General features: G+C 36.9%; 1 protein-coding gene and 1 long non-coding RNA gene across 3 annotated transcripts; one reads left to right on the top strand and one right to left on the bottom strand.

The window, feature by feature from the left end:
* Positions 1 to 25,513: 25,513 nt before the first annotated feature.
* On the bottom strand, positions 25,514 to 28,002 carry LOC131921913 (uncharacterized). The gene is made up of 3 exons (XR_009382145.1): positions 27,808 to 28,002; positions 26,557 to 26,640; positions 25,514 to 26,485 (listed from the first exon to the last, which is right to left on the bottom strand). It is a non-coding gene; the product is annotated as an uncharacterized LOC131921913 (long non-coding RNA).
* A 6,554-nt stretch (positions 28,003 to 34,556) lies between these two features.
* Fgf10 (fibroblast growth factor 10) lies at positions 34,557 to 108,126 on the top strand. 2 transcript variants are annotated; one of them, XM_059276664.1, is made up of 4 exons: positions 34,557 to 34,903; positions 34,994 to 35,723; positions 101,247 to 101,350; positions 107,192 to 108,126. In XM_059276664.1, exons 2-4 carry the CDS (start codon positions 35,360 to 35,362, stop codon positions 107,387 to 107,389), a joined length of 666 nt encoding a protein of 221 aa, XP_059132647.1. In that variant the 5' UTR covers positions 34,557 to 34,903; positions 34,994 to 35,359; the 3' UTR covers positions 107,390 to 108,126. The 2 variants fall into 2 exon arrangements, with proteins under 2 accessions (XP_059132647.1, XP_059132646.1); XM_059276663.1 differs by having other exon boundaries at positions 34,557 to 35,723.
* Positions 108,127 to 144,179: the final 36,053 nt, after the last annotated feature.

Genomic DNA, 144,179 nt, shown 5'->3' with positions numbered 1-144,179 from the left:
ACTTGAGCAAAAATTGAAAGAGAAGAATTACAGATTTTTAGTTCTTGTTTTTCTTCCTAAAGAAGAAAAATAGTCTCTTGGATACCATAGAAAAGCAGCCTAGAAAATGTGGAACTGTGAAAGGTATTGAAACGGTATAGGGAAACTGAAGAATAGAAAGCATTCCATAAAGAAAAAGATGGGAAGGACAAAATCTGACCCTTTGATTTAAAAAATATATACTTTTTGGAAAGCATATTAGGTACTCTAGCCAGACCTGGAGATCTAGGTCTTTAATTCCAGTTAGCAGGAAGCTGATGTTGGAAGATCACAAGTTCAAGACTTGTAGAGGTTGTATAGCAAGTCCCAGGCCAGTTTGGACTAATGAGTGAAATGCTGTCTCAATTCTGTTTTAAAAATAGAATTAAAAAGGCCAGGGATGTAGCTTCATGATAGAGTGCCTACTTGGAAGGTACAAAACTTGAGTTTCTTTCCTAAGACACACTTCCAGAGTTGGGAAAAGTTAAACACTAGTTACTGTGCCTATAAAGAGGAAATACAGCTACGTATAGGACTTGACACTTGTTCTCTCTTCCCCAAATGGACACTTGATATTGACGGAAAATTAACTGGGACCTACCAAATCTTTGGCTTGGAACTCTATGTAGAACTAAGTAGCCAGGCAATAAAGCTGGTATGAGGAGGAAAAAAGTATCAATAATTCCTCTGGCTTATTATCACTTACCAGATGGAATGGACACAAGAAACTGGGTAAACAGCTCTAAAAAATTATAAGTCCTAAGCAAGAAATTAGTTTGTTATCATGTAGTATTATCCTTGTTCCTCTTTCAGAGTCGGAGATTTTGTAGATTGAGGGTTAGAAAAAGAATGGTTTGCTAAATAAATAGAAGTACAGGACAGTATCTGGTTGCTGCTCCAGGATCTTTCTACAAGAGTGATGAACACCTGGAGTATATAGCACAGAATGATCTGGAAGCCTGCCAGATTTATGCTATAAAGTCACAATCTTAGGGAGAGAAAGAACATTGTCAGATAAAACTATAAAACTGGATGTAATGAAAGACATCAACCATTACAATCGAACATGTTATGCAAGCCGTACAGGAAAAAGAGAATTTATAGTTAAAAAAGAGTAAAGGAGGACCCAGAATTGTGTAATCAGAGCCCAGATCATCAGCAACATTTGGAATATAATTCAAGATAGTAAAACACTAAGATTTGTTGCTTGAAACACATGATCATAACAATGAAAACTTGTACTTTGTTCAAGTAGGAACTTGAAAGAGTAAATAGATCCTACATGTCATGAAGATATAAGTTTATGTGGAACTCATCAATTCTGCTTTTGATAGCACGAAAGAAAATAGCCCAGTGGAGATAAAAGAAGAGCAAGAACAGAGTGAAACAGCAGAGAAAATGTTCTGTAGCTTGCTTACTGAGAGAAGGCCTTGTTCCTGCTCTTAGAACTAACATTAAGCTCGGATCCTGGAATTGTGGCTGGAGATGTCCCTAACATAGGCGGCCAGAACAAGGTCATATTGGGAACACTGTTTACCTAAGGAGTTAGAGGCCTTGTGGCTGGAGAAAGAACCTAGATATTAGTTGAAAGGAAAAGTGCTGAATGGTAGATTTAAAGATCAAGACAGGCAGGAAACAGAAGCAGTCAGAAACTGGAAGGATTAAGAGGGAGCTAGGCTGTTGTGGAAAAGTTGACTAGAAGCAATTCATGATTAAAGCAGTGGGCAGAGAGCAATGGAGTGTTTGGATTACCCTTGGAAGAGATGTTTAGTGCACAAGAGGTGGCCGTGGGTGGGAATATTGACAGGTGGCACTGTCAGCAGCTTAAAGGACACAGAGATCCCAAGCCTGCAAAGGAAAACAAATACAATGTGGTTGGGATTTTTTTTCCTTCCCTGTAGTCTATTAAAGGTTTCATCTGTTATAGGGCCAAACAGTTCAACAAAATCAGATAAAGCACAGATTTTAGAATCAGATAATTTAACACAAAGCCTGATTCTACAGGATTCTGCTATGTGGCCCTGAATAAGAGATTAAGCTCTCTCTATATTGCCTCAAACTTTTTGTCTGTGAAATGGAAATTGTAAGAGCGGTGCTGATATCACTGTGAGATGAATGAGATTAAATATGACAACATATTCACAGACTTGAGCCTTGTGCTTTTAGTTTTTATTTAAATATTCGTTTACTATTAGTCTGAACACATGGCCATAACTAATTGTAAGTTCCTGATCTAACAGTAAGTTATTGTTTACCATCAAAATGAGTGTGTGAGAATACTTTAATGGAGATCAAAATAATTTTTAAAGAATGTGATCATATTCTCCCACCTGAAAATGGGGGTTCTCTAACTCAAGATGCTTTTAATGTGCCTGATGGATCTAGCCTAAATACAATTTTATAATTGGAGCTCAGTAAGCAGAGGCTAAATAAATGAATAAATAGTGAATGAATTACCAAGTAGTAGAGATTGAACATGAAGGCTAACTCATGAAATCACTTCAAGTTTCCATAAAAAGAAAGATGCCTTTCTCCCTCCACATTTTGAGCTTCATACATGTGTATAACTCATCTAGATTTCAAATGTAGCTACCCATCTGGTATTTTATCTAATAACTCTAAAATACAGTAAAGAAAAAAAACTGGATTGAAAATTTAAGTGAAATTTATGAGTATTTATCACTAGTATTACTAATAAGGAAGAAATACATTTTCTTCCAAGTTTACATTTATAGGTATAGGGAAATCACATTGTGTATGTTTAAAAAGTGTAACTCAAAAATTATCTATCTGAAGGGATAAAGACAAAAGACAGTTGGCTTTTAAATATTATGCTAGACACAGAGGTGTTATAACCTCCCCCTGTATGTGTGTACGTGGGTGTATTTTGGGATAAATCTTCAAGCAGCTTTTAAGTGTTTTCTATAATTTGTCCTTCTCCCTTTGGAGGTCACAGGGTGTGTGTTTTTGTAACTGGTTGTAGGCATAGCCTTACACTTTGGATTTCACAGCAGAGTCTGACAAGAACTACTACATACAAAGTCAAATACTATCTATTCAGAACATCTAGCAGGATTTCACTCACTTTCACTGAAGACCAGCTAGCTGTAATTTCTCATACTAAGCAATCCTTTTAAGTAGATGTCACTCATATTCTGAGACTCAATTTAGCAATTTATAAGAAAAATGTTGATACAAAATTGCAAATATCTTTAATGAAATCATCAACTCTGAGGTTACTAACTAAATTGTTCATCTTACTATATAGTAATTTTTCAAGTATTTGTGGGATAACTAAATTTTATCCCAAATGAATCACAAATTAGAGTATCACTGTCTTTTCTATCTTCTGTATTCAACTTCTTATTTGGTAGTTTTCCAGTCTCTCCTACCTTCTCAGTAAGTATTAAACTAGTAGCTTAATGGAACCCTGGTGCCTGGACCAGGATTAAGTCCTTCTTAATCTGTGGAATGGGCGTAACAAGATCCCTAAGCTATGGTGCTCTCATGAAGACTGACTTTATGTAGAGAAGTTCCTTGAAGTCATCACCTTGGTCATCACCAGAAGTAGCATTCATCACGGTGGCATTTTCACAGTGAACGTTTCATGCTGCCATATTCTCGTTTTCCTAGCTATTACTTTCGTCAAAGGCCAAGGCTTGAGCTGGAAGAACTGTTTTTACTGTTCTAAAGAATCATCACCCTTTCTGGGCCCAGTCTAAAACACCCACTCAAAAAGGAAAACCTCCAGCTCCCATGCCCGTTTCTTTACTTTCCTCTCCCTCTGGCTTCCTTAGAAGCCAGACCTAAATTTGAGTAGTAATATCTGTTTAACTCTAAGATGGGTCCCCAGTTTCCCCCTCTCATTCTAAAAGTCCATTGTGACATTATTGACATAATTGCTTTTAATCAAATTCCATCAGTTAAAAATGGAGAATTGCTCTGCAACCTGCCTTGACAAACCAGGGCTAGCCAACACAGAATACCGTGCTTGGTAATAAATTCACCATTTAATGGTTATGTTAGGATTCCCTAACATTTGCTGTTTAAATAGATTTAACTGATAGACACATATTATATGTTTAGTAAATAGCTGTAGCTTTGAATACTCAGTGTAATAAGTTCTTTATACATTTATAATAGCTCTCAGTTGCCTTAGACCAGAATTGTGTTAATAATTTTAGTTGGCATAAAATGATGTGATATGATCTTGTTCCTAATATTTCCATAATTGCCATCCTGAATCATCTTCTATAATGGTTTTATTTTTGTTTTTATTTGTCATTGTGTGTGTGTGTGTGTGTGTGTGTGTGTGTGTGTTCTAGTCTAGAGTATGGGGTACATGAATGCAAAGGTCTGTATATGAAGCTCATAGGACAACCTCATCTTAGTCCTTGACATCCTTCTGCTGCTGCATGTGCCAGTCTAGCTGGCTGGGATACAGAGATTCTCCTGTATTCATCTTACCACAGGAGTGCTTGGGTTATGGACAAGTGCTACTTTGTGTGGCTTTTATGTGGTTCTGGGCTTTCAAATTTAGGTCTTTGAGTATGCATATCAAGCACTTTACCTACTGATCTACCCACTGCCTACTACCATCTCCCCAACCTTATCTTCCTCTTAAAGCCACTGTATTACTTCCACTGAACTTTCTCGATGTGGCAACATAAGTTTCTGATGAAATCATCTCCAATACCTTTCAGAAACCATAATCTCTTTGCTGCATCTTAGAATCCAAGGACGGTGAGCCATGCATAATTCACCAATTTTACTCAATTCATTTATCCTTCAGCTTGTTGCAATGCATATATAAATGCCTTTCACTAACGTTTTTAAAATTTTCATTTTTAATTTATTTTAATTAATTAATTATTTTTTCTAGCCTGATCACAGTTTCCTCTCCCTCCCTCCTCTACCCTCAGTTCCTCCCCACAACCTCCACTCTCCCTCGACCAATCCACTCCTTCTCCTCTCTCTTCAGAAAAGGGCAGGCCTCCCATGTACATCAGCCAACCATGATATACCAAGTTGCAGGGAGACTAGGCACCACCTCGCCTACTAAGGCTGGACAAGGCAACCCAGTAGCTAGAAAGGGTCCCAAAAGCAGGTAACAGAGTCAGAGCCAGCCCCTGTTCAGACCATTAGGAATCCCACAAGAAGACCAAGCTAGGCAAATGTAACACATATGCAGAGGATCTAGGTCAGTCCCACACCAACACTCTCCTTGGCAGTTCAGCCTCTGTGAGCTCCTATGGGGCCAGGTTAGCTGACTCTGTGGTTTTCTTGTGGTGTCCTTGGCCCCTCTGGCTCTCATAATTCTTCCTTCATCTCTTCTGTAGGATTCCCTGAGGTCCACAAAAGATTTGGCTGTGGGTCTCTGCATCTGTTTTGATCTGATGTTGGGTGAAACCTCTGTGATAGCAATTGGCTAGGCACCAAACTATTAATATAGCAGAATATCATTAGGAATCATTTCATTGACTTTTTTTTCTTTTTTGCCAGTCATGTTTGGTTCTATCTTAGGTCTCTGGGCTATCCAGCTTCTGGGTCCTGACCCTCCCTGGGTAGGCTCCCATTGATGGTGTGGGTTTCAAGCTGGAGTAATCATTGGTTGGCCATTCTTACAATTTCTGCACCATCTTTACTCCAGCATATGTTGTAGGCAGAATAAATTGTAGGTCAAAGGTTATGTGGGTGGTTTTCTATTCCAAGCCCTCCACTGGAAGTCTTGCCTAGTTATGGAAGATGTCCAGTTCAGGCTCCATACCCCCAATTGCTAGGAGTCTTAGCCAGGGGTCACCCTCATAGATTCTGGGAGTTTCCATTGCAGCAAGTTTCTGTCTTATCCCAGAGAAGCCCCTGTTTCTAGTTGTCTTTCCCAACACTCTTTCCCTCCATTCTCTCCCAACCTGATCCTTCCTCTTCCTACGCCCACTTCCCCCATCCGGAACCGCCCCCTTCCTCCTGTGATATCTATTTTATTTCCCCTTCACAATGATATTCACATGTCCCCCTCCTGCCTTGTTACTTAGTTTCTTTGAATCTGTGGATTGTATCATGGTTATCCTTTACTTATGGCTAATATCCACCTATAAGTGAGCACACATTCTGTGTTTGTCTTTCTGGGTCTGGGTTACCTCACTCAGGATGAACTTTTCTAGTTCCATCCATTAACTTTTTGTTAACTTTTAAAACATTTTACTTGTTCGTTAACTTTTAAAATATCTTTTTCCAATACTAAGAAAATAGTTTCTGCTCCGGGGCTGTAGTTCAGCAGTAGAGCACTAGTATAACATGAATTAAGCTCCAATTTTCTATCCTATCCCCCAGCATCACACACACACACACACACACACACACACACACACACACACACACACACACATTAAATCTAGGGACTAATATAGAGGCACACACTTCCTAGAATGTCAGCACTAGGGAGACTGAGGCAGAAGGAATCCAAGTTCCATGTGGTCCAGCCTGGACTACATAAGGAGATCTTGCCTATAAGAGAATTAAAGAAAAGAGGGTAGAGAATGAAAAATAAAGAAAAAAATAAAAAGGAAATATTCCCATCTCTCTCTCTCTCTCTCTCTCTCTATATATATATATATATATATATATATAGATATAGATATAGATATAGATATAGATAGATAGATAGATACAGTAGCATATATTAGCATATATATATATGTAACAGAATGCTACCTTTACCTCTTTTTTAGTTATCCATGCCCTATATAATTTGAACAGGAGCTCTCAACCTTGGCTCTGCAGCATTTAGAAACATAGTTATCCCATCTCACTCTCCAAAAAAAAAAAATAAAAGGAATAGAATATTTTACGATTGGAAACTTGAAACTATGTTTTAAATAAGCTTTGTAAGATAGTCTGATGGTCATGTGTGAGATTCTTCCTATTTCATTCTAATGAAAAACAGTTCACATGTCTATTAATATACTTTCACTTTATTACAGCTTCAAAATACTGAAATGAGTTTACAAACACAATAAAGATCATAGTCAGAAATGAACACGTAGCAGTCTTATTTCTTTATATTCTGGCACATCACTTTGTAACTGGAAATATGCCCGAGGAAAGCCTTGTTGTCTGCTGAAGAGCACTGTTGCCATGCTGAGAATCTGATACACTGTATCCTCTGAGTTAGAGTGCTTTACCCACCAGGTGTTTGGTTGCTTGTTTTTCTATGAATTCTGCTTGGTGAAAATGGACAGCCAATACAGGGACACATTATGTAAATGAGCTTAATTATTAGTAATAACTTGCAATGAGATGAAAAAGTGTATTCATTTAGATGAAAAGGTGTATTCATTTAGATTGTAATGGTCAGTGTTTATTCATATACTTTAAAAATAACTTCCAGTTTAAGGAAATTCAAATATATATAGCTGTACTTTAGAAATGTTTTTGTAATCCCAAACAGATTGAATACATTTTAAATAATGTGCTGGACAGAAGACACTCTACTATGAGCCTTCAATTATCCATTTTAACATTAATAAAACTCAAAAAATTGCTAATCAGTGTGCATCATGATTAAACAGATAAATCTGATGTAGTTTGGAGCCAAACATTCAGAAGAATATTAGTAGGGGAACATCCTTTCATATATAAGTTGTACCTCCAACTCTAATAACTGTGACTGAGTCATATCTTATACATTAATATATACAACATAATGATACCTTAAAATGGAATGTAGCCTACTTATTACTAATAATATATTCAAACGTAAGTAAATAACTAAATTTTGCATGGATCTATTTGCCAGTTAATGAATTATGTATTTTTGTTGTTGTTGTTTTGAAAGGGGTATAATAGCTGTGGAGGCCAAGAGAATGAAGAAGTTCCAGAACCTGATGATAGTGTTTAAGAGACTCTTAACCATGAAAGGAAGGCACTGGTTACAAAGCAAAACAGCATGCATTTAATGAAGAGACAAGCAACATGTCCTGGAATTGAAATGACTCCTTCTATATGGATTATCAAACAACAGCAGAAAATGAACCCTTGAGGAATTCCCTGCACTTTTGGTTTGGAATGAAACACCATCAATAGGAGTTTTGCCAACAATAGTTCTAGGAATGAACCAGATATTAAGAACTGCAGCCACAACACTCGGTTCCATTAGCAACACAAAGCAAAGTTCTGACTGCTCTCTATTGAGCTCAGATGCCCAGCTCACCAAATTCGGGAACAATTTAAATCTTTCCAAAGGAAGACTGGTCTGTTTGGCCCTTCTCCCTGCACTAAATGAGGTATATACCTCAGATGTAAAAGAATTTAACACAGTACAAGTATTGAAGTTACCATCAAATATGTTTTTAAAGTTGATAAACACTTCTAATACCATCACAAACAAGGATGAGCCTCTGCGAATAACCACGGCTATCATCAAAATAAACTGTTGCTATAACGATAGTTGGTAGTACCAAGTTATACAAACTTGTTTCAATATTACAAACATTGCAACAAACAAGTATCAGTCTATCTCAGGGCTAGTTGCGATACACAAATCCTCTGCAAACAATGCTTAGTTAAAAGGTATATTCTACAGGCTAGTGTAACGGCTCAGGGAGTAAGCTAGCATACTTCTCTAACATAAGACCCAAGTTCTGTTCACAGCACCCACGTCCGATGGCTCACAACTGCCTGTAGCTCCAGCTGCAGGGGATCCAGTCCTTTTTGAAGCTTGGAAGGTTTTGTTTTGTTTTGTTTTTTTGCAAATAGAATTTACTACTAAATGGCAGTAAATGCTCAAATGAAGAAACCACGAGCTTTTTAAATATCCAAGATTTTATATTTTTCGCATTAAGCCATTTTATCAGTGTTCCTCGGTCCCATTAAAGTTTAAGCAGAAAGACTTATAATCATATATGCCTAAAAAGTGTATTTTTGCTTAGACAATAGACGTAACAAAGGCAATTTTATTTAAACACAACTCAGTTAGACTTAATTTACATAATGGATTGGGAATAAACTAGTAACAGACACAGTCTTGTTTTGGAACACTCAATGTTCCCTCCTTCATCATAAAACCATGACCTTTCTTGTATTCATTTAAGCATTTATTTTGCTTGGGAAGTAGGGGGCATATATGATCAAAATACATTGTATACATGTATTAAATTCTCAAGGAATAATAAATGAAATAAAGTAGAACACCATGAAAATGTTTGCCCTGAATAAGATTAAATTGTATTTAATCTCTTACATTTTAACTAAATTCACTTGAAATACTTACTTGTAAGATAATGGTGTTTTAAATCATAGATTTCTCCTCCCCCTGCCCCAGGGAAATGATAGTTGGATGGAAATGGATGGCTCATGAGATAGAAGGATGAACTAATAAAATAGGTCATTAAGTAGCAATCCATAACAAACTTTATTGCTTGAATCAACTTAAGCCTAGAAAAGAAAATCTATGACAAGTGTTCAGTGCCGCAGAGATACCCACACAGCCCTTAATTTCTCAAATTCTTGATGTGGTAGTAATTCTTTTGAAGTTTGCAAACTGAAACTGGAGATGGGTTTTCCATCTTTTAAACTTCTATTATCTCAGCAAAATGTAAGACTCAAAGCTAAAAGTTATTTAAACAAAACCTTAGCAATAAAATGTAAATGACATCATTACTCAAATCAAATAATTGCCTAAGTTCTCTGGTCACTGTTACTAGAGAGCATTTAAAGAAGATATTAGGACTATAAAGTCAAAACTATTCTTTCTCATTAAATTTCAAAAACGGTGAACATAGATATATTTGAAGTGGGGACAGGGTTTCAGACCTTTATAATAACTTAGAAACATCAAACAAGAAGCTAAGATATTATAAACTAATACAGTACATACATATTGGCAGGAATATTCTTTCAGCATATACATTTGAACACAGTTAAACCATTACATTATTCTGTCTCCTCTTTTAACCCTTGAGGAGGGGAAGAAGGAGGAAGAGGAGAAGGAAAAACAATGAAATTGTTTCATAGTCTTCTGAAATTCTTAGAGTCATTGTTTTCCTAAACACTTGGCAGATTGGGATGTGCAATGCCTGAACTGCCAAGTGTATTCTCCAACATTCATGTCTTTACCCTTATCCTCTCCACCTGGAGTCGTAACACATGTTTGATGATAATATTTTACAGTCTAGAATTCAGAGATCATTATCTCAAGGACTGTCAGAGACAGATGGGAGAATGCTAATTTGTAAAAGGCAGCAGAGCAAGAACAGAAAGAAGCAAGTACTATGGTGAAATCACAAGTAGCTACCAACCCTAAATACTCCAAATTACTGAAAATGAAACTGTAGCACCAAACCCACATGATATGTTACCAGTCAAGCACCTTCATTTGGTTCAGTGGCTGCCGTGTTACAACTTTCAGTCTCCATCACTGCTTCTGACCACTAGTTACACCGTTGATTGACTATATAAATAAAAGCAAAATACAATTGTACAACTCAGAGTTCTCTCCCAGAAAGGTGTGTAAAAAGATCTGGGGTGGTTCTCGTGGAATGAATATTTTTTAAACTAGTTCTTTAGGTAATATTACTGTCAAAGTTGAAAAACCTCTGACATAAAGAAATAGATATGAGTATATCATATGCAAACCATTTGTTTCCCTATTAAAAGCTAATTGCTAATGGTCAGGAAGAGGCTACTAACTGGGAGACACGTTTTCAAGTGCTTGCACTACTTTGGATCACACATTTATTTGTGAGAAAAGGTTAGGGATACAAGTTCATTTTAGAGCATAACATGTATTAGTGATTTTAAAAAGTCAATAACAGAATCAGCAGTGTGTGTGTGTGTGTGTGTGTGTGTGTGTGTGTGTGTGTGTGATGTGCACATGTGTGTGTCTATTCAGAGAGGGAGATTTGTGACAGTGAGAGATGGCATATGCAGAGGCTTCAAGGTAGACCAGCATGCTGGAGACCTAAGAGTAACATTTTAGTTTGAGTCTAACATCTGTCTGGAGGCAGAATTTCCTCCTTCCCAAGAGACTTTCTTCTTTCTTCTCTTAAATTCTTCAGCTGATTGGATTATTGTCATTCATAATATTGAGAGTTTAATGAGTGTCTGTTGATTTAAATTTAAATCTGACCTTAAAAAAATACAGAAATACAGGGATAAATGCCTATTTATTTGTTCTTAGGGCAGTCCAAATGAGGAAAGGGTACCTGTTGCAGTGATGTTGATCATTTCCTAGGGTTCTCAGAGCTATTATTCATCCACTTCATGTTGGATGAAGTTCGTCCACTTCATGTCCATAGAAACTTAGATGAAGAATACAGCAGTCAGAAAGAAGAGGGAAGTCATCAAAAGATGATTTACTAGGTGAATCTCCTGATCCTCAACTATAGAATGGAGAAGTCCATTATAAAAGTGAAAATGTCCATACTTGTCACAGAAGACTATATGAAACAATGCCTCTTGATCTTTGGGGATGCCATTGATATAAAGGAAAATGATTCTGTAAGCAACTCTTACTGATTTATCAAACTCACTGCCCTCACCTATGATGGTGTGATGACTACTAACCAGAGAAGGCCTAGAAACAACTTCTTGATAGTTCTTCTAGGTATATTCATAGAGGGAAGCTGTATCACTGTGAAAAGCATGTGAAAATTTCTGAACATAGTGGAAATATATGATGGTAAGGAGCACTTTGTCTATAGGGAGCCCAGGAAATTCTTCACCAGAAATTTGGCATAGCAAAATTACTTGAAGTATCATCAGGCAATTCTTGTAGGGTCCAAGATCCTATTCTGAAATGCAAGTTCTTGGATTTTTGGCCAAGGTTACAAGGAAGGATCCAATTTATTTCTCACTTTTCTGTGGTGAGGCTCTCAGAAACAAGGAAGAGAGAGCCTGGGTCAGAAAGGTTAGTACGATGGGTACGTGAGTTAGTACCATGTTGACAGCAGATCATGGGGCAACAGCTTTTCCGACTCAGAAGACTCTGTTAGACTCCATCTACTTGTCTTAGGAGGGCAGTAAAATTCCAAGTACAGAAGGATCAAGGTTATCCTGATAGAACACAGTGTAGAGCAGCTAAGTGTTCTGGCTCTAGATGGTGCTAGCCTGTCCCATTTTTTTCCTTAGGGAAATTTCTCCAGTGCTGGTCTTTGGAATTGAAGGTGTATTACCTTCACAATGTAAGTTTATGATTATGCACATTTTTTTTTCTGTCTCACCAGGATTTGAGAAAATATAGGGAGAATATTCAGAAGTCAACTGTTTGGTCCCTTTAGTCTTATTAGTTAAATCTGTAATGCATTCCTAGATTGGTTGGTATCATTTAAGAAAATAGGAAATGGTAGTAAATCTTAATTATTTAAAAAAAAGCCGCGCAGTGGTGGCGCACGCCTTTAATCCCAGCACTTGGGAGGCAGAGCCAGGCGGATCTCTGTGAGTTCAAGGCCAGCCTGGGCTACCAAGTGAGTGCCAGGAGAGGCACAAAGCTACACAGAGAAACCCTGTCTCGAAAAAAAAAAATACTGCAATGTCAGCATGGTTATTCTAACTGTTTAGAAGTTCATTTATATGTGTAGACTTTGATTCTGACTAATCTTGCTGAGTAATGTTTTTTATATGCAAGTTCTTTATAATGAAAGTTATATTTAACAAAATACAGCAATGTTTAGGCTGTCATGTTAATTATTTAAGTATGATGATCTAGCAAAGATGATACATATAATTAACATTCACTGTATTAGCTACAACCCAAATGAAGGATGGATGAGCCATTTGCCATTTATAAAACAAAATTTTATTCTCCTATTTAACAATTAAAACTCCCATCTGCCTATACTTTATTATTCGTTAAACTAATGACTTTAAAACATTCTGTTGTATGAATGATCTACTCCATACCATGAAGAGAAGATTTTAGTTCAGCTTGAATTTCTCACCTACTGAACCTATGCAATATAGTAAAACTGTTATTATTTTAATATAGTCAGTTTGGAGACAGCTGATCCAACTAAAATTAGATCAAGTGTTAGTCAAGACAAATTTTTTTTTTTATCTTGAATTAAGTGTGTGAGCAAAAAAGAACAAAGCCAATGTATAATAGAGGCTACCATAGAATTAAATCTCTAAAAAGGCCTGCAGGTTGGTGATGATACTATCATCATGCTCTGATATCTATTTAATAGGTCTGTATAGACATTGTGTCCCCAGATCTTCACATGTTTCTAGAAAATATGTATTTGAACAAGTTTTGGGACTTGGCACTACACCATGCCCAGGATTCCCATTCCATCCCATCATCACTCACCATGCCTTGAATTCCCATTCTGCTCTATCATCAATCAGTGTTGCTGAATCTGCAAACTTGTGAACAAATTCTCCACTATCCTATTTGTGGCTCAATTAGAACATCTGTTGCATTTCAGCTGAGGAGTTGTCTTATATCACCATGGACACTCAACTAAAAAAAAAATCGCTGGGAGAAAATATACTTCCCAATAACAATGTTGTTCCTTAAATCACCTGTCAGTCACCCTGATGCTTAATCTCAAACCATTCTGGGATCCTTGTTAGGAATTAGAGATGAGCCAGGATATTATTTGTAATTTATGTTAGCTATACTGAAAAACAAAAAGAATTTCAGCAAGGTAAAATTGGAACAAAGACAATGTTGAGCTAATTCACTCATCATACACATGCACAAGTACACACACATATAAAACTTAGATTCTGCAAAAGAATATGACTTTCTGAGTTATGAACCAATTACAACATTCTTTATATCAATTAAATTATCTTATATTGTGTGCTGTTTGGTCTTTTAGTGATCTTGCTTAGAATGATTACAAATCTTAGCTAATTAAACTTTTTTTCTTTTCTTTTTTTTGGGGGGGGGCCTGAGGACCGAACCCAAGGCCTTGCACTTGCTAGGCAAACACTCAAGCACTCTGCCACTGAGCTAAATTCCCAACCAGTTAATTAAACTTTAACATATTTCTCAAGTTCAAAATTAATGCTTGGAGGCTTCATATACTGATTATATTAATGAAAATCTCTTAAAATAGGTCACAGGTTACATTAGAATGAGTGAAATAGATCATGAGCATTTTCTTTTTCTTTTTCTTTTGTTTTGTTTTGTTTTTCGAGACAGGATTTCTCTGTGTAGTTTTGGTACCTGCCCTGGATTTTGTTCTGTAGACCAGGCTGGCCTCAAACTCACAGAGATCAGCCTGCCTCTGCCTCCTGAGTGCTGGGATTAAAGGTGTGAGCTACCACTGCCCGGCGAGCATTTTCTTCTTTATAAATTATATTTTACTTTAGTCTCTGTCTCTATCTCTGTCTCTCTGTGTGTGTATGTGTGTGTGAGTGTGTATCATGGCTTGTGTGTGTGTGTGTGTGTGTGTATCATGGCTTGTGGGTGGAGGTCAGAGGCCAATCTGCAGGAGTCAGTTCTTTCCTTCCATGTCCTGGTTCCAGGGAATTAAACTCAGGTTGTCACACTTGGTGACAGGTACCTTCACCCACTGAGGCACCTTGCTGGCCCCCCATGGGTATTTTAAGATGTCAGGAAAGAAGCAACTAAAGTAAGGCTGAGAAGAAGAATATATTTAAGAACAGATACGAAAGAGCACGGAGACCTGCAACTGGTCAGTTCACAGAGAGTAAAAGATTTTAGGGATTCCTTTATCAACACCCTCTCCTCAAGGCTCAATAATCTAGGCAGAATAGGAAAGGGAAAGACTCTAAGAGCCAGAAGTTATGGATGACTCCAAAGAAACAGTGTCTTCCAGACACAACAGGATCAATGGATGTAAGAATTCACAGAGAGTGTGCAAAGGTGTGTAAGACCTGCATGGGTTCAAGCCAGACAGAATCCAGGCACTGAAAATGGAATGTGAAAACAAAGCCCCAGCCCTAGCCAAGAAGCGATTTGCAATTGATATCTCCCAGGAGACAGAAAAGTAGTTTTCTCTAGTGAAGGGTCACTGGGTGTATCAAACCACACTCAAGATCAGGTCCCTTCCCATGCCCAGAAATAGGTGCCAACACAAAATGAACTCTTGATTTTTTTTGGCGGGGGGATAGTTCTATTTTGGTGGGCTTCTTTTTTGTCTCGTTAATTTTTTTCTTGTTTTGGGGGTTTATTTGGGAGCAGAGAGAAAAGAGGGTAGGGAGAGAAAAGTGAGTTGGGTAGGGAGATGGAGAAGATCTGGGAGAAGGCGGGAGAGGGAGAAAAATGATCAAAATATATTGCATGGAAAAAAATAATAAAGGGCTTTTTACTGCTGGAAATAATCCAGTGTTCATAAAGCTTGTCTTCAAAATAGTAGGTAAGTAATGACATTTGAGAAAGCCAGGAAGCAGCTCTCCAATCCTCCGCTCTGAAGGAGAGCTGGAGTGTCTGGCCTCAATGGCTGGAGTTTGAAGGCAGTCTCACAAGGTAGAAGTACTTCTTGCTTGCATCTATAATTCACACTGTCAGAGTTTAAAGACCAAGCTGTGTTCCAAAGAGAGATGCCAAGGGTCAATTTGCAGAAATGTGTCCAAATGTGCTGTCAAATCAAAGAAGCCTGAGAACCAAACCCAAGACGGCCCTAATCCAGGAAAGCACACAGAGAAACAACAGGTCAGAATGTGGAACTGGGAGGTAGTAAGCAGGATGTCATTCATGCCTTAGGCTGTCATTGTTCTAGGTAAAGCAGAAGATAAACCAAGCCAGGATGTTTAAAGGACTGAGGACTGGTAGACAGCAAACAAATTGGCTTTTACAATTTAGCCTGGGTAGAAAGTAATCCTACTAGAGAAGATTTCTAGGAATGTAAAATCAGCAAAAGCAAATACAACTTGATTAGAAAAAGTTGACAGATCTTGGCTCCTCCTAACTGTAATCTTAATGATTCAAATAGAGTTGAATTTTAGCCAATAATATATTTCCTATAGATTAATAAATTATTGCCAAAATTGATATACAATGTTATGGTTTTAATAAGATACAAATTTCATAATTTCTTTTAAAATACCTTAGTTGTTGTTACTCAGAAACCTCAATCCAAAACAGAAACCTGAGTGAAGGTTTAGGAATAAAGTAAAAGTACATATTTCACACATATATATTATATGTTATGTCAAGTCAAAAAAGCCTGAGAACCAAAGCCAAGGCAGCCCTAATCCAGAAAAGCACACGAAGAAACAAAGGGTCAGAACTTGGAACTGGGAGGTAGTGAGCAGGATGTCATACCTTGGGCTGTCATTGTTCTAGGTGAAGCAGAAGATAAACCAAGCCAGGATGTTTAACATAGTATTCTTAGATTGAGTTTCCCTGAAACAGACACAAGAATCCCTGTGCACGTGATGTCCAAGGAAAATGCTCCCAGGGAAAAACAGGGATCCAGAAGCAAGAAGGGAGGGGAATAAACCAAATGAGATGCAATTTCAGGCAAAGCCCTTTGTTCTGAAAACTGGATGCAACATGACTTCTTTAGAGTTCTCTAGAGTACAGGTCCTGCCCTAGCATAGAAGAGATAGCTTTCCCATTATTGCATTCACATATTCACATCATGCTACCTATAGCAGACCTCTGTCTTTCTTCACAGGCAGATAAAAGTAGTCCTCTTCTGCATGGAGTCATACATACAGGTCGATAGAAGCAAAAATGCAACAAGTCTTGGCTGAGTTCTCTGTGAATCAGGAAAATGTATTGTTAGCTATCTGGGAAGAAGGCTAATAATTGTGGTGGTTCTGGGGATAATATTATTCATATATCAAAATCCATAGGACATTTATAACAAAATATTGTAGAGTGGGTAACTTTTAAACAGTGGGGATATTAAAAATGCTTTTAAAGAAAATCTATTATGAGAAAATACTAGTCAATCACAACAAAAATTAAAAATCAGAGATTTTGATTCTTAATTGTAATCAAAACTATCTTCCATCTGCAACTATAATGAAAGAAAAGTACAACAATAAAAACAGCAACAAAAAAGATCTGTAATGGTCACTGAGTGTCCTTACAGCAATAATAAATGAAAAGGATGCAAACTCACCGATCCCCATTGGGAAACAGTGACATGAAGTAGATTAAAATAACAATTAAAAGAAAAATTGACACGAAATATAGTGATAAAGTACAGTATTATAACATGGCACATTAGTGAAAAAATTCATAAAGACTTGATAATTTAAAACATTATGCAAAACTTGGGAGACTTTCAAGAGGTATTAAATAGACAAGACCTATAAAGAGCAATTACATTTACTGGCAACTATAACCAAATAGATACAATTGCTGCTAGAACTAAATAGAAATTAAGTAGAAATATAATGAGATCAAGTAATACTACTAAAGTATAATGGCAGATATATATGTAAGATCTAAACACAGAGACTATTCAGGCCAGGACTTTAAAAATCAGTTTTCTTTTCTTTTCTTTTTTTTTTTTTTTTTTTTGGTTTTTTGAGACAGGGTTTCTCTGTGTAGTTTTGGTGCCTGTCCTGGATCTCTCTCTGTAGACCAGGCTGGCCTCGAACTCACAGAGATCCTCCTGGCTCTGTCTCCCGAGTGCTGGGATTAAAGGCGTGCGCCACCACCGCCCAGCCTAAAAATCAGTTTTCTTTAGGTGAGTATTCAAAAGCAATATGTGTTTCTTTCCACAACTAAACAATATAATATGATAAAAGGGAAAAGAAAGAAAAGAAAATTATTCCTGCCGGAAAATAAATTTCTTTCTTGTCTATACTTTCAAATAAACAATTTAAAGTTGCTAGTTTTTATTTTTAATATCTCTATTCATATTTTATAAACATTTTACATAAATAATATACTAAAATATTTATATTTGATATTAAAATACATATTTATACCCTTATATTTCAGTGTTTTATTTCTTTCCTCCCTTAGTACATTTTTTTATTAACCAGGGAGAGAGTCTCAACACAAACTGTCCTGAAACTTATGACTATCTTCCTGCCTCAGTTTTATAAGTGCTGGGAAGGCAGGTATAAGCAACCACCCCTTAATGTCAATGCTTTGTTTATAAAGGATAGGTTCCTAGAAGTTGAGCTTCTGGGATAAATGTATACATTTTTAAATTTTAAGAAGGTAAAAAGAAATTCAGCCGATGGCCCGGTTTTCTATTTCATTGCATAAACAGGAGCAATAAGCATCAAGTTTTAAAAGCTTCCATAGACAAAATCACCATGCATTTTCCAGAATCTACACTCTATAATAGCCCCTTGCCCATTATAATTTTTCCTCGTGATCCACTATCTCTATCTCTCTAATATACCTCTATATCTAATATATTCAGGAACATTTCAACTTCAGCTTTTTCCTATTCTTTCTCAGTATCTTTTTGTTGTTGTTGTTTTTGGCTTTTTTTTTTTAATTTTTTTTGAGGGGGGGAGGAGTTCTGTTTTTTCTGGTTTCTCTGTGTAGCTTTGCACCTTTCCTGGAACTCACTCTGTAGCCCAGGCTGGCCTCGAACTCATGGAGATCTACCTGGCTCTGCCTCCCGAGTGCTGGGATTAAAGGCTTGCGCCACCACCGCCCGGCCTTTCTCAGTATCTTAAATTAATTCAGTTTTTACATTCCTCCAAGACAAAACCCAGTGTTCTAATTCTGGTACACACACAGCTCATCAGCACACCATGCTCTTGATACTTTTACATGTATCAAGGATACAACACCTTTAAGGCTGTCATTCCACCTTTTTTCTTGAATGTGGCTCAAGTCTTCAAAAATGATCTCTCTGAAAAGTCCAGCTTTCATACAATAACTACAATGATTCCATTTACCTTAAAATGGATGCAGTCACTCGTCTGCCCAAAAATCCCATTAGTTTTGCTGACAGGAGATACCAGGTGAAATTCACATTTCTCTGATGTCTGATAATGCTGAACACCTTTTCATGCATTTACTGCCCTTAAATACTTTTAATCTTTTTCACAACAATTTAATAATTTTGACCAGTTTGTCTTGTGCTTATTAAGACACAGGGCTCCTTCACATACCTAGGTAACAATTTTTTTCCAGATGCATAGCTTATGTATCTTTACTTCATCTCTGTGGCCAGCCTTTTCATTTTTTAAATTCGTGTTTTGATAAGCTTAAAGTTTTAGTTTAGAAAAAACTAGAAATGATCACTTTTATAGTTATTATTTATGAACCTAAGAAACAGGTTTTTTTTTTTTGAGCATCATGAGAAAGAAAAAACCCTTCCATGGTTTTTACAAAACATTTCATGATTTGAGCTTTTACATTTAAATCTATAATTCATCATGAGTTACTTAGTGTGCTTAGTGTGACCAGTGACAGGTAGATAGTCAGTTGAAATGTGGTTCTTTGTACACTACTTTCTGACAGAATTTGTAAAGGATTATCAGAATACCTTTGTCTGATAATGCTTGAAATACTTGAAACAACTCACCATTGAGGACATTGGGCTTACAGTCTTCTTTGAAGGTAAGGTTTATTAAGTAAAATACAATTTCTTTAATATAAGGACTTCCAAATTTTCTACTGGGGGGTAGCATTTTCTTTATAAATTCACTCATTTTGCCTCAGTTGTAAACCTTATTTTATGTGATTATACATATTATACTGTTACTAGTTTTTAATGTCCAAAATTCCCTTTGTTCATTCATAAGTTTCATTTTTAGAAAAATTTTTGATTCATAAATGAACTGAGGAGAAAGTTCAGAGTTCCCATACATCTCCCGTCTCCAACACATACACCTTTGCCCACTACCATATCCTGCACCAGATAACCACATCTGTAATCATCAGTCAACCTGTGTTAATGTTGTAATCATCAGGCAATCCCAGTATCTACATAATGGCTACTTTCAGTGTTTTCTCTTCTGTGAGTGGTTACAAATGAATAATGACATGTAATGACTGTTCTACTCTTATGTACACTAGCTCACTGCCCTAAAAATCTCCTGTGCTCTTCCTATTTAGCGCCTACATTTCTTCCTAAGCCCAGGCATCCACTGATTGTTAATGTCTCCATGGTTTTGCCTTTTCTTGAATGCCAAATACTTGGAATCATGCATGGCCTCCTCCTTTCAGGATGGTTTCATTCAATTACTCATATTCATTATGTCTTTCCCATGCTCACCACAGCTTACTAGCTCTCTTCGTTTCGGCACTGATTAGTATTCCAGTGTCTGAATGCAACAGTTTATTTATCCACTCACCTACTGAAGGGCATCTAAGTTCCTTCCAAGTTTGGGCAATTATGAATAAAGTTGCTGTAAACATTTATGTGGAACCTTTTGAGGGAGCATGGTTTTCCTGTTGATTTGGGAAACTTCCAAGGAGTGATTGCTGGATTATATGCTGGGAATAGTGTTTACTTTTGTAAGAAACTGCCAAACTCTTCCAAAGTGACTTATTTTCTGTTCCTACCAGTGAGCAAAAGACTCTCTTTTCTTGCCACAATGTGTTGTTCCTCATGAAAGTACAGTTGTAAAAAAGGGTGTGAGTCTATTTCTGGATTCTCTATTCTATTATATGGAGGCTTTTGTCAGCTCTTTTCCCAATACCATACTGTTTTAATTATCATAACATTATAGGAACTTTTGAGTTTTTCTTTGCATGTTTGTTTTGCTTCTCTATTAAAAAACCTAAAGATTCAAGTTGAAAATATTGAAGAAAGTATTTTGGAGGAAATTTTGATTAGATTGCTTTGAAAATATACATTAGGCTGACAAGAACTGTCACCTTGATAATTCAGAGTCTCCATGTCCTTGACTTTTGAATACCCTGCAAGTCAACTTCTTCTTTCTATTTTTCCTATATAGGGATCTGATTAATTCTGTAGGCTAACATTTGTTGCATTCACCTATTAGTGCATTTGTCAGTTTCTTAGTATCTACGTGGATGGTCATATCATCTGCAAAGACAGTTTATCTACTTCAGTGTGTGTGTGTGTGTGTGTGTGTGTGTGTGTGTGTGTGTTTGCAATTTTATTTTATTTTTGTCTGAGTTTGGACTTCCAGTACAGTATTTAAAAGCAGTGGTGAAAGAATACACACATATCTTGTTTCTAGTCCTACTTGGAAAACTTCAAATGTTTCCAGAGTGCGTTATGACATCTGTAGTTGTTTGATGTAAAACTGGTTTTGTCAAGGTCACAGTTCATCTCTATTCCTAGTTTCATTGAGTATTTATTTATTATGAATGTGTTTGGAACTCAAACCAGTTCTGTGTCAGTATCTACTGATTTAATCATGTGAATACTGACTAGCCTTGAAAGCCTGGGATAGTTCCCATTTGGTCATTTTGTATAAATTTACTTGCGCATTGTTAGGTTCAATTTGCAAAATTTATTGAGGATATTTATGTGCATGTTAATGAGTATACCAGTCTATAGTTTTCATTGCTTTTAATATCATTATCTGGTTTTGTTATGTGATTGGTGATGACATTGTAGAATGACTTATGGAGCATCCCTAATGTTTTTATCTTTTAAAGGAGAGCGTTTGGAATGTTATTAGTTATTTATAACTTTCTGTTATAGATGTAGGTCAATTCATATTGTTCTATTTGTTTTTGAATGAGTTTCAACAGGTAGTGTCACTCAAAAAATTGACATTTTATATAGGTTATCAAAGTTATGAGTGAAGAATTCTCTCAATGTTCCCTTGTTATCGCTGTGATAGTCATAGGATCTTTAATGATTCTTTTTTAAATTTCTGCTGTTAATAAAATAGCTTTTCTTTTTCCTTAACATTTAGATGTTTATCACTTTCATCAACTTTTCAAAGATCTCTAGATTTTCTTGTTTCTTTATTGATTTTCTGACTTTGATTTTATCAATTTTCTGCTGGCAATTCTTTCTCTGTGCTCACTCTAAATCCAACTTTCTTGAGATAGATGGTTCTAGGCCTTTTTTCTAATATGTGCACCTAATACTTACAAAAATTAATATGTTTTTATTTTTCATTATTCACAAGCTATAAAAATTTTATCTCTGTGTATTATCAGAATTAAAAATAGCATTGGCATGAGAATGAGAAGGACAGAGCTGAAGTCTCTTCCATACATACATGTTTCAGTGGTTAGCCACATAATGATCTAGAATTTACAAAGGGAAATAGGAACTCCTGTTCTCTAATTCTCTCTTTTCTAAGATGACCTTCCATTTCCCAGAAGTCACAGAAGTTGCTGGGTTGTTTTGTGCTTGAGGCCCAAAAGTTACGATTTTTGCGTTATCAGCATTATGTTGCCTGATCACCAACTGCACTCTTCCCTCAGCCAGTGGTAGAAGAAATGCTTCACCTACAGGAGATCCTGAGTTTTGATTCTCAGACAAAAAAAGGGGGGGAGGGAAAAAAGTGAGGGGGTGGGGAAGAGAAGAAAAGAGGAATGAAGGGGGAGGAAGAAAAATGCAAAGATATTTCTGGGATACAATATGCTTAGTCAGATTGAATAGATTTAATGTGATTTTTTAATATATTGTTTTGGCTTCATAAGACAATTCTTGAGCTATTTTGTTCTCAGAAAAGATATTGGTCTTTAATGCTTTAATATTATATTTAATATTTTTCAATGTCTTTTTCACATTTTCTCTTCGTTCCATAACATAAATTGGAAATCTTTAACCTCTTCCTATTGAAATACACAACACTGGGGTCTTTCTTCATCAACATTAGAATTCACCAGTGACACAAATGGGGACCACAGTTTTCTTCTGGTGAAATTTCCTACAGAAACTTGGATTTCTTTCAGAGATGTAGGACTGTTATTTACACAAGTTTAGAAGTCATTACACTTATACATGTCTACAAATTTTGTCTATCACCTTGTTGGGTAAATTTTGGCCAGTTCTTCTTGCTATTGCCACAGGTTGGCGTTTTTTCCTTTTGGACATTATGAGGTATACAACTATGCCACAGGTCTTTAAGTTTCTTTTTATTGTCAAAACCTTATTCTCTCTATTTTTAAGATGTATAATTACCATTGAGTTAAGTTCAGTTTATAGACTCTTTCCTTTGAGCTCTTCACTCTATTAAGTAAAAAATTTTAGAACACTGTATTTTTTTAGTGTTAGTTTGTCTTCCTTTTGATTAGTTCCGTCCCTGCTATGAAGACAGTATGAACACATTTTCCTTTACCCTAGTATATCTCAATGAGCCCAGCTTCTTTAAGTCTCCCGATGTTCACTATGATAATGGGGTCATGTTGATGCTGGTGTATGTTGACTGCTACCCTTTTCTTATTCTCTCTATGTTCGGAGAATTTCAACCACATTCTGGACCTTGTAAGTGGCACTTTGTATATTCTATTGTTGTCCTCTGTCTGGTTAATTTGACTGAAACCCCACCATCAGCTTTGCATTAGCTCGGATCTCATCTCTGTCCTTTTCTGCAGCTGAGGTCTTCTCCCCACATACATGTCTCAGTGCTCAGCCAGAAAACTGTCCAGAGTGCGTGGGGAGATACCGGAGAACTCATGCTCTGGCTGTCTTCTGGCTGGAGAGTCCCTGACTTTAAGTGTTCTGAGTTGTCATTCTGTCATTGTGTGTTGTAGACCAGAAAGCTGTGGTATTTCATCACAGATTTGCCATGCCACATGGCCACTAACTGTAGCCTGTCCTCAGGCTTCTCCATTTATAGGCACAAACTCTCCCCAGCTTCATGGATCACATCTCTGCACATGACAATGGCTGGCATAAGGAAGCAGACATGTCTTTTTATTTATCAGCGAGGTTGCCAGAGACCTTCCCTTATGCCAGACCTTTGTCATCTGTCCACCCTAAAACCAATCACCAGCAAAGACAAACAACTGTGTGTTATGTTTGGCTTAGTGAGTTCTATTCATGAGGAAGAGAGTGGGCTTTCCAAATAAGTCAGTGGCCCTACCACAAAGGAAAAAGCTAGTAATGGGTCTGAGATAGACAGCCAGTTGTTTCTGCTACAGAAATTTCTGCATTGCAAAATTCGAGGAGATGCTTTTCACGCAGACTAGCACAGGAATTGTGGGCCTGACAATTGTGAAACATGGTGCTGCTAAAATTAATTACTAGATAATTTTATGAAAGTGGAGAAATTTATGAAGTGATCAATCAGTTTTAATCCCATCTAGTGGTGGAACCACTTAAAGAGGGATAGGAACAGTGTTGCTGAAGAATTCAGAAAGTGTAAGGCTAAGGATATAGCTCAGTTGATAGAGAGCTTGCCAATACCACATTAACCAGGCCTGATGGCACAGGCCTGTAACCACAGCACTCTGAAGCTAAGTGGAGGGAGATAAGAAGTTCAAGGTCATTCTTCACTGTAGATTAGTTCAAGGGCAACCTGAAATACATGATACCCTGTCTCAAAAAAAAAAAAAAAAAAAAAAACCAAACCACAGGAGTTCACACTATAAATTCTCTAAGAATATGGATATATACATGCATATATATATCTGTGATGGTTTGAATGACAATGCCTCCCATAGGCTGATTATTTGAATATTTAGGCCCCAGTTGGTGGAAATGATTGGAAAGAATAGAGGGACAGAGCTTTGTCACTGGAAGTGTGTTTCTGGGTTTGGACTTTGAAGCATCAAAAGCCCATGTCATTCTCAGTTTGCTATATGTGACATATATTAATATTGGCTAGTACAAAAGTAAGTTGTCTAAGTCTTGAGTGTGTGTGTATGTGTGTGTGTGTGTGTGTGTGTGTGTGTGTGTGTGTGTGTGTGTGTTGCTGAAGGTTTGTGGCCATATATTGTGTACCCTAATAAAATTTGCCTGAAGACCCTAACAAAATAAGCCACAAGACTAAACATAGATGCCAGGAAGAGGTGGCACACACCTTTAATCCTAGCACTTGGGAGGCAGAGATCTGTCTGGATCTCTGTGAGTTCAAAGCTGCCCTGGACTACATGAGATTGATTCAGTCTAGGCAAGAAGCAGAGCCATGCAGTGGTGGCACACGCCTTGAATCCCAGTACTGGGAAGCACACATGCCTTTAATTCCAGCAAGTGATGGCTGGGCAGAGAAAGATATATAAGTCGTAAGGAGACAGGAACTAAAGGCTTTTCAGCAGAAACGTCCCTTTCAGCCAGAGGCTTTTCTGGCTGAAGCTTTTTCAGCTGAGGAAGCTCATTCAGCCGGAGGTCTTTTGGTTGAGGCTTTTCAGGCTAAGGGGTCCTAGAGGTGAGACGTGGCAGTGGCTTGTTCCTTTGTCTCTCTGATCTTTCAGCATTTATCCTAATATCTGGCTCTGGGTTTTTTTGGTTTTTTTTTTTTTGTTTTTTATTAAGATCACTTAGGAATTCGTGTTATAAAGGTTGAATCAGGGCCTTGCCCATGCTAGGTAAGTGTTCTATCCTTGACCTGTACCTTCATCTCTTATTATTTTTCTATCAATTCCTACTGATCTATAAGGCTGCTTTCTACTAGTGGGTTTGTTTGCTTTGTGCAATACCAGAGGTTGAACCTAGGGTCTTGTACATGCTAGGCATATACTCTGTCACTGGGTTTAATTTATCTGTTCATATATATATATATAATTGAGACAGGATCTTATTAACTTGCACAGGCTGACTTTAAACTTGTTATGAAGGCCACATACACCATAGTCTATTCCTATCAACTGGAATTACAGAGCAATGCTATCAGATCCAGATTTAAAAGCCCATATATTTACAGGATTCAGAGTAAGACTAGTTGTCTAACTAGATAGCATTAAAAGATTGTATGTGTGTATGGGTGTCTGTGTGTGCACATTAGTGTATTGATAACTGGAATAAGAGAAATTCCCACAATAACTTTTTAGTATGAAAAAATAGGAATAAAATAGTTCTCATGCATTTTTTAAAAACCCATAGCAAGTATAGTTGAAGTAGGAAGGGGAAAAAGCTAGGCAAATTCTGCACTAATCCATTTACAAATGGGCATGATTTCATTGGTTAAAGCCAAGAATGCTTCTTTGTCACAAATTAGCCAAAGGAACTAAGGTTACTTTCCCTCTACCAACAAAAATCTAGTATAGCATCCTAATCCTCACTAATTGCAATGGGAGCATACAAGCCAGGATTTATAAAAAATTTACTTTCGGGCTATCCAAGCCTCCGCTATCTCCAGCGGGAATGTAGAACAAGGATTTTGTTCCTAGTGGTGAGGGCAACAAGGAACCACTGTGAACATTCTTCAGCAGAAACAGTTTGTAAAATGCACAATTTTGAATTGCTGGACTTGGTTGGGATTCAAGGGACTCATCAAGATACTCTCTTATTTAGAGATGGTTTTCGCACATTCTCAGTCACAAAGCATGATCTTCTAAAGGCAGGATCTTCCAAACTGGTGGCAATAAACCCTGGGAAGTGTCCAATCCTCACATGCTCAAGACCCTGAATTCTGAAATATACCTTTCCTTCCTGACTGCTTCAGAGCCTGGAAAGACCTTCTGCTATCCCAGAAGTGGATTCTGTCCTTGGTTTTGTGGAAGCTGAAATCCTTTCTGTTTGCTTATCTGGAAGACACGAAGAAGATTGTCACCAACTTGACTGCCTAAGACAATGCCCGCACCTTTCCCAGACCCACCTTTGTTTAACCTGTAAAGTAGGGGCTGGAGGACAACAGGAAGTCCTGTCTTTTCAAGCCTACAGCTTGCAGTTGAATCTTGGCCTAGGACCATAAAGTGAAAGCTCAAATGAGAAGCATTGTCTGCTCTGAGTTGTAGCAATTTCTACAGAAGTCAATGGTTTGTGGAATTCCTAAAAGGACAATGACCAACAGCAATTATCTACACGTGTATTTCTTCTTGATATTTCTCCATGTGGAACAGCTTTACGTTTATCCTTGAAATTTAGATGTGACTATTTCTCCATCTTGAAATAGTTGTCTTTAGTTGAAAAGAAAATATTCAAACAATAACTCTAAGTATCCCAGAAAATGACGTAATTAATTCCAATCCTTGTTTTCTACAATAAACTATGACTATAGGCTAACAAAATACTTTTAATTGCAAAAATAATTATTTTAAAGACTTGTTAAATATTCACACTAGGAAATATTTAAAATTTCCATAGTTAACTGGAAAGGAAACTAATTTTTGAATATTTTTTATTCTTTGACAGTTTCATACTTGTATAGACTGAATTGTAATTCTTTTCACCCCCTATTACCATAGAAAAAGTAGTGTTAATGTGGAGCTTTTTTTTTTTTTTTTTTGGCTTTTCAAGACAGGGTTTCTCTGTGTAGCTTTGCGCCTTTCCTGGGACTCACTTGGTAGTCCAGGCTGGCCTCGAACTCACAGAGATCCGCCTGGCTCTGCCTCCCGAGTGCTGGGATTAAAGGCGTGCGCCACCACCGCCCGGCTAATGTGGAGCTTTAACCACAGCTTTCTAGAAATGCATTTTGTTTACAGTTGTAATTTCACCTTTACTAAGCTCCTTTCATTTATATGAAAGTATTTTATCAAACCTGTAACAATCAAATAATTGATTCTCTGAACCTCAAAATTCAATAGCTAAATAAAAAGGTTGGTAGTCCTCAATCTAAATGTAAGTCCATCCTTTATATTTCAGTAGAGCAAATGTCATGTATCATTATCTTTCTCTACAAAGAATTCAGTACATCCCCAAGCAAACAGTAGACGTTTTACAATGGGCTTTGTGTTAAATTGAGCTTCCTTATAATCTCGTATAAACACAAAAACACATTATCACGGACTGATTACTGTCTGTGGAAGATGTGTATTCCAGTCTACAGTCTGCTTTGTCCTAACAAAGACGAAAGTTATCTCAGACAACTCACAGGAAGAGACCTTTAAACCGAGTTTAGTTTACTCACAGAGATGTAGCACAATTGAAGGAACAACAAAGGATGATCCTGACAAGCCAGAAATGAAGGGTAACCATACAACTCCTTGAGCTTGAATAGCAAGAGGCGGAAATAGTATCCTAGGGACTCCAGGAATTGCTGGAGATCTTGAGGAAGAGTCCTTTGAAGAGAAGGTGTAAATCTGGAAGGATGCACCTCCTGTCGGAATCACAGCACTGAAACAAAACGAAACAAATATGGGAAGAAATACCGTGAGCTTTTCTGTGTGTGTGCTTGTCTACCTACTGACAAAACCAAATGCAAGTCACCTGTCCGAGGAACACTGGAGAGGTACAGATGTCAGCCCAGAGCTGGGCAGAGAAGGGAAGAGAATGGATTCCCAGGGATAATCCAAGAAAACTGAGCACAAGAGGATTGCATTTGCTACAACACAAGAACTGTTTGGTTATCACTAATTCACAGAGTGCACATTTTTCTGTTTCTGATTCTATTGAACAGGGGAAAAACTTGTCCAATTTGGAATGGGTACTAAGTCAAATTGAATTTGATAAGATGTATGTTTTAATAGTACGCACATGGGACTGGAGAGATGGCTCAGTGGTTCAGAACACCTGTTGCTCTTACAGAGGGTTCGGTTCAGTTTTCAGCCCTCTCACGGGCCACTCACAACTGCCTGTGACTCCATCTCCAGGGAATACTCTTCTGGCCTTCACTGGTTCCTGCACACATGTATATTCAAGGAAGATGCTTTCTCATGCAACACAAATAAATAAAGAATAATAAATAAATCTCACCAAAATTAGAAAGTACAGCAGATGGGCTAGGGAATTTTTTTTTAATCAGAAAATAGTTAACATAATCATTTACAACACATATACTATCCATCCACGATTCTGGAAAAAGAAACAGAAGAGAGAACATCAGGGTTAGCTGGCAGAGATTTTTTTTTCACATCCTAAGCCTGTAGGAGAAATCTAGAGCAAAGGGTTGTGCCATAACCACAGAGGAGATGACCAAACCAGTGAGCAGAAGCCACAGTTTCCCTTAGCTCTTTTGAAGAGAACGACAACATAAATGATTGTCAGGATCGAAATCTCTTCAAATGCTTTCTAGGTCTGAGACAACCCAAGCTTTCCTATCCCTAATGACAAAGACAGAAGTCATAGATAGGTTCGCTCCTGTATGCATGCATGCATACTCTTTAAGACTTAAACTGCCCTATCTTCATTAGACCCAAAATACTGACAATGGACTACTAGCACAGAGTAGATACTCAATAAACATCGCTTGAATTAATTGAAAAAAAATTAAAAAATGTATGAAAAAAAGACCACGTTGTAAATATTCCCATGCCAAAGAACCAAAATTATAAGGGAAATATTGTAATTTCCAAACAAAACATCGACAAATGTCACACAACTAAGAAACCAGAGGGCTTGACTTGGCAGGAGACACAGATCTGCACAGGGGCAGCTGGAAGCACCAAGCAGAGCTCTTCGGAGACTTCACAACTTTGTCAAGGAAAGGCTCTGTCTGCCAGAAGCAGGGAGGGGACGAACAGCAGCTTTGTGAAAATATGTTCCCTGTGTTTGGTTTCAAGATGCAGAGTTCAGCTTTCTGGAATTGCACTGATTTAGTGTGAGTACATTTCAAACATTTCAATATAGATATTTTTCTTACAAAAGATCCTTTATGTTTCTATCTTAGCCTTATTTCATTTTCAATAGGAGATTATTGGATCTTTGAAAATAAGAGAACAGAACATTCACCTTAGTTTCAAACTTTTAAAAAAAATGTTTATATAAATATCTATGCTTTAAAGTACCATATTGTTTCAGGAAAATTTAACATGATGGCATAGAGAATTGAATCAAATTAATAGATTACTTTTCTAAATGATATCAATTGCTTGGGGAAGCAACTTAAAAATGCTTCTTAAATTCCAAATAGTTCGTGAATATCCTGCAAATTTGTAGTATAAGTTACATTCAAATGTGTTCATTTCATTTAAGCGTCTGCTTTACCCAAACCACAAAAACACTTATTTTGTTTTGTCTAATCAACTGGTAGTTAATAATTCAACACTAAGCTATTTTACTGCTTTTCTCCGGCTAATCAATTGCAACAAAGATATGCTGGTTTTCCATAACTAAAGCCTCCTAAGCTTTCTTATCTCTTCCATTCTGGCAGCTCAGACATATTAGAGTGAGTAGAGGATGATAAGGAGAAAAACAGAGAGAGGAGGAAGAAAAAGAAAACAGGTAGCTGGGTGTGGCGAAACCGAGGGTCACATGGAAGGCCTGTTGCTGTCACTCCTAACTAATCTATCATGGAGTGATTTCAATCCGTCTGTAAAATGCAAGGGTCGTAATTCAGTTTCAGGCTGACCATCTTTGCTTCAGAAACCAAAAGTCCAAACAGATATTTCAATCATCCAAACTTTGTGAGAGTCACCATGACACCACCAAAGGAAAATTCCATGTCTGACCTCAAAATCTATGTTGCAATCGAAGCAGAAACACAACTAAACTAAATAAATAAATAAATCTGGTATGCGTGTGTTTGTGTCTGACTACGCGAGTGGGCTGTGTATATGTAGTGTAGAGCGAGCTGTATGTAGGCCGGGGAAGGACTTTGTGCTGTTGTCTCAAACTCTCTCTACCTGATTCCCTTGGCCAGCAAGCCTCAGTGATGTTCCTTTTACTACAGCCACAGCATGAGGATTACAGGTGTCCAGAGCAATGCTTGCCTTTTCCTGTGTGTGTTGGTGCCAGGGAGTCAAACTTGGGTCCTCGTGCTTATATGACAAGTGCTGTTAGACGCTGAGCCACTTCCCCAGATCCCTAAAATATCAAATGAGTGTACCTTTAGACTATATGTATGAAATATAATTGAAACGCGAATTTCACTCCTTGACTTACACTCAGCCTGGAAGCTACCTCTCAGTGTATATGCAAATGTTTAAAAACTTCAACAGATCTGAATTCTAAAGCCCTTCTGTCCTTGTTCATTTCAGTGAGGGGTGATCAACCCCTCAGACCATGCCTCCTACCAGCTTTCAAGTGCTGCACTCCTACTCTGTATAAGGTAAAAATGTTTTTCATTCCACCTGAAGCTCTTACTTTGAAATTATTAATTATAAACTATCAAGTCTGTACTTGCTCAAACATCATTGACTGTGGCCATCATTTCTAGCTGTAACTTTGGAAGGAAACAATCGGGGAGGTGGGGGGGGGGTTCCTACTAGCATTTCCTATATGCAAATAGGAAAACAGTCCCATGCTCCTAATGTCTGCATGACAGGCTTAAAAAAAAAAAAGTGAGGCCTGCAGATGTGGTGATTGTCCAACAGCCTGGCTGACTTTTGACCTGGTTTTAGCATTATTTGAAGCAGCTTCCTGACACTGCCAATAACATCTCACATTCAGAAGACACATCTTGTCACTGAACCACAGACAGCGCTGAGCAACACAAAAAAATCTCGGAAATACATGTTTCAGATGTAAACTGCTCAAAGAGAACAGCGACTGAAGGGTCTGGGAAAAGGCCCTCATGGTGCCTCCTTTACATGAAAGTGCCACAGTTTCCAAGTCTTTAACTTTCTTCTCACGATCTTGCTTTTAAAGGTCTGTAATTTTTCAAATCATCACATTTAACAAAAGTTTACCTCCCTTTTCTTTCAATAAAGATTGAGTCTACCATCACTGGATATGCTTAGGCCATAGAAACAGAGCATGCCTGCCAAAGATCGGATGAAAGAGACAGGCAGCCCTTTAGAAAAGCAGGTACCACTCTAATCTGAAGCTTGTACTGTCCTTTCAATCTGAGCAGAGAAACAATTAATAAAGGAACCCATTAAGACCTGATTATTGCAGCTAAAAAAAGGAAGGTAGAATTTCAGTCCTTTGAAGTAACTGAGAATGATTCAGGCCTCATTACAGAGATATAATCTACATTCATACATTTATGTTAGTGATTCAAATCTATTGGGAGAGATTGGATTCCGTTAAATAGTGCATCTCTCCTGTGGAACTTTTCTCAGGCTTTCTGGGGCTAAGTTGAGAGGTGACTTTACAATACAAAGTGGTGGGGGACTTAGGGGTTCTACTGTGCTGTAAAAGAAAGGCAGTACAGAGAAGAAAAAGAAGAATGAGATACAATCTAAAAAGCCATGTCAGCTTCTCCTTTGGGCAGTTTAGTAAATGCCCCCCCTGTCATCAGTGCTCTGCGGAGGAGAGGCAAAGGGACTCCCGAGTTCTCAATCACTACACCTTCTGCAGGCAAGTTTTCACAGGACAGTTTTGAGACTGACTTTCTCCTCATTTTAGATAGAATTCAAGTAAAACTTTTAGCTAGAAGATCTGAGTAGCTTCTACTGGAACAGAAAGGTGGGGTGTGTGTGTGTGTGTGTGTGTGTGTGTGTGTGTGTGTGTGTGTGTAGGAGAGAGAGAAAGAGAGGTATATTGGGTTGAATGAGTGTCTGGTGTGAATTAAAAAAAAAAAAAAAACCACTCAAGTTGGCATCAATAGTGTTGGTGCCCAGTGTAAAGAAACCCCAAACTAATTACTTCCTGTGTTTCATAATTTTTCACAAAAGAATCTTTATTGTATGGTTCCATCAAACATTTTTTAAATGTAGTTTCAATTAGTTGTCAATTCAAACATTTGAATTCTTCTTTCTATGAGGATGAAACTTAAATCCCTTAGAAATTATCTGCTCTTTCACACATTTGTCTGTTCAGGTATAAAACTGTGAAATCGGAAATTGAAATTAGCACTGTGGGCTCATTTTTCAATATCCATACTTTAATTAAAGAAGCAAGACTTCTTTGACGCATGCTCTTTATTTGCTTAACTTTTCAATTAATAGCTACAGAAATCAGTTAATTATATTAAAGTTAGAAATCTGCTGTGATGTTCGTCACATTGCTGAAATCGTTTGAATAAACATTGCAATGAGTTATAAATAATGCAATTAAAATCCCGATTCTGGTATTAAATAGTTCCATTTCAAAGGCACTAAACGCACAGGAAAATATAAGAGCATACATTCAAGCCACTCATCAAGTCCCTAAGATGTATTTGGCCAATCATTAGCAACGCTCATCTCTAGAACTTTTAAATTTTAATTTTTTCCCCCCCAGGTCCCAAACGAAGACTGAAGCCGAATGCTCACCGGACAGTGTTTCTGACTTGTGTGTGCAAGCTCCTTTTGTAAATTCTTTCTGAATCACTGTTGCAAGTTGTCTAACTCTCAGGTTCACCTTGAAATGTCTGCATCTCATGCAGCCTATTAGGTTGAACCATGTGATACTGCCACTTCCCTAAGTGGAAAGCTGTAAGGTATTGACAATTTGTTTTGCTTAGACAGAACACAGATGTCCAACTGCCTCATGGAACAGAGTAATATATGTTCATGCATTCCTTCCAGGCAGTCCTTCCCTAGTTTAGCTATTTTCTTAAAGAAGTGATCCTCTGGGACTCAGAACTCTATCACACTCAGGTAGGAATGGCTTATCACAGTGTTTCCTTCTGTGTGTGAACCTTCTGATTCTGGACAACAGTTTCCTGGTCTTGGACTGACTTATGTCTGCTTCTGGGTTGAGAGCTAGGTTGTGTGAGCCTTGGTAGAGTTGGGGGTTGGTGTGTACTAGAGTGTGAGTGGAAGATTTGTAGGTAGTGAAGCTGCATTGTAAAATAGAGCCCTTTAAACATTAAATGTGAAGTTGGGGGGAGGGACCCTCCTCTTTATGGTAAAATGCAAAGGAAATTGAGTAGAGAAGAAAACAGGCAGCAGGGGATTTGGTCAAACTTTGTGATAAAATCTGCGATCGCAGGAAAGTGCGTAGGCTTTGAAGTCCGTGCCTGATTCTGTAAAGGACTCGTGTTAGCAATTAGAAATCAGTAACTTGGGTCCCTGATTTCATTTACGCCAGGAGAGAGGCGATGTTTAAGGGTGACGATAAATCTCCCTGAGCTTAAAAAGACAGAGAGGGCCAAAGTGTGAACTTTTTACTTCAGCAACGGAAGCGAGAAATCAATGATTCATTAAAACCCGAGACCTCCTTGGAAGCTGGCAGGAGAGGAGGAAACGAAGCAGCTCGTTATGTCTCCCTTTTCTCTAGCTCCTATCAGTTTATAATCTACTGTTGGGGAGAGTTTGCCCTGAGCATCCTCTACTGCTCTTTCCCCAGCCCTCTTCCCTGCTTCTGGGACCTGGAGCGGAGAATCTCATACACACATACACACACACACACACACACACACACACACACACACACACACAAGCCAGGCTCCAAACTCTATTTTCACGGCCCGGGGTGGGGTGCGGGGGGTGGGGTGCCCGGGGGGGGGGGGAAAGAAAGAAAAAGAAAACTACACTGGAAAACAAATGAGCAAGGGGTTCCCGGGAGGGGAGTGGTTCCCGCCGGAGGGCAGCAAAATTCGGAACGCACGCGGACAGCTCGCGCTGGTGGTGGCTAGCGCTGCTAGCACAGGACTCCGGAGCAGCAATTAGCTGGAGCTGCAGGCTGCGGGGCGGCTGCGCCCACAGAGGCTGCGAGGAAGGGACCCGCAGCCCCCAGCTCAGAGCAAAGGCATCGCACACTCCTCCTCGCGCCCAGGCACCCCCCCCAACCCCCCACCCCCGCGCGCGCGCGCCTCCCTCGGCCCCTTCCCCCCCCCTCCCTTTTCCCTGGCGTTCCCAGCAGCTTAGGGTTTCAGATGTCCCACCGCCGTTTGACCCCCTCCCCCGCCTTCTCCACCCCTGCAAATGAGGTTTGACCAGCAGAGTTAGAGCCCACCTCTGGCTGAAAAGCACTGACATTTAGACTCCAGGCTTCAACCTGTTTACAAGCGGCTTTCCAAGGGACTTGGAGGTGGAGGGTTAGAGCCAAACAAAACACCAGCCGCCAGCCGCCAGCCGCCCCCCAAACAAGAAGTGGCTTTCGGGAGACTTCTCATCCACAGGCACCACCAAAAAGAGAAAGGAAGAAGGAGAAGAAAACAACAACGCCTGGGCAGCTGCCTCCAGTTCTGACAACTCCAAAGAGACACACTTTTTAAGTGGCCAGCAGGCTGGGACTCTGCAGAGAAGGACCAGAAGGTGCCAACCGCAGAGGGGCGCAGATGTCTTCCCGCACCCCCACCCCACCCACTTTGGGTTTTGTTCACCGGGCTGTCATCTGTTTTTCAGACCTCTTTTGCGTCTAACATGGTGAAGAAAGGAGTGAAGAAGAGAACAAAGTAACCCCCGGGGTGGGGAGCGGAGAGCGCTGGTGACCGACACCACCAGTTCCCACTGCTGCGGCCACCCACGTCCACTGTACACCCGCAGACTGGAGAGACACAGGCAGCGGATCTGAGAACGGAGCGAGGACAGGCAGCCGGCCCTTCCGAGGAGTTATGGATGTTGGTGTATTCGCTTCTGGCCAGATCCGTACCCGGAGGGAGCTAACCAGTAGCCACCACCTCCAGCTGTCTCTTTGCCTCGCACCAGGTCTTACCCTTCCAGTATGTTCCTTCTGATGAGACAATTTCCAGAGCCGAGAGTTTCAGTACAATGTGGAAATGGATACTGACACATTGTGCCTCAGCCTTTCCCCACCTGCCGAGCCGCTGTTGCTGCTTCTTGTTGCTCTTCTTGGTGTCTTCCGTCCCTGTCACCTGCCAAGCTCCTGGTCGGGACATGGTGTCACCGGAGGCCACCAACTCCTCTTCCTCCTCCTCTTCTTCCTCCTCCTCCTCCTCCTCCTCCTCCTCCTCCTCCTTGTCCTCTCCTTCCAGTGCGGGGAGGCATGTGCGGAGCTACAATCACCTCCAAGGAGATGTCCGCTGGAGAAAGCTGTTCTCCTTCACCAAGTACTTTCTCAAGATTGAGAAGAATGGAAAGGTCAGCGGTACCAAGAAGGAAAACTGTCCGTACAGTAAGTAACAAATGCGTGCTCCTCTCTTTCCAATTATCCACCCCCACCCCACGCGGGGACGTGGGGGGGGGGCAGAATCTGTTCCAGATGTGGCCAGCTAAATATTTATGTCCCCAACCCCTGTAAAATGATGAAGTGGAATACTTTCACACTAAATCAGCCCCCTCCCGAGCATACATTGTGCCGCACGGTTCCTTCCACCATACACATCCCTCGCCACCCTATTCTCCGTTTCTCGAATTTGTCACTCACAGGACCGACCACTCCTGATGCCCTAGAGTTGTTACTTCTAGGAGATGCTCCATTCTGTCTCCAATACCTCCCCCCCCCCCCCGCCCCCATCTCATCCAAAGGTCTCCTTTCCCTCCCTTCTGGAAATGACTCAAGTAAACACATTTTGTTTCTTTTCGCTGGCAATCTTACGAGTTTTGGGACCGGCTCCTAAAGCTGAAAATAATTATCCACTGTCAATTATAGGGGCTTTATGGGAAGTTTAAGGAAGAAGAGTCACTTCCACCGTCTTCCCGCCCCCATCTTTTGCCCCACCACTTCTAGATAGAAGCCGAAAGAGTTGTTTTTGTTTTTGTTTTTGTTTTTTTTCCCCAAGTTTTGAATTTTTTTTTCTCCTCTTGGGTCCCTCCGTTTGGTTTGAGTGATGGCAGTCCATGAAGTTAGCTGGTCGGGCAGCACCGCTGATGTTTGTCTCCTGCCTGCCTGCTCTCTTGGTAACATGACGCTCATGTCTGCATTGTCAATAGCATATGCGCTCTGCTTTGTGGTGTCTTGTTGGACTGTTTCTTCTGAAACCTCTCATATTGCAGAGGCATAGTACTACAGCATTGTAAACATCTGGGACTGGAGTCACACAGACCTCACACAAATTTCATTGTCATTCTTCTGTTTTTCAAAGTAAAAGCCTAAGTTCTGTTTCCAAGACTCCATCCCATAGGGCGCGGTTTGTCTCCCCAGCACATTCTGCAGGGGATCCTTGTATCTTTTTCTCTCCTTCTTCCTTTCTCTCTGGTCTTTCTTTCCATCGTCCTGTCTTTGTGTGTGTGTGTATGTGTGTGTGTGTTGTGTGTGTGTGTGTGTGTGTGTAGGGGTGTGGGGGGGCTGAATAAGGGGAGGAAGAATGAGGAGGGAAGAGGTGGATACCATGTCTCTTCAACCAACCCAGGCAAGCCAGATTATTCTGTTGGCTTTCTTTCCTGGTTAATTTCATGTGCTGAGACTTATTCATCCTCTATTGATTGTTATTTGAAGGGATTCCCAAGGCTCTGCAATGGCACACTGAAGACAGTAGACAATGATATTTAAACATCTTTAATGACTGCATGCTTGGCTTTATCTCTTTGGTAAATTCCAAGTCACCTTTCAAGGGGAACGTTTTGTGTTAGTTCTTTGGGAATTCCAAGCATACACTGGCCAGCACACTGAAAAGTGTGAGTCACACATTTCAGATTTTTTTTTTCTCAGAGTATATCAGGTACTGATGAAAATGGTAACTGACCGGAGTTCAGCATTTTATTTTTCAATAAAGATTACATGAAGAAAAACTTAGTTTTCTTTTTGGGGGATTCACAAACATCCAACATTAACTTTTGTGTGTCTTCAGCTGCCTTCATCTTAGTTGCTCATTAAAATTAGCAATATGTTTATAAGCAATACCTCTGCAGAAGCATGTGAAGTAATCTATGTTAGGTTTAGTGTTGGAAATATTAAATACCTTATTAGATATGTGAATATATTTCATTCTGGTGCTTAGAAAGTAGCTGAAACGGTGTCTTTAATGATGATTTCTTTCCCTTAAAAGTCTCTTGCCTCTTGAGTGCCATAGATACTGTCCTATAGAGAGCTGTTGTGGTTTGCTGATCCTCATTTAATATTTTTGCCTACCTCTAAAATAAAATCCAATAGTGGTGCCCAGTTAAAGGAAGAACCTACCTCCACACTGGGCTGCAGCGTTTTCTCTTTTTAAATTCCCGTGGGCTGAATTTCTTTAGTTCATATGGAAAACATGAAGAAATTGAACGAAATGTCTGAGTTTGAACCTTGGGCTTACTTTCTTCTTTTTAACATTTTGATGATAACTCGATCTTGCTGTTACTCCTTTTTAAGTGTCTTTTTTTTTTTAATGTGATGTAATGATCAACCTGCAGATATTTTAGTTTATGATACTCAGATGACTATTTTGTAAAATAATGATCCCTGTGCCATGAACTACTTAGTAAAATGACTCCCAGGGAACACATTGAGTTTTATTTTTACAATATGAACTATCCCAAATGAGAAAATTATGCAACTTTTATTGCATAAACAAGTACAGCAAATTTCCATCCTAACATTAAAAAATAGACATTATCTCTTTTGTGGGATAAAATATGGTAATTACTAATAGTCTCTTTTGAAATTAAAAGCTAAATATATAATATAAGAAGACTGTCTTAATTAATGGTTTAAAAGGGAAGGGGGTGGTTATATTGCTAAATATTGTCAAACCATAACTAATTTAAGCTTTCCAAGAATATGTATATCAAAACATAGCAAGTGAAAAGTACAGATTGAAAAGGCCTTAATTTCACATGTGGTCCAGTAATCAGAATGCAGCTATCATTTCCAGCTAGACTGATTCAGCTAAAATACATGGCATCATTTAGATACTGTTTAAATGTTGCCTAATGGCACATAAGAAACATTTGCCACACCCACAGGGTAACGATCCAGTCAGCCCACCAAATAGTAGCCTGTTAAATATTAGGATCTCTAGCCTCTGAAGAGTGCCAGTTCCTTATCCAAAAGCCACATTTGGGGACCATTTTCCTAAACAAGATATTAATTAGTCTCAATACACAAAGATGTTCTGTTGAGATTTGCTTATTTGAAGACTGATTTTCTTTGTTATGTTTGACCCTTGTATTATTGCTGCTGGAATATCATCACAGCTTACCTAAGGGGTTATATGTTTGTTATGCCTTGGGTAATTAAACAGCTGTTTCACTGGCTCATTCCCAGCCAAATGCCAACAAAAGGGAAGAAAGGAACTTACTCATAATTATTGCAAAATGATTTTTTTAACTTCATCCTGCAAAGCTAACACCCTGTTTTGAATAGATCTGAAAGTGCGACATGTGTTGAAGAAACTCTTCTCAACTTGAGTGATTACTAAAGCTTTTTTCTTTAGAAGGGGGGAGGGTGGCGTGGGGTGAGGCAGGGGTGTGTGTTTTCTTTGCTCTTTGCTATTATATGGGAGTAGAATCAAGAGAGTAGGGGTGAATTATGTTTCTTCTGCTAGAAGACTAAGGAAGCTTGAATAATTGAGACTAGTTATGGCGTATCTGTCACTAGATATGTGCAGGCTCATTTAGGTTTTGTTTTATCATTCCTTACATCTAGAGCTTTGCCCTTGAAACATTACCACTCAGCTCTGGTTCTGACCTCCTAGAAAGGCTGGATACAGCTGTTAGGTCCCCTTGCAAATGGGACTGGTTGACTTATTTCTGGACATGAGTAAAACAGCTGTGAGCTTCTCCCATGGCTGTCACTTGAAGAAAAGAAGAATCTAGTGAAAGGAAAATGTATACCCCAAACTAAAGACAGCTAAATGGATGTTCCCAATACAGGGTCCCAGAGCTTATGGGCCTTTCTGAGAAAAGAGTATGAGAGACAAGGAATATAGAGCATGCAATCTATCTCTTTAAATATGTATCCAACTTAGTACTCATAATAGTTGCATAGCTTTGATAAAACTATATACATTTTAAAATACAAAAATCAAGGTTGGAAGAAGTAAAGTTTCCAATCACTCAACTGGAAAGTGATAAAAGCATATTGCAAATCTGACCTTATCTGGTTATCTCTCCTTGTATGATGTAGCTCTCTGCTAATCTGAACATGAATACCAGTGTATTAGAGCAAGACACTCCTAACATCCCCAAAACGAGTCATTTAAAACTCATGTTGCCTTTTGCTGTGAACACTAAGAGATTTCAGTCTTAATTGGAAGAGAAGTAAAATGACCGTGGGAAGAAAAGAAAATATTAGAGATAATCGGTGCAGGTGGCCACATGGTATCAGACTATATCAGCATCTCATCCAGGTCAGGGCTCTCTCTTGATATTGTGTTTGGAAATATAATTGCTCATGGACACGCACAAGGTACACATACATCAATCTCACTTATGTTAACAGAGGTCATTAGGAATACATGACTATTTAAGAAAATCCATGAATGTCATTGTATATAGTAATGGTTTACAGCTGAGGGCCAAATGCTTAACTGTTCCCACGTGCAATAAAATAATTTGATTGTAAATACCTATGGGAGCTTAGGCTGTTGCAGGAACTTCTAACACATAACTCTAAAAAAAAATGTGACGTTATAGAGACCTAAAGCTAGAGGTAGTAAGGCTGTAAAATAAATTTGTAAATCAAAACAATACTTTGCCACATAAAAATCATAGATTGTAATGTTAAACATAACAATAATTAAACAGAACTAATAATTGCATTATTAGTTCTTAATCAGGAATTCAGTTTATTATTGAAGGAAGTTAAAAAAATAGTCTTTGGGGGAAGAAGAAACTACAGTATTGTCTCCTAATGAACACTCGAGAGTTTTCTAGTGTGTGGGGGGAATCCTATGGGCAATTTATGGCTTCCGCTGGTGTCTTATTTACAATTGTGGTTCTTTCTAGAATTTGCTTGAAAAATTTATAACCAGAAGCGTTGACTCATCAACAGAGAGGATTTATGAAGGTGGAAGGCACTGTATTTAGTTTACATGACACCGTTCTGTTACCTTCACCGCATTTACACCATGTGGACCCGCCGCTTTGATGGCTTTATCATAAATCCACTAAAATGCACAATTGGAGAGTTCCCTCTTCATAAACCTGATTTATAACCACCTCCTAGAAGAACTCAACAAACCGGTTGGCTGGAATAACATGCTGGTATTGGAGGAGGAGAATTTAGACACCAAACTCTAGGTCTTGGGAATGCCAGTAACCTGGTACCTGAAGGTACAGATCATTCTTTAAAAGCATGTGTCTCCAAAATGGTATTTAAACACATATTTTTTAAAAAAGAAGGGTCCTACTAAATCAAAGTCTATTGTCTGCACATTTTCTTCTACATTGTCACTAACAGCTTATAACATAAACTCTTATTCTATCTAGTATGTTTCCTTAGAAATTAAATAGCTCGCAAAGAACATGAATAGATTCTTTAAATTCCTATACAATTACTTTAATGTTCAGAGGGAAACCCCATTTATTATCCAAATGTCTACCTTTCCACAAACTAAAATGCTGGGAAAGGGTTGACAGCTCATTTAAAATGGAACTAGCGTTCCTCACATTTATGAGCTGCCTATGGATATCTATCCACATCTTTTCCAACCCTTAATGTCCATATGCTTATCAAAAATTATGGTGCAAATGATATTTATTATCCTTCCAAAGGAAGAGAATATATGTGTATTCAAAGTGATTTTAATCTATTTTAACATTAATTCTCTGAACTTTGTAACGAATAGTTATTCAGATGGCAGTTTTACTATGACTGTTCCAACATTTGTCAACATTAATAGTTGAGGTTTGCTTTATATAAGTAAGTAAAATATTAGCATTTCCTTGAAGAAGTTAAAAACCTCTTGTAGTTTTACAGTGGGATGTAATACAGATTCCTTTTCATGCATTTTCATACAGTTTTCTAACAGTTTAGAGTTATAACAATCTTCATTTTATTTCAAGTCCTTTATACAGATTTATCTTAACCTTACAAGGTATATCACAATTACTTAAGATCTTCTATATTTACCACTTGACAATTTTTTCAAACTTGCTTTTTTTCCAGATTTAAGATATTGACCTTCTAATATCAGTACATTTTCTCCCAAAGTGCCTTTTACCTCTAACAGACAATGGGTACAACAAAGAATAATATAAAGATGTGTCTTCAAAGTCAGAAGAAGGAAATATAGTTGAATCTTAGGATCCACCAGTTACATCTGATACTGAATTGATGAATTCAAAATTTTAATATTATATAGAATATTTTTAAAGTAAGACCTTAATTTTAACAGATTTTTTTTATTAATAGAAACAGTCACAGTATCTACCAGGTCACCCACAAAATAATGGCTGTCAAGGTTCTTTGCCTTTAAATCAGGCCACTAGTGTTCTTTCTTTGAACATTGTGTTCTAATTGGAACAATAAATCAAAGAAGACACTCAGAGTAGATTCCCATGTAAGGTGGATAACTGGACAGTGACTTTTTACTGCTGCTAACACGTGCATCCAATTACCATTTGATAGATTCATAGTGCTGGCAGTACAGCATTACCTCATTGTATAGTTCACCTAATAATTCTTCTGCCCAAATCTGTCTACCTTTACCTATACCTAACCTGTCAGTATGTGGATTACCAATAATGAAGAACTTTCAGACATTTGGCATGCTTCCTGCAATGCATGATGTGATGAATATGTTAATTTATTACCCAACTAAGCCTAATAGAAGGGAATGTCTTGATTAAACGGATGTAGCCTAAACTCTAAATAATTAAATTAACTAGGCAAAGCTAATAATTCCACAATAACTATAACCTAATTCTTCAGTTTGGGTTAACTGAAAGATAAAGGACTTGTTTAAAAGCCATCTTATACCTCAGATAAGTTATAACTCTCTTTCAGGTACCTTTTAGAATGCTCACTGTCTTGATAAGCATAATTGTTGTTTTAGTCTTAATTTTTCTTAAGGCCTCACTCTTATGTTGAGAATAACTTGCCATCTGAAGCATTACAACTCAACTGAAGGCTCAATTACGTTCTAGTAGTTCTGTTTTGAGGTGTGCTATGACAGCTCTATTTTTGAAACATCGTGAACCCTAATTGGTTTATCGCCTCTCCTATTATTTTCTCTTCCATTTTTGTTTGTTTGTTTTTAATTTATTTTTTCCAGATATTTAACCCAATGCATATCTCTGAAGCCAAATAAATCATCACTTAGCACCCCAGGTGATATTCAGGGCCAGAAGCACCAACAAGTAGTTTCGGGCATAGATAGTTTGTATTCAACACACAAGAACTTCATCAATTTAAATTGGACACACTGTACCAGGAGCCTCATTCTACTGAATCACCAGCTCCTCCTTCTGCCCCAGCCTCCAGGCCAAGTGTTTTAAGCTCTGCCTATGCTGAAGAGGGCAAAGTCCTAGAAGGATATCATTCTATATTTAATTTCCAGCTTACACTCTGTACCCATACCCATTTCTGTGGTTTTGTTTTATGTTTTTTTTTTTAACTTTATTTGAATTTGTAGTACTCCCTAGCTACTTTACTACCTTTCCTGCCTTCATTTCTTGTCCTAAACTTGTATAAGAGAAAGCAAAGATAATTTAGGAATAAATGGTCTTTTCCTATATTGTAGGTGAGGATCAATACTGGTTCAGAGCTATTTCATAATTTCAACTTTCAAAATGTCACAAAGATTATCACACTTTTTTGTATAGCTTTGGCAAATGTATATGCTTTTAAAAACAAAGTCCATGTCTCTGTTAATTCTGGTTATTGCGAAGGGGAACACACACACACACACATTTGTACTTCTGCTCAACCAAATACAGACATGTAGATCTCTATGAGCAATATTTTGAAATGCAGATAATGATTAGAATCTCCAACAATATGTAAGTCTATTTATATTCTTCTTCCAAGAGAGCACCTTTGGTGACTACCTGCTAAATTAGAATTATTTGTTGTATAAACAGAATCTGTCTATTTATTTGCATTAAATGTATCTGTTACTGTACTAATAACTAAAGGTTGATCTTCAAATTGTTTCCCAAATTTGAAGGTACCAATTTACCAGTAAAATTAAAGGAACTGTTAATAATCTATAGTAAGGCAAATGGGGCAATCCATGACCTATATACATCCAAAGGTAGAAATTTTTGTAACAATATTAGAAGCAATACTTATTAGATTTCCTGGGTATTTTTAGGCTCTGTCTCTAGAATTATATGATGGCATAGATGTGGAGGGTGTGATGAAAAGGACAATCAGATTACATTATAAAAACCTGATGAACAAAAATACAGGAGAGCTTTACATTTATAAAGCAGGCATCCAACCAGCCAGAAAGCCAATGCAAAATGTGTAATGAAAATTTTAGAAGCTGGAGGAAAAGGATAAGACGACCCAGAATACGTAGATATACACTCTGAGAAATGGGTAGGGGATTTCCTGGAGTGAAGAAGACAAGAGTTTTAACTTCCAGGATAGAGTTCAGGCCAATGAGTAGCACTGAACTGCAAAAGGGCTGTCCTGACAAGAAAGTATAACCCAACTCCTGGCATTCAAATGGATGTTAAATTAGCTGAAATGAGAACCTGTGACCTAAGAAGAATCCCACAGAGGTCATTAATAGTCTGTGTATCAGCAGAAAGAAAGCGTAGACCCAAGTCTTGCTAAAGAAACTAGACCTTAATGATGGAATGAGAAAAGCACAGCCTTTGACTCAAAGTAGTTAAATATGGGTCTAGAGTGAGAGCGGACTGAGGAGTCACAGGCGTGGGTGCATACTGCAAGACAAGAGTGTGTAGCTCTGAGCAAGGTGTCATCAGTAAAAACAAGGATATTAATTGACCTTTTTTTTCCTGCCTGATAAAGATGAGAACAGAGAATCCCCTCATTATTTAACTTGCTTAACAGAAATATGAACTCATTATTTTGTGTCAGGTATTGGGTCCAATACTGAGAAGATTCCATGTTTGAGAATGTCGAGAAATGATTCTGCTCTCATGGAGCTAACGCTGTACTGACAGTGTCAAGCGGACGACTAAATGAAGACATTGAGAATGCTAGAGTGAGAGCTAAGTGCGATGAGTAGGAACCTGAGTAGAAAACACAGGGACTCTTCTGATCCTCCTGGCTAGGGAAGGACCTGGAGAGGTGGGGGTAAGGGAAGTGCAGGAAGCTAGGTGAAGATACAGTGAGGCTGGGCTTGACCAAAAGTCATAGAAATGGGAGCTGATACAGGGACACAGCTTAATATTATGTGGTATATATTAAGTCTTCATCAAGTGGATATAATATTTTAAAAATGAATATGACACTTCCATCTTTTTCAAGAAAAAAACCTGATTATTATTTCTTAAAATGGAAATTAGCCACACTAACATTGAAAAAAGATGATTTGAGGCACCATGAGAATCATCTGAAATTTGATTTGAATTGTGATATTCATAGTATTCTTAAATTTGAGCGAAGAGTAGGGGCCTTTCAAGAGATTGTTAGCTGGTATTTGAACATAAAAAGATGGCTTGGGAGGAGAGCTAAGAAAAATGATTAAAGGATAATAAATGTCTTGAAAGACTCAAGCTACAGCAGATTTTACAAAAGGAGAAAAACCATTGGCCCAAAACAGGTCGCATGGAGAAATGAAGAAAGACTATGGGATGAAAGTCAGGAAGAGAAAAGTAACAATTTCTTCTGACATGCAATGTTTTAAGCCACATCATATGTCGTTAGGATCCGGTTTTGTATAGGATTATCACAGATATTGTGCTCTGGCTTTCATTTGTTGCCCCTTTCACTTCAACCTCTTGGGCTCCTTCCTTATGAGTTTTCATTCTGGAGACAAGAGCTCATCCCAGGGAGCTGAAAGACGATAGAACACAATTTAAACTCAGAGCCGAGAAGTGGTGCAGAATGGCGAGAGTAGCAAACACTACCTCAAAGAGAGAATGATGACATTAGATCACAGTTAAGAAGGGACTCCAGCAGGCATGACACAGAAGAACAGACAAGAGTAGAATCCCCTAAAAGATGACAGTGGAGCATGCGCATCCACATCCAAAAACAAGGTGTTCAGGAAACAGCATAGCAACAGAGTGGAATGGTGTACAGGCTAGTTGGTGCAGAAAACATTAGAACTTGTTGTCACAGAAGAAGCAAGTGTGAAATATCCCTACATTTTAGGGTCTCAGTTTTTCTATCAAAATATCACCTGAACATGCTTTTGGTTTAAAACTGACTTTCTTCACTTTTAACACCATCCCCAGTTAATTTTATTTTTTTAGGTTTATCTGATGTATGTGGATGTCTTGCTTGCATATAATATGTATGTGCACCATGTGCATGCCTGGTGCCCAAAGAGATCAGAAGAAGCTGTTGGATTTCTTAGAACTGGAGTTATGATGAGCCACCATGTGGGTGCTAGGAATTGAAGCCAGGTTCTCTGCAAGATCAACAAGTGCTGTTAACCACGAAGCCATCTCTCTAACCCCCTCATTTACTCTACAAAGTAAAGAAAAACACAGAAAGAAAACTGAAAAACATTTGAAAAAAATCATTATGCAAAATTATAATGAAAATACAGTTAATAGCAAAAAGTTCTAGCTGGATTTAAAAGGGAAAAAACTCAAAACAATTTCTTTTAACTGGGGACATGAAGTAGATCTTGATATGTCAGGTGGTCATTAGCTTAAAATTTAAAATATGAGCAACTTTAAAAGTTCTTAATCTGTGGAAAGCTGAGAAGGGGTTGTATCCTTAGCAGCAGATTCCACAGTAAAACTAATGGATGTCACTCTACATTGCCAGGTTGAGCATTTGTTATTCTCCCAAATTGTCTTAGACTTAATTGATATAGTTGATCAGAGAAACAAACAAATTAGCCTACAGTTTATTCTCCTGCAAATGAAATACTGCAGTATTTTTTAAACAAACAAGGAGATGGATCCTTATATTGAATGACATGCAGAAAAGAAACTGTGTGCTTTGGAGTCAGACTTTTGGGTAAATAATTTGAATTCTGAAATTTCATGGCAGTGTGATCTTGGCCAAGTTACTAGCCAAGGCTTCATTTATGCACCTATGCGAAATATGTTACTAATAATCAACCTCATTATTGATACAAAGGTCTGTTCATAGATTTATTGTTACTAATTATCCATTATCTAGGAAGATCCCTGAGTCAAGTAAGATTCGTAAATTAAGTATAACATTGATAGTACACTATCTAACTTCATTTTATATTTTACAAAACATTTTACTGTTTTCATCAGCTGATCCTCAAAACAGTAATAATCATATAAAAGTAAGATAGCCTTTGTTACCCAGCATTATTCCAGGATGAGAAAAATTAAACCTGAAAGTTGTGTCCAGCTTGAAGATACGTGAGTTAGCATGAGTCACTATCAAATTTCACCAGATAGGGTAGTCTACCTGAACAATATTGGTTTTCCTGAAGCAATCTCACTATTGACCTTTTCTTCTGGACTGCTTGTTAACAGTACCTTGTTCTATTTTATATTATTCTGTTACAGAGCACTTCCCATGTCTGTTAGTTTTGGGCTATGGAAGGTGCACATCCACAAAAGCCAGTTACCTAACTGATATTTTGATTGCTTTCCAGTGTCCTTGTCTCACCATTTCGTGTTCTTTTTCTCCCCATTCACCCCGGGCGTATTTATTTCTACGCCCCCATTACAGACATCTCAGGTTGATTTTGCTCCTGAAGTTCCTAATCTCTGTGTTCATACTTTAAGAAGGTATGAGATGTCCCTGGAATAGTGTCCCTTACCCTCATTACTAAGTCTCCTTCCTTCCAGATTTTAGTCAGGGTGCCGTCTCTAGATGCTTTTCTGACCACTCCGATGCCTACAGAATCCTATTCCATGTGTCATAATACAATTTTACACCTGATTATTCATTGTTTACTTCTGGTTTCATTCTGATTGAGAAAGTTGTTGTGGGTGCACACTGTCTCACTGACCTTTGATGTAAGCTCTTAATTCAGTACCTGGCATATATAATCAGTTTTCTCCACATTTGTTATTAAACAAATTAATCATTCTAACTTTATAACCTTAGTCAAGGCATTGAGACTTTTTGGGGGTAGGCCATATGTTGTGGAAAGCATGATTGATATTCTTTGCACTTTGTACTTTGCAAAGAAGGAATTGATGCAAAAGATCTCATACACTTCCATTCGGCTATTTTCCAATTCTGAGAAATAGGAAAATACATTAGAAGGGTCATTGTTAGTTATTTGACTTTGCAATACTTAATTTCATCCCAATCTCTGAATTAAAATTGTGTTAGTATGAAATTAATCATTTTTTCATAATTCCTCACTTTTACAAGATCTTCTTATTATATTCTATGGATATTAATAATGAATTTCCTCCCCTTCAAAATTCTTGCTGCTGATAAGAGTTGTTTTTGATTTCAAGCTATTTATTTTTATTTTTGGATAATATGGTGGATATTAAGAAATGAGAAATTTTTAGTAATTCCTTTGGAGGAAAAGAGTAATGTCCTAAAAACAGTGGAAGTAACAGGATGTGGCATGTAGTCTTGGCTGTGTCAAAACATTTACTGTGAGATCTTAAACAGGTCATTTACTTTATCTTGGCCTCAGAGACTTATCTATAAAACGAGTGCCACCGAATTGAGCTAAATCATCATTAAACTATTTTAGCTTGGTACACTTATCTTGTGGATTAAGGAACAGATTTTAGAAGCATACATGTACTGGAATATAGTAGAGAAACATGTTAAACAGTAGTCATTCATAGACATCAGGTCCTAATCCTTAAGTTCTGTGGATGCAACTTTTTATTGTAGAGTTTCAGTAAAATTTTTACAGAAGATGGGACATTACTTCTCTTTAGCCATATGGACCCTATATGCTGTCACCAATGTTCTAATGAGGAAATACAGAAGATCCTGTAGCTGGACTAGGGGAAGAGCAGATTTCCCTTCTGGAAGCCACAAAAGAACTTGATCCCTCTGATCCCATGTTGTAGATCCTCTGAAACTGATACTGATATCAGACATCTGCTCCCGAGGGCAGTGAAAGAGTACATTTACACTAAAAGAGCCATCACTGTAGTCTTTTGTTACAGAAACCGTAAGTTTTTGACATGCAAAATAGAAGGCTGCTACAAGAAATGGCTAGAAATGTAAAACTGACTTTGGAATTGGACACTGGGCATAAAATGGAAGAATTTTCAGACATGTATTTAAAAAAATGCCTAGATTGTTTTGAAACAGATGCCTGGTAGAAACATGAGCATTAGAGACATTCTGGTTCAAATGTGGAAGACAAGGACACAGTAAAGCCTAAATAACCTGGGAATGAATATCCATCCCTTAATAAACTCGTATAGATGAAAACAGGAGTGTTACCAGTGCTTCTTGTGAAAGCCTGGAAAAAAAAAAACAAAACAAAACAGTAAGGGGTGTATTTATTGGAAACCAGGGACAGATTATTGTTGAGTGGAGGTGGTTCAATTTGTAGGTGGTAAATTTGATTATTCAGGGGCATCCCAAAGTCTGATGTTGAAGGACAGCCTGTTTTCTTGCTGCTATGATAAAATTCAAGAGAAAGAGGATAAAGTGAAGAGAAAGCCTGGTCAGTAGAGAAAGTGTTTGATGACTTAGGAAAATCTCAATGTATTCAGTTGCAAAGTATCTTAAACTAGGAGACTCACTCTTAGAAAGAGCAGGCCCAAGGGGCTGCTGAACAACTTTAGGGTATTCTTAGAGGTGACATTTGTGCCATTCCAATAGTAGCTAGACTTAGTAATGAGACTGACCGAGGTATGTTAATGAGGATTCTCTATGATTCCTGTGAAAGGCCCACAAAGATTTTGAGAATGTTAAATCATCAGAAACTGCCACTTTGTATTAAGATAGGATAAAAATAGGCAAGATGAAGTAAGATTGTCAAGTGCCCCACAAATTCTGTGGACAGGAAGGGGTAATACACTGAATAAAAGTTTTTCACATACCATCTTAAAAATTTACAAGAAAGGTCACTGTGATCACAGAGTCTTGTGTACAAACTCAACTCTTTGAGTTCACAGGCAAGAATCCTCTAACTGTGGGGCTGGAATCTGGACCTGCAAACCAAAGAGAACTGTTTTCAAACTAAAAACATAAAATAAAAATAAAGCCCTGCTGGGCCTGAAATTGCTTGAGACTGTGGAGGACCCCTTTCCTCCTGAATTATCCTCTTTGGGGAATTGTCCTGTCTATAGCCACTGTCCTATGCCCTTTTTACCATTGCATTTGAGAATGAATTACTTACGCTCTGATTATATAGAAACATTGGTAGAGAATAATTTTGTCTTGGGATGAATCATGTTATTTAAAGTATGAAATTGGAGATATTTGAATGACTAGCATTTGAGTTTGAAGATATTATGCTATAATTGATGGAAACTTTGGAGAGATGATTATCTCTTATCTCTTGCAAGTATATGTATGGAATACATGTAATTGGTATTTTTTTTTGGAGGGGGGAGGGTGGGGACCAGAGTCTTTAAAAGGTTAGATAACGAGTTGTAGTCTCTGATAGGTGTGAAAGTTACCTTATATGATAAAGTTTTGTTCACACGATTAAAAATATTAAGATGACATTATTAAGGTTATTCAGGTAGACCCCAGGTGTCACCAGAAATAACCTGAGAAGAGAAGGCTGAAGGAGATTAGATTCATACATGCAAGGCAGAATGCGGAGATTTGAAGATTCCGGGCTGTTGCCTTGGAATACAGGAGATGGGCCAGGAGGGAAAAACAATGGTGGATCCAGAAGCTGCAGGAGGCATTGGATAGAAGCTCCTCTGGAGGGCTTTGAGCAGGAGTGTAGCTGCCAGCACCTTCATTTCAGCCCTGGGAAACTGATACTCTGATACTGGATTTACAGTCCCCCAAACTGTGAGATAACAAATTGCAGCTGTTTTAAGCTACCAAGTGTATGGCAATTTGTTACAGTCAACTATGGCAGCCTTATATGGACCAAATTAAGAACAAACAAACAAAGTTGTATCTTATGGCAGACAGCACTGAGCATGGAGTCAAATACATTATGTATTACAGTAGTTCATCTACTTCTTAACTGGATGAGTGAGATACCTGGATGTTTCTGCTTCCTCAGCCTTTCTGTAAAGATTCAGTTAGAATAATATATGTAAAAATACCGAGCAAACACAGGGCTCAGAATGGTATCTTAGATCTGCCAAATGGTTACATGTTTCTAAGACATTGTTTAAAATACTGTGAGTTTTTGTTGTTGTTTGTTTATGCTCTTGTAGTCTTTATGTTGCTACAATTTTAAAAAGCTTTGCTTGTTCAATGCAGAATTTGAATACCCAAGGTGGTCTGTTTTTGCAACACAGTAAACTCAGGTTGGCTGGGTTGAAGGGATTCTCTTGAATGATTCCAAGATCAGTTCTCTCAAGATGCTTGCTAACTCCATTGAAACCCTTCCTGTTGAAAAAGTCCTCTTTGTAACTGGAAGATGTAGGCTGAGTTTTCTGTCCCACCTGCCAGCCTGCCAGCTCCCAAATAACCACATGCACACTTCTTATTAATTATGAAAGCTTGGACAATAGCTTAGGCTTGTTTATAGCTAGCTCTTATAACTTCTATTAACCCATTTCTAATAATTTGCTTTCTGCCTTGTGGCTTTATTATCTTTACCCTGTACTGCCCATGCTGCTTTCCTGCTTCCTCTGTGCCTGGCTGGTGACTCTCCACATCTCTGACCTTCTTCTTCCCAGAGTCCTCTCTGCCCTGAAAATCCCAGCACTGACATGGTGGCATACAACCATCTATAACTCCAGAGGACTATATAATGTCTTATGGCCTCCTGTGTACCAGGTATTTACACAGGGAGTACCTGGTACACAGACATACAGGTAGGCAAAATACTCATTCACATAAAATAAAAGAAAAATGTTTTAAATTACACAATTAATGCAATTAAAATGCCAGTAAGTAGTACTTTTTAAAGAATGTCCTCAATGTTAAAAGGAGTTAGCTGAGTTACTATGCTTTTGTTCTTTTTAAAATTAACTATATCATTTCTTCTTCTCAATATGCCAAAATACATAAAACTACATTTAAACCTGCCCTATCTCAAGATGCTTTCATAATGCTACAGTTCTTCTGAAGCTTATCATACATGTTCATATTACTTGAACTTGTAGGGTCTAGAAAAGCAGTATGATTCTACAACATTTGCTCTTAAAGAAATTAGTTTCTCTCATTACAGTAGAAGCTATAGAATTCACAGACAGAAAACAATCATTTTATTATCCAGTCTTAAGACTGCAGAATCTTCCCCAAGCTGAGGCTGACTCCACGCTCCTACCTTTCCTCTTTACCACTCCTTATTAGGTAGGGTTTCTTATAGAAATTTGAGAAAAGAGATAATGGTAGAGAGAGTTGGAAGGGGTGAATACGTTTATGAATAACATTGTGGTACAAAAGAGCTAGGTAAGAGATACAACCCAGAATTACATTTAATGCAGCATTTCAGTTTTATGCTCTAAAAACAGTCATACAGGACATGGTAGTTCAAGTCTCTAGGGCAGTTTCTAGATTTTTCTCAGCAGTAAAATGGCTACAAAAGTCAGTTGGGTATTCTCATCTAGATCTTGTCCTTACTCATTACTCTTAATAATCTATAAGATTCCTTCTAATACACATTTAACAAAAGTGTTTTAAAGCAGGAAAGCCAAATTGGAACTATGTTATAGTAATAAAGGGTAATAATTGGCATTTCTCAAACTTATGTTCATAGAGTAGACCACATGACCAAAATGAATTAGTGGAAGTTTGCAAATGCAAATTATGAATCTTAATTCATGGGTGGAGTGGGGGACAAAACAGATTCACACACAGTAATCTGAACTTCAATAAACAGCCTCACCTGATTTCATTATGCCAACCAACCCATAAGACAGGTAATCCCGGAACTGGCTAAGTTGTTTGGAGTTTAGGATAACTTGAAAAATTGGCAGAAAAATCTTCATGCACACTTCCCATGTTGGCACACTTTCCATTTTTGCGTATATTCTGGAGAGAGAGGGAAAGTGCCAGTATGTTCTATAAAAGGGAAGTAATTCTTAACGTAAGTTAAAACAGATGCTGGCGTTCCGAGGCTCCTTGCTTACTGAAAGAGGTTTTCTGATAGAGCTGAGATTAGGTCAGTTTTCAGTGCACTCTAGTCTAAGTGTGTGTGTGCTAGAGCTGGGAGGAGGGAGAAGAAAACGTGACCCTCTTCTTGAACTGCCTGTATCCTCACCATGTCAGCGTGCTCTGCCACCGCTGTTTATGAGTAAGAACTGGAGACGCTGCCACAGATGACACTGTGTAAACAAACTTTAGAGGTTTGGGGATTTTCCCAACTTCGATTTTGAAGCCACAGGAATTTCTGCGCATGTTCCTCTGACCCTGAAACTTCTTCCAGCACCTTAGCTCTCCAAGTGACCATTTGAGATTGAAGGACAACTTCCAAAAGCTAGAAGTAGTCAGAAGGAATACCAGCCAGCGGCTGCAGCTTCTCTGTGTGCTGTCTTTGAAACTTAGTCATTCCTTAGTCTTGTGGACTATTTGGAGACCACCTCTGTGATGTGAGAAATCCTTTCTTTTCATTGCGAGAATGGAAGTTTATTTCCTGTATACAACTTTTTCCTCAAATAAACAGGATTGGCACCATGGTCAAAAAAACAAACAAACAAAAAAAGGTTACTCTGTTCATCTGTTCATCTGGGGTGTTTCGTGAGTATATAAATGATAGCTCCACTTCTAATATATATGACATTTCTTTATACTGACAAAGTTGACCTCATACAAGACTTAGAGCCTGTGTTCCTCCTGGGAATAACTTCTGTAAAGTCATAAAGAATATGAATCCAAGATTACTAATAAAGAATTAACAAAAGGTGACACACTTCAGATGCATCTCTTTATTTTCCTTTATGTATTTAAATTTTTTCTCTGTACTATAGGCAGTAAAGTTATTTAATAAGGATAATTATAATTCATTCAGCTGAGCACCATAGCTACTGACATTAACCATAATTCATTAGTCTCACAAACCTAAAGGAGAAGGCTTGGGTTTTTCACAGTCCTCACAGACTGCATGGAGGAGTCATTATTCGTTATAACTTGTTGTGTTGTCTTACAAGACACTTGGCCAAAAGTGATGAAATTACAAGCATCTATTACCAAGATGAACATACACAGTGTTAGGAATCAAAGCCAGAGCTTCCTGTATGTTAGACTAGTGCTCTACCAGTTGAATCCTTACCAGCAATGGTGATGCTTTGGCTGAAGAAATGGCACAACATACAAAAGCTAAAGGAGACAATCCACCTCTGAATGTTGTCTTCTGTCTTCTGACCTCCACGAGTGTACACACACAGCCACGCAAGCCTGCACAATAATAATAATACATTTAATTAAGTGACATTTTAAAAGGGGCAGCCAGTAAGATGGTCCATCAAGTGAAGGCAGAAGAGTACTATCTTGACAAAGTTGCCCTCTGACCTACACACATGTTCTGTGGCACACATGCCCCTCCCATCATTTGCACACTTACACACACACAATTATAATAACAATCTATAAAATCTTTTTTTTTCTTGAGACAGAGTTTCACTGTGTAGCCCTGGCTGTCCTAGAACTTGCTCTGTAGACCAGGCTGTCCTCCAACTCACAGAGATCTGCCTGCCTCTGCCTCCCAAGTGCTGGGAAAAATATTGACTTTTTAATGGAGTGGAATAAGAGATAAATAAAGACCTTGGAATAAATTACTAAACTCTTATTTTTGTAGTCAAAACAAAACAAATAATACACCTGTGTTCACTTAGATTTGACAGATAATTGTGGCTTCCCGAAGGATGTCATGGAACCATGTGCAGGCTCTATTACTTCAGTCTTAATCAGCACATGGATTCTTTATGTGTCATTATAACTTTTATCTCTGTGGATATTTGCAGTATCAATTTTTCAAGAAGGTCAGTTTTGAGAACTTATGAGTATATAATTTTTTTTTTTCGAGACAGGGTTTCTCTGTGTAGTTTTGGTGCCTGTCCTGGATCTCACTCTCTAGACCAGGCTGGCCTTGAACTCATAGAGATCCACCTGCCTCTGCCTCCCGAGTGCTGGGATTAAAGGCATGCGCCACCACCGCCCAGCAGTATATATGACTTTTATTAGGTAGCACTGAATGGATGCAAACTGGCTGAAGGATTTTGAGTATTGATATCTCTCTCCCAGTTTTAAATATTCCATCAGCTGTTTATAGACTTGGATAAAATAGTAATGATAGCCATCAATATTTGATACTCACTTCCACTTATTTCTCATTTGTACTCATTTCATTTTTTTTAAAAAAACAACTAAATGGTGTAGATGTCCAGAAATACCATTTTATAGATGGGAACATTCATGATCACTGATTAATGTCACTGAAGTTCTATAGTTAATCCTTGGAGTCCCTAGGATTTGAGCCCGGTTAGCATGGTTCTTATATACTTAATCACTCTGCCATCCACAATAAGATACAACTAGTGTGTTTTAAAACCCTTTATGCAAACACCAGCCAAATATTCTATGGTACATCCATAAATTAAATACTATAGCTAATGGCACATAGGCATACTAGATTTTCCTGATTAAATTTTTCCTACATAGAGACCCTAGAATATCTCCTCTCACTATGTAGATATTTTTACCTGTAGCTACAAAAATCTGGCTCCTGTTTTTATCTGTATATTCTCCAAAAAAAGAAACAGAATAGAAAAAAATCTATATATTTTTCACACAGTGTCTTTTTCAAAACATGATAAAGGTGGTATTTTAAAAGATACTTTTATAGTGTGAATTCTTTTTTCTATATCAGTCCTTTCAGCTTGAAATTTTTATGTCATTCCTCTAATATCAAAGTTTATTTCCCTTAGTCACAGATGAGGAAAATATTTATTTTGTCATTTTCAGTGAAGAAATTTTTGCCTTGATGACAGACTGCTGAGGACATATAATTTAAAGGGAAAATTTTATGACTAGCAGTAGTGGCACACACCTTTAATCTTAGCACTGAGAGACAGAGGCAGGCAGATCTCTGTGTGTCTGAGGCCAGCCTGGTCTACAGCGAGTTCCAGCAACAACCAGAGCTACATAGTAAGACCCAGTGTCAAAAAAAAAAAAATTGAAGCAATCCTTTAGGTATTGCTCATAGACTCCCTCTAATTTAACTCTTCCGTAGTTCTCCAGTTCAATACCCCAACCATTCTTTTTATAAAAAGAAAATTAATTCTTACTTAATCCACAAATCTACATGTAGTCATTCCTAAATCCCAAGGATAATTGAAAAATTATCAGAACACTGGATCAAATGAGAGATTTATTCCCCTATTTTAGGAAATGGATTTTCTAATGAATTTCAACCAAACTAACCCAAAATCAGCTTTTGGCATACTTCATGCTAATGATAGATTTGCTTTTTGCTTTTGAAGGAGAATTGATATTCACAAATCATATGTCACAAGCCACTAAAAGTGTCAGAATCCCACAGCGGGCCCTTGGTGGCTTGTTAATCTCCCCTGTTTAAAGGAAACAGACTAATTCACTTACATATAATGAAAGCCATGCCTGTTCAGCCCAGCCCCTCAGAAAGCATCAGCCTGTGGAAGTACTGCCTTCTCTCTTCACCTCCTCCTTCCTGGCTCTGACAATTAAACATGGAATTAAGACACAATGATCTCCTTAATGTTGTCATGCCTGAATCCTTTCAGATGTCACATATGTTAAAAGAAAAAAAAAAAAAAGAAGTTTTATGTTTTTCTAGCATCAGAAGTGAATAGAAGGGTCCTCCTGCCCACCTTTCACCATTGTTCTCCACAAAGCATAAAAGATAAACCAGGATGTTAAATGCTGGGCCAGATGTATATATAACCTTTGCCCTCATTATTCTAATTGGTTTCCATCAGAGAGAGGGCGGGAAAAATAAAATTTCACAAAGTGGGAATTAGTCAATGCAAAGTTGAGGTAGTAAACTTAGCTTAGCTTAGCCAAAATCCAGGACTTTAAAAAACCATAATGATAAGAAGTTACAAGAGATTAAATGATAATATGTGTAATCCTAAAAGGAGGAAGGGAAATAACTTATCTTTATTGTTGGAACTCAGATATTATCTAACTTTCACGTATTGTGCCCAGGCTATATTATTTTTAATGCTGCTCATATTTACAATTATTTTTTTGTACTTTGAAAGACATGCTAAGTGTTCTAACCCTTGTGGCTAACTATGTCTGTAGTTGGATCTCTACTTTCGGGCTTTGTGTGCTTTTTTTTCCTTTTTAGTAACATTAGCTATTTGTGGCTACTAAATATACTTGAGTTAGATCACATTCTTAACGACAAAAGGAGAAATGTGGGTCTGGGATGAGAACAGATTTGTGCTTTCAATGTATGTCTTAATCAAAGCTTAGAGTCATAAAAGTGAATATCTGGAGTTAGGACATTTAGGAGGGAAATTTTTTCATGGCACGCATACTGTACATGTTAGTCATGGCTCAGAGTGGAGTAGGAATTTTATGGAGTAAGAAGGGGGAGGTGCAAGAAGGTTTTAAATTTCCTTCCAAATGTATTTTTTAAATAACATTACAAAATCTATGAATGAGGGAACAGAAAAAGAGAAAGTTTTTTGTTGTTGTTGTCAAATGACTTGAGGATGAAGTTGACTATCGGGAATAGGGAATGATGAGAGCTGAAGAGACATTGATGAAAGAACTTTTGAATGTGGCAATGTCTGAAATCCTGCAAGATACCCCTAAAGTGGGTTGATAGCTAATTTTGGAGTATAAAGTCAGAATGTAGGTTTTGAGGTATGGAAGGATCATCCAGAGGTCATTTAGGTCACTCCAGTCATTCTGAAAACCATACCCATCATTCTAGACATCTCCTGTCCATTCTTAACAATAATAATCACAATTGGAGATTCTACTGTGTTCATTAATAGCTAGGTCTAGTATCTGGTTAAATATTTAGATATACATAAATACATATTAATGAATATATTCATTATCCATACATATTGCATTACCTATTTTCACTTTTCAGCACTCATGTCCATTTTGCCTTCTTGGGGTAAGTAAGGCAGTTCACGTCAAATCACACACCCATACACATACATATGCACATGATGAGTCTAGGTAGAAATTATGTTTACTTTTTAATGTAAATTGAGGAGGCTGGAATGACAGCTCAGTTTGTAAAGTGCATGTAGACTGGACCTGAGTTCAGATTTCCAGCACCCATATTAAAAAAGGGTAGGTGTGGAGTGGGCAAGGTGGAGGCAGACAGACCTTCTGAGCTCACTGGCCACCCATTCCAGCAGAATTTCTGAGCTCCAGGTTCAGTGACAGACATTATCTCAAAAACTAAAGTGGAGAGTAACCAATAAGGACAAACGATGTTGACCAGTGCTCTTTGCAGCACATACACACCTTTGCACAACCACAGACCCACACATACATGAACACATATACATGCATCACACATATGCACACAATTTAAATTGCAAAAGAAAATAAATAATTTAGATGGTTTTGAGAGTCCCTGAGCCACTAAGCCTTGGTCTGTAGCTAGGATCTGAATCCAGAAGTTTTAGTATATTTCCTCGAGTTAGAACCTTCTGAAATAAATTTTTAATTACATGGTATACATTAAATGTAAAACCTCATGTATACTGTAGTCATTAGTTTGCTGCCTTACTACATGGGTAATCTTATTTGTATAGTTGATGTTATATAAGAGACATAAAATCTAAAGAAAAATGTGTCTTGGGTAAATAATAGCTAGAGAAAAGAAATAATGAAGATTTCCATAGGCCAAAAGTATATATAAAACTATAAATGATTTCAAGTACAGGATAGGATCAGTGGCAGCCCACTAACTTAAACATAATTTTCCTAATGACACAATACAAATATAAGATTACTAAGAATGTTTTGTTCACATGGTAAGGAAAACCTTTCAATGGGAAAAGGTGCTGTCAAAGACCTAACTGAAAAGTCTAATTAATAGTGGTTGAATATTTCATTCTCGGATTCTACTTTTCAATACACATTTGACAACATTGAACATCTATTATATTTCCTTGGGGTTCATAAGGTATTCATATGAAATCACAAACTGTGACACTTGCTTGGTTCAAAGAACCCACAGAAATCTTAGAACAAACATCATGTTGAGATATATATATATATATATATATATATATATATATATATATATATATAATTTTTTTATTTATACACATTGCCTGCAAGTATGTCTGTATACGGGAATCAGATTCCCTGGGACTGGAGTTGCAGACCGATGTGAGGTACCATGTGGGTGCTGGAAATTGAACCCAGGTCCTCTGGGAGAGCAGCCAGTGCTCTTAACTGTGGAGCCATCTCTCCAAACCCCCACTCCCTCAATTCATATTTTTTAAATTGCTATTGCCTTCAAGAATATCAAATAGCTGAATCTTGCTGATTCCCTGCCAGTATTATCTTATTTTTATGAAGCTTTAAAATCTCCATTTCATTACTTCTGTTGATCAAAATGCCTAGGTGACATTCACAGATAGTCATTAAGAGAGCATCACTTGATATTTACCAATTCCTTAAATGTGAATTTTCTCCTAAAGAGCTTTTGTTTTAATTAGACTCTACTGTTTAGCCCAAATTAAACTACAAATGAAAATAATGTTATGGAATATTGGAAAAGTCACAGTGCCTCTCATTCAGAAGTGTGTTCATCATTCAGCAAATACACACTAAGTGCTTACCATACTCCATCCTTTGTGAAGTAGTTTAGGACAATAAGATGAGTAGTTGTTATCTCCTACATGCTGCTCACAATGTGGAAGCAGAGAAAAGTCACACAGGAGAGTAAATGTCTGAGTAATAGATAAGCCAAGAACAAAAAAGAGTAAAATGTAACCCTAACAAGGTCTAAATATTTGGGTTAAAAACCCTCTGAGATGAATGATACCAGCTCAAATTTCTCCAAGGAGGACTCCTCTTTATCAGGGAATAAAGGATATATATGCTATCTTCAAGACATTAGGGAAATTGTGAAGACAGTGTAGTGGCACATATTATAGCAGAAATAATTAAAACAATTGGTCATGGTGGGGCAACATAACAAATGTAAGTGTTTGTTATTTAACAGGTAATAGCTTATACTACATGAGATCTCTGTATATGGTAGACTGCCAAAGTACACCTATGACTCATAGCGTGATACACTCTGAAGAATATTAGTTCTGTCAATTGTGGGGAAATGTAAAGAAATACTGTGTGCTACATGCTAGATTATAGGAGCTGTCTATACACCCTAATCAATTCAATCAAAAATATTGTGCAGCAAGGAATAGTATTTCCAATTTTGAGGAAAACTAAAGGTAACTTAAACTAGTTGGCGAGTATAATGATTAGCAGAACAATGGTCCCAGGCTAGGTTTATTGAATCCAATCATTGCGGAATAGCATCTCATTTCTATGTGTTTATTGAATTTGGTGTGGCTTTTTAGAGTTCATGGTCTCTTCGAAAGACCTTCAGAGTTGAAGTAGAAAGAAATGTGGTGTATGTAGTTTGGCAAAATAATTAAGACTGCCTTTCCAAGAAAAGTGGCAATGGGGAAAGATATGAGAGAGTGGCATTATGTAGGTGTATGTTTAAGAGGCTTCACAAATGCAGACAAATGGAAAAAGTAATGGTATCTAGGTGCTATGAAAATTTTGACTACAAAAGTGCTGAGCAGACAAAATAAAGTTGGATAAAAAAATCTCAAGGCAACCTATATACAACATCAAATACAGATTTATTAAGTGCAATGTAATAATGAGTTTGTTAGGCACAAGGAGTCTGTGGAAGTCCAATGTGTCTAAGCCTTGCCAGACTATGCAAGGCAGATTTCTCTTGCCTTCCTGGCTCAGCTCCTAAACCTAGCTTTTATCTGTAGAGATAATTCCAGATGTTCTGACCCCTTCCAAATTCTTCTTTGATGATCAGTCATCTGGAGTGGGGCTCTTACTCCCCATTGAGTTTTCAGGGTGACACACCGAGGCTTGCTCTCCTCATTAACACAGTGGGTCATCCCATGTCCTAGTAGTTCTTACAGATTGAAATGTCATCTTCTCAAATCTGTGACATTGCTCCTTAGGAAAAAACAAGAGTACCCCTGAAGTGGCCTTCACGTGCCTCTGCAGAGAAGGCTCCCATGAGTGTCTGAAAAATCTCAGCTGTTATTTCTCCAGCTTAATATTTTTTAGAAAGTAATAAACTACCAGCTAAGAAGACCTAGGGAGCTTCCGTGGAGCAGCAGAAGCTGCTTTCAGTGGAACTAACAGCCCTTCAAATGTCACCATTCAGGTCCAGATCTCAATGCGGAAGAATGACCTTGACATAGACTTGCTGCTGCAAGCCACTCTTTTCATTTAAAATTGATTATTGCTTCTGAGGATCCAGAGTAGCTTTTAATGTAGATATTTCTGGGTACTTCTGTTTGTATTCTATATGGAATCAAAGAGATGATTAAAATAGCATTCATTCACAAATATTGAAAGTTTAAGTTAGGAAACATGAGGAAGTCACCCATGATTTTTGCCACCATAGGCCTTCTTAAAAGATTCAGGTCTTGAAATACCACTGAGACAGAATATACTATTGACAACATAATGACATTACTATTGTTGACAATAATTCAATTGATAATTGTATTGATAAAAAACATCTTGCTCCTTTTAATAGAGTAGTAATAATGGCTTTCATTATACTATAAAAATATCCATTGAGTACTTGTCATAAAATAAAGATACGGGTGCCTGTGTAGTAATTCCTATAATCCCAATATTTAACTAATAATGTTGAGGTAAGAGAATAATAAGTTTCAGACTAATTTAACCTACATAAAAAGACATTGTCTCAAAATAATAGTATTTATTATAACAAGGAAGCAGAAGACTTCAGTCCTATACTTTAAACTCCTACAATCATCTAATTAAAATCTAAGGAAGTTAATATAATGTGATCTATAAATACCTATAATTTTTGAGTGCAAATGGTTGTACAACCAATATAGTGGTTGGTATGATAAAGTCTTGGAGGTGGAAACATGAGAGATGCTCTTTGACAGAAGCACACATTCTAGAGAAGAGACAGAAGGAAATTTGAAGTAATAGCTTTGTCCTAATTGGAAATGTAGTTTGTACATGGATTAAGCACTCAAAGCATGTGACTGAAGGAATAATGGAACCAGGGAAGAAGTGTTTGCAGTCATTGTGAACTCATATTTTGATAGACCTATAGAAATCTATCATAAGATCTCAAACACAGGACAAATAGAGTTCAGTTGGCACATTGTCTTGCTCTTTAAAAATTACTTTTCTTGATGGAATCGATTTTAAACAATTAAATACTATCTGTTTTATTTAAAGATGGCTGCTATAGGACTGTATCTCATTTGGCTTTCAAAATTATCCAAATGAATAATTGGATAACTGTGGATGAGTGTCATCATTACCACTTTGCAAACAGAAAATCTATGGCTTTAAGTTTGCTGAAAGTCTCCAAACTAATCATTTTAAGCCATGAGCCCAGTCTCTTTGAGAAATCCAACACATACCGCTCTCTCTCTCTGATTCAATCTACAGGATTGACCTGAAAAGGATGTATGTATCCCAGGCATCTCCCAGGCAATATGGATGGTTTTATGATACACTAATTTCCCTTTAAAAACATCACAACAAATGGCTGGTAGAGAAATTAGCAACTGTGTTCTCTGTGAGAGATATATCATCTCATCATCTGCCTAATCACTAATTTTCACATGCTGTATCCAGTCAGTGTGTATCGACATTATTTTTTCTTACTAACTTCTGTATACAAAAAGGTGAGAGTTCAGAGCATAGCTAAGAGCAGGAAGAAAACTCTCAAACCTTCATTATCCCTTCAGTCCTCTACAAAGGTGCTATGAATGGTTCAAAAACAATTACCAAATGGTGCCCTGCCCTATGGGACTTGTAGTCTTGTTAGAAGACTCTCAGAGAGATATAAGACTGTACAGAATCTACTACTGGAAGACTTGAGTCTTTGTATTTATGAGGTTTTGAGCATATGTGTGTGTTCCATCATATAGGGAACAAACACAGCACAGAAACAGAACTGGTCTTAGAGACTGTTATCCTGTGATTTTTACTTTGGGAGGCTAATCCTATTAATTATGTAATTTCCATTTTTTTTCTTGGCTTTTAAAATAGATATCTCAATTTAAGATACAACATACTGACTTTTAGTGTTGTCATGGGTAGAGCATGTACCATTAAAACTGATGTGTGGAGATAATACACACCACATGGTTCCTTACTGTCTATATGTCTGGATTTAATCACTGATTCTTCATGAAATGTCGCAATCCTTGGGTGAGTTAGCTGTTAGATTCTTCTGGGTTTGAGCTGGGCTGTGTATTATAGGTGAAACTGCATTACAAGGCTACTGAGGTTAATTATGTCTGAAAGTTTCCAGTACAATCTACATCAGTTGACACTCTGTGCATACTACATAAACAGTCTGGAGCGAGACCTTTCTTAGCAGAGCAAGAAAGCAGCTAGCTGTCTGTGCTCTATAATGTCCTTTTGTTTTAGAACCTCTGACTCAAATAGTCATTCTGTTTTATTTAAGCATAGTTAATAAAATGTATGCTTGTAATACCAAATAATTCATTGCAAATAAGATCAAATCTTGAATTTAAACAAGATAAATGTAGGAAGAGTTCTTAGTTGGAGATGATATATGCCAGTATAGCCTCCCCCCATTGCACCTCGAGAAAAGCATGGAATTCTTCACTCCAAATTTCAAAGTATATGGTATATCTTTGGAAAACAGGCTAATCTGCAAAAAGTGCATAAAGAAATTACCCAATAAGCTTAAATTAAAGACTGAGTCTCTTGAATGTCTATTAGACTTTCCACCATGTAAAATCTTCCTTATTCTCCACAAGCCACAATCTCCACAATCTTCTTGTCTGTAGTGCTTTTTCTGTTCTTAAAAAATAAAAGACGAAGATGGAAGCTAGATAATCTAGGATGATCTAAGAAGACCTTTCCTTCCATGAAGCCTCCCTATCTGATGTCACTAATTCCAAGGTTATACAAGGTCTATCTTTCCTCAGGGAAGTTCTGTTTCTCTGTCTTCAGTATGATCCATGTTAGAGAGTTAGGAAGATATAATTAGTGCAGGTATCCTATGACTTCCAGGACAAAAATACTCAGGAAGATTTGTGGGGTCCTAATAAACATGCAATAAGGTACTTACTAACTATACAGGAAAATCTATATTCGCTGAAATGTTGAAGAAAAAGCGAACAAAACACAGGAGAATTTAGGCATACATTGGCATATTGGTTAGAACACAAAGACTCTAGAGCTGATGATTAATCACCCCAGCTGTACCACTTATGAAGTAAGTTACTGAATATCACATGTCTGCCTTCTTGTAATAAAATGGAAATGCCTGTAGAATCCTGCTCAGGGTTACTACAGTGACTGGATAAGTGGCACCTGGCAAGTTTTAAACAGCATCCCACCTGAGAATTCTCAGTTGCACTCAGTTCTCTAATAACAACTTCACTGGTAGTATGTGTATGTAAAACAGATTTTGAAGCTGCAAAGTCATAAGAAAATAAAAATGCAAACTGACAAGAGATAATTTGCCATGATCCCAGAACTAGCAAGGTGTGGCTTTGCACAATTCCCTGAACTTTTGGGGTTCCAGTCTCCTCAGCTGTAAAGTGAGATTGGAGATTACTTGTATGGCGCCTTTTGGGTATAGCATCCAATTTCTTCAGCTTTAGAGCTTTGTTGTAGCTGTGCCAAAATAAGTTGTCATGATTCCAGATTGTTTTTTTCAATCCTTGGAAACTTCAGGTAGTGTCAGTGACCTAAGCAGCATCTGCTACCTGCACAGATACATTTTTTTTTTGTCTAACTATCTTTTTTTACTAACAGTTTTTGGCAGTCAAAACAGGAAGAAGTGAAACATTAGAATTTTTTTTAGAGCAAAATATATTGGGATACAAGGTCACTCGGTTAGACTAAAGTGTATAATTCTTTTCTCTCTCACCTCATTCCTGCTCCTCCAGAATGGCAGTTGGGTAATACTGCATCAGTTTGATAAGGCTGCCTTGCCCCTCCCAACAACTAAAACCATCTGAGACACCTTTTCATGGACACTCCCTCCATTAAAGTTCAGAGAACTTTAGAATTGCTTTTAAAAATAGCAGATAAATTGATGACTTTCTTGGGTAACACTCTTCATAGAAAATGTCTCACTGTGGAAAACAGTTGATAGTGCTGTAAAAGATCCTTGCCTTGACTATAGACACAGAGTCTTTCCTACCTCCAGAAATATACTCATGAAAGAGCCTGGGACGTAGATATTAGAAAGAACAGACACAAAGTCCATTGCATTTGGCTGCCAGTACAGATTTCATTTTGTTTACATTATTACTCTCCAAAGCAGACAAGATGAGATTGTCATTATCCAAATGTTGTCTAGGGTTTTCCAAGTCAGTTCGTGAGCTAAAGTAACAGATTGCCAAAAAGCATGTTTACGACATCGAATTCATTGTGTAATAAAGTGTTAGGTAGATCAGCTAATAAAATTACTTATTTTGGACTTCAATCTAAGTTGAATTTAGGTTTAATTCACCATCAGGGACAAAGAGAGTTGATTTTGTGATAAACTGAAACATACCCAACATTTTGTTGTAAATAGAGAGTGTGCTCTTTTATCTAGACTTCGCCCATGGGAAACCACTCCCTTTCAGTTAAGAAGTTGGCCCTTATTAATTGTATTGCTAATGGTCATCTAATTGATCTTGATTCCCAAATTTGTTAAAGCATAGTTGGCAAAGAATACCTTGTACTGTCTTTTTGGCTGACTATGGACTTATAAGCTGGGATGGAGTTGGTTAAAATTTAGGAATGGAACTGATATTAAATCTTTCTATTCCCATCATTGATTTCCTAGGGGAAATTTTAGCAATCTCACCTCTCTCCCTTTCCTGCCATGTGGAGTTTTATGATCAGCATTCTATTGTTTAAGCATTAATGAGTCAAGTCTCATGGGAAAGGCAATGCTGTGCTTCAAATGTTTGGCCCATAGTACTACTTAAGATAATTTATCTCACTTTATGCTACTTATCAAATACAGAATAGGAAAAGCGAATCATGATGCTTCAAGTATAAATAATGCATCTTATCCTCAAAATAGCCAGCAGTCAGATAGCTGAACTTTCTATTCTGTGGTGTGCTTTCATTGTTATGATTTATTTTTGCAAAAGTATTGTGAAAAATATGGACATTCATTCTATTCTCCTAGTTTCTATATCTCATGTTCACTAACACCTGATCAGTCTGCCTTTGCCTTACATTAAGAAATATGAAGTGATTGATTTTTTATTCTCTGTCTTCTTAGTTAACACTATCACACTAAAAATAAATTGCATAGTCATATATCTAATGAATATGTGCATTTATATTTTTATTTCCTGTCTTTTAGTCTTTTCATATCAGAACTTCATAAGTAATTTTCCTTTTTGGTTCTAGCTATCATTCATCACGTCTACAAAAAGCACATTATGTCATAAAAGAAAGATAGTGTGCTTGGATTTCACCCAGCCTCTGTAAATGTTAGATGGGGCCACTTTTCTCAGAGGGCTTTGGTAAGATGAAGCTTTTACACATACTGTGTAGGCCAGGAGATAATGGCCTTGCTTGGTGAATTGTTTGTTTGTTTTTCTACGCAGTTTTCCTAACTGTAGATGTAAGTAAAATAAATATTCTTTTATGTTCTCTTCCTCATTGATGCCATTTAGATCACAGTTCTAATTGTATGGACACATCATTTAGAGACTGGTTTTATGCAACGAGAATGAAAATGACTGATTTGCAAAGGCCTGAACTTACATCAACACCGCTCTGTTGGGTAGAAATTCTAATGAGTTGAGAAGAAATGGTGTTAGAGCGGTAGTGAATCATGCAAGCTAATAAAACCAAGATCTCACCAAAGCAGCATCTGGGAGTGAGGTTTTAAGGAGCAGGCAGGAATGTGCACTAATTATCGGATTGTTAATATGTTACATATGTTTTGGAGAGGAGATAGAGTGACTCAGGGCAGGCAGTAGCTGAACTGGTAGCTCTGGGTTTTATCCATCACAGATTTAGTATTAAAACTCCAGCTGCATTACAGCTTTCTAATGGACCAAATTCCCACATGTGACCTGCCACTACAGCCTGACATTACACCACATTCAGACATTTGTAACATATATGTGAGGACTGATGTCTAGGTTCTCTAAAAGAATGGAAATTTGAACATATCTGTAAGGATACTTTGTAACTATGCTGTAGCAATAAACAAAATTTGAGAGTCCCAAGGTCTTCATATGCAACTAATTTATTATTAGTTTTCTATTTCTTGAAGTTATAACACCATCTCCCCTTCCCTTTCCACCTAATAACCCTTCCTATGTATACCCCTTCCTTGCTTTCTTTCAAATCCATGTCCTCTGTTTTATTAAATTGTTGTTACATGCATAGATGGATATGCATATATATTTGTAAATATAATCTGTTCAGTCAGTATGATATTACTTGTATGTGCTTTTTCAGGGCTGACCATTTGGTATTGGATAATCAATTGTTGTGCTCTTTCTTGAGGAAGTCTGTTTCTCCAACTCTCAACATTCTTTAGTTGCCTGTAGTTTTTTGTGTAGGGTTGAGGCCTCATGAGCCCCTTTTCACATTAGTGTCCTTGTTCGGGCCTTGTTTAGACAGCCATGTGACTTCGTGGGTGTACCTTCTCTGACATTTCGAGAAGACATAGCAAACTCCCTTTTCCTTTGCCTTTTACAGTCTTTGAATCTCCTGTTCCCAAATGATGCCTAAGCCTTAGGTGGAGGGATTGTGTCGTTCATGTTTCAGTTGGGATTGGGTTCTACATCAACTTTGCATGTATTTAAATTTAAGAGCTAATTATTTGTCTTAAAAATACATCATAATTTTCCTTTGTTACATAGTAGCTGGAGTCAGGAAAGATGCAAGGTAATGTAAAATATAATTCTGCCGGGCGGTGGTGGCACACGACTTTAATCCCAGCACTCGGGAGGCAGAGGCAGGCTGATCTCTGTGAGTTCGAGGCCAGCCTGGGCTACAAAGCTAGTTCCAGGAAAGGCGCAAAACTACACAGAGAAACCCTGACTTGAAAAACCATTATATAAATATTTCTATGTGGATTATTTCATATTTTATGATTTTAAAAAGCACTTATAGATATAAATATACTTTCTTATACCTTGTGTGAGAGACAGTATTATTTATAATGCCCAAAATGTCCCTGTTTTATGAGCTACATTCCTAATTAAACATTGGCTCACTTTTGTCTGAGATGGAATCATCAGTAGTAAAATAACTGATTTACTCTATGATTCTACTACTTAGAAACTTTTAGTAATATATTCAACTTAAACATTTCCCAGTTGGTAATAAAATGTAGACTTTAAAGTAGAAATTCCAACTATAAATGTAAATATTTAATTCTAATTTTGAATGTATATATGTTTGTATGTGCATGTATATTTAACTCAAAGAAAGGAACATCTATGATGCACATCTTTTAATCCAAATTGTTACCTTAACTCATATGATTGACTTTATTTCTCCAACTTCATTGTGCAAAAATGGAAATTTCTATGACTTGCTATAGTGCTTCCAAATGTCAAACTAGTAACAATAGTAAACAGAAAAAGAAACTAGTGATAGGTAGTTTCAGAAATTAGTGATAGGTAACCTGGAAGTCTTCCTCCTTGGCAGTTTAAATCCTAATGTTGAAGCTGTCTTAGGAAACCTGCTCCTCTTGGCTATAGAGGGAAAGTTTCTACTGTAGATGCTTCTTTATTTTAATTAAACAAATGGTGTCTGTGAGCAGTCATTTATTTAATGTTTTAATTTATTTTTATTTTATGTTCACTGATGTTTTACCTGCATGTATGAATGTGTATGGGTGTCAGAAGCCCTGGAACTGGAGTTACAGATAGGTGTGAGTTGCCATGTGGGTACTGAGAATTGAACCCAGGTCCTCAGGAAGAGCATCCAGTGTACTTAACCATTGAGCCACCTCTCTAGCCCCAGTGAACAGTCATTTGAATGAAGCTTCGTGTATAGTTCTGATCTCCTCAGGATTTTTTTTTTTTTTGGATAAAAATGAAGTTAGATCCTTTCCAAAAGAACATATTAGAAAACGTAGTCTAGCCTATATCAACAACAGAGCATCTTAGGACAACCTTTAGGAAGACTCTAAGAATGACTCCCTTACACATTTTAAAATTATTGTTTATCATGGGATGATAAAGCCCCTCCTTTCTGTGAGGAAATGTGCAGGCCTCTCATAACTGTGTTTAATATAGTAAATTATGCATCACTTTGAATGTGGGTAATAGAAATTTTTACATTGTGTTATCATCTTCTCCCTTGAGAAGTAGAAAAGAAGAAACTTAGAGTCATGAAGACCTAAGTTTCAGAGTGTGCTGAACAGAGTAAGCTAATTTTATTTACTTAACACTTACAGAAAAAGCAAACTGACTTAAGAGGATTAATTTTAGGTACTCTTTAAACTTCTTAGACATGATTATAATAACAGTAAAATGGTTTTGGTTGGGACATATTTACTAAGATAGCAAATAAAAATGTGAGTTTTTTCCAACTTTAAAACTCAACCAAAAGTTATTAAAAATCATATTCTAAAGCATAAAATAAATCCAAACTATGGTGCCATGAAATACATGAGACAGAAACCAATAATGAACCACAGTAATTTGATGAGGTTATTGCTAACATCAAATAATGATTTTTTTCATGAATTAAATTGCAGATAAAGTAAAAATATCATTTCTAAAAGTTCCTATGGAACTTTAAAACTGTATACATTTCTTAAGTTTTACACATAAACTATATATTCTATATAACTGAAGAGCATATATTGTAAATTTATCCATAGGTGATATGTATGCTATTTGTATGCTTATGTATATACATATAAGCATTATCTTCTTATTAATAATTCCAATTCATGTTCATTATGACAAATGTTCAAGATAAAAGTGGTGCTACAATAATAATTACTCATAATTCTACTACACAGAGATCTCCTTTTGTATTTTGCTGAAAATATCTTTGTTTTTTTCTTGGTATCTATGATTATGTAATTAATAGTTTTTATTCTCATATATTCATTGCACAAAATGAAGAGCTTCGTAGTGATATTTTATTCAAATATACAATGTACTTTGACCATATTAAACTCTTACACCCAGTCTAGCCCCACATTCCCTGCACCTCCTCATCTCCTTGCTCTCTCCAAATAGTCACTTACTTGACTTCATGCCATATGTACAAGTATATGTATGTTAAAAATATGATGTGTGTGTGTGTGTGTGTGTGTGTGTGTGTGTGTGTGTGTGTGGAGAGAGAGAGAGAGAAAATATGCAATATTTGTCTATTTGTATTTCTGAGTTTGACTTATTTTACTCAGTACAATAATCTTCTATTTCATCTATTTTTCTACAAGTGACATAATTTTGTCCTTTTATGGCTCAATAAACCCTCCTTGTATGTATTTATCACCCATTCATCTGTTGACAGACACCTAAGCTGATTATGTAACTTAGCTATCATTACAGCTACAGTAAACATGGATGAGCCCTGATATATGTAGCCTGTTGACTTTGATTTCTTTGGGCACATTTTCAGGAAGAGTTTACCTTGACTACATAGTAGTTTCATTCTTAGTTTGTGAGTGATTTTCTTACTGATTTCCACAGTGGCCAAACTAATTTATATTACTACCACCAGTGATATGTAAGTATTCTCTTTTCCATGCGTCCTCAACAGCATTTGCTGTTGTTTGTTTTCTTCATGGTAGCCTTTCTTATTAGAGATGGAATCTCAATGTAGCTTTCACTTACATGTGATCATGTAGCTGCACAATAAATGGATACTCTGAGTAATATTATACTGTACATTGTATATTCTATATAGTTATAATTGTGTTTACTCATGGCTACTTTTCCTTATCATTAAAATGTCCATCTATTAGTTTGACACTTAAAAATTCTGACCAGTATGTAGCTTACCTAGCCATTAATGTATACCATACATTTATACATAAGGGATAAATTTATCAGTGGTTTAAATATTCACAGTAAAAGACTATAGAGGCAAGTAAACAATAAAAATTTTACTGATTATAGGAAAAAGAGGAGCAATGAGTAAGACCCATGTACTGTGGGAAAAAAAGCACACCATTGATTAATTAATTAATTACTTTTGTTTACATTGGCATAATGTATGTGCCCATCCCTATTCACAGATGTTTGTCTAAGTCAGCTTCATATACAACTATTGAATGCGTTTGTGGGAAACTCTACAGAAAACAAGCACTGCTTCTCAAAGCAACTGATACATTGCCTAAGGAATGAAAACTGGGAGTGAGATTTTACGGGAAAGGATAAGATGATGAACGGCCTGCCAGTACCTTCCCCACACAAAATTACCAGATTTTCATCCGTTAACACCTTTCCTTTAAGACATGCTCTATTCCAAGATTTCAGTTAAACCACAAGTGACTTTCGCTGTAAACAGACATGTGCGAAACATCGTGTGGAATACCCATACAGTGAGTAAAGACTCCTATGATGTTTACGTAAAGTTCAGCTTTAACTGGGTCGTCCACATTGTGTTCACTAAGCCCAGCAACTTGCTCCAGTGAAGAGATAATGAGAAGGGTCACAGGTTTCATCTTATCTGGAGTGGGAGTGGAGGAAAATTGCACTGAACTTCTGCTGCAGCTCCAAGGGTTGAGTGAGCACAAATATGCACAATTAGTGTCAGAATGATTATGAAATCCAGATCCCAAGTCAAGTGCCCTTTCTTCTGTCTCTGGATCTGCTTCCATTTATGGCAAGACGATTCCATTAGTAAGTTTTATTAGCGTTAACTTTGTTTAATACTTATAGATTATTTTATTCTATTATTGTCAGTGGTTTCAAAAATGCATTTTTAATAATTCACTGCTGGCCCTCCATGAAATGTGTAACTCTTTTTTAAAGAAATGTTGCACTATCATCCACTTCATCTATAGTATAGCTAGAAGGCAGACAGAGTCTTTGTGGGGCTTCTTTGGACCAGTATCGTATTTGTCAAAATTTTTCATTCAAACATTTTCTATTTATATGTATGCCAAACTATGAGATCCTTAAGAAAAATATTACACTGCAGAATGATTTTCTGGAATGATCCTATATTTGCCTTCTAAATTAAATAAAAACACATCATTATCCAAACACAAAATTATATTACCAAAACAAAAATATTTTCCTTTATTACATAAATGAGGGAACTACCCACATTGGTTCAAGCCTGAAATCATAGCTCTTGAAAGGCTGAGGCAAGAGGATTTTTAAGAATTCAAGGCCAGTCAAGACTAAGGAATGAAATGGGTAGTAGGTAAGCCTGTGCTACAATGTGAGATTCTATCCCAAAAAAATAAATAAAAAATTTTTCTATAGTAGTAATATAAACTTTAATACAAAGTTACTAGGTGACAACCACTAGTGCAGTGGACTCCTGCTATGTGAATGTGAGCTGTATTGAATGAGCAACTACTCTTTCAGCATCTACCATGTGCTATATCCAGATCCTTTGCTCTGTGCTAAGGTCCTGAAAGAAGCTACTATCTCTGTATTAGATGTAATTTATTCACAGAACAATCAGTGCATGGCCAAAGTATGACAAGTCTCTACACAGAGACACACCAAATGATTCTTTGTAAAGTACTGAAGGCTAGGCAGGAAAGAATACCACATAAAGGAGACCTCTAGGTTTCTTTAGGAAGGATGAATATAACTCAGCCAAACATAAAAACAAATATTGCTGGTACTAGCCTAAGCAAGAGTTGAGACTTGATCCAACAAAACCACCCAACACACTGAGCTTTTTAGTTTTCAATATTTTATTTATTTATTTTATGTGCATGTGATCACCGAGATGGAACTCAGGCCATCAGGATTGATGGCTGGAGTCTTTACATACTAAGCCTTCTCATGTATACCATATAGAAGTAAAAGAATTCTTTCAAAAGTAGGTAAATAAATGTAAAATGAAAATGAATGATTTTCAATTTATTAAAAAAAATGGAAGACACTAAAGAACTAGAACTATCCTGTTCAAAAATGAAAGCCACTAGTCATATGTAGTTATTTAAAATTTAAATTAATTAACTTAATGAAGAAGTTTAATAAAACTATTCAATTCTCCCAATGTAACTAGATACAATTTAAATGTTTAAAAGTCACTTATGAGATAGCATAGGTCATCAAAAATTAGTATTATTGTAAAAAGTTCTAGATAGAGCTACTGGAAGGTATTATTGATACCAGTTTCCATATATGAGGGACTAGTGTTTTCATTGAGATATGGATGATGGGAGAAAGCAAGCCTGTGCTGGTTCCTTTTGTCAACTTGACACAAACTAGAGTCACCTGGGAAAAAGAGCTTCAGTTAAGTACTGCCTTTGGTCTTTGAGATATTTTTTGGATTAATACTGATGTGTCGGGTAACCCTGGGTCGTACAAGAAAGCAGGCTGAGCAAGCTATAAGGAGCAAGCCAGTCAGCAGTATTCCTCCATGATTTTGGCTTCAGTTCTTGCCTCCAGGTTCCTGCTTCAGTTCCTGCCTTGGCTCCCATAAGTGTTGGACTATTAGGGTATGAAAGTGTAAAATGAAACAAACCCTTTCCTCTCCCAGTTGTTTTTGGTCAGGGTCTTTATCACAGCAACAGAGAAGCAAATACGGTACCATATCAATATCAGGGAAATGATTCTCAGAAGCCTTGATAAAAATCATTGAGCTTAAGAAAATCAAGAATAAAAATTAAGAATGATAACTTGTGAAAGCAAAAACAAAGAAGTTAAGGAGTAGATTGTGATTCCATAGTCAGTTAAAGTGTTTAACATCTATCCTAATAGGAGGAAGCTAGTGAAGGAATTAATGGAGGTGAACGATGCTCCTTTGGAAATGAGAAACTGGGAAAGAAAAATGAAAGTCTGAAGTAAATGAAAAAATGGCTTTAGATAATAACAAGTTTTAAGAAAGTGATGACATCTAGAAACACATTGGAGGTAGAACACATCAGTCTTTGATTTTACTGCAAATGGGAGTGGAGGTACAGGCACATGAAGATTGACTTTGTGTTGCTTTGTACCGAGAAGGACCGTGGGTCAAGGAACAACTTCGGGAGGACAACTCAGTTAATTTCAGAGATATTAAGATCACCATTAAAATTTCAAGGGCTGTTAAGTAGAGGTTTATGAACTTACAAAAGATGTCACAGTTAAAGATGTCTGTTTGGGCATCATTGACATGTGTTTGGGATTTAAACTCATGAAATAGATCCCTGTGGAAACAACATAGAGCATCTGGGCCTGAGTCCAAAGTCAACATAGCATTTCCATGATGAGTAGGGAATTGGAAAAGATAGAGAAAGAAAGAAGTGGTGTCAAAGAATACTTCAACAGTCAAGAGTGTTATCACAGAGGACAGGTTAGAAAACTGTTTCCATGGAAGGCTTGAGATAAGACCTCTGGAATGATGTGGGTACCACAGATGGTGAAGAGAGCAAGTAGAGACCCAACTGAGCTGATGAGGAGAGGGGGAGGGTAAAACAATGAAGTGTGAACCTACAGAAAACCCCATGTTGTCCTGAGAAAGGGGACAGAAAACAAAAATGGAGAGAAATGCAGAAAACCCTTGGTCAGTCAAAGAACGGATGTTTTTAACATGATAGAGATTCAGACATGTTGCTGCCACAGCCCCACGTACAGACACATATTAATGATGGAAATAATTATTTTCTCAGGAAAAATGGTTAGAAGTTGGGTAACAAAGGAAACTTTTATTGCATTAATATTCTTGTGAACAGACTAATACAAATTTGATGGACTCTGATACACTTTAGAAATAGCATTTTAGTTTTTTAAGCTTATATTTCTCTTCAGTGTTTGCTCAAATCAGATCATCCTACTTTTTCATTCTACCATGAATTATTTTACAATACAAAAATTTATCATTAATCCTCAGCTTTTAGCATTTGAAGACTTTTTTTGAGATAGAGTCAGGCCTGGAAATCACTATGAAGTGAAGCACAACCTAGAACTACCGATTTCCATGTCTCTGCCTCCCAAGTACCAAGATTAAAGTCATGCACCACCATGCTTAGCAAAGGTATCATTTAACATAGAGGTAGTTTTGAGCCCCTTCTTAGAATTATTAAACTTGTATCATGATGAAAAGTTAGTTTCTGTACTTTAAAATAAATTTATTATTTCATGGCTAGGAACAACAAATTGGATGAAAAATGGTGCATACACATACAACATGCTTGTTTTGAAGCTAGACAATGTATAGTCTAACTATGAATTAAATTAGCTGAAACTTTTGGCACTCAAAGCCAAAGATCAATGGTCCACACACAATAAAAAGAAAACAAAACCCAAAGAAATGCCTATCATATGTAGTCTAAATTGGAGATGTTACTAGGAATAGACAAATGAGTTTTATCCAAATTCAGAGTTATTTTTTTTCAAGTGAAATCCTTTGAAAGTCCAAAAACTTCCTTTCCTTTACTGACCCATAGAAATCACTGACCCAGTGCATACCATAAAATCAGAACAATGTTCAAACACTGTTATTATTAGCATTAGGCCACAGAAAATCCTCTTGAAGGGAAGAGCACTCTCTCCATCTCGAGTACTGGAAACACAAAGTATTTGTCCCTCAAAACAGACATAGGCCAGGCAGCTGCAGGGGGGGAAAGCCACAAAAACCCAATTTAAAACTTTTCCAATACTAAACTCAGCTTCAAGCTGACAATTTTACTGATTGAAATTTAGGGGAAAAATTCAAGCATTCATGTGATATTTAAAACACTTAAAAATTATATTTTGTACGGGTTTACAGAAATCTACCGACAAGTACAAGAACTCCAGTGCTGCTGTCGACCTATTTGCTTGTCTCTAAGGAAACTTGGTTCCACCATATGCCTGAATTTACCCCTATGGTACGATGGGTTTCAGTATTCTCTAAAACTGAATGATGGCAATGGGATTCCTTCAACTTTGGGTAAGGAATGCAGTGAGCCTCAGTCTTGAAGCTGATGTCTGTCCTTTCAGGCAGTCTCAAGACTGGCTCATTGTCACTGTGGACACATTTTGTTTACCCTTCTAAGCAGACTTCTGGTCATTCGGCATGGCTTGTCATCTCCATCTCTGTGTGTGGCGTCATCTCCACTGTCTGGTTTGTTAGTGGGTGTCAGTATATAGCAGTCAGTTTAGTCCATTGCTGGGTTGTTATGCCATTATTAGTATTGCTTCTTCAACAGCTATTTCAAATAGTACTGCTAGAAACTTGGTTATGTCGGTTAGACCTCTATCTTATTACTTGCTAAATATTTCCTTTGAATTGATTTGTTGTGTGTACTAACATAATGTGTCTTTAAAAAGAAATTATCTCTCATATTACTCTCATAAAGGAAAGCTAATATCTATTGCCATAAACAAAAAACAATAAATAATATGAAGAAAATTAAATATTAAGTCATCCTTACATGATGTGTTTTGCAGAATAATCTAAGTTTGGAAGTAAAGATTTCTTCTGTTAAAATGAGAGATATTAATAAGCATTCCAGAGATACTAAAGACATTGTTTCTAAACTGAGATTCTGCTTGACATATCTCAAGGAGTAGAAAGCTGTGTGTCATTTTATGATTCTGTACTATTTCATATCATGTCTATGTCACTTCAAAAATATCTCATGTTTCCTTGACGTTATTTGACAACTAGAAAGTTATGCATGTCACACCTTAGTAGATTGTGACTAAGTATGAAACTACCAGATAACTTGTTCTAAACAATAATATAACTGGCTACACCTTTGACTAATTCATGATCTTTAACCGCATTTTCTACTTTTGAGCTATAACATTAGTACAAGGCTTGAAAGACATTTAGACTTTGAGAATCCAGTGTAAGTTATGAATGTAATGATTCCTCCTGCCCTTGTCAATTGACAAAACTGTTTCCATATAGAATAATATTTACACTGAATTTGGCTATCAAGGGAAGCTTTAAATGGAGAAGTCCATTGCAAATAAAGCCATTAAATGAAAAACAAAATCTTCTAGTAGTGAATAATTATATGATTACATATAATGATCAGATTAGTTGTATTTGCTTGTGTAAGTGCACACCTCACCATTTACACACATGCAGGTGAGAGCACAAGTGCACATGTGCACACACACACACACACACACACACACACACACACACACACCTGCACCAATCTTATAGTTATTTCTTCCCTGCAGTTTGGAAACTGATAGAATGATGAGTAGACTGTCATAATGATGCTGATAAATAGAGAATCGGTCTTCTCCAGGGATATGTCCCCTAGTAAGTTTTCCTGTCCCAAATGGTCAGCCCTAAACACATGTACGTAAGAGCAACATTAAATGGGGTCAGTGTTTATGTCTGTCTGTGTTTGTGGGGGAGGCGCATATGAATAATAATTATAGAGGAAGAGGTCGTGAACTTGAAAGGAGGTGGAGGCACATGGGAGGAGGAGTTAGAGGTGGTAGAAAGAGGTGTTGAAATGATTTAAATATAATACTCTTGTATGAAATTCTTCAAAAAAATAGATAATAAAACCTGATGAGATCTTTCCAAATGTTGTGATGGAATTTGAAAAGAAGAATCATTCTGTGGGGCTAATAATGCTGTAAAGTCTTTCAATATCACTGTTTGAATGTTATAGATTCCATCTAGTAATTTAAAAGATAAATTGAAATTCTCAAATTTGGAGGTGTTATCGTCCAATCCCTTTGCTCAAGTTACCGAAAAACTCCAAAGCATAACATTGACGAACTGTTTTTTTTTTAATTTTTAAAATTTCACAATTTCATACATGTATGCAATGTATTCTAGTTACTCCCCTCACCACATTTTTTTTGTCTCCCAACTTACCAAACTTCTCTCTTCTCCTACCAGTCCCTGTTAGATTCGTGACTCTTTGTTTTAGTAGTAGGCTTTAATGTTGTAAATAACCTGAAGCCACATGTGATGGTGCACTTCTATGAGACAATCACTTGAGAAACAGAAGCAAGAGGGAAGATCAAGAGTTCATGGGTCATCATCAGATACATAGGGAGTTCTAGTCCAGCATGGGCTATGTGAGACCTGGTGTCAGCCCCTCACTTCCCTACAAGAGTCTCCTGTATGTTTTCATCTGACTATGGTAAGGATTTCTGCTTGGGATTTATTGTAGGGCTCGATCTATGACTGACAGTCAGTATATATTTTGAATAATGGATTTTGTTTTTTCTATCAAGCCTTCCATAAACTTCATTACCTAAAATTCCTTTGAATTACTATTCAAGTTGCTATTTATACAAGCTGTTTGGCAATTCATATTTACATATCTGTGACATCGAAACTAGCATTTATTTGTGTTCAAATGTATGATATCTATATTGATGTTTGGATATCTATGTGTGTCTAGCATTTGTATTCAGTAAATCAAACCCGATGTCCCAACAAAGTAGAACTGGATGGTGTTGTTTTTAAATTTGTATTTTTAATTCTTGTTTTTTGCTAAGTCTTTAAATGTTCAGTCTAACCATTTTGATTAAACTGAATATGTATTTCTATATTAAATGTCCAGGAAGACATAGTCACTAAATCTGTAAAACGTAAGTGGGAAAGAAACCAAACCCATGACAGACTGGCATGGTAGGACAGTTACCTGATGAACACACTTTTCTTCCTGTTTATTTTTCTTCGACCTCCCATGCAAACTTTTGTTTTAGAGCCCAAGATTAGATACACCCAAAGACTTAGAAAAATAGTAACAAATGAAGACCTGATTAGAATTTTTTTCTGATTAGTTAGAAAACGTATTTCAAAGCAAAGTATAAACCAAATTCTTAGAGGATTTGTTTGTTTTTTTGTTTTTGCTTTTTTGGATTTTCAAGAAGGGTTTCTCTGTGTAACAACTCTAACTGTCCTGGAACTTGCTCTGTAAGGCTGGCCTTGAACTCACAGAGATCCACCTGCCTCTGCCTCTTGAGTGCTGAGACTAAAGATTTGCATCACCACCGCTTGGCTCTTAGAGTACTTTTAACATTAATTTCTCAGATATATATTTACTTTCTTCTTTGCCTGACATTATTTTCCTCTTAGGCAAAGTAGAATAAATCATTTTTCATTTCTTCTCTATATTTATGACTTAATCCAAGAACACACTCTAAATCCTAAAAAAGAATCTGTGACAGAAAAATAAAACAAAATCAAATAAACCTACTCCAATGTAACATAAGCTTTCATTCTTTTTATTGAAAAGATTTTTATACAACATATTCTGATCATGGTTTCCCCTTCCCGTCTTCTTACAGATCCCACCCATCTCCCCACCCTTCCAATTTGAAGGCTCCCTTCTCTCTCTCTTTAGAAACAAATAGGCAAATAAAAAGACAAAAACACCAGAACGAAACAAAATAAACAAACAAAAACAAAGAAGCAAAAAAACACATACATGCACACAACACCTATAAAACACAAAATCAGAAACCATAATATAAACAAAAGACCAAAGGTAATAAATACCCAAGCAAAGCAGTATGAGAAAAAAAAAATCTCCAAAAATACCATTGAGTTTGTTTTGTGTTGTAGTCTAAATTCTTTTTTTGCCTCTTTTTTCTTTTTTTTGTTATCATTCTTTTCATTTTAAATTTTTTTCATTTTACATACCAACCACAGTTTCCCCTCCTCTCCTCCTCCTGCTCTCTCCAGCCCACCCCCCATTCACTCCTCAGGGAGGGTAAGACCTCCTATGGGGAGTCAGCTAAAGCTGGCACACCAAACTGAGGCTGGACCAAAGCCCCTCCCCCCTGTATCAATTCTTAAGAGGCATTTTCTTTTAGAAGTTCATGCCTAGTGTGTGCTGTATAGTTCAAAGTGACAGATATGAACTGTAAATTAATTATGTCAATACTAACAAAATAATGAAAAGTAATATTTCACATTATGACAAGAAAGCCTGGAACTATGCTTTAATCTTGATGAACCCTTTTTCAGTGTTGAAATACATATGCTTATATTCTATTCTTAAACTTCCATACTTTATTATACTGCATATGATTTTCTCTTGTCAATGTTGAGTGTTTTAATAAGTCTAAGGACAGCATCAAATACCCAGAACTTGTCACCTTAGGGATACAGGGAAGAGACAAAGGTTTTTGATTCTCACTTGAGTTTACAACTCTCCCATTCTTTGACTTGTTTTGTTTTTCCTGGGGACAGAGTCTTACTTTGTAGTCCAGATCAGCTTCTTAATAACTAGTTAACCCAGATTGACTTCTAAGTGACTATATAGCCCAGACTGTCCTTGAATTCATGGCTACTCTCCTGCCTCATACTGAGGGGTACTGTGATTACAGCCATGTGTCACCACACCTGGGTAACTCTTGTATTCTTGGAGACTGAGAAAGAAGCAAGCCCAAAAGACATTATTACTCTTGTTCATTTCACCTTCCAAATTCTGATAATTCAAATATTTGCATTTCTGTCTGCACTCACTACTTTTTTCTTACCCATTCGTGCCCTTTTAACACACTCCTCTCTTCTTCAAAACCACCCTTCAACTAACTGTCCACAGTTGTAGATACACAGATATATAAAACACAATAGTAGTGATAGTGAGAGCAAAAGACACAGCTGCACCCCCAAACTCCTCCTTCTTCGTTTCCTGTAAATACTAATGTCTTACCATTTTCCCTACCACTAACCAAATAGTAGAGAAAGTAATCAGAAGGCAAGAGAAATGTGCAAGACAGTACTTTATTTGAGAGTGGTGTGTAAGACTAGAGACCTAAGCCTCTATTCGGATGTGAGAGACTGGTGTTGATAGGACATAAAAGAATGAAGGCAGATGGCCTAAAGTGATGACCCTTTGTTTGAGATAACAAGGAGCCTGAAAGAGAGGGAGAATATAACCCGAAGTGGCAAGGTGAGGAGCTGAAGAGCAAAGAGCAGGAAGCCTGACATTACAGATAGGGGTCAAATGTCCAGAGGAAACCTGTGAGATAAGGAGACACCATTCAAAGACTCTCCAAGTGGAGAAAGAAGTAAGTGGACAGTTCTCAGCATGGGCCTAATAGGTTACTGTTCTCACATACAGAGTGCTGGTGGGAGGTTGTCATTGTGGGTCAGATAATTTGCAAACACACAGCAAAATTGTCTTGGCAGAACAGAACGAAGCTGACTCACACAAACAAAGAAAATATCCCTGATAGACTGACTGCCTTACTATCAAGATTTTAAATTTTGTGTGTGTGTGTGTGTGTGTGTGTGTGTGTGTGTTTTAAATCTTCTTAGTCCTGAACACTATTTAATGTAGTATTTAAAAAAAAGCCCACCAGTGCCCACTTAATAGTTAAAATAAATTAAATTATAATATGAGTAATATCTTTGGGTGACAGATTAATCTTGTGTTGATAGATTAAACAATAGTATTACTTAAAAGTAATGTTACACATTCTAAAATAATTCATTCTGGTCATTTTATAACACCGGGAAGCTAAGATATACAAATAAAAATCATTAAACTCATTTAAAAATGTTCTTTGGAAAGATTAGATGCTTTGAATATTTTCGTAGCTTACTTTCTTTAAATCGTATTCATTATGTGCTTAGATCATTTTTAGTAAGAAAAATAATAAGAAGAAAGGGTTTTTTTTTTTTTTAAATTAAACAGAGTTCATTCTAAATAAACAGGAAATTAGATTCATTGTTTTGGCTTTGAAGGAACATCTATCCACATTCTGACTGACATTTTTAACATGCTTCAAATTCATTAGTAAGTACCTGGTTGAATAATCTTCATGTAGATATTACTTGATTTCCTACACTAATCCTTTCACCAAATAATGATGTCTCTGTTCTCCTGTCTCTGATACTAGAAGCAGAAGCCATTAATCACAACAGCCAATGAAAACTGACAGAGTACATCAATAATTGGTGAATTTCCAATAGAGTTATGGAGAAACTTTACATTGTAAAATAAAAGCAAGGAAGAGGCTTTTGTTACAGTTGTACCCCTTCATAATAAAAGTCTCTTTGAATTTGTGTGCAGAGAGGAAAGGGCAAGGGAAAGCTCTGATGATCTTTAAAACACATCAAAACCCAAGCTGGGAGGCATCTTTCAGTGTAGAAAACCATTTGTCTCTTATGAATAGTAGAAAGGAGCTTTGCTCACTACAGGGACTCTCTGGACTTCAGGTTAGATGGAACATAACTCAAATGAAAACTTTGTCTCCTGAGATAAGTAAAATAGATTAATTAACAACATTTTTGCCACATGAGTATTATGGTCGTTCCAAATGCTTTGAAAGTATCATGGCATTTAATTCCCGGCAGAGTTCTAAATCCTATTATTATCTCAGATAACAGTGGAATGACCCAGGTTTATCAAGATTACACAATCCACACAAAGTCACAGGGACAGTCCATGGGAAAAGCAGGATTTAATCCAACTAATTAGAAACTTTCAAAGCCAAGACTCATAAGCATTGCTCCATAGAGTCTTCCTCAATTCCGTAACTCAGGAGGAAGTCCTCTGCCACCTTTCTTTAGAGGAAGATAACCTCAGGAGGTGAAGTGATATGGTTCACAACAAATGAAAGAATCTAGTACTCTGTGTTATTTTTATCTTGTTAAGTATTTTATACTAATTGATTTTCAATATTATTGAATCAAAGTAAATAAAAGACATATAAGTTGATTATGCCTAATGTGAAGACCAGAAATATAAAGTGCTGTAAAATATGTACTCTCAGATACTAACATAATACTAGAAGTAGAAAATTTCATACTTGTGTAACACAAATTGCTAAACAGTCTTATTATTAAAAAAAACAAAAAAAACAAAAAACAAAAAAACCTGGAGCCAGATATTGGAGTAAAAACTGAGAGATCAGAAAAGCAGAAAGAAGCCAGCCACATTCTTATCACTTGGAAATCCTCAGCCAAAGAGACCTACTTCCTGTATACCCATGCCTATATGCCTTTCTGTTCTGCATCTCACTTCCTCTTTCCGCCCACCTACATCACTTCCTGTTTGTCTGTACAGACCTCCAGACCTTTGTGGTTAGTTCTGGGATTAAAGGTGTGTGTCACCATGCCTAGCTCTGTTCCCCAGTGTGGCCTTGAACTCACAGTGATCCAGATGGATCTTTTACTCCCAAATGCTAGGATTAAAGGCATGTGCTACCATTGCCTGACTTCTATGCTTAATATAGTGGCTGGCTTTTTCCTCTGATCCTCAGATAAGCTTTATTAGGGGGCACAATATATTGGGGGACACAATATATCACCACATACCTGATTTCAAGTGACAGGATTCTGTCAAAGCATAGGCATACTAAGAACAGTATATAAGATAATCTTCGAAAAATGTATATGAGGAATACTAAAATACTAGGTATGAGTATGGGTTAATATACCTATACATGTACACATACATATGTATATACACACATATTATATATGTATATGTGCACATATATTATAAATGTATACATATATAAAGAGAGGGTTAAATTGTTAATTGAACTACAAATAATAAATGAAAGGTATAAGGAACTCAATTCATAATCACAAGACAATAATCAGGAGCAATGAGATCACAGCTTTGCAAAAACATTAATGAAATAAATACTGAAGAAAATTGCTTTTAAAAATGTTGGAAAGCATATGGGAACAGTAAGATGAAAAGATAAGTCTTCTACAATTTTATCGAATATCCAGAGAAATGATGCATATTTTACCATCTTGTTTGCATTTTCTAGTCTGTAGGATATGAAGTCATAGAAAAGTTCTTGTTTTTCCAGTCTCTGATAAAGTCATTTTCATAATTAGCAGTCACAATTACATTCTGATTTTCCCATATTCAAGAGTTTGAATAATTATAAGGTTAATAAGATGACTGTACTTATATTAAATACCATAGTCTACCAAGTTAGTTACAGAATAGTTTCTTTCACAAATATATAATATACTGTTGATGGGGAAAACCCAGTAAATTAAATCCAGACCAGAAAACATATATACTATAAATTACATTGGTGTGGGATGACTAGCTTTCCATGATCAGCTTATTGCAGTAAATAATAATAATAATAATAATAACAACAAAATAATAACCTAAATAGATGGAAATTTTCATCTTCATGAACAATGTTCCAGTCATAAATCAATGACTATTTTAAGATGACATAATTATAATTATATTTGACATGGAGTTTGGTGATCATACAATTCCCAGGAAGACTTAAAGTTGAATTTTCTTTTCTCTTTATAAACTATCCTTATTAAAATGAGGGGTTTTTTTTTAGAATGTAATTCTTAGATTAGTGCTAAATAGGACACTGGCTATGAACAGGACTGGAAACACAATTAAAATTGTATCTTAACCTGACAGAAAAATCTAAAGGGCTTTTCTAGTCTATGTGGACTTTTAGGGAAATGGGAGTAGCTCTTATTTTGTATCATTAAGATAAGATGTCTGAACACCTGAATTACTCATGGAGAACGATTTTTAAAACATCTGGGACTGTGAATTGCAGAAATTGAGGCTTTATTTCAGATAATCTGAAAAAATTTGAGAGGAACTACCCAATCAAGCTCATGTATAATCTAAGCAATACATGGTTTCACCCACTAGAGGGCCATAGGACACAGGTACCACCCAGTACTGCCTTTATTTCCAAAGTAGGGTTAAAAGTTCTTGTAAAAATCGGCCGGGCGGTAGTGGCGCACGCCTTTAATCCCAGCACTTGGGAGGCAGAGCCAGGTGGATCTCTGTGAGTTCGAGGCCAGCCTGGGCTACCAAGTGAGTTCCAGGAAAGGCGCAAAGCTACATAGAGAAACCCTGTCTCGAAAAAAAAAAAAAAAAAAAAAAAAAAAAAAAAAAGTTCTTGTAAAAATCACCTATTGTTGCCAATGGGGTTTAAACATAATTCCTTGAAAATAAAAACAATGAAGTCAAACTAGGCTGACATGGGGAAAACACAACATGTGAGGTTAATGAGATAAGCAATACCATGGCACTAGCAGTATAAAATCAGATGTTAAATCCTAAATTGTAACTTTGGCACATGTCCATAGATCACAGAACTGTAAAGATGGGAAAAGTTTTGATACTCATCTCTGGAGCAACCTCCTTCTTTTACAGATGAGAAGGAGGATCATGAGAAGTTAACTGGCTTTTCCAAAACTAAAGTTTACAGTTTGCTAAGACAAAGCTGAAACTATTGTCAATTGAGTTCCAATTAAAAGAAAAAGAAGGACTAAAATATGTTAAACTGCTCTTTGTTTTATTCCATTGGTAAAATGTGGTTCACACCTAGGATGGACATCTGTCATGGGCATAATTCCAGTAGCTGTTCTTGAGGAGTGTGAAGCTGCAGAGGAATTTGTAATTTTTTCTTTCTTTCTTTTTTTCTTTCTTGAGTTTTATTTTCATCTGCACTACATTCAGAACACAGCTTGGATGTCTCCAGATCAAGCCCAAAAGTGTCTACATGTAAATATCAACCAATCACTAAGTATTGGGTAACCATAATATGGCACTCTTTTACATTCCTTTCAACTTGATACATCCGAGACTGTGGTTATTGGTGGTCCTTGGTTCTGTGTATCTTGGCTAGTAACCACCTCTCATCCTGCATTCCACATGGTTTTTGCAAGCAAGATGGGATCAATAACACTGTGTCAGACCCACAGATACAAAAGGTGTTGAAAACTGGGCTAGTAGATGTTCATTCATCTGAGAAATTGGCAAGGCTTCACAAAGAAAAGAGCCCTAATTGCACATATAACACTCCCAGTACAACGTATGTGTCTTCAAAGTGACCTTTTAAAAGAATGTTTTTTAAATGTCAGTGCTTTTTAGAAAAAATAAATAAATGAAGCAAAAATGGAAATTGCTTGAGAAAAAAAAAACAGTAACTCTGGATTAAAAGCACATAGAATCACATTTTAATGCCCTTTTCCTCTTGTTTTTTTTTTCAAAAGATGTTTAAATTGTGTAATATGTTTGAGCATAGTCACTTGGATGTTAGTAGGAATTTTACAAACAGTTTTTGAATATCTATATTTTTGAGTAAGGATCCAACATGAAAACTACAGTAGAGAAAAGTGCAGAGTGATCCCAGCAACAAATAAACTCTTCAATGAAGTGCCTGAAAATCTGAAGGGCTATCTGGTCTACCCGAGTTTCTATCCTTATGAAGGGAAGAGGTCTGTCCAAAGATACAAATTCAGCTCCCAGATAAATCTTTAAGTTTTTTCTTCAAATTAAACAAAGAGACATTACAAACACCATTTGTCCGTTTCTCCTTCTACCATTGATTCTAGTGTATGAATGAAGTTACAACTCTCATAATTTGACCAAGAAGCAATTATACAATGTGTTTTTCCTCAAGTTCACTTTTATTTTATTTTTTTTAAATTAATTTATTTATTATGTATACAGTGTTCTGCTTGCATATATCCCTTCAGGCCAGAAGAGGGAGCCAGATCTCATTACAGATGGTTGTGAGCCACCATGTGGTTGCTGGGAATTGAACTCAGGACCTCTGGAAGAACAGCCAGTGCTCTTAACCGCTGAGCCATCTCTCCAGGCCCCTCAAGTTCACTTTTAATTGTCAACAACAAGAATGTAAAATCTAATTACTATGGTTGATTGGATACTGAAGAAAACACCCAAATAAGGATTTTAAAAATTTAAAGAAAAAAAAACTCACAAAGAATTAAAACTGATCAAGTTAATAATTCCTATTTTTAATTTTAACAGATAATAAAATTTTAGCGGTTTAAATTATAACTTAGGTATTTCTCAAGAGTTAGATGGGATTTTTATACCATTACAGAAGGCATGTATTATTCTCTTAATAAAAGTACAAAAACCTTGAAGTAAAATAGTAGCATTGACAGTGTGTTGCTTGCAGAATTCACAGACATACCAAGATATTTTAAAAGAACAAACAATTAAGGCTGATTCTACAAGTTTCATCTAATTGTTTCTTTACTCTGACCCTCTTATAATAAAGGAATGTGTCTTACAATCACTACCAGTAATGTTAGTGGCACACTAGTGTTTATACTTCAAATATGCTTTTCATTTTCTGAAACAGAGGCAAATTCCTGGTGATATCTTAATGTTTTAAGGTAGTTAATGCCAAAAGGCTTGGACCTGTTCTAAAACTGAATATTTCCCAGATGTGCAGTAGGGTTAAAGGTGGAACAGCTAACAGAAACCAACTTCCTACCCATGCTAAACTTACTTAGATGAATTTTAAGTAAGGATTAATTAGACAGTAGGACCTATGAGCAGCTGAAGCCACAGAGACAAAAGAAGGAGGCTTTCTTAACTGTAACATAAGCCTGCCGCTGAGAAAGGAGAGCGTGGCCTGCCAGTGTCTCCTAATAACCTTGTTTATATTACTCCCCTAACTAACCTGCTTTTGAGAATACAACACCGTTGGAAATTGTGAATGGTTATTTGCTGACATATTAAACAATGAGTAGTTCTGAAACAACTACCAGACAAAGCGTGAAGTAGCGAAATTACGTTTAGACTGTTTAACTCATGGGTAAGTTCATACATAGAAAAGACAAGTTTAGGAGTCACAAGAGGAAACTACTACCAATAAGGCTTATCCTAGACAAGCTTTGCAGTGCGGCATACTCTGGGCAGGGGATGGTTCTGAAAACTCTACGTCTCAAGGGGAGACGGGGAAGCAAGCTGTCTATTGTAGGAAGAGAGACTGTGCAAACTCCTAGGTTCAGTAGAGCTAAAGAGGAACTGGAACAAGGATCTTCTGTCTAGCAGTTCTTTAGACTTGGGCACTTTTACCTGTTGTGCCACTGAAAACAGCTGTTTTATATTGAAGACTGGTAAATTTTACTGAAGCACTTAAGTCTAGTCCATACATTTTAAACCAAATGTTTTTGGTACTGGAAGCGTATTCATTTGGTGATATTTTCATTCAGATTATCATGTAAATATGGGTTCTGGTTGAGGTATAAAACAATGGTGTAAACTTTAAAGGCTAGCATCAAACATGTCAACCAAATTAGAGATAAATCTACTTTGACAGATATAATAAAAACTAGAGTGGAAAAAAGCCAAAAGGAATCAATGACTTGCATCTTTTTGCTAATAGACCAGAGTCTGCATCCATAAATCTTCAAATATGTCAACCAGTTATTTTACAGAAGAATCTACTTGAATAATTCTCTTTTTTGGCATCCTCTTCTTCAATTTGTAAGTATTTTATGTACATAGATGAGGTTGTCAGTAAGGGTTCGTTTCTCACAGATGGGAGTATGGTAAGTGCTAAGGGAAATACATAAAATTTGTCTGAGAAAATTATGTTATTAGAAAATAACTGATTATATTTTTTACTCCTATAAATTTGCTAGCAGAATTTGCTAGCATGAGTTTTGGTGTCAGTATATATCTGACTTTCCAGTGCGATTGTCTTATGTAGTAGTCAGCTAGCAAAGACAAACGAAAAGGAAAAACTAACAGATTCCACAAGCAGGACCCTCCTCATTCCGTGTGTAGGCCAGGATTCTTGGAGGAGGTTAGCTGAAGGTGAGAACAAATCTAACAGTATAGCATACCCAACCCTCAAAGACTGAGTAGGAAGACTCTAAGGAAAATGTCTCTCAAACCCTCTTTCTGCAAATCAAGTTTGTGTAATTGGCCAAGACATGTGGCTTCAGAAGCCCGCACAATTAGATCACAGAGCCCAGGACCACAAATGTAACCATTAGCGGCTGTCTTTGTGGACTGGCAAGTTGAAGAAACAATAAAAAAGAGGAGATAGTGATAATGAAAGAAGTGGGGGTCTTAAATGGCTCTATTTTTTCCTCGTGTCTTTTAAGTCTATCTAAAGGAAAGACTTTGTCATCCTCTTCAGAGTTAAAGTGTTGAATGACTGTGAAGGCAGAGAGGGATGGGGAGGCTGTTTGTTCACTAGAGGAAGAAAGATAGGATCTGCCACCATGTCAGAAAGCTGTTAAGCACTCTAGATGAAAACACTCATCAGGGTTGTAGAGTCAACAAACAATTGTTTATATTTGGATATTTGCACCAGACCTCCTTACCTTCACATCCTTGGCTGCTTAGACAAAGAACAGCCAGGGCGAGGGCTGGGATACTGACCTTTTGTGCTTAGGCGACTTCTTTAAGAATTCCTTTTTATAAAGGTTCCCATGACGACACACTACGCCACAAAAAAGAGCGAAGTGGTCCTTGGCTCCTGTGAGGGAAACAAGTGGATTAAGTAAGAGAAACCTAAGTACAATACCTCTCATTTAGGTTTGGAGTTCTTTTTTATCTTTTGTTTTCCTAGAGCATGAAGTCCACAGTAACTCTTTTGTTTCCTACAAGGGTCTTAAGCACTAACCATCAAAGATCGTCAACATGGTTTTCTTAAAGTTGCACTGGGCCATCAGTTCTTCAGGGTAGCAGCTTGCTGCTTTTGAGTAAAATACACATACGTAAAGGCATGTGAGGATTTGATCCATAGGCCAGAGACTGTGGTGAGTGTAGAAACCAGACACGGGTCTTCTGATTTCAGCCTCCTTGAGCACCAAGCTTAGATAGAGTAGCAGAAATTTAATGAAGGAAAATCTAGCTTCCCTTTTGACATAGTGTCACTGTGGAACTTCAGGGCTGAAAAATGGAGGGCAGACACCAAGAGCTCCTACTTCTCTCCTTTCTTCTTTCTAAAGGAAAAATGAGTTTCACAAACAGATACATTTCCCATGAGCATTTTTCATATAATGAATTTCTACCATGGCTATATCTGAGCATCCACCGTGAGCCTGCCCTGCTATTCCAGCATAAAGTAAGGGTGACAGATGAGGCCCAGAGGGAGACATACAGTGCTGTTCTTTCAAAAGCAAGGTAGATCTCATTCTACCCCTTAGTCTAACTCTATTTTCTTTCTGTATTAGCTCTTGCCTCTGCTCTGTGGTCAAAGATCCGAGAATTGAAAATAGTTTGAAACTTACGTGCTAAACATTTCTCCATGATAGTATAATCCTAAAAGAAAGACGTTTAGTTACAAAATAGCTGTAATCTACCCAGGGTAAAAATTCCTTAATTGATTGTTCTTTCTATATTTATTATCAGCCATGCTTTAAATTTTTAACTTTTTAGAGGGCAGCTCTATTTTTAACTAATTCTGTTTTGGTTAGGTCATTTTTAATTTTAATTTGAAGTTGTTTTCTAGTTGTTCTTTTGTGTAAGACAGATGTGCGTGTATCTATTCATCAACCTAACTATCCATCCATTGAATAATCACAGCAACTTTGCAAATAATCCGTGCTGCTGGTCTTAATTTTTAGCCTATTTTAATAAAATATGAAAACTGCAGATGTATCTCCTTCTAAAATGCAGATTAGGACCCTCACTTCTCATCCATGTAAATATCATTTGTTAGCTACTTGTGTGAAAACATAATTACTTTCACTCTTATCCAAGAACAATCCTTACTGAGATACCTCAGTATTTGTACTAGATTGAGTGCTGCTCACCAGTGTTTAAACTGATCTGGAATTAACAAAAGAAGTGGAAACAATTGAAACAGAAATCAAGCATTATGGGACTGTTGGTACCTGCTAATTCTTTCTCTCTTTTTTGTACTTTCAAGATTATAATATAATTATAATATTTCTTCCTTCCCTTTTCTTCCTCTAACTCATTCCATGTATCCCTCCTCATTTTCCTTCTAATTCATGACCTCTTAAAAATATTGTTATTGCATGCATATGTAAATACACATAAGTTCCTAAATCTAACCTGTTCAGTCTATATAATGTTACTTGTATATATGTTTCCAGTGTGGTTGTTTGGCACTCTGAACAACCCATTCTTCTTTACAGATATTTTCAATAATTTGTAACCTAGCCTAAAATGGCAGGCATTTTACCCAGAAATGTGTGTTGGCGTTTTATTAAAATTTGGTGAGACTTTTCAAACATTTTTGGTCTTCCCAGCTAGTGATGGAACTGTTGTTAATCACACATATCACAATAGACTGATGCTATTGTTGAATTTGTAACTGCCTGGCAATACTTCAGCCAGTCAAGACTGAGTAAATCAACCCAAATTCCTCATTGCAGTGTACTATGAACAGTATGTAATATTAACAAGTCTTCTCAGATAAAGGCATTAGGAACTGTACAGCTAAATGTAAACTGAAGCAGTTTTTCATGATCTAGTATTGTGGTTCTTTACATGTATGACCTTTGAGCACATATATACTAATAATTGAACCCAGAACCTTGCACATGCTAGACGGGTGCTCAAGCATGGAGCTGCAGCTCAGGCCAGTGCTGTAGGTTATTAAACACATAGCTGAGAATTGGTTTTAAGTTTTAACATTCTTGAATAAAATACAAATTGAGTAAAGTCAAGTGCTTAAATTTAGCACACACACACACACACACACACACACACACACACACACATATATATATAATGTTTCTTTTGTTGTGCTAACTTTTAGGATTTGACTTCCTGTTAATCTCTTTTGCCCTCTGATTCTTCACCATACTGATACTCATGTGTGTGAGAACTGAAATAGACTATAATTCCAAGTTAAATGTTCTAAACACTATTAAATGTTGCTTTCAACTCATTTCATTCCTAAAATTGCTCAAACTTCCTCCAAGATGAATCTCAATCTCCCCCTCCCTCTCTCCCTCTGCTTCTGTATCTCTGTCTGTCTGTCTGTGTGTATGTATACAACATTTCTTTAAGCTACAGTATTGTGGATCTTAGTGTGTGTAAGCACAGCCAATGTACAGATATGATTTACCTCTTTGCATTTTGAAATCCTTCCTAAGCACTCCTACTGATCATTTGTAACCAACATGTCATAAACCCTTCCTCTTATCCATTCATTAGTTTTTATTTGAAATCTTGGATTTTTCTGAAAAGGCAACTCTATTTACTGAGAACATAAAGTTTTCAATCAATGTCAGCATTGGTTTTCTGATAAATCGTGATACTGACATACTTTATTTTCTTTGTCCACATGAGGAGCTCATAGTGTGTCATGTAGGATTCATTCTTTCCAGGAATTCCTTTACAGACTGTTAACCCAAGATTTAATGACACAAAAGTATGTTCAATTAGAAATTTAACACTGTTACTGAACACTCTGTATCCCATATATAATTACAGGACTGAATCGTAAGTTTGCATTCTGTTACCCAGTCTTCTAGTTGAAGGAGCAGTCCTCCCTCCCTCCTCCTGTGTGGTTAAGGGAAGAGTGTTTATTCCTCGAACTTTTCCCAGATCAGTGCTACTCTCCTGCTCTGTCTAGACTAGAACATCTGATTTACAGTGCTTTAACTTTTGTCTTTATACAGTTTCAAACTATTGCACCAAGCAAGCACTTTACATTAATTTATTTGAAAGTACCCATGGCTCTAGCCAAATTTACTGGCCACACTTTGGTAGTGATCAGAAATGAATCCTTGGTTCGGTCCAGAAAGCCCTGTTTTCTTAGATGTGCCAGTTGTGCTAATACAGAGCATTTTCGTGGACTTTGGGAACATCACTTCTACCCTCGATCTGACCCACTCCTGGCAGTCTCTACTAGAGAGACATGAACTTCCTAAGTATTAGGAATATGATTTCTCATGGCCAGTTGCCATGAATTACCAAAATATAGTATTTAATTATAAAGACAATTAAATATAGTTTGTCAAATTCTAGCTATAATTTGAAATTTTTATGTTAGTAAATTTCACAGTCAAGTCAAAATTCAGATTTCTAAGTAGGTAAGGGGAAAATTTGAACGCTAATTTCTATCATTGTGAGAATATGTGTTTGAGCCATGCGCTTGAACCCTTAAAATTTGTTCCATGTTAAATATTTTACTACTTAGAGCCATCCATGCTTCACCTGGCTTATGAACTCTTTGACAAATCAAGTAAGACTTTCTTGTGGAAAACAATAACATCAACATGTGCTCCAGTGACTCATTTGTCTTTTAAGTCAAGAAGAAGAAAAATATTACATTGTGTTTAGGTACATAGGAAAAATTTACTTTAAAAATTAATAAATATGGTAGATATTTTATTGGACTATCTTTAAGACAAAGTATCTATAACAACATAACGATAATTTATTGGAATAGTCCATGTAGTAATTCACCTAACCCTTTGTGTTAACTTTAATTTTTTTCTCTATTTATAAATAAAAAGCAATGGTCTGAGTCAAATAGACTGAATTCTTTCTGTGTAATGCACAAGATGAATTAGTCTATAAAACATAAAGTCGATATAAAGTCTTTGCCTGGCTGCAAACTGTTTCTAAATGTTTACAGGAGCTCAGGAAGGATATAGACTCAGGATTTACTTCTTGTCCTCAGTGACCTTTCTACAGGTGCTTGGCTAAGCTCTCCAATCTCTCTGGATCCCCTGGTGTCATCTCTTGTGGAAGAGAAGAGATATGAAGCAGACATTCTCTACATTTCTTCAAGCTCTTCTCTGAATTTACAATGTGTTAAACCAGAGCCTTCCTTAAGGTTTAAATACTCTCAGTTTTTCTCACTTTAAAAAAGAAAAATATAGTCTTTTTTTAAATTTAGTGGTGTTTTACTCATTTTGGCACTGTGAAGTTCATGCCTTAAATTAGACTGATCACAGGCTTTGATTGCATACAGACTTCTGAAATAATTTATAACTTAATTTTAGGACATTAAAAAATACATGAACATTAATGTTTGCCAACACCTCCTTACTGCAGTAGATCTAACTTAAGGAGTCCTTTGGCTTCTACTAATGCATAACACGGCTATAAGATCATAAATCACTTATTGATTTCTCTGGAAGCAATAATGTTATGGTGATTGCTGGTGGGGAAGCACTTCCTCCCCGGAAGAGCAGACTTTTTCTTCCTTCAGTGTTCAGTACAGACCTGCAGTACATATGAATTCACTCGGGCTTTTTTCCCACAATGTGAAATACAATAATAGGAGGTATAGTCACTTGTGAGATGTGTCTAGGATACTCTGGTTTGAAAAAAAAAAAGAATCAAGATTTCTGACTTTGTAGAATTATTTGTCTAATACAATGAGAGGATTAATAGATTTATTTGACTTTATACAAATACGTCTTCTGGTAAAACTTATCCAGGAAAAATATTACTCACTTCCTTGTTCATAGCTTTGACTGACACCGTTTGAATGGGCCCCTCTGGAAGTACCTGCAGCTCTAAACACCTGTGTTTTGAGTACCATCCCAACCCCACCACACCCCATGTGATCCCATTTCAAACTGGGACCAGCTGTCAATCATACACAAGCACATCTAAGTATGTACTTTACTCTAGCTAGCCATCAAATCGTCTTCTAGTTTGTGAGGCAAATTGGTATCAGAACTTACTTGGATGATTATGAAGAGCCCTCAGAAAATCTTTGGTCCTGAAACATACCATTTATGTCTTTCTGGGAATATATGCTAACAGAAGGTAATGTTTAAAAACGTAACACTTGCAAAGTTGATAAACTGTGTTTCCTAGCATATTCAGATAAAGTTAGTTTTTGTTTTGTTTTTATCTTTACTAGGGAGAGAGACTTAATTAATGATTACCTAGATCATACTGTCTTATGGACAAGTATATGGGAGATAGTTTGAATGGATAATTGATGTAGGAAGACTCAGTCTATTATGCTCTTGTGAACGTTATCATTCCCTAGACGAAGCATCCTGAACTGTAAAAGAGAAGAAAGGGTGAGATGAGAGAAGGCAAGCAAGGATGCATTTATTTACTTCCTTTGCTCTTGACTGTGGGTGTGTGTGATATGACTATCTGCTTGAGTTCCTGCCTTGACTTCCCTGAAACCATAGCCTATGACTCGGAATCACAAGTCAATAAAACCTTTTCCCCAAAGTTGCTTTATATCAGTGTATTTATCACAGCTGCACAAAGGAAATTAGAACAACTAGTGAGAGAAAACAGCTAAAAAGTATCAAGCTGATAGTGAAAAGACACATTAGACCACTAACTGCAAGTATTTGTTGACTACTGATAGGTGTCAAAGACCTGGAGTCACATTTGGTTTGTAATAAAATGCAGTAAGAAATGTCTTAAACAGTATTCAAGAGCTCAGTAAAATTTTTAAAAATTGTGCTTGGATTCCACTGTAATTTTCTGATATTTGAAAATATTGGGTTGGTACCAATGGGTTAACTATTTAAAGTTATGTATGTGTATTTGATGCTGGGTATGGAACGAACCAGGTCTTGTGCATACTAGGTTAAGCTGTCTACCACTGAACTATATCCCCAGACCAAATACTTCACTTTTTCTTTAAATTACCAGTTACTAAATGCAGTCTTAAGCTAATAATTGTTCTAAGATTGGTCTTCATTCTCACCAGTAAGACCAAGCTGATTGCTGAGTTTATCCTATGTCTTGAATTACTAAGTGAGAATGTGAAAGGTCATTTGGTCTTTACCAAATTAAGAAATATATGTCTCCTCATGGAACACTGGTAATGATTTTCTCATTTGAGATTAATTTCTATCTGTAATTCTAAGTGCATTTCAAGGATCTCTGAAGGGACTGTAGCCAATAAACAAAATAGCTGTCCTGCATTTGCTGAACAGGAGGCCCGTCTATAACTGTGCCAGATAGCCTTGAATTAGACTAATCATTAGGCCTATTCTGTCCTTCTTTGAAAGACAAGATCATTCTAGGAAAAGCATAGTCCTTCAACCCTAGGTTGAAAGGCTGGTGATAAAATGAATCCCCACTGCAATGAGTCAGCTTCATAGCCATGAGCAAAGCTTTAAGGGAGACCAGGCCTTTCATCCTTAGACTGTCGATATAAATAATCACTTCAGAATGTTATAAAAGATGTTAAAGTCTCCTAAATTCCCTTTTTACATTTCTACAGTCATAGTTAGAAGTAAAAAAAAAAATCTAGCAATAATATCTTTAATAAAATATTTATTTTTATTTTATGTGTATGTATGTTTCTCAAGCATGTATATAGGCACACTATGCATGTGTGTGGTGCCCATGGAGGCTAGAAGGAATTTGGACCCTCTGGCCCTCTGCAAGAGCAGTCCATGCTTTTAACTACTGAACTGTTCTCAACCCCCTCCGATAATAATACTATTTCAAATCTTTAAAAAGCTGAGAAAGGAAATAATACATATGTAGCACATCCATCCCCAATTCATGTTTTGACAGTTATGTGGATGTCAAGAATCCCACACCTGTTATGCAGAAGAAAATCCTCTTCTATCCACATCTATCAAAAGCTTTTGCGGGGGATGTTAACTGCTGCTCTTATTTGCATCTCTTCCTGTTGTGGTTCAGCTTCCCTACACATGTTTCTGCCACGGCTTTCCTGCATCAAAGCTGCTCCCCGCCTCCAATTGTAATGTATAGAGCAGTGGGTGGTCCTTGAGCGAGCAGAGCCAACACCGACTGAAAATCAACATGCTGGAAAATCTAATTCCAGGGTCCCAGCCTAGACCTACAGAGTAAAAAAATCTAACCAACCTGTGTTTCAACACATCTTCCAGATGGTTGCTAGGTAGGTTTGGGTTTGGGAACCACTAGGGTAGGTTAGTTAGCATGGTGCCACTACAACTGAGCTGACAGGACACAGATTTAATGCCCTCCTCTCCCTAAAACACCACAGAACCTCATGAACTATGAGCAGTTTGTCTCAAGTTAAAAAAAAAAAACAAAAAAACCCAAAAAACCCAAGACTTACCTGAATCACTTAGCTATCCAGTATCCGAGATGGAAAGCCGAGCTCTTTTGCGCTTTCACAGCTACTGCTAATTCACTCCTTTACCCTAAGCATTCTTCCAAACTACATGACCGAAAATGGTGACCTATAACACCCGTGTTTTGGGTAACGGTTTTTTTAACTCTATAGTCTCTGATCTTTTAGTATCATGTGATTATCAAAGAGAAAATAAACACAGCAGGTAGAAAGAAAACAACCCTAGATCCTGACTTCAGATGTTCTGTTAGCACCCTAAGGAGAGAAGCATGATGGAAACTGAGCTCAGCTCTAAGACAAATGCAACTGCATACCATGTAAGGAGTACAGGTTTATCTGATTCACTGTTCCAGAAGAGAGAACGCTCATGATCAAGATGTGGACATCGGGTAAAGCCTCCTTGTGGCATCAACACTACAGACAGTTTTACATGACTAAGAAGAACAAGTTAGCTCAGGCCTCTTTGCTTATTTAGCCATGAATATCTCAGCCTCATGACTCTATCTAAGGCTTTGGTGTATTACCAATAGAAGTTCTATTCAGTAAAGCCAAACAGTGTAAAAAAGAAGAGGCTTTGGGTCCAAACATCAAATCAACCATATTCAAAACAATATATGTTCGCTAATTTATGATTAGTAATTTCTCCAAAGCTATTTTTGTATGTAAAAGGCATAATGTTTAACTCTGATATATTTTGTTAAATTAATTGGGAATTTTAGTCATATATAAAAGTATATGACATAAGAGGGTCCTTTATAACAGTCTTATCTGTGCTACACTGTTTTTTAATGAATTTAAGGGAGCTGGAGAGATGGTTCAATGATTGAATACAAATATATTATTTTGTTGTCTTCTGTTGACCAAAAATCAATATTGCTTAAATCAAGGAATCTACACCAAAAATAACTTTCAATATCATTTCAAAATTCTTCTACTTATATTAACCAATAGTTGAAGATTATTTAAAAGCTTTAAAATTTTTCACATTTACAATAATTTATCTATACCTGATATCAAACACATCTTATAATTCACTAAGATTTCCTTTGAATTCATTTTGATGTTTTCTTTTAATTTTATTTTCATTGTATTTAGATATGAATTTACTAATTTATTATTTCACAAGTATAACTACTGTCAAAACCAAACAAAATTTTCTTTCAGAAATGTCCCATTTTGCCTTGCACAGTCATTGATTCTTTTGTGTCATTTAAAGACTATGTATCAAGTATACAGAATGAGCATCACTGTGGTTATTATGATTCTTTAATGAAGATGAATTATGAAAGAGATGAGACCCAAAGTGGGAATTCTTAGGAGATGAAATGCATAGCCATGCTGAGTGTCTCACACTACTGAGTGAGTCTACCTAAGCCCTGATGTAGATAGTTTAAAAGTGATGGCTACCCAAGTTGTCTTTCCATGTTAGCATACAATAGATCAGATTGGGACTCTACAACTCATGAGAAAGAGGGAGAGATTTAACTTTAAAAGGGTAAAATTTTAATACCATTATGCTACACACGATATATTCCAATATATTTATTAAGACCATCAAAGCACCTTGTATTATAATTGCCCTCAGATTTGGCAGTAGATGTCTTTTTGAGCCATGCTTTTGGCTCTCAAAAGATTTTAGCAGCTTTTAATTTTTGAGTTAATTGTAGCATCATATAAGTTGCAAGAAACGCAGAGAGGTCCCATATGCCCTTTACTCACTCTTTGTCAGGAGGTCTTTCAACTGGCATTGCATTTTATGTCAAAGTGGACACATACAAATTTAATAGCTGTTGATCTAATGAATCTCAAAAAATTCTGGAGTTTCTTTCCAAAAATAATTGAAATAAGGCAAACTTGATAATAATAATTTTAACCAAAACAGGAAACTATAGAAATTACATATGAAAAAGCAGAGATGCCCTACAGGCTTGGTTCTTCGCAAAGAAGCATCCATAATCACAGATGCTTGCAATAAATGCAGTCATTACTGTGACCTAAGGCTTTCCTTTTTCTATTTTGAAAATATAGTAAACCTCTTTTAAAGAGATAGGCAAACTTATTCTGATACGAACATAAAACAGGTACGGTAGAGCATCATGTGATGACCTTTAGATATATACATTTTAATATCTCAACTTAAAAATGATTAAAAGTAAATATTTTACATGCTTATCCAAGCCAGATGTAAAGTAAAAAGGATGTTTGATTGGCCGTTTACATACTGAGTTCCCATTTGAGGTAAAGCACAAAGAATTTAAGTGTATTTTAGTGAACCTGTTGTGTACCATAAAGTCTCCAAAACAACCAGTAAAGGATTTGGTGATGTAAATATCATGTTGTTTACTTTGTTCAGTGTAGTCTTATTACTATAGCTCTCCCCAATCGCTTCTCCATCAGAACCTCTGTTTTACTATTTGTGAATAATAATAACAGTAATAATAAAATCATTCTTCCTGCCTCTCTTTTCTATCAGTTTCCTGTCTCAGTAGAATGCATGTGGACTATCTCATAGTTTACTAAAACTGTGCACCCCCTCTTCTGCAGGCAAAGCAGCTTCAACATTTTTACATTACATAGGAATACTACTTCCTGTCTAGTTGGTATTTTCTCCTTGTCACAAAGGTTATTAGATTTGCTTTTTCACCCTCTGAAACTCAGATGTCTTCCCATGTGGCACACCAACATCCTTGGGAGAATAGCATGTTTTCATTTAATAAGAGCTTTAGTGAATCATATTGCTAAATGGTTCCTACAGAATCCCCCTGTAGGAAAAAGAAAGAGGGAAAAATGAAAATATTCAGAGAGGGGGAAAGGAAGTGTGAAAGCCCCAGGACTGGGTGTATACAGCCATGATTGACCTAACAATCACCTTTTATGCGACCTATATAACTTTATCTTCCATTTTTTAATCTATAACTGACAATGAGAATAATAATAATGCCTCCTTAAGGAACAGCTATGGAAATTAAAGTAATGAACTGCAAGAGAGTACTTTTTTAAATATGCAAATTACTTTGTGTGTGTGTGTGTGTGTGTGTGTGTGTGTGTGTGTGTGTGTGTTGTATCCCAAGGACAACAGCCATCATAGAGTGAGAGATACTGATGACCTAAACATTGTCCCAAATACACCCCCCAATCTGTCCTTAGTTTGGGTTTGCAAACACTATGAAATGCTGTGTTAATGAGGATTGTGCTGTGTGAAGTCAAACACTTCCTTGACACATGGATAGAGGTTTTGTTTCATGTTATCTAGCACAAGTCTCTCTTTATGTCAACTTCTCTGTCAGAAAAGTCTAGCATTTCTACCAACTTTTAGTAAACTAACCTGGGAAAGAAAAGGAGAAAAACGATTTATATCCTGAATATAAGCCACTTTTCCCTTAGAGAATGAAAAAAAATCTGAGAACGCACCTTATATACCACATTGAAGATGGTGCTTGTCATCTTAGGTGACACACAATATGTGGTCACTTAGGATTTCCTTCCAAATCAGCTGGCTAAGGCAATGGAGGTTGGTCTGATCTACGGAAAACTTCCACAGCCTCTTGAAGAAGTTTCAAAATTCAGAGGAAAAAAAAATTGCCTCTAATCATAACTGAAGTCTTGACCTCTAGGCAAATTCTAATCATTTTGTGTCTATAGTCTTGCTTGTCTTCACAGCAAGATACTGAGAGAAATATTGTTATGTTGCCCACTTTTCAAACGGCACTGGGACATGGAGCAGCTTGGCAGCTTCTGTGGTCATTTCCCAATAGATGCAGAGCCGGGAGTCAAAGACATATACCCCAGCTCCCAATGCCACGTTCTCCTCACCATGCTGTTCATCCAGCCCAAGAAAGCTCTATTAAAAATAGTGAAATAAGTTTAGTTTGTGGTAGTCTTTGGTGGAAATGGGTGGGCTTTTTGCATTCTATACCAGATGCCTTTCCCATAGCTGCTTACGAACTTTTCTGAAAATATCTTTATATATGCCAAACTAAACACCCTTTACTGGAGAAAATAGTCTTGTTTAACAGTCACTACTCCCCTCCACGTCCCTTTCTTTCGAGAAAAAGAAAATCCCTTAATGTGGAGTATTGTATCTGCTGTTGTAAGGTAGTGTGGATGCTAGACAAGTCTCTCTATGCCTCAGCATGTCAACACATTGGTCAATTTATCAGTTAAATGCAGCCGAAGGATTTAGTTTATCTAAATGTGCTACAAAGAAAAAATAGTTTACCATTGTTTTTACAGATTGAGGTAAATCTGACATATCGTTGACATATGCTGTGGATTTAATTTAATACCACAGTACAGATGTGCGCTCTGATAAGTTTTTGTGAAATCTAGGCTAAGATGAGTAGAGTAGTTTCAATATTTCTGGGGTTGAAAATGCAGAGGTTGCAAAGGAAGCATTTTAATTAAAACAACATTTGCCTGGATATGAGCAGAGTAAAAATGGAGGGAAACCTCCTAAAGCCTTACTACTGGTTTGCTATACTCACTGGGGTTTTCAACATACACAATTTTGACTTAGTTTGGCTACCCCATTATTTGCTTTTTTGCTTTAAGGATAATACAAAATGTACTTTATCATTTCTTTTGATTTTTACCTTCTCCCAGCTAAGCACAGATGACTATTTACAACTGTCTTTGTAATTTTGTGTTTTAGGTATCCTAGAGATAACATCAGTGGAAATCGGAGTTGTTGCCGTCAAAGCCATTAACAGCAACTATTACTTAGCCATGAACAAGAAGGGGAAACTCTATGGCTCAGTAAGTAGCCAGCTTTTGTTTTCAAAACACTTTGCACTAAGATAGTCCCAGAGACTTCGATGGTTTCTTAGAGCAGACACTGAATGGCTTTGTTGTCATTTGGTCACTACTAAGAGGATTCACAAGGGGGAGGGGGGCTGGTCACCAGCATCTCCAGGGCCAGCAAAGCAGCTTGATCAACTCTATAATCTACTGAGCTATTTGACCATGAGTCTACTACACAGCCAATCAGACTTTCATCAAAGCATCTAGATGAAGTAGCTTGGGAACTGGTGACAACCTGGAGAATTACTTAAAAAAAAAACTTGGATAGAATGGAATCTCATATATTATGGGTATCTTTCATAGGTAAAGAGAAAACTAAGGCTCAGATATTACATGTTTTTGTGAAAATCATAAACAGAGAAACATCAAGAGATTGATGTTTTTCCAGGTTATTCAATGAACCCTAGAATTGTACTTACGTAGGTAATAGTCATTAATTATAATTATGCATGAACATTATAGACATTATGTAAAGACAAAGGAGTATCTTCACAGTAGGGTATACTATCTACAATAGTATAGGTAACAATATAGGACACTCTTTCAGTATGGTCCTCATGAGACCTTGGATAGATCAATACCTACAAATGTTAAGTACTTTAACTATCACCTATTCAAACTCAAGTTGAATTCATTTAGACCATCTCTTAGACTAAAGTCTCACATAAAATAATAGTTATTTATAATTAAAATCACAATCATAACTGAAACAGAATTATATGCAGTATATCAATTATGTTATTTAGATTTTTAGAAGACATGTTAGTTAAACATATGGTTGTCTGCTACGTGCCAGATACTGTTTGTCCTACCTCACAAAGATACGCAAGGAAGAAGGATAGAGTCACACATGGTGCTGCACAATTATGATCACAGCACTTGGAAAGCTGAGGTAGAAGGATCACAAGGTCCATACTAGCCTAAAATGTGTAGGAGAACCTGTCCCCAAACAAAGCAAACCAACTTCTAAATACACAAGCATGTAGATAGATAGATAGATAGATAGATAGATAGATAGATAGATAGATAGATAGATAGATAGACAGAGCTTTGACTTCAAGCATTTTATAATATATAAGAAAAATGTCAACAAATATGAAATAGCTATCGAACAGTTAATTACTATAAAAGAAGATTATTAATAGTATAGTAGCCTTGTGATGACATTAGCAGTCTACTTCAATCACTTAGTTGCCATTTGAAGGCTAATACAAGCTGGTCAATTGTTTCATAGTTTTAATCCAAAAACTGTACCAAAGGAATACTACAAATTTAAATTTTTCTGAATTCCAATCTAGAAGAGAACATGGAGTATAGCTATATAAAATTTTAATTGTATTTTTGGAGGATATATAGTAATATCAATGGGCAGAGATAAAACATCTGACACAATTACTTTAAATGATTTCATTTTTCTCTACCAGATATGGTGCACTTTTTCATTTTTCATAGCATCAAAAATAATTTGACTTTAAACATGCAAATAAATTTACTTTCTTGGTTAGCGTATGGGTGATCGGTAGTTCTTAAAGCTGAGTTAAGCCGCAACATCAATGAGAGGCATTGTTCAAAGACATAATGATGGGACCCAGGTAGGCTCAACTTGTCTGATTCAGAGTCTAAGTTAGGGTACAAGAATTTATACATTTAGCATGGTGTCAAGTGCTGTCCGTGCTGCTGGTTCAGCTGCTGAGAACTGGGAACCGGCAGTCTGGAAATGGCCTCCCTTTGTCTTTTATTCATATCAGGTCTGTTGTTAAGTGACAAGCTAGTCAGACCAGGATAAATACTTGAAATATGACGTCCACAGGAATCTTAACTCAGTTTCTTCATTGCATAGTATTCCACCAAGGAGCCTAAAAAAGCAATAGAACATTTTTAAAAATAGCTCCACTTAGGGCTTTAAATTCTTACCACTTTTTTGAAAATACTGTTTTTTCTTTTGTTCTCATTGAACATGTTTGAGGGCCTGCTGGACAGCTCAGCAAGTTAACGTTCATGCCCCTCTGTGTTCACTGCCAGCCCGTGTTCACTCTCTGGAACTCAAATGGTAGGAGAGAAAGGCGACTCCCACAAGTTATCCTCTGGTTTCCACATGCATGCCCCAGTACACACACACACACAGACACAGACACACACACACACACACACACACACACACACACACACACACACATTTAAAAGAGAGAGAGAGAGAGAGAGAGAGAGAGAGAGAGAGAGAGAGAGAGAGAAAGGAAAAAGAAAAAAATCCCCAGAGAAACAAAAAACAAACAAACAAAACAAAATCCATCACCACCAACAACAACAAACAAAAAAATCTGCTTATAATTTTTCTTTTAAAAATGTCATACGCATAGAGAGGTGGGGGCTCAGTGGTTAAGAGAACTTGCTGCTCTTTCAGAGGACCCAAGTTCAGTTCCCAGCACCCACATGATGGCTCACAACTGTTCCAGGGGATATAATACTCTGCTAGACATGCAGGAACTATACAGAAAAACACACAGACAAAACATCCATATGCATAAGATAAATCTTGTTTTAAAGTTAAAAAAATCAAAAATATGTCTGAATCCAGGCAGTGGCCTGAATATTCATTCCCAGCTACTGAAGGCTGAGAGAGGAGAAAAACTTGAGCCCACACCCCACGAGCTCAAAGCTATTTTGACCAACAAAGCAAAATATCTTGGTCTTTTAAAAATATCAACTAAACTTGTCCAGGTTCCTTTTTGATCCACTGTTTCAGAGTCAGTACATAAGAGAATCGTGTGTATTTACATATTCTTTGAAGAGGTACTTGAATATACACATAGCCAAAGTCAATATAATTCAGAGGTAGAGCCAGCTAATGTAATTTAGCTTAAGAAACTAAATGCATGCAATTCAAGTTGTGAGGGAAGATTAAACCAATTTTATTGATAAAACGTGCTCATTTTAAAATGGGGTATCAAGAGAGTAACAGCCCACTCCCAAATGAACTGTGACATTAAAATGTGTGATATTGTCTTATCATCTCCCCCATTCCCTTCTGTGCTGACACACCTCATGTGCTGTGCAGATGCCTCCTCTCGAGTATCTCCTCTGTGAGTCTCCTTCATTCACTCAGTCTGGACTCACTGCCGGTGTACCTCTGCCATATTACCTTAAGCTCACTCTCTGAAATGACCTTCATCTGATATTTTTATCATCGAAGTGTTGGTTGCCAGCAAGCCTTCTACGAACAGGTTGTGACCTTCAGGAAGGTGATGTGAGCCATCTCTTCCACTCTACACATAGCATCTAGATCTGCTCAGTTTCCACAGCTCCCCATTAGAAAACATGCTCCTTGCTTCTTGCCCATTCAGCAGCAGCTAAGTATCTAAAAAGTATGCTGTTAGAAATCCTGATTATATACCTAGTATAAGCTCAATTTAAATAGCCATTCTTCGAGCATCCTATATTCCAAGTTCCCTCTCAAATGATAGAACTGAGCTGTAGCTAGAGTTTTCCTGCCTGGCCCACGGTCAGGGCAAATCTCTGTCACCCGCCAGTCCCACAGCCGCTGAGACCCAACCAACACAGAGACTTATATTGCTTACAAACTGTATGGCCGTACCAGGCTTCTTGCTAACTGTTCTTACAGCTTAAATTAATCCATTTCTATAAATCTATACCTTGCCACGTGGCTCGTGGCTTACCGGCATCTTCACATGCTGTTTGTCATCGTGGAGGCTGGCAGTGTCTCTGACTCAGCCTTCCACTTCCCAGCTTTATTCTCCTCCTTGTCCTGCCTATACTTCCTCCTGCCTGACTACTGGCCAATCAGTGTTTTATTTACTAACCAATCAGAGCAACACATTTGCCATACAGAACATCCCACAGCACTTGAGCAAGTCTTGAAGATCAATTAGTATGGTCCTCAAGCACCACAATTTAAAAAACAAATGTCCCAGATAAGCATGGAAAACTTAAAACTTTCTTTAATCCCCCTAGTTCACTTTGGAATCTTGTTTAGATATTTGTTTTTAAGATATTTTTATTAACTCTTCAAGAATTTCATACAATGGATTTTTATCATATTCAAGACCAGATTCTTACCCTGTCTCCTTCAAGACACACCTCCACCTCCTTACCTTCTCCCTCCAATTTGCTGCCATCTGTTTGAAATCCATATAGTTTTAGACAGACAGATGAATAAGAATAAAAATTAAGTAAGTTCATGAAAGATTTTTTCCAATGCAGAATCTTTCATTTTATTATAAGAATTATCTTAGATAATTTATCTTTTCTTCTTAATTTCAGTCATATCACCCTGCAAATTTTGCATTTAATAGATAGTACTTTACAGATGAGAAACACACAGTACTACTCAATTCCAGGCTGGAAAATAAACTGATAATGTCACTGTAAATATGTAATGATTCATTATTATGCTCTGAATTATTATCTATACCATGGAAACCTGAAAATTTATAATCCAGAATTTAACTTTGGGCCCTGGATCAATGGCTCAATGATTAAGAGTACTTCCTGCTTTTTTAGAGAATGCAGATTCAGTTATGAGCAGCCACATGGTGGTTCTCAACAGCCTGTAACTCAAGTTTTAGAGGAGCAGATGCCCTCTTCTGACCTTAGTGTGTTCCTGATGGAATGCAGTACACTCAAAATCATGCACATTCACATATCTATACATAGATTTCAAAAGAAAATAAAACCTTTGAAAATTGAAAGTAAAAAATACAAGGACTCCTGAGGTGAAAGAAATTGCCCCATTGAAGCCTTCATCAAAATATTCCCACGGTGCCTTTCTGGTAGATGGAGAGAGTAGAACCCCAGAAGCTTTGGGTCCCTAGTTCCTGGGCTACTCTAGTTTGCATCAAAAGCTGAGGGACATTTCTTTAGTTTTTTTTGTGTATGTTATTAACTTCAGAATAAGATACTAAATTTGGGAAGCAGATGAGAGAAAATTCTTGACTCATCAAAACTACTTAAAACCACTTGGCCACTCGGGACAATATCAAAATGTTGTAAGGTATAGATGGCTATCCCTGTGAGAGAATCTGAATGAATTTTCAATTACTATGTTCATAATTACTTTGACATGATGATAGACAAAATATTTTTTTTCTTGAAAGTCTCACATAGCAAAGTCTGGCTTGGAACTCACCATGTAGCTTTACTTCTGATCCTATTGCCTCTACAAGATTATACGTATAGCCACCATGCCTAGTATATGGAGTACTAGCCATAGAACCCATGGCCTCATACATTATATGTAAGAACTTTACCAAGTGAACCACATTCCCAATCCCCAAGCAAGGCGTTTTCTTTACCTTAGCTTTAAAACATTCCTTGAGTTGATCTTTAGGTAGATAATGTTTATAAATGTGATGAGCCCACACTTCTGGTGATTCTATCTTTCCTATAGAATCTATATTGCACACTATGAAGGACAAGATTACAACCCTGTCCCCTATAGCTAGTCCATTGTAAATATTGTTATTATGATATCTACTTCCTGACAATCATTCTAGGTACTTAAACCAGGTTATATTCAAAGCCTGTCAACTTTTGAAAGGGCCAGAAAAATGATGCTGTGGTGATTAATCAAAGATGAGTCATGTGTTTTCAAACACAGAATCTGTTTTGTGGTTAGGAATTTCGACTCTTCTGTTGTTGACATCGCATATGAAGTGAGCAATTTATGTAAAAATGGCAGCTATAAACAAGACAATGGACTGTAGCTCATTAGATGGTTTATATCATATGGAATCCAGTATCATCACCATACAAATAAATAACTATGTTTTTCCTTTGCAGAAAGAATTTAACAATGACTGTAAGCTGAAAGAGAGGATAGAGGAAAATGGATACAACACCTATGCATCCTTTAACTGGCAACACAATGGCAGGCAAATGTATGTGGCATTGAATGGAAAAGGAGCTCCCCGGAGAGGACAAAAAACACGGAGGAAAAACACCTCTGCTCACTTCCTCCCGATGGTGGTCCACTCATAGAAGAAGGCACTGTTGGTGAACACAGTACAACCAAAGACTCTTTGGCCAGGAAGAGTTGGAGTTGGTATCCTCACAGAAGACTGTAGTGTGGAAGGCAAAGACCTATCACAGAGCTCAGCTTGCTTAAAGGAAGGAAGGCTTTGGAGGCTTTTGTACTCACTCCTGACATACGAAGTTCTTTTCATTAGCTCTGTGTCATGCCTTATACCCAAGACAGAGGCAAATCAAGTGGGATGGAAGTTATCCCCAAGTGAACAATGTTGTGGCTGGGTTTTTTTGTGTGTGTGTGTTTGTTTGTTTGTTTGTTTAAGTTTTTGTTTTTGAACTTCTGAGATAGAACTTAAAGGACATGGAACAATCTGTTGAATGATCTTTGGGAAAGTTATTTATGGAATATGAACACATATCAAAGACTTTCATTGCTCATTCAAGCCTGATGATTCAATGAGCAGTAAGACACGCAAGCATTTACTGGAAAGCACTTGGGTCATATCATATGCACAACCAAAGAGATTTGGGTGTGGCACCATGGAAGAATTGGATCAGATTTACAAATATAAACATATTAGTGTGAAACTGTTCTAACAATACAAATAGTATGGTATGCTTGTGCATTCTGCCTTCATCCTTTACTATTTCTTTCTAAGTTATTTATTTAATAGGATGTTAAATATCTTTTGGGGTTTTAAAGAGTATCCTCAGCGCTGCCCTCTGATTTGCCTTCTCATTTTTTTTTTTTTTTTGGCACCCTATGCATGTTCATGACAAAGTGTTTTAAAAACTTGGCGAACACTTCAGAAATAAGAGATGAGATCCAGGGAGCAGTACAAGTGCCCCATGTGCTATCAGTTGACTCAATGTGCACTTCTGCAAGAAGGACTGTCAGTGACGTCTATGGCGGGGTTCTGCTATAGCTTAAGGAACAGATATCTGTCATCATTTGCCAACACACACACATCAGTCCTGAGGCTTCCTTACCTAAAAACATATAAGGCCAAAGTCTCTTCCATTGCCTTATTTCATCTCCATGAATATACAAAAAGAAGGAAAATGAATTGTTAGATTTTAGCCTAACCTTGTTGTTTTTTGTTTTTGTTTTTGTTTTGTTTATTTTTTGTTTGTTTGTTTGATTTTGTTTGTGACTGATGATGGCTCTCTATAGCTCACAGTGGCAAATGATGGAAAGGTTATCTGCATATACAATGTCCCTTTGTAAGTCCCACAGAATGCTCTCCCCCCCCCAAAGGAACCAAAATAGGAATTTCATATGAAGTGCAACTCTCCCAGGGGCTAAAACTGAGTAAATATATCCTGGTATATGTGTAACCACATACTGAAATCCATTCAAGCTGTATGATCTAGTCTTTACAAAACCAAATAAAGCTTGTTTTCTGTACATTTAAAGTCTTCTAGAAGGATCCATAATATAAGCACATCAAAATTCATTTTCTTAGAGCAGGTATAGAAAGCAGAACATAAGTGTACCACTCACTGTCACGTGTATTTCACTAAATAAACACATAAGCCTTATTTGCAGTGTCTGTAGTGATTTAAAAATGTAAAAAAAAATATTATTTGTTCTAAATATTTTAAGGGATAAATTCTAAGACTATATTGATGCTGCAGTTTATCTTCTTATTTCTTGTTTGGAAAAGTCTTTTTATTTTTATTGTTTGGATACAGTATTTTGGTACAAACAAAAGACTCACCAAACGTTCTTTTTACTAAAAATTTAACCTCTACAAAGACTGGTGATTTGTGGACCTCTTCTCACTTATTTGTGCTGATGCTTAGCCAGTGCAAATCAATTATTTAAAATATTAAGTTAAAGGTTAATCAGTTGTTTAAAAATCAGCTTTTTGAGAATGTCCCCACAGGGTAATCCAACAAAGACCATATTTTATGATTCTTTGAAAACCTGTTATTTCAAGAGAAATGCACAGAGGCACAGTGCTTTGGTTTATGGGTATAGTTGCATTTCATGGTATTTTTATTTCAACTTGTTTTGTGACAAATGGGATTTTAAACATGTATACTTTTGTGGTTGGATTCTGTACGTTAAAATTGAATTGGTAACTGAGTCTAAGACCTCTAATATGATGCATCTCTAGGGAAACTAGGTATCTCTTTTTTTCTTTTATTTTAAAATAATAATTATACCTGACACATGAACACAGACCACCCACAACCAAAATTAAATGTTTGGGGAGACAAACTATGGTATTCAATGACCAGAGTAACAGCAAATAGGGCAGACGCTGGATTCTTATTTCACATTGCCATTTAGATTACTAAAGAGACTACGTGTAAACAGTCATCATTATAGTACTCAAGACATTAAACAGCTTCTAGCAAAATATATCAAAGCTTGCAGAGTCCAAAAATAGAAAACATCTTTCCCCCTCCCCCACTCTACATCTTTCCCTGTATACATCCTAACAGAGATAAATACAGAAACTATTTGATAGAGTGAGGATTTTACTGCATTAAAAAATTGCATCTTTGTTTGATATTGATAGCCCCTTTTACTACTGCTGAAAGAAAAGGAGTCCAGTCCTAAATGTTGTGTGTTTAAAAAAATGGGGAGCTCTGCCTCTGGGAAGTGTGGGCGCTGGCCCCACCACGCTAAAGTGTGCCAGCCACAGATACCAGGCCATGTGAGCGCTGGCTGGTACTGAGACTCCTGAAAGATATAGAATCACTCCCTCCTCCTACCCCCTAAGAGGCTGAACAGTGTATATTATGTTACATTTAAATAAAGGCAATAAAATGCTGGGGAAAGAAAATAAAAATATTGTCTTTGTTTTCTCTCTCTCTCTCTCTCTCTCTCTCTCTCTCTCTCTCTCTCTCTCTCTTATTTTATTAGCCTAAAACTCTACCTGGTAATGAGAGAATCTCTGGGGTTGTGTGTGCATGGCAGGATGTGGTTAAATGCCCCACAGCCCCAAACAACAACAACAGAAAAAAAATTACTCAAACATTTGTAAGGTTTCTTTAATGTTTTACATGTGTGAGTCGGCTATCCTTACCCTAATAACAACCAAATGCTTTCAGTTTTCCTAACTATTCAGGTCCACCTAGTTTACACAGTGGATAAAGAAGAATGAATTGGAAACAAGGACGGCTTGTGCAACAATGAAAGGCTTTTGGAGGCAAGCCAGGAGCTGCAAAATCAGACTTCCAGGGGATGGAACAGACCAATGAATTTGATTTGAAAAGTAGGCAGAAAAAAAAAAATAATGATGCAAGTTGATTCCAGGGCCCAAGCAAGTTTGTGGACATATTTCCAGTAGATCAGTTTTGTGTAACACAGTTCTAATAATTAGAATGCTGTTAATTATTTGTTTGAGTATTCAATAACGTAAACAACATTTTTCACATCAGGAAAGTTGCTAGCCCTTTGTTTGTTTAAATAAAGACATATATAGGAAGTTAGAAATATTTAAGAGATAATGACCTGCACTTCAGAACAGCACGTATGGATGCAAACAAATCCTGTGATAAGAGGTCTGTCTACTTGACAGATGAGACCTTTGCAATTTAAACTAAGGTATAAAAATGATTTATCTTGGAAGGGTGCTGAGGGAAAAACTTCAGAACTCTTCCAGAATTGGAAAATAAAGCTCTAAGCACTTATTCTTCTCCTTCATTTCCTCTCAGCTGATTGACTGTAGATAGTCGAGGACTGCTTGCTTCCAAGTTGTTTCTTTCCAATTCCAAAACCTCAAATTTTCTCTTCTCAAGATGAAAAACTGAAGCATCATATGTATGACTCTTACTACTCTATTTTGAATAAGTTATCAATTAACTTTAGGAGCACTCTACTAGCATGTCAAGGGATTTAGGCATTGTGAAGTGCCAGTCTTTATTCATGTGACCACAAAGAGACAGGGTACAGTTTTTAGATGTTCACACACAGGAATGAAGAACTAGCCGCTAAACTGAGGAGAAAGAGAGGAAGGAGAATAATAAAAAAGGAAAATAAAATTCAGAGGTAGATAGGTACAGAAACTGGATAATTTCTAGTTACATGTGCTTAAAATAAACTATATCTTGTTCCCATATATTTTTAATCAATTCCAATTATCTGCCATTTATTTTTCCAAATGAGAAAGATGTAAAGATCTTTCTCTTTTGTGCAGTTTTTAAATGAAAGTAATATGTTGTTCTGTTTTAAGCCAAGAATAGGGTCCTGAATATAGCCAGGCGCTCCGTCATTTTACACACCTTAGAGAAGGATCAGTGGAATGGATTATAAATTTGCAATGAAAAGAAGCCGGTCCTTATAATAAATATCAAATTGTATCATATTGATGGTGTAAATACTACTTTAAACTTCTCCCATGAAGATGTGCTAGTGTTTTTGAGAAGTCAGCGTACAAAAAAAGTTGAATACACAATATCATTTATTGTTTTAATTGTAGAATAAAATGGAAAAAAACTTATGTTACATCTTTTAGTGTACCATGTATACATTCAACAAGAGACAAAAGAAAACTTTACAACCTGCATTCCTCTTCCCTTTTGTGGATTAGGGGAAAACATCAGAAATTTCCCTTGTAAGTAAACAATCTACTGAAACACATTTATAAACACCATGCATTAGTTAAAATGGAATAATCATGATCAAACTAGCAGGATCAAAGGAGCTGGTCTTATTTCTAAGTGGATAATAACGAACATTTCCATGAGTCTCCATCATGATAGCAGCTAAAGGCAACAATTCCAAACTCTGAAAAAAGCCATATGCCAACTGTACATGCATGTGACATGTATTATTTGACTCAATTTATTACCCTCCACAAAAAAGCCTCTATGCATTTTTTTAACACAGGCAATTGCATCCTCTAGAGATGAGCATGGCAAATGAAGAATCAAAACACCCCATGTTCCTCATTACATCTGTAAATTGAACATATGCCTTTGTACAACGTAGGCAGTGACCCCAGCTGCAGAATAACCAACTGCAGTGTGGCCTTAACCCGCCTAAGGTTTGGTTTTAATTACCTTATACACATCTTAAATGCCTAAATCATCTTACAATTTTCTAAATTATTTAGTTATCATTTCTGTGGTCAATTTAAGCTGCTGACAATGCAAATACCCTCAAAGAGGTCTTTCAAGGAGAAGTAAATTAAAACCAGTTTTCTGTGAGGTATTATACATTTTGAAAGGACTGTGTTTTATGGTTATGGGAAGCTTTAGGGTTAGGGGTCAATTATTAATTCAATTCAACATTAAAATATTTTAATATATGGTATTTAAACCAGAATCCTTAACAGACCTGTTTTTCTTTGACACAATCAATATGTTCAGACATCAATGGTATTTAAGCCAACATCTATACAAGTTGTACGAGAACTGGATGTGTTACTATGGAGTTCTCCAAATGAGAAACACTGAAGGATGATGGCCCTGGTTGTGAGTAATGCTGCTACCTTATGGACTTTTCCAGATAATTTGAGTTCTGGATGCAAAATGCATTTTATATTTCAAGCTGATGCTCATGTAGAAATCAAATTAAACTAATCTATAGTTTCAAATTGATGTCTGCAGCCGTTCCTCCTTATCTCATCCAGAAATGTTGTATATTCCACCTCCTACTTCCCCTAGGAGATAGTCAAGCCATCCCCTTTCCACAGGAACGCTGCATTTATCCTTCTACTTCTCCTCTGTTTTAAAGCAACATGATATTAAATAGCTTTCCACCATGTGTTTCCTTATTAGACTCACAAGAAAATGATGGTTTTTATTGGAGCCAATAATCTACTCCACTTCCTTCCAATGAATAGTAACTCTACACTGTTGCTAGTAGAGATTGTTAAGGGCAATTAGCACAAGGAACCTGAATTATTCTTCTTCTATTTTTCCTTATTTTTGGATTATTTACCTTATTAAAGTAATGGTTTTTCAGTCATTTACATAATTCAGTTCTAATTCAGTACTAATGGGAAAACAAAACCATTTTGTTTTTTGAGACAGGGTTTCTCTGTGTAGATTCTGAGCCTGTCCTGGATCTCGCTCTATAGACCACATTGGCCTTGAACTCACAGAGATCCGCCTGGCTCTGCCTCCCAAGTGCTGGGACTAAAGGCATGCGCCACCACTGCCCAGCAACAAAACAGATTTTAAACACAAGGACTACACTATTGGTTAAATTCTTAACCCACAGTTCCTAGAATGTGTTCATATTTAGAAACAAGGTCATTTCATGGGTATGAATAGGAGAAATTTAGACCCAGACATACACACCCCAAAACCACCTTAGTATCTTCAGGCTGCTGTAACAAAACATCACAACCTGTGTAGATTCTATAGACAAATGAACAGAATACATCTTTTAATAATCATATTTTAAAGTACATATTCAAAAGGACATGGCTATAAAATAGAGTTGCCTAATACAATTTATATATTCTAGTGAATATTGCCCATTTTAAATACAACATCAGAAAATTGTACTTATATTAATAGACTTCATCACAGGAATTAGATGCTGTTGGGTGACTGCTTGGGGAGATGTGAAGAAACATCTATTCACCCCAGATAGGAAACCAATGACAAACCAAAAAAAGCCATTCAACTCAAGTCTATTTTGATGAACCACTGAGTTTTTTTTTAGAGTTGTCTATAAACGATCTAATGTCTCAGAGGCTGCAGTGTTGCTGAAAAGCCTACCTCAGCATGAAAGCTGAACCCCAGAGCACCTATCTAACCTGTGAGCAGTTCCACCAGAGAGTTTCCTGTCTCTCAGCAACCGCTCATTACTTATGTAACCTTAGGGGCTGGCCTTTTAAAACCTGTAAATTTCAGGTGCTTCCTGAGCCTTGTACACATCACTTCCCTGAGTCCCATGAACTCCACTACTTCCTTAGAGAGGGAATGAATGTTTCTGTTTGAAGGAAGCAATTATATAACACATGCTATCAAATTTTCCCTCCTCAAAGGAGACTTCACATCCTATGCACAGCTATTTGAACTAGGGATAAGCACCTTGGTTTTAGATAATTTATCATCTTCTAATTAATTTCTTCCTCTTTTAGACTTATGAATTAATAATAATGCTTCATTTTCTAAAGTTTTGTGAATCTGTCTTGAGACAACACTGTATAAAAAAAATACTTGTAGTAGTGTCCTCCAAACAAGGGGATCTTTTCTTAAAAAAAAAAAAAATCTACCTAGCATCTTTCCCAATTTATTCATCAATATTTTTACTAATTCTTTGAGAATTACATATAATTATAAACTTTTATATAATGAACATATTCACACCCTCCCCAAACTCCTCCTATAATATCCCTCTACACTCTCTCATCCCTTTCCATCAAACTTTAAGATTTATCCCCCCCCTTTTTTTTTGCCTTTTCCCCATTGTGTCCATTTTGAGTTTCCCAACTTATCTTGGGAGTGGGGCCCACCATTGTATGCAGTTAGCCTAACAGGGATCACTCATTAAATAAAACTAACTCTCCTCCCCTTAGCAGACATCAAATGATATCCGCTCCTCAGCTAGGGGTAGAACTTTGGACCCACCATACTCCCCCTACGTTGGGTATTTTTTGACTGGATCATGCGCAGGTCATTTGCATGTTATCACAATTGATATGAGTTCATACGTACAAATGTCCTATTGCGTCTGGAAAATATTGTGTCCTTGATGTTATCAACCAACCTTTAGCTCTTACAATTTTTTTCTCTTTCTTGAAGATTCCTTAGCCCTGTACAAAGGAGTATGATATGTATGTCCCATTTAGGACTCAGAACTCCAACATCTTTTATTCTATACACACTACCCAGTTGGAAGTCTTTGTGTTAGTTGCCATCTACTGCAAGAAAAAGCTTCTCTCATGACAGCTAAGAGATGTTCTGATCTATAGATATAGCAATAAGCCATTAGGTATCCTTTTAATGTTAGGTTCATTTAGCAGAACAATAGTATTGGGCTATCCCTTAGGGCCCACGACCTAGCCAGCCACAGGTTCTCAGCCTCTTTAACAGTGTCATATATGGAGTCCATATCACAAAGTGGGCCTAAGATACACTTGTAGAGTGGTTGTTTACTTCCATATTATTTTGCCACAATTGCATCATATCTTTTAAGGCCAGTTGTTGCAGGGTTCACAACCAAGTGAGCTTGAGAATTACCTTTCTCCCCTACAGTGTACATAGCATCTTCCACCACCATGAAAGCTAGGTGGTAGGGATAAAGCTTCCAGGTAACACCAGTTTAATTTCTCCACGTTTTACGACTCAAGTATACAATATATTCAGCAAATGGTTTTGCCATCTACTTCTTAAGGATAGACATGAATGTTGGTAATAGCCTGTAATTCCTCGGCTCTGTGTGACCTCATTGGCCAACATGCCAATAAAATATTCTATAGAGGATGAGGTAGGAGAATTATAAGTTCAGAGACCATCTTGAAATTTTTCTTCTATGTTCCTGAAAATTTAGCAGAAACTTAAGTATAAAGGCCACACCGCAGTTTTAAAATTATAACTCGGTATTTCACAGATGTTTTTTAGTTCACCATTTTCTTTGATGAACACTAAATTCTGAAACCCTGTTTAGGGTCATTGGGCATAACCAATAAATGTAATTTATTAACTAAAAATCTGAATAGCCACACTAAGTATTATTTTTTTCAAACTATAATTTTTTCCAAAGATTATATTTTATTAGTGGCTTTTCTCTGTTGATTATATTGTTCAGGAAATGAGTTTTTAGCCTTGACATTTTCAAAATGTTATGTTGGATTGCTTTGTGCATTATAGTGTTTGAATGATAGTAATGTCCCACTAACTGTGACAGCCAAAAATGCCTGTAATAAAAGATTGAATGAATGATAGTAATGTCCCACAAATTGTGATAACCAAAAATGCTTAAAATAAAAGGTTGAAGTTTATTTTCTATCTCTTAATTCACTGTTATATAGTGAGGAAGATCTCCTTACTCCAAAACCTCTCTCTGACCCTTATATATGTATTCTCTAATAGAAAAAGTTACCACTATGTCCTGCTTTCCAAGTTTCAGAAACACAATTTTAAAGACAATCAAGCTATTCCATTTTAATAACATACCTCTTCGTTGACACTGTTTTGCTGGGAATGCCATGTGCTGTGGGATGGTCTGTATGTCAAGTGTGTTGCTGATTGGTCAGTAAATAAATCACTGATTGGCCATTGGCTAGGCAGGAAGTATAGGCGGGACAAGGAAAAGAATTCTGGGAAGTGGAAGGCTGAGAGGGAGACACTGCGAGCCGCCATCAGGACAAGGAAGATGTAAAGTACCGGTAAGCCACAAGCCATGTGGCAAAGTAAAGATTAATAGAAATGGGCTAAATATAAGAGTAAGAGCTAGACAGTGACAGGCCTGAGCTAATGGCCAAGCAGTTTAAATAATATAAGAGTTCATGTGTTTATTTTATAAGTGGGCTCTGGGACTGGCGGGACTTGGTGGCGGGAGCTGGAGAGAAATTCTCCAGCAACAAATGGCGTCCAACGTGGTGGCAAGAGTTTCCACCTAAAAACTTAGAAAAAAGATTCTAAAACGGAACTAAAAACAGCTTCCTAATTGTCTCTCTCAAATGAGCGGCAGCTGCCGGTTTGAGCTACTGGCGGGTTCCTAGCGTGCGCTCTCGACCTGCAGTATGGTGGGAATGAGGCCTCTGCAAGTAGCACATTAAACTGTGTGGTGAATTTAGCCTTTGCTAGTACAAAACAAAAAAAGAGGTTTCTGGGCTACACGCTACTTTGGTAAAAGTGTAGACCCACTATTTCTGAGAGTTACGGCTCCCAGAGCTGGCGGAAAGCGGACCACCGCCATGTTGGGAAGCTGAAGTGGGCGGAGCCAGCAGCCACTGCCCCATTTCAGGCTTAGAAGGCTGCAGTTTAAAGCAATAGGCTCACGCTAATATAAAAAAATAAGCCACGTAAAGATGGCTACCACACAAAGAATCTGGATTATGTTCTCTTTGATATTCGTAACTGCAAAAAAACATTTGATTGTAAAAGCTGTTGAGTTATGCCAAAATGTATATTTTAAAGGTACCTTGACTTCAAAATTTGGATATAAGGATATGTTGCTTTGGAAAAGAGTCTCTGCTTTTGTTTCCACAGAAAGCCAGAGACTATGGATTTGTTCCAGATTAAGATACATCAGGTTTGACCAGCCAAGACCCCCTGAAAGGTCTCCAATGACACCATGGCCCAGATGACTCAACATCCAGAATGGTTCCAAGGCAACTGGCTCAGACGATACAGCCTCATGGACTACTCCATGATCCTAAAATTTTCTTCGTGTCCCCATAAGATACAGCGCCCCCCTCCAGCAGGAAGTAGTAAGAGAAGCTACGCCCAAATTCCCAAATATACCAAGCTGGCTTTAGAGATGGAATTGGCTCACTCCCCCTCTAAACCCAGACATATTGCTCAAAAAAAAAAAAAAATGGTTAAGAGATTCTTGTGTCCCAAATCAGAAGAGCCCTCTGGTGTGGGACAGAGAAAAAACAATATTTTTATTTAAATCAGGTTGATTATAAATACAATCTCTTTCTAAAACAAAAAGGGGGATAGTTTAGATATGATAGGATGAAAGGGTAGATTAATGAACCTACTTTTAAAGAGTAACAACTTGTTTAAAATGTTTTACATTGCTATAGATTTTAGTTTATTGATACAAATTTAAACTTAATTTTGTTATACTGTATATATCTATTCTTGTTTGAGGTATTATGTTTATGTAACTCATTTAAAATTGTAATGGATAATTAAAAAATAGATTAATAGTTAGTCATCTATGATAATATTTGTAGCCATGTTAGTTAAGTCTTCTAGGTATACATAGATATATTTCAGATAGATAGGTAGTCTTCAAACACTTCAAAGACCTACAGAATATGGCATTTAAAATGTTTTAAAAATTTAGACTTTTTGGACAGTGAGACATGTCTGCTCCTGACAGCACCGATTTACTTCAGAGAGGAGGATGGGCATCGAAGACACTCCTTGTGGAGTTTATCTTCACCTTGACAAAAATAGCCATTTGGGCAAGAAACTGTTCTTGCCTGGACTGTCTGATCAACTGGACATGCAGGACCCATACAAAGGTGACCACTGAACTTTGCTTGACAAAATGGTCCTTCAGGTTCCTGCTTTGCAGAGAAAACTGCCAGACATTCTACAGGACACAGAGAAAAGTGAATAAGAGACTCTAGGCCTGTGGGCTGAAGACAGATGCCCCAACTTTACAAGAAAACTTTGAATGACTGTCCAGGCTGCCAGCTGTCTCTGTCTACCCTACAAGACTCCTAAAAGTTGCTTATATCCTTCTCCATTTCTCAGGTAGTAGTATATCCTTCTGAGGTCTTTGATGTGGTTAAAGACTAGATACTTACAATTTTCCTTAGTTATAATAAAAGATAAGTTAGATATAAAACCTTAAACTTACAAATATAAGATAGATAGGATCTCTTCTTTAATATTGTAACTGTAATTCTTGCTTGATAATTGTTTTGTTATATGTAATTTTACTATGTTAAAGTTAAAACCTTCCTTTTTAAGAAAAGAAAAGGGGAAGTGCTGTGGGATGGTCTGTATGTCAAGTGTGTTGCTGATTGGTCAGTAAATAAATCACTGATTGGCCATTGGCTAGGCAGGAAGTATAGGCGGGACAAGGAAAAGAATTCTGGGAAGTGGAAGGCTGAGAGAGGGACACTGCCAGCCGCCATCAGGACAAGGAAGATGTAAGGTACCAGTAAGCCATGAGCCATGTGGCAAAGTAAAGATTAATAGAAATGGGCTAAATATAAGAGTAAGAGCTAGACAATAACAGGTCTGAACTAATGGCCAAGCAGTTTAAATAATGTAAGAGTCTGTGTGTTTATTTTATAAGTGGGCTCTGGGACTGGCGGGACTTGGTGGCGGGAGCTGGAGAGAAATTCTCCAGCAACATTTTTGAATTAGAGAAACAAATATTTTTATTCTGACTGTTTCTAGTAGTACATTGAGAAAGGCACATCACACAAGGTAAACGTGAATAACTATAAATGTTGTAATAATTACTAAGACTTGGATCAGTAATAGGATTAAATAATACATTTGTTAAGAGTTTTGTATAAAGCTGCATGGCAGTGAATGGCCAATACATGCCACAGTTCCCCATATTCTAGGTTCCTTTAAGCCAAGGTTCCTGATGATTGTGATATCATCTTATCCGAAATAAGAACATTTATGGAAATTGTCCTGATGTGGTAAAATAATGAGCAATCCTCCCTCAAAATTTTCCTTAAGAGAAGGTTATACAGGGCAAGTGCAAAGGGTTCTAGAAAAGACACATGTATTCTCTTGCCAGAATTGCTGACCATTGATCCAAATCTGCCAACACCTTGCAAAATCCCTTTGGCAGTCAAATCCAATGAAGGCTCCATGTGAAGTGTGCAAAACTGAGAACACCTCAACAGGGTTATCACCTTTGGGATCAGCTGAGACAGTTACTGACACTTGGTATCAGATCAACTTTTCCTGCTTGTCAACACTGCTTCCTTTACTGAGTCACACATGTTCTTCAGGGCACTTCCCACAAAGCTCCTACATGTGCCTCTTCATCACAGTTGGTTTCCTGTGGAAACAGCCCTAAGACATCCTGTAAGAAAAGTTTGTTTTTAAGGTGGAGAGCGAGCCTGTTTCATGCAGTTACAAGAACATACATAAAGCTAGGTAGTTTATAAAGAAAAGGAAATAATTTGTGTTGTTCAGGAAAGTAGAAGAGTCAAGGTCAAGGGCATGTACCAGACGAGAGCCTTCTTATTCTGTCATTCTGTGATGGAAGGCAGAAGGGAGACTATCAGATAGCAAGAGTTTTAACTCACAACCTCAAGACTGATTATAATATGAATTGTTTTTCATGAAAGCAGACCCTTCAAGGCACAAATGGCTTCTGTTCAGCCTGACCTCACAATTCCTGTTGCAATGGGGATTAAGTTTCTGACACATGAATTTTAGATGGACAGTTTCAAACTACACCAGAGACTATTAGAGAAAACTGTAGCAAAGAACTAGTTACCTTCTCATCTGAATCATAGTCTCCATTATCACTTACGTAGCCTGTGAGTTTAATAAGTCTACTGGGGATATTCAACACTTTCTTGGAGCCAAATGATAAGGAGTATAGCTTTTAGGATTAACTTGGAAATAAATAGGAACATAAGAATAAAGATTAAAAGGATTTGCCAGCCTAGCTTCAGGAATGAACTGGAGACATATGGGTGTTTTTTGTTTGTTTGTTTGTTTGTTTTTATTTTTATTTTTTTTTGGTTTTTCGAGACAGGGTTTCTCTGTGTAGCTTTGCGCCTTTCCTGGAACTCACTTGGTAGCCCAGGCTGGCCTCGAACTCACAGAGATCCGCCTGGCTCTGCCTCCCGAGTGCTGGGATTAAAGGCGTGTGCCACCACCGCCGGGCGACATATGGGTGTTTTAAGCACATGGGCTGACATTAGAAAAAGGAAAAATAAGGGCCCTCCAAGTTCCTTTCTTCTTTATTTTATTGAGGAACTGTCAGAGAGGATCTGTCAGAAGCACAGTTGAGTTGCAGAAACCTCAAGTTTCCAAATGTATGTTTGGACGTTCTTGAAAACCACATTCTCCAGCATAGCCTTACAAAACATTTATGTCCTATAAAAGGAAAATGAGAGGTGTGGAGGAGGTACATGAACCTCAATATGAGAGAAACAAAACACAAAGAGTAGCATTACCCAAACTGACAAGTCTCCTTCTATCCCCCAACATAGTTGCCGAGACTTGTCCATGTACCCACATTTTTGTAAAGAAAGTCACTGATAACAATTTCCTACTATTGTTTTCCAATGTGCTATGTTGAAATTTCTTACCAAGAACCCCAAGCATCATTATTGAAGACAATCCTCTATTATTAAGCTGGGAATGGAACTTAGTTTTAGGTTTCCAACTCCAAGTCCCAAGTGGGAACTAAATGTCACAGAACAAAATGTCATGCAATGAGATCGGATACTAAAGCATGTGACATTAACCAGATGCCTCCCTAACAATCACCACACAGCAAAACCCAGTCAAACAAACGAAGTGCCACACATCTCACAACTCAAGTGACACTTCATGTTTTATTTTGTGTGTTAATGTTTGCCAGTTTTTGTTCTAACGAACACAGCCTGGATGCCTCTGGAGAAACCAAGAATAAATTGTTAAATACCATTGCTTCTTTGAAAGATAATAGTTTCTACAGTCTGGAGGTTGAACCCAAAACCTTGGACAAGCTAAGAGAATATTCTGTCACTAAAATATAGCAAGATACCCCAAAATGTATAATAAGTAAATTCTAAGAAGATCTCACTAAGGCAATTTACATTAACAGTGAAATTCAGCTCCTCATTAAAACATGAACTAGAAAGAATGAGAATGGCTTAGTCAACTTGCATCACAGCTCTATCTTCCTTCCTTTTATATTGACCACTTTTCCAACTGTTGAATAAATACAAATGGACACCAAAGAGGAGAACTCAGAAATATGAGCTAGGTTCAACTCAAAGGCTAAGAACCAAAGTTAAACAGAGTACAGACCTAGAGTGCCAACTGTTCTTGAACTATGGTTACTATGCTTTGTTTTATTTTTGTGGGTTTTTAAATTTAATTTTAGTTTGAGAACTTCATACATGAACACTGCATCTATATCTTTCCCAGTGGTTTCTCCCCACTTGAACTCTTTTGTCTCCCCTCCTAAATCTATGGTCTCTTTTAAAATTATTATAACATGTATATACATGTGACAGTACATACATACATGAATATACAACCTACTGAGTCTATTTATGACATAGATCTAAGTCTTAGTTCATGAATGGATTCCTCAGCATAAAAAAATCACATGGTCAATTGGAGAGAGTCAATAATGAATTAGAGGATAGGCATCCATCTTTCATTTTTAATATCCACTTTAACACTATGGGAAAGTCATGGTCCAGAATGAAACAAAAGTTGAAAGCAGAAATGTTTATTAAGCTCAATGGAGATGCCTTAGTTTCATTGAAACAAAGATAGTTGAGTGAGTGAGTGAGTTAAAGAAGACATTTCAGCAACCAAAATCTATAAATAGAAGCAAGGATGCAAAGATGCATTGGAAATAAAAGAAAATTTAGATTAAAACAAGTGTTAGAGATAGTTGGCTGTGGACTGTAAATAATAGTTTGACCCAAACAAACTAAAAATAATGTATTTAATTCCCCTTACAGGTGTAATCTCTCTTTTCTGGGAGTTTTAAAGCTCCTGGGAACGTGTAAATTTTTGAAGTAGCATGTACAGGTTTAATATAGAACAAGATGACAACTTTAAGTGTTTTAAGTTCTCAAATGTGTCTGAGTTTTTCTTCTCTGACCACACTCAGTGCTCAAGACATGACAATATATAACCTCTTGGAGGAATGGATTAGATACTTTTCTTACTGTTATAAAATAACCGATAGAAGCAACTTATGTTAAAGTGCATATTTTGGGTGACAGTTTTAGGGGATTTCCATCAAGAAAGACATAGAGGGAGAGCATGAAGCAGCTGCCACATCATGACAGCCACTGGGAGACTAAGAACAGAAACAGAGAGGAGGCTGGGTTCAAGCCGTCAAAGCCAGCCTCCATCCGAGCCTTCCTCGACCCATAAAGCTGCATCTCTTAAAGATTATACAATATTCCCAAACACTTCAGCCAGCTGTGGACCAGGTGTTTAAACACCTGAGCCTACATGGGGCATTTCAGATTTGAGCCATAGCACAGAATATATTTTTAATTCTGAATTTGGTGAGACATCTTAAAATATAAAAATATCTATGCTTCTCTCTTCACTTTCCAGCTTTTTTTTTTTTTTATTAAACGTGAATACGCCTTCAGCACCCTTGGCATACAAAACATAGGAAATAGACCACCCAGTCACACTGGAGAGAAAACAGCAAAGATCTGCCTTCCTACGATTTATGTAAACTTTATTTAAGGTCCATTTAATTAATTATTAAATTACATTACACTTTATGTAAATGTTACAGAGATTTACTTCTTCTCCCTCAAACTGATATGTAGAAAGGCCTTTTCTAAGTTTTTATGAATGCTAAGGTAGGTAATAGCTTATATAAGCACCAGGTTGAGCAAAATCAAAAGCTCTATTAAGTGTTCAGCTAAAGAGAAATTTTAGAATTTTAACTTTTTAAAATATCTTCTATATACCCCTAAACTTATTTTCAAAGCATGTCCAGAATAGAAATGTTAATTTTTAATATGCTTTCTTTTTTCATGTCATTATAACAATTTCACATTGTAAGTGGGATCAGGATGCATGATGTGAAATCCTCAAAGAACCAATACAAGTTTTAAAAATTGCATCTTATTATTGTAAGATTTTTCTTTTATAATTACTCCTGAAAGATTTAAAAAATAATTTTCATATTTAGAGTTTTGTGGAGGGGCTACACACCACCCCCACATTTCCCCAAGAGTGCTCTTGAGTAGGAGCAGCAGGAAATGTTAGTTAGAAGGATAGAGGGGAGAGAAACAGATAGAAAATACAGGGTAGCTTTGAGAGGGTCTGGATCCTAATCCATTGGGCCTGACTGTCTCTGCCCTAGGGTATAGAAAGGAATGCCAAGGGGCGGAGCAAAATACCTCCCCCCAGCACAGCCAAGTGCAGACCATCTCAGACACCTGCACTCAGGCCCGTGGTCCAATCATTTTTTCTATGCAGACCAGCTGGGTAAAGCCACTAGGAAACCCAAATGGGCTTCCACAGTTTTCTACTCATTAGGAATTTACTTCCTTTTTCGTGGTGCAGAGTATAGGACTGATATTTATTCCTTTGAGTATAGATAGAAGATGTAATTCCTGTGTGTTTCTACTTTCAGTTTCATCCATGTATAAAATAACATGTAACATGGTGCTAGGGAAGTTCCCAGGAATCTACAAGGATGACCCCACCTTAGACTACTAGGAGTAGTGGAGAGGGTGCCTGAACTGGCCTACTCCAGTAATCAGATTAGTGAATACCCTACCTGTCATCATGGAGACTTTATCCAGTGACTGATGGAAGCAGATGTAGAGATCCACAGCCAGGTGCCAGGCTGAGCTCCAGGAATCCAATCGGTGAGAGAGAAGAGGGATTCCATGAGCAAGGCACATCAAGATCATGATGTACGTAATCATGTACAGAGACGGCCAGCCAAACTAGTGAAAATGCATGAACTGTGGACCAATAGCTGTGGAGCCCTCATGGGACTCAACTATGCCCTCTGGATAGGGGAGACAGTTGTTTAGCTTGAACTGGTTAGTGGCCCCCAGGCCCTGGGATCAGGATTCATCCCTGGTGAATGAGCAGGCTTTTTGGAGCCCAGTGCCTATGGTAAGACACCTTGCATAGCCTTGGTGCAGTGGGGAGGGGCTTGGTCCTGCCTCAACTGAATGCACCAGGCTCTGCTGACTCCCCCTGGGAGACCTTGCCTTGGAGGAGGTGGGCATGGGGGGTGGGTAGGGAGGGAAGACTGGGGGGTGGGAGGAGGGAGGAGAGGAGGAACTGTGGTTGATATGTAAAACGAATAGAAAATTTCTTAATAATAAAAAGAAAAAAAAAGAACGTGAATTTTTTCAAATCCTTTGATGTTGAATGGGCACTTGGTTAATAATTGTGTTTGAACAATAGGACCAGTCCCAGGAAATGAGGACCAAGTTGTTTTTCTTAAATCATGGTCTATATGCATTCAAAACTGTGTTTTGCTGCTCTTGTCTCTTCCATTGAATCTTCTATGTGCTTCTACTGCTGTGCATACAAGATTATTGATGAAAGGCTAGAAAATGCCAGAGATTTACACACATTTTAATTAAAACAAGCCATATATAATAGAAACTCATTAAACGCTTACACTGAGAAGTTATATTTTCAGTACATATTCTTGAGAACAAATGCTTTACCAGATATTCTAAAGCCTATAAATTACCAGAAAATAAGAAAAGTTAAGACAAACTGTTGCATATCCATCAGGTGTGAAAAGTTTAGAAATTATAATACCAAGTACTGGAAAACTTGGTGAAATGGAAAATCTCGTGTCTGGAGCACAAAGATCAATAAGAGTCTTAGGGTTCTCTAGAGGAACAAAACCAACAGAATAAACATACTTTACAAAGTGTTTTTAATAGATGGGCTTGCACAATTTGGTCTGTGTAGTCCCACCATGGCTGTCTTACACTAGAGAGGCAGAGAATATGGTAACTGTTTGGTACATGAGGCCCCATGCCTCAGCAGTCCCAATATGATGACGAAAGACTAGAAGGATTCCTGGAGAGCCATGGGTCCATGGAAGATGGCCAAAAAATCTGGTTTGCAATGTCAGTGAAGGACAGTAGCAACAGCAGCAGCAACAACAACGACATAACAGATGCACTTGAAAGCAAGAGTAAGGCGGACAGCTGGACAGCGGTGGTGCACGCCTTTAATCCTAGCACTCGGGAGGCAGAGGCAGGCGGATCTCTGTGAGTTCGAGGCCAGCCTGGTCTACAGAGGGAGATCCAGGACAGGCACCAAAACTACACAGAGAAACTCTGTCCTGAAAAAAAAAGAAAGAGTAAAGCAGACAGATGGCAAGCCTCACTTCTTTCCTTTCAGATATCCTCATATCTGGCTGACCAGAAGGCACCAACCCCTGTGGAGAAGAATAGATCTTCTTTAGTTAATCCTTCCAGGAAATACCTTCCCAGTCCTGCTCAGAGGCATGTACCATTGTTGATAACACATTTCAATCAAGCTGACAGTCTATACTAATAATCACTGTCAATTTCACTTCTTCATCACCCCAAAACCATTCTAAATGATTATGTTTATATAAGCCTTTTATTTTAAATAAATTTTTTTATTATGAATTTTTTTTTCATTTTATATACCAATCACAGATCCACCTCTTCCCTTCCCCCACCCATCCAGCCTTCCCCCCACAACCCCCAATTTCCTCCTACAAGAAGGTAAGGCTTCCCATGGGGAGTCAGCAGAGCATGGTACACTCAGTAGAGGCAGGTCCAAGTCCCTCCCCCTGCCTCAAGGCTGTGCAAGGTATCCCACCATAGGTAGTGGGCTCCAAAAAGCCTGCTCATGCACCAGAGATGGATCCTGATCCCACTGCCCAGGGGGTCCCCCAAGCAGATCAAGCCACACAACTGCCTCGCTTATGCAGAGGGCCTCCTCCAGTCCTGTGGAGACTTCACAGGTGTTGGTCTAAATTTCATAAGTTCCCACTAGCTTGGCCTGGTATGCAACTTTATATGGAAAAACAAAAAAACCAGCATAGCTAAAACAACTCTGTACAATAAAGCCACCTCTGGAAGCATCACCATCCCTGATGTCAAGCTCTACTATAGAGCTATAGTAATAAAAACAGCTTGGTGTTGGCATGAAAACTGACATGTGTACCAATGGAATTGAATTGAAGATCCTGACATTAACCCACAAACCTATGAACACCTAATTTTTGACAAAGAAGCCAAAACTGTATGTAGCTGGAGTTTTCCTCCAGTCCTGCCTGGCCCCAGTCGTCCGACAGCCCACTTATAAAATAAACACACAGATGCTTATATTATTTAAACTGTTTGGCCTAATGGCTCAGGCTTCTAGCTATCTAGTTCTTACATCTTAAATTAATCCATTTCCATAAATCTATTCCTTGCCACGTGGCTCGTGGCTTACTGGCGTCTTCACATGATGCTTGTCATGGTGGCGGCTGACAGTGTCTCCCTGCCTCAGTCTTCCACTTCCCAGAATTTTCCTCTCTCCTTGTCCCACCTATACTTCCTGCCTGGTCTCTGGCCAATCAGTGTTTTATTTATTGACCAATCAGAGCATTTGACATACAGACCATCCCACAGCAACTGTACAATGGAGAAAAGAAAGCATCTTCAACAAATGGTGCTGGCATAACTGGATGTCAACATGCAGAAGATTGCAAATAGATCCATATCTATTACCATGCACAAAACTCAAGTCCAAGTGGATCAAAGACATCTATATAAAATCAGTTACACTGAACTTGATGGAAAAGAAAGTAGGAAGTAGTCTTGAACACACTGGCACATGAGACTACTTCCTAAATATAACACCAGTAGCACAGTCACTGAGAGCAACAATTAATAAATGGGACCTCTTGAAACTGAGAGGTTCTGTAAGGCAAATTTAATACATTTAAATTAAAATAGAGCTATATAACTTTCTTCCTTCCCTTTCTTCCCTTCAGACATTACCATGTACCTGTTCTGAGCTCAACTTACCTTCTTTCTCTGAAAACTGTTGCCGTTCACCAGGGTCTTCGCTGTCAATTGGCTACATTCATCAGTTTCAATACACAAAGATCATTCATCACAATATCACAGTTTGCTTGTTTAAGAAAAAAATAGTTATTGTTAATATTGCTCTATTACACCAGGAATAAACATAGCAGAGAATTTTTTGGTGTCAAAATAGCCTAATCAATGAAAGATGACAGGTAAAATATGTTGTAAGGGAAGGGATCAGATTCTTAATTGTGTCCTCAGAGATGACTTACTATTTTAAAACAAACCTTCATTTTAATGTACTTTAAAACTCATATACTATTGTAAGAAATAATATAGAGAGATCTTGTGTACCCCCAACCGATCTTCCCCAATGGCGTCACCTTAAGAAGCAATTGTATGGCATCCAAGAACATAAAAATAATCACCATGATATAGAATGTCTTCATAGTCACAAGAATCCTTTATACTGCCATAGCCACCTCAGCCCATGCTCAACTCACCCCATTATACCGGGAAAACGCTAATTTCTTTTCTACTTGTATAATCTTGTCATTTCAAGAATACTACGCAAATGAAGTGACGCAGCATTTAACCTATAGGGAGGAGAGAACAGAGGCGAAGAAAGGAAGGAAAGGGGGTTAAAAAGAAGGGAAAAAAGAAAAAAGAGGGGGGACATCAAGGCAGGATGAGGAAAGTGGAAACAAGGTATAGGAATCCTCATTTTGAGATTTTAATGGATTCGTTTGAAGTGCACAGATTGATTAAAAGAATTAATTTTTTCAAACTAACTCCTCTCATTTAAATAAGCTTTTTAAACTGTTCCTTGTTGGCATGGATTTTATGTTCCTAAAGTTTTATCTACCCATTGCCTTGACGAATTAGGTGAAGGATAAATTGCAAACTCAGGTGGCAATGTCTTTCTTTTCAGTTGTATTCTTCAATCATGGTAGAAAGCAGCTGTTTGGGGGAACATGCCCTTACTATTTTATTCACATATGAACATGTATTTATACTTGAAACTGTGTTTGCCCCTGCTCATCTCCTGTGCTTGTGTGTTAAGCCATCTCCATGTGGATTCCCCTGCAGCCGCACAATTTCCATGGCTTTTCTCACCTCCTAGCAGAAAAGCATTTCAGGAATTCCTGGTCCTGCCTTGTGCTACTTTCCCCCTGGATATCCTAAATGCTAATTTTAGGTAAGCCAGTCATAAATTTACTGTTAAAAAAAAAAATTCTCACATGGGTTCATTTTTCCACACATCACTTAAAATCTAACACAGTCTGTGTTTATGTCTGAAATGTAAGGTCCATAAAGGCAGGTAGTTCTGTTGACTGTTATGTGGTCAGAGCTCATCCTGGCACAGTTATTGTCAAGCAAGTATTTGTTGAGTGGATGAGTTAGTACATTAAAAAAAAAAAAAGAATGTTTTCGTTTCTCTAGTGATCAGAGACAGCTAGACCTTGCTGCGATACGTTTTAACACAGAAAAGGCCAGAACATTTGAAAATACTCACAAAGCTTACAGCAAGATAAAGGTGAGAACCTAGGCCAACTCAGTCCTTTGATGACAAAAGATTCCACAGTGGCCTTCTTCTCCATTGCTATCTCGAGTGTGCTTTGTTATCTGAGATTCTTCTATCTTTTCAACCCAGCCGAAATTTCACAAGCAGAAATCTTGTAACGCAAAACATACAGAAACATTTTGTTCCCCCAAATCAGGTCTAAATTACCCTAAGAGTAAGCTTTCCCTATAGGATTCCGGCATTTCCCCCTCCTGGCTCCAATCAGGTCCCAAGGCCTAAAGGTGTTTCAAGCAAAAAAGGAACAGGAAGGAAAAATTAACCAAACTCCCGAAGCTTCCAGAATGATTCGTTTCAAGTTGCATTTGAGTCTTGGTATGGATTAGTCATGAGACGCGAAGGGGAAGGGTTATTATTCAATTCAATCTAAGCCCCAAGGTTTGAGGTATTTCTCTTTGTTTTACTTTCTTTGGGGGTTTCTTTCTTTGTTTAAATCTCTCCTGTTTCTTGCTGACAACTCATTTTTAACAATTTCTCCACGTGTATTTAGAGAATTTTAACGGGAGCCAGGACACATTTAACATAATCAGAATGGTCCTAATTATAGAGAGGGACAGATGGTGATCTTTCCATAATACATGGGAATCTTGTAAGATTTCTTTTTAATTGAGCATGAAATATGTAACAGGTTTATTGCCACCTAGATAGAATGGCAGACTTGAGAGTAAATATGCATGATGGCGTGTACACACACAGAGGATTTTAAACACCCAAAAAATCAAAAATCAAAGACTTATAGGAAATGTTTTACATGTTTCTTGTCACATGGCCTTGGCCAGGAGTCTGATGAATCAATGAAAATCACAAGCATCTTTCTTTTGCCTTTTAAAATAAGTGTCCTGTACGCTACTTAAAGTTACACAGTACATTTCCATAATTTATATCACAGGCCTATTAGAAGCCATCTTATTGTGGAAATAAAGGACATTGGAGTCATACTTCTTCATTCAAATCTGGCTTAGTCATTTCATAACTAAATTGAAGTTCAGTTGACATGGTAAAATACCATGATAATAATTATTATTTGTTTTTAAAGGGTTCTGTAAACCTTTGAAACATTGTGTATAAGGTTCCCATCACAATTGTAGACATATAGAAAATGCCTAATAAATGCAAAGCAAGTTGTACTTAGAATATATATCTGAAAGGTTATAAAAATAATTCTGTTTTGAATGAAAAATTGATTTGTCCCCTAAAAATCTCCAGAAACATATATATTGTAGGATGGTCAAGTTGGAAGGGGTCTCAGAGGTCAACTAGATCAAAAGACTTACTTTAGGAACAATGTAACAGATAGACTGATCTAAACAAAAATCTAGTTTGATATACTAGTTATGGTTTGCTGATTGTCTCAAAAGTCTATCAAAACAATTTCTAATTCTTGTCTCTGGTCATACAATTCATCCATGTGTATGAAGACAGGTGAAATCTGTAGATTCTAAAAAATTATTTGATGCTTTAAGAGGTGGAAGGAGGAGACACGGAGTTAAATGAAGAAATTATAGAAAAGGGTTATCCTATGTGGAGAAATCCTGTTGTGATAAGTTCTGGACCCTCAATTATCTTTCCATGGATGCCCATTCAAATGAATTTTATTATTATTTACAAAAGAGTAAAATGGTACTATTACATGGACTTTGGGAGATACTTCTCATTCAAACTAGTATATTCACATCATAGGCTCTTGACCATCTCATGATAAAAAATACATTTAGTAAACTTTAAAAGTCACCATAGTATTAGTCTTAAAATTGTTCAACAATCCATCATTTGAAAACTCAAGGCAATTTCTTGACTATGATGTCATATGAAATCAATAAACAAATCACATTTCTCTATCATACAATGACATGGATATACCTTCTTATTCAGAAAGGAAGACTTGAAGTTATAGTAAAGAAATATTGGACCAAAGCCCAGTAGGCAACCACCAAATCCTGTAAATTGATACCCATTTTATAGGGATTCAGTTTCAAGGGGCTAAAATGGCTCAATACTGCCATCATTGCTGCCTACAACATACAGCTGTATTTTAGGTTGATTCTACTCAGTTTATGCAGAGCTCATTGGCAGATGTCTCACATCCAATATCATGTGGTTCCCAAACAATCCAAGATTTACCATCATAGCTTCCCACAAGGGCCTGTCAGGTCCTCCTTGAAAGGCACTTAACCCTGTCACATATTTCTTGGCCTTGAGGGTTCTCTGAAAACATAGAGAATGAAATCATGACCCCTCAATCTTACATATTTCTTGTCTCTAAATCCAGTATGTGGATAAACACCACACGATTTAACTGCCAGCTTGGGATGAAGTTTGTCTTCAGGAACTATAGTTATAGCAGCTTCTATAAACTGATACTGGTGAAAATATTCCCCGTTCTCTAGGAGCAGAATACCTCTTAGACCTTTTTCGAATTGGAGATTCAGGAGTGTAAGCCTTTGCTCTCAGAACACATTTCCTATTGTTCCAGTGCCACTAGAAGCTTCTTTTTAATGATTTTATTATCTTTAGCAACTACAAACTCTTTTTGGTATATGACTTAACTACAATCTTAAGATTTTTAAATGCTCTTTTCCTCTTCAAACTTCACATTTTAAATTTTCAATCTGTCCCATTTGGTGTTATTATCAATGTATATCTGCACAACAGTAATCAATAATAACTATTCCATAAATTCAGTGTTTTGCTGTCTTGAAATTTTCTCCATCAGATGAATTATTCGTTACTTTTAAATTTAGCCTCATTCAAATTCTCAGGACAATGACAGAACACAGCCCAATTCTTTACCAAAATAGCTCCTGAGTAGCCTCTGGACTGGTTGCAGATAGAGTTCTTACTCTGCTCTGACACTTCATGAGCTGAGACTCTACTGTTTGCTTTTCTCTCAGTATTCTTATCTTCCTAGTTCCCATTAGAGAGGCCCATTAATCTGTTTCCAGCATTCAATGTCTTTTCCACTCACACTTCCAAATTATTCCCCAAAATACTCCAAGGACATAAAAGACACGTGGTCACTTTATCACATGAGTACCTCACTTCTGGTACCAATTTATCTTCTAGTTTACTTTTTGTTGTTATAAAATAACCTGACCAAAACCAACTTAGAGAGGAAAGAGTTCTCTTTGTCTTATGGTTCTAGAAAGATAAAATAAGTGATAATGGGGAGGCATGGAAACAGCTGATCCCTTTTTCATACACATACAGGAGGTAGAGACAGGGGACATGAAGAGGAGCTAATTCATAAAACCTCAAAACCTGCCCCTACTGAGATATTTCCTCTAGCAAGGTTCTAGCTCATAAAGATTCTACAATCTCTCCAAACAGCATCAACTGGAGACTAGATGTTCAAACACATGACCCTATGATGACCATTTCTCATAAAATCACCATAGTATACAACTTCTATTATAAGGAAAAAGATGATGATAAGAAAAAATACATTTCGTGGCAATTGGTTTAGTTAAAACAAACTACTTGCGTGTTATTTTTAACCTATCTTTCTCTTATCAATTGAACTGAATTTATAAAAATATTTTCTTTCAGTTAGAATAAATATTATTGACTTGCTTTTAAATTTTTAAAAACTATTCAGTAAGCAAACTAGCATTAAATTTACTGATCATTAAGATGTATGAATATATATTCACATGAATATTTACAATGACAGCATGTACATTGTAATTACCTACTCTATATCCATTCTAGAAGCATGATGAATATTTTATTAAGTCAAATCTGCATTTATTCCAGGTTCCTGAATGTGCCTTTGTTTTGTCTGAAATTCTTTAAATGTGCAAATTTCCTGACTTATGATTAGTTTGGATGTGTGATTTTTGTGGACTCTACACATCAAAACTTCAATATAAATATTAAACAATTGAGGTAGACTATTACAATTATTTCCCCTTCCCTTTTTCCCCAGAATCGTATATTATTTTGTCATCTAATCCTAATTATTCTTTGAGTAGACAAAATTTATAAAAAAATCTACATTTTGCAACTAAGATTTTAAGCATGATCTTCATATTTTAACATAATCACAGAGTCTAGAACATCAGTGGATAGTTTTCTAATTAAAGACATATTAAAATCATGTCAATAGCAGAGTCATCCAAATCTTTTGTTTGTTCTTGACACCTTTAACATTTGGGAAGAATTATATTCTTACCAGTGCAACTTTTGTATTTTAAAGGAAGTCTAATTTCATAAAATTTTATATAATACTAAATATGTTTGTTTTATATGTAAGAGGAGAATAGGTTTCACCACACTGTTCCAATGCAGGTAATATAAGCAAACAGTAACTTCCAAAAAAGAACTTAAAAATAAAGTCAATACAATTATACAGCACCAAATTAAGTATTTTTACTAGTCCAAGTATGACCACATCAGTCTTTACAAACAAATGAATCGTCCCTTCTGAGGCCAAAGAAATCTTCTTGGGAAATGAGCTCTTCCTCTCCATAAAACTCAGTAGAAACACAACTCTTCAATCTGGGGTAAAATGATAGATTCTGTAAGGTAACCATGCTTCTAGTTTCAGGGGAAAAAATGCTACTCAGAAATTGTCTTCAGGTTTATTTTAGTGAAGCAATAGTTTCAATCTAATTTTAGCATTCTTCATTAGAAGGTACTTTTTACAATTTCTAAAATTTAGTGTTTTGCCTACCATTACATAACACTACTAATTGATAGTGGATACATAATTATTGACTGATTTGATGCTATTTTTTAAAAAAACAGATAAAATTATTTAAAAATGCATTCTTTATTGTTTTAGCCTATTTATATTAGTACAAGATACAGGAAAATATGTTTTGTTATCATTTGATCTTTAAATATATAAATCACTGTTCATCAATACTGTTTAGAAAAAAGTCTAATCTTCATGTTAAGCAATATGATTTCTTTTTTAGTAAGTTTTACTCATAAAGGGTTTTAATTATTTCTTGCAGTTTTATTGGTTTGTCATATTTTATTTTTATTTTTGTATATTGTTAAGGAATTTTATAACTAACTTTTCCAATTAGCAAATATATTTTGGATCATTTATTGTGCACTGATAGCTAGTAAGTAGTTCTGAAATCTCTCAACTATAAATCAACTAGACATAATGTTAACAAGTAGATCTGGGGGTGAAGAATTCAGCTTTATCTCACTAGCTAGATATATAATGAGGGACACTTGAGGCATTCACATTTCACTGGACCCATCCCATTGGCAAGTTACAGTTCAATGGTGTCATTTTTCTCACATTATGGTATGTGGAGACAAATATGACCAAAAATTAAGTGAGCCCACTATTTTGGTGGGTACGAAAGTGATATAAACCATGGGTACTTTATACTGTATTTTATTCTTACTATTAATCAACTTCTCCCTTGAGAGTTTCCCCAACCACTCCTATTGATGAATATGTCTATCTGATCAACTTCTACTGAAATCAGTTTGAGCAACCCAACAGTAATGTGTTAAGGCTGAAATAATAAATTGAAAAATCTACATTTTTATCCAAGACACCAGTTCCTTTTTAACTTTGTCTTCATTCTTTTTTTAATATTAGCAAGAGATAAGTGCATGGAAAAAATAAATAATTTTCTCTGTATGTCTTTGTCTCTGTCTCTGTCTGTGTCTCTCTCTTTGTGGCGGGTGTGGGTGTGGGTGTGGGTGTGGTTCTTGAACACTTCAGGAGTCCTGTCACTCTATCTTATATTTTTTGATTTAGAGTCTCTCACGGAACATGAAGCTCAGCTGTTTGGTTAGGTTGGAAGGCAAGAGAGCTGCCGAGGACCCGCCTGTCTTCACCACTCTCCCCAATGATGGAGATATGGACACATATGGCCATGCCCAGCTTTTACATGGATGCTGAAGATTTTAGCTCAGATCTTCCTATTTTCACTGCAAGTGCCTTTTCCCACTGAGCTATCTCCCTAACCTAACTTCCTTTTTTTCCAGTGCAACCATTTGTCTTAATGTGAAGAGAAATCACGAAGACAGGAGTTATACACAAGAAGTACAGAACTAGGTATCAACCAGACCTCAGAGTAGAATTAGAAAGCCAATTACAATCTAAGCTCCACAGAAACTGAGACCTAGTTTTTCCTATTCTCCTCTGTCCCCCTGGCCTAAGAGAGAGGTTCAAACTTTATAGCAACAATATCTGTTTCTACTGGACGTTCATTTACCACAATAATTAGATGTATCGTATAGATGACAGCAAATTAGAAGAGGACCACTCATTCAACCTCAAGAGATCAAGAGGACTTCCAGGAACAAGCAAGACTCAAACATGCAGCATAATTTTGATTCTTTCAGGGCTTCTGAAACTAATGATTTTTTTTTTATCCATACACAATTCTTTCCAACAGTACTACTGGCTCTCAAATCTCATTTCATCTTAAATTCTGATTCTTTCTCAAGTAGCATTACCATAGTAATAGCCACTAATGTTTAAATAGTGTTCAACATATTTATTGATATGAAATATTTCTCATCATAATCTCCCTATACACCAACAATGCTGGTACTCTTATTTACTAATTTGAGCTCCAATATCATGTGTCATGTGATGAAAGCTGAAAATATAAACACGAATGAGTCATAGTTCACATGTCAATGACTGCACAGTTCACTGTGCTTGCACTATAATTGCATGGTGAGCAACAGGTAAAGGGACACGCTTTTGTGGGAGTTGTTGCTTGCTTTTTATCACTGTGAACACCATGACTGACATAGAAAACTTAGAAGAGTTTATCTTGGAGCACATTTTCAGAGGATTCATTCTGTAGGATTTTGGGCAAAGATACTTAGAAAGAACACCATGGTTGAAGAAGGTGGTATCAATGGAAATTCTACTCGTAATGGAAAGGAAATGAGGAGAGAGAGACAGAGCTATAGAGAGGGCAGAGAGAGAAGAACAGAGACAGAGAGGGTAGCAAGGGGACAAAAATACCGGACTTCCAAAGACAGACCAACCTCCCCTGCTCCCCTGCTATTGACCATTCTCCAGCAAAGCTGAGAAACCAAACAACTAACTTTTCAATGCTTTAGACTTTGGAGGCCACCCTTCAGTACACAAATCATATCTAGGACCCACTGCAGCCCAAGTTGAGGACCAAGCTTATGGTATGCTCTCTATAGCTCACAAGGTAGGTTCTATTAGCACTTTAAACCTAAGCATTCTATATTTACAGAGGCAGTTTATCTTCTTAAAGCAAGAACTTGCACTGGTGTAATCCACACTCCATTGTCTGATTACTGTATATTACAACATGGGTTTCTGTAACTCTAACTCCATTAGTCTTTCTGTAGCACACGATGCTACCTAGTCTGTCAGTCCCAAATTTTTTTTCCCTCTGCCTCTAAGCTCTGAGAATCAGAAACACATAATCCCCTAAACTTCAATATGGATGTTTTTATTTTTCTAATATCCTTAAAATTTCTTCTTATAGTCAACCAAATTTACAATTTGATATTGTGACCTCATGTGTTTTAACAAATAAAGAATGCCTATTGCATTGTAAAAGGTTTAGGACACAATTGAAGCTAATTCAAACAGTCTTTTGACTGGATATGAAAGACTTCTTGGAGTTTAAATACATCTCTATTGGTCACATAAGAGCCTTTGCTATTGAGTAACAACATCAAAAAGGTCTTTTATTCTTCACATATATCAGGACAGTTTAAATATCTAAATTCAACTCTAAAATTCTATTAATGATTCACATGTATTTCTATTGGCTTTATGTGAGCTGAGATCACTGGATTGGATAGCAGGCCTTTAACAATGTCCTCTGCTAACTAGATCCCAAGATTTAAACTGTGAGTTCAAAACAACCTTGTAAAACCTAATACATGCCATTTATGTGTACTGTCCTGCCCCTAATTTTATAAAATTCTTTTTCCAATGGCATCATTCATATAAAAGAAATGTGTTTGTTTTGTTTCTTTTTTCTCTTTTCCACATTTGTGGTAACTATTCACTCTTATTTATTAATATTAGAAAACCGAGAGTATCCTACTATCCTGAACAATGGTGTGGCTACTGTGGCTGGAAAAACATGAGATTTCACTTAAAAAGAGTTAGCCACCAGAGCAAATAAACTGGTTTTGAACTACACAAGCTGCCCAAGAAATGTTTCTGGGTTATTTGACCTTGTATTTCCTTTGGGTAAACAGAATTCCAGGACATGAATACCAACCATTGCTGACAACTGCTTAGATTTTGCCTACTGAATCCCCTTTCTCCTTGTTTCTGAGCTGAAACTTCTCTAGGGAACAGACCAATAGACTCATGAAATATACAAGGTCAAACTCTTCCTCCTTAGCTACATTTTCAAGCTCTTTTGACAGAACCAATAGGAGGGTACAGCTCCTTTTACTGACTTAGTATCATTTTATATTGCAAATATTTTATTAATTTGATCCATCATTTTTCTCTGAAATCAAGAAGAGATAAAATTGGGCATGATATTCAAAGCCCTAGATTAGAGCTGCAATAGTCTTACTCCATGTGGCAACTGGCTCTCCACTGTATCTCCAGCAGATAGCAAAAAGATGAGGTAACTTTCTTTGGAGATTCAAGAAGTGAATCTGAAAATTCTAAGTATTTCATCACCTATGGCTTTGCATCTTTTGTTTCTTCAACATTGACTACTTCTTAGAAGAGATTTCTATGCAATTTTCAAGTATTTTCCTTCCTCGTTATTTATTTATCTTGGTTCACTGCTTGAAATATACAAAATCATCATGATTTAAGAAGATTAATAGCATAATATATAGAGAAATTTATTTAAAAAATCAAGATATGTCATTGTAAAATATATAATGGTCCTATAAAATGACCATTTTAACAGCAACTAGATAGTCTGTAATATGACTAGTTTTCTCCTATAGTAGTAGGTATAGAAGTAGAGGATGTTTTTACTTAGCTCATTGTGTTGATTTGAAAAATTACTTCCTTGTTTTGAGAGACTTGAGTACTTGTATGTACCTAGAAATAATTTCAAAGTTTTATAGCTCTAACAATGATAATAGATAGATAGATAGATAGATAGATAGATAGATAGATAGATAGATAGATAGGAGATATGTAGAGATACATTTATCATGAAGGCATCTTGTGGAAAACACTTGGCAGTTTATGAATGTGGTCATACCAAATTGTATAGTACACAATTGCAAAATATAGCTTGAATTCATAAAGAATTATAAGTATCATATTATGTTAGTATACATATATATTAAAAAGACACACTCTACTATGTTTCAAGATGATAATTTTAAAAATATATTTTAATTAAAACTAAAAAAAAAAAGTTGAATCACACCCAGACCACTGAATACTTGGCTTATTATCTGTTCATAAGTGTACCTCATGGATAATCTAGAAAGACAAGTATTTTTTGTCAAATCAATGTTGACAAGTTAGGTGCTAAAAGATCTGAAGGTCTTTTTAACTGTCACACTTAACAGTACTGTTATGAACATCTTTAATTTTCTTTGTCTTCCCTATAATGCATTAGCTATGTGTTATTGAGTGATGAGATGCTATGATGCAAATCAGATGTATTCTCTGTCCATAAATTATTTTAAGTCCAACAAAGCTATTTCATCCCATTGTTGAAAGTAAGAATCTTCATCAACTTGTGTAACATACAGTAGCTAATGAACTCTGACTACGTTGTGGGCTTCAAATTGAGATTGAAAGAGAATAAACTAGTTCAATAAAAATCCTACTCTACAGATAAACTATTCTCTTTAAATATCATTGAAAATCTTTTTTTTTTTTTTTTTTTTTTTTTTGATTTTTCAAGACACGGTTTCTTCGTGTAGTTTTGGTGCCTGTCCTGGATCTCCTTCTGTAGACCAGGCTGGCCTCACACTCACAGAGATCTGCCTAGCTCTGCCTCGCGAGTACTGGGATTAAAGGCCTGTGCCACCACTGCCCAGCATCATTGAAAATCTAAGTGAGGCTCTCAGCAAGTTTCTTAATCATATCCCATACAACAAAAACTAACTTAATTGAATTAATGAGTAAGTACTCTATACTTACATTCCTTTTTAGGCTTTTAAGATGCAACTGCTTTGATATTTTATATAATTTCTGTGATTTTGCTAAATTCAATTCCAAGTCTAATATCTTTCTTTGTAGACTCTTCATAATCAATTAGGAATTACACTTATATTTAGAGACTACTGACTCCTTTCTCTCAAATCTGTGTAAATTAATAAATCACTACCTCTTTATTTGGTGTATTGCTCTGAATAGGGTCCATAGTTTAATGTTAAAAGGTGGTAGTAAGAGTGACCCTTCTAGATGGGTGGTGGTGGCAAACGCCTTTAATCCCAGCATTCATGAGGCAGAGCCAGGTGGATCTCTGTGAGTTCGAGGCCAGCCTGGTCTACAGAGTGAGATCCGGGACAGGCACCAAAACTACACAGAGAAACCCTGTCTCAAAAAACAAACAAACAAAAGTTACCTTTTCTACCCTTAGGAGTAGATAATTCAGATTTTTCACAATTAGGCATATGTTAATTACTTTAAAAATGCTAGCTGCTTTTGTGTGTTTGTGTTGTTTTTTCTAGTTTTCTTCATCTAAAAGTTTCTTCTTGTTTCTTGTTTGTCAAGAGTTATTTTTTTAAATAGTTATTTTTACATTCATGAATCAATATCAAATTCTGTCAAATAAATGTTTAACTCTATAAGTGATAGAATACAGTTTTTCTCCTTTATTGGCTTCTTAAATTACATTGATTTGTGAACAATGAACCAGCCTTTCTCATGTCAGATTTTGCTGATGTTGCCATAACACGTTAAACACTGCTGAATTTATTTTAACAATGATTTACTAAAGGTTTTTGCATCTATGTTCCTCTATGTTCATAAAATATGTATGGTTTATTTTCTTGTCCTGTCTCTAGTTTCATTAAAAGGATAATGCTGACTTGAATAAAATAAATCAAGAAATATCCACTCTACTTCCACATTCTTAATAAGTGTATGTTTTAAAAATATTTTTTATGTGTACATGTGTTTGCCTGTATGTGGATCCATGCACCACATGTGTGTAGTTCCTGTGGAGACCAGAGGAACATTGGTTCCCCTGGAACTAGAGTTACATATGACTGGGAGCCACCATGTGAGTGCTGGACATCAATCCTTGCTCTTCTTGAAAGAACAGCCAGTATTCTTAAGAGCTGAGCCATTTTGCAAGCGCATGTATTTAAGTACATTCACAAAAATTAAGCCCGATGTTATCAAATATTAGATTTTAATGTGGCAAATACACAGTGCTGTGGGAAAGTAAATCCATATGTCCATTTTGGAAAGCAATAGATATCACATTATATAAACTGATCAATTAGACCCACAGAGAATATTTTCACATGTTTTACCAGAATAGATACATCAAAAATACAAGAATATTCAAAGCATCTAACATTACTGCATAATTGCAAAACAGTGAAACTGAAATATTTTTCAATGTTAACAAAAAAAATGACTTACAGAAATGCATGTTTGTAAAGTAAGCATGACCCAGAAGGCTACATTTACAATTCTAATTTTACAAAGTTCAATTACTTAATGATTCACATGTAATAGAAAACTATTTTTATAACAAAGTAATGATATACACCATGTAGTCCATTGGTTATGGGGAGAATAAGGGATGAGGGGTGGGCCAGAGAAGAAGAGATGGGCCCAGAGTGAATTTGGTTTAAGTGAAGACATTTCGTTATTTTGCTCTATCATGTACAGGTTTTGTGTACATTTCCTTTGCCTTATACCAACTATGTGATATCTCATGTTTTAGAGATAAAAAATGAGAGTTCATTCACAGAGCCATCTACTATATAGGGATGTTCCAGTCAACAATGAACCACAGATAGAGTTGGAAATGTCTGTGTATGGCGAAGCTAAAATTTTTCTATCACACAGTGATATTGTAATCATCATAGTATCATAACACAATGAGTTTGAGATAAGGTTAGTATGAATAGCCTTACTAGTCTGACATTATATAAAACACACTATTATGTAGAGCATATCATATACATTTTAAATAATATTTTCATGAGATTATGATATAATGACATGATTTCCTTCCTCCAAACTCTTCCATGTACCTTCTCTGCTCACTTTCAACTTTATGACCTGTTTTTCTTTAATTGTTATATATGTGTGTATATATATAATATTACATATTATATATACTCCTAAATATATATTATATATGTATATAAATATTAGTAAATATATAAATAGAACCTACTCAGTCTATAGCTGCCTAAACATGACCAGAACAAAGATGACTAGGAGCATGGGTGACAGAGAGCTCCAAGGCTTCAACCCTACACAAAAACTACAAATAACTAAGGAATACTGAGAGTAGGAAAAAATAGTCTTCCCCAGGGAAAAGCACACTAATTGGTTATCTAGTGCCAGTCCTGAAAACATACATACATAATAAAAATTTTACAGATATACTTTTACTATCTAGGTATATGTTTCTTCCTGAGTGTGTGTGCACACATGTGTGCCTGAGAATGTCAGAAGAGGTTGTTGGATCCCTTAGAGCTAGAATTACAGAAGTTTATAAGCTGACCAATATGGGTACTAGAAATCAGACTCTGGTCCTCATTGGGTGATTTTAATTAGTAATCCATCTCTCTAGCCCTGATAAAACACATTTAATTTTTATTTTGTACTGTATTCTTCCTAGTTATAGTAAACTGTTAACTGTGCAAAAATATGCCATATCATATATCTCATGTTATCTCATCTATGGTTCACAACAAGATCATGTGGAGTGGTTGATCCTCTGAATCTAAATGTGTATGTATACTCAACGACATCCCCACAGTGATGAGCTCAACTAACAATGCCTTTTTTTAAACAAATCCTTTAGTCATGTGATTTATCACCCATCAGTGAGTAGAAATCTATTCCTCCTATAGCTCCTCAAACTCCATTTTTGCCAAAGTATAATTAAAAGCAGTATTATACAACTTGTATTATATATTGTATATGTGACATAACTTATTACGGACTGATTGCTTTTCTTTTTAGATGTACAATACAATCATTTTAATATGCATTATTGAAAAAGATTTGATAAAATTAATAAGGGAGCTACCAGCAAGAAAACATTCGGTATAAGCTAGCATAAGAAAGGCCTGTGACATGTCTTGTTTGACTGAATGTTAATAGTTAGTTTATGATTTAACAAGTAGCATTTGTAGTCAGAAGAAAATTTGTCATCAGTTATTGCTTTCAATCTTTATAATTTTATAAACTCTTTAGGGAGATTGCCCATCTCACTCCCCACACTGAGGAAAGACTTGAGTATTTTGCATAGGTGTTTGACCACTTCGTGATAACTCCCTCCAGAACAAAACCCTGAAACTCTTTTTGCAGCAAGTTCTGGAATTCTAGCCCAGCCATCTTCACTTACAAGTTTCCCAGATGATTCTCTTAAAAATCTTGTATTTAAATATTTGTGTGTGTGTGTGTGTGTGTGTGTGTGTACGTATGTGTAAAGATAATAATAAAAAAGGTTATTAATTTGAGAGTACAGGGACATGGGAAAGGACATGGGAAGAACTGTAGGGAGGAAAGGGAAGGGATAAAGTGATGTCATTCTCTTTTGATTAAAAATGTATTTAAGCAGGGTGTGGTAGCACACACCTTTAAACCCAAATGTAGGCAGATCTCTGTGAGTTTCAGGACAGCCAGGGCTGTTACACAGAGAAACCCTGTCAAAAAAAAAATAATGTATTTAAAAAATAAGATAACATGGGGCTAAATTAAACTCATTAATAAAACTGAAAAGTTGAAAAGAAGTCAAGATTAAATGCCCCACAGGTGTTGATAGCCACTTGTGAATTGATTGTATTTTTCTTGTCTAAACTACCTAAAAATTTCACTTCAAAATCAATGCACATATAAAGGTGACAGTTTTCAATAGGTGATGGAATTCTTTTTTAAAAGTTCTTTAAGAGTTTCATATAACTCTATAATACAGTCTAGTTAACACTCACCTCTTACCCTCTTTAAATCCCTTTCTCATACTCATCAGCTCCGATCTTCCCACTGCAAGGCACTTTCATGTGTTTGTGTTTTGTGATTGTCTTAACTTTGTGATCCATTGGTCTAAACCAGTATCATTCAAGTGGACTTGGGTGTAGCGCTATCCACTGGGACATGGGTAACTCATTAGTAATTTTCAGTTGCCATTAATTCCTTTGGGTGGCAACTATCTATCTATGACTATCGATCTATGACTGGATGTTTAGGGACTCAATACTGTGAAGACTGTATGTGAAGAATTGCATCTTCCATGAGTTCATGAGTGTTGTGGGCTTGTCATGTGCATAGACAATATATTGTGAATCGTCTCTCCATCATCCAATGGTTTTTATTATTTCTGTCTCCTCTTCTGCAATGTTCTCTGAGCCTTGGAGGGTATGAGATATGTGTCCAGTTTAAGGCTGAAACTTCAACATTCACTTTTTCTTGTCCCATTGACCAGTCAACTCAACATTCACTTTTTGTTGTCCCACTAACGAGTCGTGAGTCTCTACCTTACTCATCATTTTCTGCGGAGAGACACTTCTTTCATCAAGGCTTAGAGCAGCACTAGTTTGTGGGTATTCGACAAAAATATTTAGAAAGCAGGTTGATAATGTGTCCATTTAGCAGAACAGAGCAGTAGGTTCACTTCTATTGTCTATGACCTCCCCGAATCACAGGCTTTTGACCAGGTCTGTGATCAAAGGGCATGAACTCCCTACAGTGTAGTAGACCTCAGATCCAGTCACACCCATAACATATGTATCATAGACACATCTTATCTGGCAAGTCCATATTGTAGTGTACAAGGTCTAAATC

The sequence above is a fragment of the Peromyscus eremicus genome, chromosome 11 (assembly GCF_949786415.1).
Source record: "Peromyscus eremicus chromosome 11, PerEre_H2_v1, whole genome shotgun sequence".
Classification (NCBI taxonomy): Eukaryota; Metazoa; Chordata; class Mammalia; order Rodentia; family Cricetidae; genus Peromyscus; species Peromyscus eremicus.
The sequence above is the reverse complement of the archived record's forward strand: the minus strand, read 5'-3'. Positions and strand labels throughout refer to the sequence as shown.

Bases quoted from the DNA above. Each gene is read 5' to 3' on its own strand.
- Fgf10 (XM_059276664.1), top strand. From the start codon at position 35,360: ATGTGGAAATGGATACTGACACATTGTGCCTCAGCCTTTCCCCACCTG. The intron at 35,724-101,246 runs GTAAGTAACAAA...TTTGTGTTTTAG, and splicing joins GAAGGAAAACTGTCCGTACA to GTATCCTAGAGATAACATCA. The intron at 101,351-107,191 runs GTAAGTAGCCAG...TTTCCTTTGCAG, and splicing joins AGGGGAAACTCTATGGCTCA to AAAGAATTTAACAATGACTG.